Source organism: Mus caroli, unplaced genomic scaffold (genome assembly GCF_978045245.1).
Source record: "Mus caroli unplaced genomic scaffold, Mus_caroli_1 scaffold_1, whole genome shotgun sequence".
Classification (NCBI taxonomy): domain Eukaryota; kingdom Metazoa; phylum Chordata; class Mammalia; order Rodentia; family Muridae; genus Mus; species Mus caroli.
Genome location: NW_028227256.1, coordinates 124232635 through 124376813, shown reverse-complemented (window position 1 = coordinate 124376813; position 144179 = coordinate 124232635). Strand labels below are relative to the sequence as shown.

General features: G+C 42.5%; 3 protein-coding genes and 2 long non-coding RNA genes across 14 annotated transcripts in view; 3 read left to right on the top strand and 2 right to left on the bottom strand.

The window, feature by feature from the left end:
• Map3k19 (mitogen-activated protein kinase kinase kinase 19) overlaps nucleotides 1–16461 on the top strand; it is a 40508-nt gene extending 24047 nt beyond the window's left edge. Inside the window, exons 9-14 of the mRNA XM_085840754.1 lie at nucleotides 615–874; nucleotides 2027–2070; nucleotides 6758–9181; nucleotides 10722–10868; nucleotides 13317–14014; nucleotides 15911–16461. Of these exons, the coding sequence (XP_085696880.1) occupies nucleotides 615–874; nucleotides 2027–2070; nucleotides 6758–9181; nucleotides 10722–10868; nucleotides 13317–14014; nucleotides 15911–15977 (3640 nt within the window). The 3' untranslated portion in view covers nucleotides 15978–16461. The remainder of the gene's footprint in view (nucleotides 1–614; nucleotides 875–2026; nucleotides 2071–6757; nucleotides 9182–10721; nucleotides 10869–13316; nucleotides 14015–15910) is intronic.
• An 8272-nt stretch (nucleotides 16462–24733) lies between these two features.
• On the bottom strand, nucleotides 24734–56887 carry Ccnt2 (cyclin T2). 5 transcript variants are annotated; one of them, XM_021158792.2, is made up of 10 exons: nucleotides 56693–56887; nucleotides 55905–55986; nucleotides 38795–38923; nucleotides 37110–37170; nucleotides 35225–35287; nucleotides 32757–32802; nucleotides 31084–31247; nucleotides 28964–29034; nucleotides 27352–28483; nucleotides 24734–27253 (listed from the first exon to the last, which is right to left on the bottom strand). In XM_021158792.2, the coding sequence occupies exons 1-10, from the start codon at nucleotides 56848–56850 to the stop codon at nucleotides 27186–27188; spliced, it is 1974 nt and encodes a 657-aa protein (XP_021014451.1). In that variant the 5' UTR covers nucleotides 56851–56887; the 3' UTR covers nucleotides 24734–27185. The 5 variants fall into 5 exon arrangements, 4 of the variants coding, with proteins under 4 accessions (XP_021014451.1, XP_021014446.1, XP_021014462.1 ...); XM_021158787.2 differs by having other exon boundaries at nucleotides 24734–28483; XR_002377582.3 differs by lacking the exon at nucleotides 24734–27253 and having other exon boundaries at nucleotides 28459–28483; nucleotides 32447–32802.
• A 1873-nt stretch (nucleotides 56888–58760) lies between these two features.
• Nucleotides 58761–117095, bottom strand: Acmsd (aminocarboxymuconate semialdehyde decarboxylase). Of its 2 annotated transcripts, none has more exons than XM_085840729.1 (10): nucleotides 116922–117095; nucleotides 98761–98805; nucleotides 97214–97310; nucleotides 91260–91309; nucleotides 87838–88074; nucleotides 83020–83113; nucleotides 78812–78907; nucleotides 77042–77214; nucleotides 71749–71847; nucleotides 58761–58858 (listed from the first exon to the last, which is right to left on the bottom strand). In XM_085840729.1, exons 1-10 carry the CDS (start codon nucleotides 116976–116978, stop codon nucleotides 58796–58798), a joined length of 1011 nt encoding a protein of 336 aa, XP_085696855.1. In that variant the 5' UTR covers nucleotides 116979–117095; the 3' UTR covers nucleotides 58761–58795. The 2 variants fall into 2 exon arrangements, with proteins under 2 accessions (XP_085696855.1, XP_021035474.1); XM_021179815.3 differs by lacking the exon at nucleotides 58761–58858 and adding an exon at nucleotides 69744–71449 and having other exon boundaries at nucleotides 116922–117091.
• On the top strand, nucleotides 69346–83286 carry LOC110307884 (uncharacterized). 2 transcript variants are annotated; one of them, XR_002379483.3, is made up of 4 exons: nucleotides 69346–69410; nucleotides 69537–69635; nucleotides 81720–81824; nucleotides 82948–83286. It is a non-coding gene; the product is annotated as an uncharacterized LOC110307884 (long non-coding RNA). The 2 variants fall into 2 exon arrangements; XR_002379486.2 differs by lacking the exons at nucleotides 69346–69410; nucleotides 69537–69635 and adding an exon at nucleotides 80980–81117.
• LOC110307712 (uncharacterized) lies at nucleotides 113523–134666 on the top strand. 4 transcript variants are annotated; one of them, XR_015047655.1, is made up of 7 exons: nucleotides 113523–113628; nucleotides 113914–114097; nucleotides 115905–116017; nucleotides 127890–128045; nucleotides 128770–128905; nucleotides 132375–132472; nucleotides 133139–134666. It is a non-coding gene; the product is annotated as an uncharacterized LOC110307712 (long non-coding RNA). The 4 variants fall into 4 exon arrangements; XR_015047658.1 differs by lacking the exon at nucleotides 128770–128905 and having other exon boundaries at nucleotides 115913–116017; XR_015047653.1 differs by lacking the exon at nucleotides 128770–128905 and having other exon boundaries at nucleotides 113524–113628.
• Nucleotides 134667–144179: the final 9513 nt, after the last annotated feature.

Sequence of the window (144179 nt, the reverse complement as noted above, 5' to 3'; positions counted from 1 at the left end):
AATTTGAGAGTACTGGCCTGGCTAATTAATTCGTTTTGGCTGACTCTCTTGTTCCCAGAAATGGGGACTAAGAAAGGATCACTGACTAGGACTGAGTCCAGAAGGCAGAGTTGGCAGGAGCAGGCCAGAACATGCAAGGGGACTTATCCTGTTAGGAGTCCACAGCCCCACTCAACCAGACCACGTGGGAACCCATTTTCCTAACTTCCCAACACCTTCTCTGGTCTGAGAACTGCAGATCTGGAGGATACAGGGAATGTACCATCGGTTTTCTGTAACTGGCAAAATACTCAAGAGAGTGTACAGAGAGGAGTTTGGTTTGGTTTCAGAGGTTCATTCCACTGTTGCTTTGGTTTTGTGGTGTTTCACTTCCTGGTAAGACAGCTGCACATCATGGTGGAGAGCAGGCTGGGGAGGAGGCTGCTTCCTTCAGGGTGGTCATGAAGAGAACATGGTGACAAGTGCCAGAACCCCCTCCAGGACATTCTCCCAGCCATTAAGTACCACCTCCTCTGACACCTTCATATGCAAGGGACCAAACTTTGACCACCGAGAGACCCCCTGAGATCTGAACCATACCAGCAAATGAGTCTTCCCCATCTCTCTCCTTTTAGTCAGGTGACTTCAGAGCATCAGGAGCGGGAACAAGTGCATCCTGTCTCTCCACCAGATGAAACGGAGATGGTGGTCCTCACGGGGAGGATGCTAGCCACATGGCCTTCACTTCTGAAGACAGAAGGAAGTTCTGAGGAGCTCTGTGGTGTGGACGTGGCTCTCTCACCACCCAGACCTTGCTTAGACTCAAGCCTTGCTGCATCTGCAGCTGGGGAAGAGGCTCCTTGCGTTCTGAAAGCACAGCAAAGGCAATCTGATGGTGAGTCAAGCTCTTTCTTATGCGTGCACTTTTAGAGTATCCATACAGGTACATAATGTATGGCAAGTGTATGCCCCCTCACCCTTCCATGTTCTCCCTCTCCTCACCCCTTCTTCCTGCTAGTTCCCTGTCCCTAAACAATCTTACTTCTCTGTTCAGGCCGTATATACTCATATGATTTTATGTATCTCTACAAAAATATGGAAACCACAAATAAGAGGGAACATATTAAGTTGAGCATTTAATTCTACAGTGGAGCTGGAGAGAGAACTCAGTGAAGTGCAAGCACACGGATCTGAGTTCAATTCCCCAAGCCCATGTTTTTTTTTTTAAAAAAAAGCCAGATATGATGACATGCACTTGTCACCGAAGCCCAGGGGAGGCTGAGTCAGAGGATCCCTGGGGCTCAATGGCCGGAAGCCTCGCCAAATTGACAGATTCCAGGCTAGGGAGAGGTCTTGTTTCAAACAAGGACAGTGGTGCCCAAATGGTTGTGTCCTCTGAATGCTATAGGCACATCATGGAACGAAGATGCCTTTGCCTCTGCACATATGTGCGCGTGTGCATACATACACACACTACACACACACACACACACACACACACACACACACACACACGACTAACAATAGGCATAATAATGACAATACTGAAGGCAATGGGAGCAAATGGCTAGAAAGGAAATGCATTCTGTATGTGTTTCAGGGAAGAATATTTCAAAACCAAAAATAAATAAGCTAGTGTAGGAGCCGGGCACGTGGCTCAGCTGGTCAAGTGTTTACCTAGCAACCACGAAGCTCTGGGGTTGCTTCCCGTTCTAAGCTGTGCATGACACACACCTGCAATTGTAACACTCGGGGGGTGGAGGCAGGGCGATTGGAAGTTTAAGGATATCCGCGGCTACCTAGGGAGTTCAAGGTACTAACTACATGTAGGCTGCTCTATGAGACCAGCTCTCAAAAACAAATGAACAAACCCATAACACCCCTTCTGGTAGCTTTAGGCTAAGGTTTTCTGAAATCACTTCACAGCACCCTGTACACCACACAGGGAGAATATACTCTGAAACACTTTCCCGCATATCTCCTGCTCCATCCACGAATTCTTCAGCCTACTACTAAGAACACCCAATTCTTGTTTCTTTTCTTATAGAGTTTCCTACCTCTGACATGAGATGCAGTAGCCGAAGAACTGAGGTATGATTAGTTCCAGCGTGTTTGACTTCATTAAACAACAATAAGGGTGGTGGTGGTGCACACGCTAATTCCCAGCACTCGGGAAGCAGAGGCAGGCAGATCTCTATGAGTTTGAGGCCAGCCTGGTCTACAGAGCAAGTTCCAGGACAGCCATGGCTACACAGAGAAATCCTGTCTCAAAGAACAAAATCACAAACTCCATAAATCCCAACAACAATGCAAGCTCCCGAGAACTTCTCAGTCAAATCCTCAGCAGTAATATTGCGGAGAAAATTAAAAAATGATGACTACTTTATGGAGAAGCTAAGTATTCATGGGAAAACCATTCCGTGCCCCGTGGGGTGCTTCTCTGGGCCATCTCCTGCCCCTGCGTAGTGGGGTGAACAGGTCTCTTCATTTTCTGTCTTCATTTTTTCCTTTGTCTCTGTTTCTTAATGCGTTTAAGTTTTGGGGACAGGGTCTCACTATGTCACCTTGACTGGTCTTGAACTCACAGAGATCCCCCTGCCTCTGCCTCTCTAGTTCTGGGATTAAGGGTGTGGATTGCTGCTCTACTCACCTCATACCTTTGTCCAAATCCCATGTTACTCTTTGCCGTTCACATCCCACCCCGATGGGGGAGAGTTTTCCCGCTCTATAAAGCGTTACAGGTAAAGATCCTGGGAAGATACTTGTCACTTGTCAGTTTTCTCAGCTCTCTTGGCCTTTAGTGTCCTAGGAGACATACAAACATCGGTGCATACCTGTGTGTCAGCACATGTGTGACACCTGTGCACACCTGTGCATCAGCAGTGAGTGACACCTGTGCACACCCATGAATCAGCAGTGAGTGAAACCTGTGCACACCTGTGCATCAGCAGTGAGTGACACCTGTGCACTTGTTTCCCAGGCACTGTCCACCTTGCTTTTTGAGACATGGTCTCTCACTGGCCCGCAGAGCAAGCGTTACACTAGGCAAGCCAGCCAGCAGATTCCAGGAATCTTGTCTGTTTTATGTCCCCAATACTGGGATTCCAAACTTGTTCCACCACAGCTAGCTTTTTAAATGTGGGCTCTGGGGCTAAACTCAGGTGTTTGTACTTGCAAGGCAAGCAGTTTACTGACTGAGCTGCCTCTTCATTTCTTATTTCCTTTTTTTTTTTTTTTTTTTGGAGACAGGGTTTTTCTGTGTAGTCCTGGCTGTCCTGGAACTCACTCTGTAGACCAGGCTGGCCTCGAACTTAGAAATTTGCCTGCCTCTGCCTCCCAAGTGTTGGGATTAAAGGTGTGCGCCACCATGCCTGGCTTATTTCCTATTTCTGAGAAATGGTAAAAAATTCAGACAATAAAATTTAGGGTGATAAGTATCCTCTAATTTCTAGTATCTGGGTTTTTTGTTTTTTTTTTCTTTCCCGCTTGCACCTAGTTGGCAAGTGAAAATTCAAATCATAGCTCCCAGTCTCTATGCATAATTCATGTCTATAAATAATCCCATATAATTAGGTACAGAGTTTGTGTACATAAGAAAAGGCCACAAAGGAACAAAACCAAAACCAAAAAACCACTTAAGGACTTTATAGCTTAAGGGCCACAAAGTTGAACGCTATAGTTTGCATTGCACTGCCCTCTAGAGGTTGCTAATAATTAAGAGTAGTTGACTTTGAACTCGAGGGCAAGGAGATTTAACAGTCAGTTATTAAGGAGTTTGGAGAGATGGCTTAGCGCTTAAGAGCACTTGCTACCCTTGAGGACCTGGGTTCAGTTTTTAGTGCACATAGGGTAGCTCATAACCATCTGTAACTCCAGTGCCAGGAAATACAACAGACACCTTGGTACACATATATCCATGCAGGCAAAACACCCAAAACACACCATCCACATTAAATACATCTTTTTTTAAGCTATTGAGGCTTTTCTCGTTTGTTTGTTTGTTTGTTTGTTTGTTTTGAGATTGGCACCCAGCTCAGACTGGCTGCAAGCTTGCTAGTGTACCTGAGGATGACCTCGAACTCCTGATCCTTCGACTTCTACCTCCAGAGTCCTTGGATCATAGGCATGCATGCACCACCACAGACAGTTTGTGGATTTCTGGGGGATTGAATCAAGTGCTTTCTGCATTCTAGGTGAACGGTAACAACTGTGCGCCTACAAAGCCCTTAGCATTGCTAAGTTTTCAAGTCTAAAGCTGTTCCCATCTAAACAATTCAGCAAAACAATGAGTTCATCGGTCCTGGAAGAACCCTTAAGCTACATATAGTGTTCTCAAGAGGGCTTTAACATTTTCATCAGTCCCGTGGAAACTAAAAAGAAAAGAGAGATAAAATACTTCCCATTTTAAAACTTAACATTTAAGCTGGGCATGGTAGCCCACACTTTAATACCATTGCTTGGAATGAAGGAGCAAGTGGATCTCCAAGTTCGAGGTCAGCCTGGTTTACAGAGTGAGTTCCAAGGCAACCAGGACAAACAGAAACCAGCTAGACAGCCAGACAGAAATCCTGTCTTAAAACAAAATAAACAAAAAAATCAAGCAAACAAACTAAATAAACAACCCCACATAACTAATAAGTATAACCATGAGTCTTGACTTGTAAATTTTAGCTTTTTTATTTTTTAAACATTTGATAAGTATGGGTGTTTTGTCTGCATGTATGTCTGTGCATCATGTGCCTACAGTGCCCATGGAAGCCAGAAGAGGGCGTCAGATCCCCTGGGACAATTACAGACTGTGAGCCATGATGTAGGTGCCACCCTAGAAGAGTAACCAACACTCAGTTAACTTTAGCTTTAAAAAAGATTTACTTTATTATTCCTAGTTATGTGTATATATGTCTGAGTTTATATGCTATGTGCATGCAAATGCCTAAGGACCCCAGAGGTATCAGGGCCCCTGGAGCTGGGTTTATAGGTAGCTATTACCCACCCAACATGGGTGCTGGAAACCAAAACTAAGTTCTCTGCAAGAGAAATCTATACTCTTAACATCTGATCTAACACTACAGCACCTACTTATCTTTTAAAGAGTCACTTAATCTTGGTTCTGGAAAAGTACGGAGAATGATATTTTAGTTATTTTGTGTTGGTTTCCCCCCCCCCATTTTGGGGGCTGGGGATCCAACCTAGGGCTTCATGTATGCTAAGCATACATACACTATACCACTGAGCCAAATAGCTTTGAGATTTATTTTTTAATATATTTTTTAAGTGTGTGTGTGTGTGTATCTGCCTGTCTGTTGTCTTCCTCTCTCTCTGTCTGTCTCTCTCTGTCTGTCTGTCTCTCTCTCTCTCTGTCTCTGTGTGTGTGTGTGTGTGTGTGTGTGTCTGTGTGCATGTAGAAATCAGAGGACAACTTGGCAGAGTTAGCTCTCTCCTTCCACCATGTGGGTCCCAGGAATCAAATTTAGGTCATTAGGCTTGGTAGCAGGAGCCTTCACCCACCAAGCTATCTTTCTGGTCCTGATCATGGTTTTATTTTATGTATGTATGTATGTATGTATACATGTATGTATGTATGTATGCATGCATGCATGTATTGGCAAGTACTCTAGTGCAGGCTGTATGGCCTATGACCTTACACCTCTGACCCTCTGCCCTCTACCTCCAGCCCTGGGGTTACAGATGTATGAATACAATACTGGGGATCAAACCAGGGCTTTGTGCACACCAGGCAGCACTCTACTATCTGAGGTCCATCTCCAGTTCCACATGTTGGCTTTAAAAATTGGGATCTTTTGGGGCTGGAGAGATGGCTCAGCAGTTAGGAGAACTGGCTGCTCTTCCTGAGGTCTTGACTTCAAATCCCAGCAACCACATGGTGGCTCACAACCATCTGTAATGAGATCTGATGCCCTCTTCTGGTGTGTCTGAAGACAGCAACAGTGTAATTAAATATAGTAAATAAATAAATATTTGGACCAGAGCAAATGGAGCCGAGAAGGGGAAAAAAATTGTGATCTTTGTGTCCTGTTGACATATTGATGTAGCTGGACTTAGCTAAGTGGTAGAGCACTTGCCAGGTATGCACAGGCCCTGGATTTGATCTCTGTCTTAGTTAGGGTTTCTATTCCTATGAAAAGACACCATGACAATGGCAACTCTCATAAAGAAAAATATTTATTGGAGTTGGCTTCCAGACGCTTAGTACGCGATCATCACAGTGGGAAGCATGGCAGCGTACACATAGACATGGTGCGGGAGAAGGAGCCGAGAGGTCTACATTTTGATCTGAAGGTAGAAGAAGGAGACTGGGCAGCTTGAGCATTTGAGACTTCAAAGCCAGAGTGACGCACTTCTTCCAACCAGGCCACACCTCCTAACAGTGCCACTCCCTATGTTCCAAGCAGTCAAACATATGAGTATATGGGGGCCATTCTATTTAAACAGCAACAATCACCAACTCTTTAAAACACACACACACACACACACACACAAACAAACAAAAAACCAAAAAACCAGTGATCTTTAGGACAGCTTTATATTTAAAGGATTTCCATAAGTGAATATTAGAACTTCTTGACTTAAGCCAAGCAATGGTGATGCAATTCTTTAATCCCAGCACTTGGGAGATTTTGAGTTTGGGACCAGCCTGGTCTACAAAGCAAGTTCCAGGACAGCCAGGATTACATAGAGTAAACCTGTCTCAAAAAAAAAAAAAAAAAGGTATTTACTTTGATATTTTTCTTCATTCATTGTTTTCTTTCACTTTTAGCTTCCTCTGCCACCACTATCATGCTTGCCCATGAGGTCTTGTATCTTCAATATGGAAAAAAGCCCCAAGTCCCCAAGGCACAGGGAAAGAAAGGTCCCCAGCCTCAGCCTGTCTGTGCCTAAGCTCCTGGAACCTCTTAGCCGACCTCTTAGCCAATCTGCTGAGTTTAGTTCATCAAAGAACCATCAAGAAGTCATGTGGGAAGGACCAGCAGAACACACCCTCAGGGGTTCTGACTGTACCCTCTGGTCCAGAAACATGTGTTCTTTCCGGAAGAGCGGAAAACAGGGGGGAGTAGCGGAGAGTTGGCGATCCCAGGAAATGGAAGGGTGGGACAAAACTGAAACCTCTGGCTTCGAAGAAGGGCCATCTTTGTTCTCTTGTGAGAGTGTCAAAGAAGACACTACTCCTACAGAGAGGGAAAGGGATAGTGGGTGCCATGTTAGTGAAATGCGAAGAGTGGGAGAGGACTCCCAATATCTTTCATCAAGGAAAAAAGAGAGTTGGACAGCCAGAGCGGTTGAGCGAGATTCAGGGGTTGAGCACCCCATTCTCTGCAAGCTCCTGGAAGCCTCAAATTCAGAAATGACCCCAGCTGAGGAGAAAGAGATCGGAAATGAGAACGTTCGTGATGCCAAAAGCAATTCTGTACACAAATCTGGAGCAATGGAGCCACATGCAGTGTCAGACGAGGTTAGTGTTCCTAAGAATGGTCCCAGTGTGAACTCTGACGGCCCCGCTGAAGAGCTGGAAGGTCATAGAGACATAGAACAGAACAGAAAAATACCAATGGAGGAAGAAACAAATCCAGAAATGAACGGGGTGGTGCCACTTACTCACAACGCATTCCCTGGAGAAGGGACATCCAAGGGACCCGGTAGAGCCAAACCACACCTCCAAAGGAGAAAGCACCCGGTGCAGAACAGCAATAGCTTCACCATACTTGCTCACCAAGAACACGATAAACTCCAGACAAATACTCATAGAACCAAGTTGGATTCGAGGACCAAGGCCAGGAACAGAGCACCCCCTAACCTCATGGTTTCCATCCAAGCATCTATTAAACCCAACATGCATAAAAACAGCATAAAAACTCAAGTTTTCCCTGCTTTGGAACTTATAGACCACAGACCTCATCCCCCATCCAAGTTTCAAAGGAGAGCACCTCTGACAGAAAAGAAGTCAACGCCTCAGACCCAGAAACCTAAAAAGCAAGCATTTCCTCGAATCGGTAAACATGCAGGCATAAAAAAGCCAGGCATTCCCCTCTCCGCTGAAACAACAGATCCGAGACTGCACTTCCTGGACTTGAAGTACAGTGACATGTTCAAAGAAATCAACTCAGCCTCCAATGGACCAGGCATCTATGAGATGTTTGGAACCCCTGTTTATTGTTACATTCGAGAGGCAGAAAGGCACGACCACAGATATTACCGTGAGATACGTACGACTCCATCAGGCCGAAGTGTCGTTAATAAATGCCAGTCTTCCCAAAGTGACAGGTGCAGCAACAGCAGGGCAAGACTTCTTCAGAAGAGACAACACGTTAAACCCCCAAAGCCGTCACATGGTCTCAGGCAAAAGCACAGAGGGTTCATTTCTAAAGACAAAGGTTGCAAGGATATGGGGGGCCATACAGAGGATAGCGTTTCAGAACCTGATTGGCAGATGAAATCTTCAGGAAATGACTTTCTATCTTCCAAAGATGAAGCTCAACTCACACACTTGATCCCCATCCCTGAGCTGTCCCCCGAACAGAAAGCACGTGCTCCAGTCTCAGATCTATCCATTGTTGAGGAAATCTTCACAGAGGAGTGTGCAGATGAAGAAGGCATTCTCAACGATGACAGCCTTACCCAAAGCCTTGGCGATCTGAAAGAGCCTGAAGGGCTGCATCCCCAGACCCCTCTCATTCCTTCAGAAAACAGCTGGGCTGTGCATAGCGAGACGCGTTCAGGCAAGCGTGTGTCTCCAGAAAAGCACAATGTAGAACCTCTTGATAAAATAAATGCTGAGCAGATGTTCCCGGGCTACCTGGAGTTCCATAGCCTTTCAGATGAGTCTAAAACACTGGTGAGGTTTTCCAGTTTCTCTTTCCAGGAGAACCTAGAAAGTGCCCCTTCCCCAACAGAACAACACTGGGCACGTTCTTTGGAGCAGGATAGCTTAGAAAATAACTCCACCACATACCAGACATTTGGAAAGATTTCCCAGGAAATCTTAGACCCAGGAAAGAATGAAGAATTGACAGATGAGTTGCTGGGTTGTCTAGTTGAAGAACTGTTAGCACTTGATGAGAAAGATAACAGCTCTTGCCAAATAATGACAAATGAGGCAGACGCCAAAAACCTGAATGTTGTCTTCAGCAGGAGAGGCAATACCATCGAAGAACTGGGCAGAGAGACAACAGATGTCAAACTACAGGTTGGTCTGATTAGAATCAGAGGAGCACTGGGGTTGGAATGGCCCTTGAGACAATCTGGTTCAAAACCTTATTTTTAATTATGTGTGTGTGTGTGTGTATGACACACACATGTGACAGGGCATATGTATAGCAGTCAGAAGATACCTTTTGGTACTCTTCTTCCACTATTTCAGTTGCTAGGATCACACTTAGATCATCAAGCTTGGTGCCCCCTCCCACAGAGTCACGCCAGTCTTCCAAATGCTGGGACCCTTTAATACAGTTCTTCATGCTGCGGTGACCCCCCCCCCAACCATAAAATCATTTCATTGCTACTTCGTAACTGTTTGTTTATCCAGACAGGGTTTCTCTGTGTAGCCCTGGGTGTCTGGAAACCTACTCTGTGGACTAGGTTAGCCTCAAACTCAGAGATCTGCCTGCCCCTACCTCAAGTGTGCCACCATCACCTGGCTCGATACTTCACAACTGTCATATTGTAATTTTGCTATTGTTATGAATCTTAATGTAAATCTTTGACATGCAGGATAGCTGATATGTGCCCCTGTGAGGCTGTGACCCACAAATTGAGAACTACTGCTGATCTTGCCATCTTGTTACCCCCTAAGATCTTTATTTTTCAAACAAGGAATTATGAATGCCAAATAGTAATTTCTTCAAGGTCTTGTGGTTTGTTATGCAGAGTTGGAATCCAGGCTCATTGATTTCCAGGCTATGATTCTTTACTGTGCCTCTTTTTTTCCCCCTTTGAGACAAGATCTTTTGTAACCCAGGCTGGCTTTGAACTCATGCAGCTGAGGATAACCTTTAACTTCCAATCTCCTGCTTCTGGCTAGTTTATACCAGGCCACACCTCCTAACAGTGCCACTCCCTATGTTCCAAGCAGTCAAACATATGAGTATATGGGGGCCATTCTATTTAAACAGCAACAATCACCAACTCTTTAAAACACACACACACAAACAAACAAAAAACCAAAAAACCAGTGATCTTTAGGACAGCTTTATATTTAAAGGATTTCCATAAGTGAATATTAGAACTTCTTGACTTAAGCCAAGCAATGGTGATGCAATTCTTTAATCCCAGCACTAGTATTTTGTTCCCGGCTAGTATTTTGTTCAATGACGACATTCTCAATTTATGGCAGATAATTTTCAGTGAAGACCAGACAGTTACAGGCAAAGCTTGGCAGTCAGGTCTAGAGCCTCACAACTACTTTACCAAAACAACAAACAAACAAACAAACAAGCAAACCTCATGATGTTTGAATTAAGTTTGTGATTTTGTGCTGGACCACATATACTCTAGGCTGCATGCAGGTTTCCTGGGCTGTATGAATGCAGGTATGGTGGCACACTGAGGCATAAAAGCAGTAGGGTCAGAAGTTCGAGGCAATCCTTGGTTTCATAGTTTGTTAGAGGCCAGCCTGGGCTACCTGATATCTTGTCTCAAAAAAGGAGAAGGAAGAGATGGCAGATTTCTTGTTCCTGATTCCATGACAAACCAGAGTTTAATGATTATTTTTTCCCTCATTTCCCCAGAGGTGTATTAATGGATTCCGGATATATGATGAGGAAAACTTTCTTACCTCAAATGAAAAGAAGACACTTTCTGACAAGAGCTTAAACCACGAAGAGGCTATCTTCTGGACCAAGGGTGAGATCCTTGGGAGAGGAGCCTATGGCACAGTAAGTCAGCCTTGAACCCCTGGATGCTAGAATTCTCTACCTCACCTGACCCCTCTCTTCCCTACTACCTGCACTTAGAACATGTGCAACTGAAAGTCACAGAAAAACCCAAAGCTGCTTCAGGGGGAGTGTGTAGTCTTTGCTTTGTGTATTTGAAGGGTGTGGAGATGATTTGCTGTTGGGACATGAGGTTTTAGAGACATAACCATTTCTTCAGGAGCTACTGCTGTCTCCCAGGTCTGCCCTGGTCCCTACTCTTGGGCGGCGACCCTCTGCTCTAACCTCTCATCACTCCAAGTCCACCCTCTGGACTAGCTATTCTTCTCCTCACTTCCATAAAACACCCAGCAAGAACAACTTCCAGAAACAATGGCTTATTCAGCTCACAGGTCAAGGGCACAGTCCATCATGGTGGGGAAGGCCTAGTGGCCGGAGTGTGAGGCAGCTGCTCACACGGCAACTGCAGTCAGGAAGCAGAGAGATGGATGCAGGTGCTCAGCTCACGGTATCCTTTCTGTTCAGCCCAGGGCCCCAGCCCCTGGAACAGTTCCAGACATATTTAGGGTGGGCTTTCGTAGCTTAGTTAACCTAATTTAGAAATTCCTTCACATGCATGCCCAGATGTGTGTTTGCTAGACAAATCCAGACTCTGTTAAGTTGACAGTCAATACTAACTCTCATCACGAGTCCACTGGATAAGAAATCTTTCCCTCTAGTGGTTCAACATAGCACTGGAGACAGGGACACTTACTACCATGGGGCAAACTCAAATGTTGTTCTTTTGTGTCTTGTGAGTCCCAGAAATGACTCCCTAAAGTTTTGGTGGTCTAAAGAGTATATGATTAGACAGATGAAGTAAAGACTTACCTTATTCCAAGCACTTAGGAAGCAGACTCGAGTGGATCTCTGTGAGTTCGAGACCAGCCTGCAAAGCTAGTTCCAGGACAGCCAAGGCTACACAGAGAACTCCTGTCTCGAAAAACAAACAAACAAACAAACAAACAAGACTGACCTTAAGACAGACCATAGAATGTCTAATTAGGGACCCTTCAGGAATACACAAGGTGAGACAAAACAAAAACCCCAGAGCACATTATGGGGTGACTGGCAGGCCCTGCCTCCTCACTCTGGAGAGCTTTAGATCTGACTTGGCTCTGGTTGGTGAGGGGCATCCCAGCCAGCATCTGATATTCTCATCAGAGAAATATGTGAGGCAAATGTTTATGTCAGTATTATAGATAAGAAAAACTAATGAAAGATTGTACTTGAGGAGCTGGAGGGATGACTCAGTTCAAAAAGTGCCTGTTGTGCAAACATGGAGACCTGAGTTTGATCCTTAGTGCCTCTATAGAAACTAGGTGCCATTGGGTGCGCTATAATCTCAGCACAGGGCAGGAAGGGATTGGAGGATCCTCAGGGCTCAATGGCTAAGCTAAGCTAATTGGAGAGCTGTAGGTCTCAAAAAAAAAAATAAATAAAAGAAAATAAAAGAAAAAGAAAAAAAATGAAAAATAAAGAGGAGAAACAATTGAGAAAGATATCCAATGTCCACTTCTGGCTTCCATGTACACACACAACTACACACACATCTTACAACTGCTGTGTGTAGTGATTCACACAGTACTTCAGAGTACTACTGAAGTACTACTTCAGTGATTCCTAGCACTTCAGAGATAGAGGCAGAAGGATCAGGAGTTCAAGATTATCTTCAGCTACAAAGTAAATTGGAGGCATTCTGAGCTCTATGCGACTCTGTCTTAAACAGCAAGAGAAGGGCTCACCAGTTAAAAGCGTTTCCTGCTCTCTCAGAGGACCTAAGTTCTCCTCCCTGCATCCATCCACACTTGGGCAGCTCATAACTGCCTATCACTCCAGCTCAAGGTAATCCAACACCCTCTTCTGACCAGACACATATGCAGAGATACATCTAAATAAGATACATACATAATGACATAAATAAAAATTAAAAAAAAACAAACAAACAAAATTTCAGGCAGGGTTCCACTATGTAGCTCTGGCTGACCTGGAACTGTATAGACCAAGTTGCCCTTGAATTGACAGAGTTCCCTGCTTCTGCCTCCCCTGTGCTGAGATAAAGGCATGTGACAAGATGCCAGCTTTAAAAAAGAAAGAAAGAAAGAAAGAAAGAGACAAAAAAAGACAAGCAAGGAAAAAATATAACTTACTAAAAATAGATTGCTAAGCAATGATGAAGGCAGAGTTTGTAATAATCTAATCATGTGACTATAATTCAGTGTGCCATCTGTTCACCATACTTGCTGGTTGCTATCTTGGCTCCCTGGAATGCAGGACTTAGCTTATCTATGTGTCATTCATCTAGGGATGGAATGATGTAGTGGACAAAAAGTGTTTGGGAAGTTAAGGACAGACACTTTTGAATGTGTCTTTCTAGTCTAAATTTAATTGTACGTATTGGCTTGTTTGTAGGTATACTGTGGGCTCACCAGCCTAGGGCAGCTAATAGCTGTAAAACAGGTGGCCTTGGATACTTCTGATAAACTGGCTACCGAGAAGGAATACCGGAAACTGCAGGAGGAAGTGGATTTGCTGAAGGCACTGAAGCATGTCAACATAGTAGCTTATCTAGGGACGTGCTTGGAGGAGAACACTCTGAGCATCTTCATGGAATTTGTCCCTGGTGGTTCCATCTCTAGTATAATAAACCGCTTTGGGCCACTGCCTGAGACGGTGTTCTGTAAATACACAAGACAGATCCTGCAAGGTGTTGCCTATCTCCATGAGAACTGTGTGGTACATCGAGATATCAAAGGGAACAACGTCATGCTCATGCCAACGGGAATAATAAAGTTGATTGACTTTGGCTGTGCCAAGCGTTTGGCCTGGGCAGGCTTAAATGGTACCCACAGCGACATGCTCAAGTCCATGCGTGGGACTCCATACTGGATGGCCCCGGAGGTCATCAATGAGTCTGGCTATGGAAGGAAATCAGATATATGGAGCATTGGCTGCACCGTGTTCGAGATGGCCACAGGGAAGCCCCCTTTGGCTTCCATGGATAGAATGGCAGCCATGTTCTACATTGGAGCCCACAGAGGCCTAATGCCTCCTCTACCTGACGGATTCTCAGAACCTGCTGCGGACTTCGTGCGTTTGTGCCTGACCAGGTAAGAAAGCCAAAGGAGAAGATACCTAGAGTCCCAAAGAAGCTACTCCTTTCACAGTCTGTGGCCCACTCAAAATTCTGTTTCAGGGGCTGGGGATGTAGGTAACTTGGCAGAGTGCTTGCACAGAATGCTCAAAGCCCTGGTTCAATCTCCACACTGCATAAACTGGGCAGGCTAAATGCCTGTAGCTTCAGCACTTGGGAGATGGAGGTAAAAGGATCAGAAGTTGAAGGCCATCATGGGATGGATGAAATCCTGTCTCAACAAACAGACACACCCAAGGAGTATAAATATCCACTTTTAAAGGTCTTTTAAATTCTGAGTAAATACTACTACTACTAATAATAATAATAATACAGGGGTTCTCTATGTAGCCCTGGCTGACCTTGAACTCAAGAGATCTACCTGCCCTTTGCCTCCCATTTAAATACTGGGATTAAAGGTGAGTGCCACCACTTTCCAGCTTAAACTCTCAGCTCTTAAGACGTTTTATTACATTTATCTGTGTTGGGGCTGGGGGATGGACGTGCACAATCAGTACAGCATGTACATGGAGGTCAGAGGATAACTTATAGAGCTGGTTCTCTCGTCCCACCACGTGAGTTCTGGGGCCTGAGCTCAGCTTGCAGACTTGGCAGCAGCGACCCTTACTGCTGAGCATTTTCTTGCTTGTCCAGCTCTAAAAGTCAACAAAATGCCAACAACAACACCACCACCACCACCACCATATTGCCTGGTACCCATGAAGGTGTGAATTTTTAACTATTTGTAATTACACTTTAAATGGACTGAATAAAAATACAGTAGAAAGGTCAGGCCTACCTAGGTATGGTGGAATATGTTTGTTATCTTAGCACTCAAGAGGCTAAGGCAGGAAGATTATAGATCTAAAGCCAGCCAGGGCTACACAGCGAATTCTACACTAGCTTGGGCTACTTGGCAAAGTCCTGTCTCAAAATAATGAAGATAAAAACCAAAAAGTAGGGCCTTGTTTTTAATTGAAAAAGCTACCACTTTTTTTTTTAAGCTAGATATTAGCTGGGCAGTGGTGGTACCTACTTTTAATCTCAGCATTTAGGAGGAGGAGGCAGGTGGATCTCTGAGTTCTAGGCCAGCCTGGGTCTACAGAGCCAGGGTTACAGAAAAACTGTCTTGAAAAAACAAAACAAAACAAAACAACGCCCCCCTACACGCACCCCTAAAAGCTAGATATTTAATCCTTCCATTGATTTAGGTTCTTGTTTTTGTTTTTTTTTTTTTTTAAAAGAACTTAAAAATTGAGACAAGCTCTCATGTAGCCCACAATGGTCTCAAGTTCTCCAATTCCATGCTTAGCCAAGGATAATCTTGAATTTCTGATCTGCTTGGTTCCACCTAAATACTAAATACTATATTACAGGGGAGTACAACCAAGTCCAAAGTATGAAGTACTAGGACCTTGTGTATGCTAGACAAGCACTTTAACCCACAGTGTCCCAGTCTATAGGTGTTGTTATTAATTCCCATTTCACAGGCGAGCAAAGTTTGGGCCACTAAGCTTCAGGTTATAGTTAAAAACTGGACTTGGGGCTCAAGCTAGTCCATTGGACTGTCAATAATTGTGCCAGCTTTATTTTAATTAGTGTGTGTGTGTGTGAGTGTGAGTGTATGCATGAGTGTGCCTGCCATGTGTGTGTGTGGACACCGGTGTTGGAATTATAGGTGGTTCTGAGACACCCGACCTGGGTACCAGGAACTGAATTATCATTCTTTGCAAGAGCAACAAGCGATCCTAATTACTGAACTGATCTCTTCAGCTCCTGTGCCTCCATCTTTTCCGTCTGCATCAGAGTCCTACAGATCTTGGGAGTGGTCATGTCACCGTGTACTGCTTCTAACGTGTTTTCTTCCTCTTAGGGACCAGCATGAGAGACCTTCTGCTCTCCAGCTCTTGAAGCACTCCTTCCTGAAGAGAAGCCAGTGAGCACACACCGACTTCCCACTTTAGACCCCCACCCCTTGCTTTGCTGTGGGGAATGATGGTTAAGGGACTTGCTTTCCTATTATAAATCCAAGTCAGCCCTATTTAACCAGATCCCGCAGCATTGGTGGAAAGTTTTAGTTATGTACTGACCTTAAATTTCAGGCACATCTGCCTATATGCATGAGAACAATTTCATACTAAGAAACCTACCAAAAACCCCATTCCAGTGTTACAATTTTGACTGCTCAAAAACTATCTCTACTGATTCATATACTTCTTTTTTTTTTTTTTTTTTTTTTTTTTTGAGACAGGATCTCACTATATAGCCTTGGCTGTCCTGGAACTTGCTATGTAGACCAGGTTAGCCTTGAACTCACAGAGATCTACCTGCCTCTACCTCAGAGTGCTGAAATTAAAGGCATGAGCCACCACAGCCAGCTAAGTTCCTTTTAGGTTTAAAATAAATTACACACATTTTGCCTGATATTCTGTGTGTGTGTATCTGTGTGTGCACATGTGTAAAAGGTTGGCTTTGGTGTCTTCCTCTGTTGTCTATTTTATTTTTTGAGACTGGTCCTGGAGCTCATCCACTGGATGGGCTGGATAGCAAGCTTGGGGTGATCCCAGGCTCCTGGCTCTAGCTTTTTATTTTTAATTTTTAAAAATTTATTTATACGAGTAAACTGTAGTTGTCTTGATACACACCAGAGGAGAGCATCAGATCCCATTACAGATAGTTGTGAGCCACCATGTGGTTGCTGGGAATTGAACTCAGGACCTTTGGAAGAGCAGTCGGTGCTCTTAACTGCTGAGCCATTTCCCCCCAGTAATTTAAAAAAACATTTTTTAAATGTGTACCTGAGTGTATGTGCACCATGGGAATGCAGGTATCCTCAGAGGTCAGATGATGTCAGATGCCCTGAAACTGGAGTTCCCAGGAGTTGTGAGCCACCTGATGTGTGTGCCAGGAACTTTGTAAGAGCAGTACATGCCATTAACTCTGCCGAGCCATCCCTCCAGCTCCAGTCCAACATGGTTGTGGGGAATGGGGGTGGGTGGAGGGAGTGACTGAATTCAGGCCTCAAGCTTGTTCAGCAAGCATTTTAACCACTGAGTTATCCCTTCAGCCACCCATGACTTAACTCTTGCAAAAGAAGTCTGGAGGAAGTTGGGAAGGTAGGGTGAGCCTAGGGAATGCAGACTGTGATGGCGTAGCCAACCTGGCAGAAATGTGTGTGTGTGTGTATGTGTGTACATACAGGACACTTTTGTGATCAGGCTTTGGAGCAATGAAGCCCAAGAAGTTGGAATTTCCCGTTATCTCATGATAACCTTGGAGTTCAGGGACCTTAGGACGTCGTTAAGAGGAGCCAAGGTGCTCCTTGAATTCTTTCTCAACACAGAAGTCTTCAGGAAGCGGGGCAGCTGCTTAGATCTTCACTGATAAGCCTGCTTGCTTTTCTGAATTTTAGTTTTTAAAAATGTAACTTTTGGGGGGCTGGTGAGATGGCTCAGTGGGTAAGAGCACCCGACTGCTCTTCTGAAGGTCCAGAGTTCAAATCCCAGCAACCACATGGTGGCTCACAACCATCGAGATCTGGCGCCCTCTTCTGGAGTGTCTGAAGACAGCTACAATGTACTTACATACAATAAATAAAATAAATCTTAAAAAAAAAATGTAACTTTTGGGCTGGAAAAATGGCTCAGAACTAAAGAGTACTTCTATATAGGTTAAAAAAAAATATCAGTATTTAAGAAAAAAAAAACACCACTTTTTCTTTTGCTTCTCTGTATTTTCCTTTTTTTTTTTTTTTTTTTTTGTGTGTGTGTGTGTGTGTTTTGAGATAGGGTTTCTCTGTGTAGCCTTGGCTGTACTACCTAGAACTTGCTCTATAGATAGACCAAGCTGGCCTCAAACTCAAGGGGTTTACCTACCTCTGCCTCCCCAGTACTGGAATTAAAGGCCGTGCTACCGCTGCCCGCCTTGTAGTTTTTTTTTTTTTTTTTTTTTTTTTTTTTTTTGGTTTTTCGAGACAGGATTTCTCTGTATAGCCCTGGCTGTCCTGGAGCTCACTTTGTAGACCAGGCTGGCCTCGAACTCAGAAATCCGCCTGCCTCTGCCTCCTGAGTGCTGGGATTAAAGGCGTGCGCCACCACGCCTGGCTCGCCTTGTAGTTTTTAATACTTACCTTGATGCTTTCACATGAAGGTTTCTCTGAAGACCCCTGTACTGGCTAGTTTTATGTCAACTTGATACAACAGAGTCACCAGAGAGGAAATCTCAACTAAGAGAATGCCTCTGAAAGCTCGGTCTGTAGGCAAGTGTGAATGCGGTGCTTTTTCTTAGTGATCGATGAGAGAAGCTGAGCAGCCAGTAAGCACGGTTCCTACGTGGTCTTTGCATCAGCACCCGCCTTCAGGTTCTTACCGTATGAGTTCCTGCCCTGACTTCTTCAGTGAAGGACGGTGATATAGCAGTAGAAGCTGACAGTTTTAGTCATGGTGTTTATCACAGCAATAGAAACCGTGACAACCCAGCCTGACGTTTCCACGGCAACTTGCCACCTCCCCCATAGAAGGCCTCACTTTCTTTCACCACCTCCCTCCTCCCACAAGCTGCTGAGATTTACCACTTGCCTGCCCTGCTCTTTTTCTTTCAAATTCTTTATGGTCTTAGATTGTCTTGAAGAATTTTTTTCAAATACTTTTCACTATTGAAGGTATGGTCATAAAGCTCAGGCTGCTTTCCCTATAGTTTCCTAGCCACATGTTTTGTTGCACATTTTTGTTTGTTTTTGAGAAATGCAGCCTGGAGAGGTAGAAAGATTTTCCTGTGGCCAACCTGTGACTTCAAGCTTGGCCTTTGATTTTTTTCCCTTCATATTCCTATTTTTGCATATATAATATGAAGGGGTGACCAGTTATTTTACTTGGATGGCACTAGGACCAAAAATCAGTATAATTTTGACCAGGAGTCCTGGTCACACCTACACTCCCAGTACTTGGGAGGCAGGATGCCGGGTGAGCATGAAGGTCTGCGTCTGGGTCTGGACCTGCAGGCGAGGAGGCGATCTTATGTAACCCAGGGCTGAGGCAGGGCAAGAGGGATCATAGGGGATCATGGCCAGTCAGTATAGCCAGTTGGTGAGCTCTGAGGTCAGTGAGAGACTGTCTCAAAATGTACAGTAGACAACAGTGAGCAAAGTCCCCAGTGCCAGCTTCTTACGACACACACTCAAGGCTACACTAGTCTAGAGAAACTAAGATCTCTACAGTCTTATACAAGTTAGACCCCCCCCCCCAATACCTTCTATGGATTCAGTTTGGAAATGGTATTAGGTATACTCTATTTTACTGAAATAAATCAAAGACACAAGTCCAGTTCATGATTCTGTGTCCTTCAATGGTATAAAAAGCTGTCTATTCTCCACTTAGCACTAACAGTTTCCCTCCATGCTCTTTGCTCTTTTCAAGGGATCTAACTGCCTCCATTTTTAGACAATCACAGTAAATGTGGGCATTGAAGGCATATGCTACCATGTCTGGCAGATTGTTTAATCTTCCTATACACTCTGTGGTCAAGTTCAAATACAGGAATGTTAGCTCCTAGGTACTTTTGTGTTGGCTTGCAGGTGCCAATGTGGACAACTTTGGTTGTTAATCCTCAGCTGCCATCTACCTGGTTTTTGAGACAGGGTTTCTCGTTGGTCTAGAACTGATCAAGTAGGCTAGACTAACTAGTTGGCCAGCCAGAGATGTTCCGGTCTACCCTCCCAGCACTGACAATTTCTAACACGAATCATGGGCCAGTGCAGTTTTAGAATTTTATCATTGTATATGTGTGCTCATGATAGAGTACATGGAGAGGTCAGAGTCCCAATTTTTGGGAATCAGTTTAGCCTTTTTAAAATGTTAAATGTGTTTTGGGGATCAAACTCCGGTTCTCCCACTTGTATTTTTTTTTTCCCAGTACAGACTCTGTTTTATTTAGTGCAGTGCGATGGTACTTCTCAGAGCTCTCCCCAGCCTCAAGTTCTAAGTCCACAGTCATCAATAACTTGGGCTCAGTACTGTTGAACACTTCTCAGCACTAAACCAGCCTGTCATGAAGCAGGGGGTTCTGGAGCTTAGAGTGGAAGGGTGCAGGTCTATCTCGACACATACTCCCCTCTCTTGAAACGCCACAGTATCGGGTTTTGGTGTGCATTCTTTTGGATGGGTAGCTGTGAGGTCACAATCTACTTAATTTCACCACACACCCTAAACTCCCTTCCTTCGTAGGCTGGTCTTTTTTCCACACCTGCTTCACTTACAAGGATTAAGTAATTTTAAAGCAGAAGTTCCCAGGACCCAACGAGGATGACATTAGCCAACATACCCAACAAAGGGGGGATAGAACCTGTAGAGATCATATCCAGAGGTTAGGCATGGCCCCCAATTGAGGGATGGGACTACCCACCCATCTAAAAAATTTTAAACCCAGAATTGTTCCTATCTGAAGTAAATGCTGAGGAACAAACAAACAAACGGCAGAGACTGAAGGAAAGGCCATCCAGAGACTGCCTTACCTGCAGTCACTAAACATCATTGCTGATGCCAAGAACTGCTTGCTGACAGGAGCCTGGTATAGGGGTCCCCTGAGAAGCTGTGCCAGAGCCTGAGCAATATTCACAGCCAACCATTGGACTGAGCCCAGGGACCCCAATGAGGAGTTAGGGGAAGGACTGAAGGAGCTGAGGGGATTGCAACCCCATAGAAAGAACAAGTATCAACTAACCAGACCACCTCCCTCATCCTGAGCTCCCAGGGGACTAAACCACCAACCAAGGAGTACACATGGAGGGTCCATGGCTCCAGCTACATGTGTAGCAGAGGATTGCCTCATCAAGGGGAGGGGAGGCCCTTGGTCCTGTGAAGGCTTGTTGCCCCAGTGAAAGGGGATGCTAGAGGGGTGAGGTGGGAACGGGGGTAGGTGGGGGAACACCCTCATAGAGGCAAAGGAGGGGGGATGGGATGAGGGGTTTTTGGAGGGGAAACTGGGAAGAGGGACATTTGAAATGTAAATAAATAAAATAACCAATTGGAAAGAAGAGATGTAAACCTTAAGCCAACCAAGTCTCTGCCTAAGCAGTACTCCACAGCACCACTTTAGTTCTTTTTGCTGCTGTCAGCACATCCCAGATTATGATATGTGGTAGTTAAATTCATCTGTAAAGAAAGGTCAGTGAGATGGCTCAGCAGGTGCAGTTGCTTGCCACACTGCCTGCACGGTGGACAGAATCTCCACCTCTGTAAGGGTGTGGTGGCAGCCGCCCTCCACCCCCACAAACCCCCAAATAAACAGCAACAAAATAGAAGAGCTGTCTTTAGAGACTGGCTTGAAAGCTTAAAGCAGACCTGGAAAGGTTTAAAATAAGCTTCTCTTAGCCTGGAGGCCAAAGATAACTATGCATAAAAAAAGATGGCTTAAAAAAATGTTTTCCTGTATAATAGCCCTGGCTATCCTGGAACTCACTTTATAGATCAGGCCTCAGAGATCCACCTGCCTCTGGAGTTCTGGGAGGGACTAAAGGAGTGCACCACCACACACACCCAGCTAAGTGGATGCCTTCTTATTGAGATAGGCCAAAGGTGGGGTGCTTGAGCAGCCTGTACCCGGCCCGAGACTCAATTCCCAGTATTAAGAATTGATTTCACAGGGCTGGTGAGATGGCTCAGTGGGTAAGAGCACCCGACTGCTCTTCCGAAGGTCCGGAGTTCAAATCCCAGCAACCACATGGTGGCTCACAACCACCCATAAGGAGATCTGACTCCCTCTTCTGGAGTGTCTGAAGACAGCTACAGTGTACTTACATATAATAAATAAATCTTAAAAAAAAAAAAAAAAAGAATTGATTTCACGAGCCGGCATGTTGGCGTACGCCTTTAATCCCAGCACTCAGGAGGCAGAGGCAGGCGGATTTCTGAGTTCAAGGCCAGCCCAGTCTACAAAGTGAGTTCCAGAACAGCCAGAGCTGTACAGAGAAACCCTGTCTTGAAAAACCAAAAAAAAAAAAAAAATTGATTTCATGTCAGTGCTGAGATACACACACACATATATGCTTAAAAATACATTTTACTATAAAGTGCATAAAATCTACTCTATTTTGTATACTATAACATATAAAAATGTGTATTTACTAAGCAAACTTCCTAATTCTACTGTATTAAAATCATGAATAGCTTTCATTCTCTTTCAAGTGGAAAGCACTGGAAAACTGGTGAGTATTTAATAAATATTTAAAAGGCAGAGTAAGTCAGATGTAGTGCTGCGTATCTGTAATCACAGCACTTGGGGAAGCTGGCTACTAGCTCAAGGCCAGTTCCAAGTGCTTTGAGGCCAGCCAGCCTGGGCTACACATTAAAAAAAAAAAAAAGTAAAGAAGAAAAAAAGGGCACAAAATCCCCACCTTTCTCTGTGGTTATTATTGTCAGGTCGAGGTAACATTATAAAGTAAAGCACCGATTCCAGTTGAACCCTTCCTAGAAAAGATAAAAATTATACCATGGCGGACTTCCCACTTTCCCGAGAACTGTTATTTTGGATTCACATAAACTTAAAACATGTTTCAGCCTTGGATTTGGTTGTCAATAAACAAACTTTATTAATATTCCTTATGTAATGAGAAGCTGAAATTCAATGGCTAATTCATGCCAATATACACATTTTCTTGTTTCATTCAATTATCCACAAGGATTTTGAGTGTTCAAATTCCGCTCATAACAGAATGGTACTCCAGGGAAGTTTTCCTAATCAAGAGAAGCTACTTACTACCGGGCGGAGCACGTTACACAACTACTAAATCAACTTGTCGGCTGGAGGATTTTAAGTGAGGCTTCCTCTCCAAACTTGATAACAAAAGAAACTTCAGAGTTCCCAGATTGACTTGAGATTATTGAATTGCACTGAAGGATGATGTCAGCTTTATACAAATAGAGCTGCTCCCACCCATGAAGCACACCTTAAGAAATATACCAGGCAGGAGAGATGAATTATAAACTAGAAAAGGGGACTCACAAAGCAAAGAGCTGGCTGGGCATACTTCCAAAACTGAAATAATGGAACAGACTCAGAGCTCGTGGTACCAAGATCACCGACTAAGACGGTTCCAACGAGCACCTGACTTGGCTTCTGTCTAGGCCAAGCTGCCCTCCAAGTGTCTGTTGGCCTGCATTACAGCTGTGCCTGCACACTTGTCTCAGCATCAAGTACTGAGGGAAAGCGGGAACGCACTCTGCCTTTGGTCAGTACAGATGTTTCAACCTGCCTACCTCAAACCAACAGGCACAGAATTAAACCCAATCAACTCCCGGTCTTCTAGTGAGGGATTGGCTGCCTCTTTCCCTGTGAAAATGTAGTGAGTGGGTTCTACTGCCTCCTGGGAAAGGCTCCCGCAGGGGAAACTGCTGAATCTAGAGAAGTGAAGTCAAGGGTCCTTACTAAGAGCTAGATTTTTCTCAGCAAAAAAATCCTCAGAATCTTCTGGCAAATTACATCTAAGTTTGAAGTACTTGCTGCTTATATAAGATTGGGAACAAGTTAAGAATCACTGATCCAGGCATGGGTGGAGACAGGAGAATTAATTACAGTCAGCCCTTTTCCTTGTTATAGAGGAAGACCATGTCTCATCTCAAAGATTCCAAACCAGAGACTTTTCTCTTTCTGAGAAGTTATCAAAATAATAAGCCATCTCCATAATGCAGGAGCCTTAACTCATCCGACCAACAAATCATGTTGTACCCATGCACTAAATAGGCAGCGGCTTATATAATGCAAATAAAATCAGAATTTAAATTGTAAGAAAATACACTTTCTTGAAACATCTTAAGGCAAGGTATTTGGTGACTAATGACATTTCAAACTGGTTCTCTAAAGTAAATCCCAACCTGTTCTGTTTTTACTTCATAGGGAACAGATAGGTCCAAATGTTTGGGAGTTCTGTATAATTACTATCTGTTGGCACAAAGTGTGTGCTCACGAAACCACCCAGTACCACACAAGACATCTTTAAAGCTGAGTACTCAGTGCTTTAAAGTGTAGCCAGGACTGGCACTGTTGCCTTCACTGCTTCTCGCTAGGAGACAAGTGGGGCCTTATCTACCAGTGGGCACTGGCACTGAGTTTGTAATGCAGGCCTCCAGAAGGCTCCCACAGAACAACACTCCTCTGCGTTGGTTCTGAAGATGGCTTGTGTTAGCAGCTAAGGCAGAGGTTTAGGACGCACATACTGATTTTAGAAACTTAGCTCAGAGAGGTAGACAGGAAGCCTCTGATTACAATGTGCTTTTGCAAAAAGGTGGCAAACCTAGGGAAACACCTTAAGAATGAATCACTCTTTTATAGGATGATGTAAAGAGAATGCTTTTTAATCATTTTCAAGTATTAAAAAACTCATCAAAAAATGTATCACCTTAACAGTACTATGCACATGTGAAATTTCACACCTAAGTTTGATACTATTTTGGTTATTTATGGCTACTTACAAGACTCACAATAGAATGTCCATTTATTGAGTCTTTTTTCTTTGGTAGAGTCTAATGGGACCATGCAAATGAACTATGTTATGCAAACAAGATCATTTAAGCAAATTCATGGTGATATGAATTATAAGGGTTTTCCTTAGTGGACAGGAAACAAGGAGTCACGAATTGTCCCCCATTGTGGTTTTAGCATCTTGTTCTGAGGTTGAAGAGTTTGAATAGTTCACACAATCCTGTAAAAATCACAACGGACTGCCCTTTAATAAATAGTCATTGTAAAGCATTACATTTACAGAGGGAGAAGTGAATACAAAGTCAGTTCTGGAAGCACTAAGTGTACTTATCCACAGCGCAGACACATCTGTTTAACTGTCCATCATTAGCACCAATGAAGAGTCAACAAAATTACCTTTATTCCCATATCTAAAAAACAAAACAACAAATAAAAACAAACAAAAACAACACATTTCTGAAAATCCTTAGTGAAGTTTAACTATAGTCCCAGACCTTAAATATTCACATTGTTTTCTATGTCATACTGAAAATAAGTTTACTACGTCTCTGGATACTCTTTACAAAGGCTGATTAAAATTCCTGGGTCACTCCCAATGATACAGTAGCACGACCACCTCATGTCAATTCACATGATGCTCTGTTGAGGTTTCACATCTAAGTCACCAAGAACAAAAACCCTTCCCTCCCTCACCTTGTACTATGTTTAAATCCTATGCTAGTTCTTGGAAATGTACCACGGTAAAACTGTAACTGTATCAAAATCATCATGTTTACGATACAACAGTATACCACACAGCAACAAAAATCACATAGTAAAACAAAGATTACCAATGAAACAAGAACAGAGTGAGGACTAGCCTGCTAGGCTGAGTTCCCACAAAGAAGCTCCTGACATCCCAGGTTCAAATAACAGTGACAAAATAATCAACAATTTTAAAAAACAAATAGCTACTGGCAAATGGGATAACTGCTAAATAAAAGTAGAGTACAAGGCTCAACTCTAATATTTACAACCACAACATACTTGAATAAAATTACAATTGTGCACAGATCAGTGGCTTTATAACAAAACATTTCATATACAGAGGAAAACTTGTGATTCAATACAAGTTGAATCCAACCCATCTTAAGAGACTCAACAGCTAAGACTTACCACAGAAATAAATTCAAGGTTAGGCAAGAGACAAGAGCTATACTATTGGTGCTTATACCAAAATTCAGACAAGTCAGTCTATCCCCTGACAATGCGTCAGGTGACAGTGCAAGCATTACCTCAATGAGAACCTACTAAGACGTGCAAACGCATGTAAAACCCCAGCAGTGGCTTGCCTGAGGCTGGCCTTTTTCCTTACATTTTCCTGATAATGACCATAAGCTATAAATACAGGTACAATGCACAGTCAGCAATCTTTTCTTTTTTATTTATTGTTAGAATATAAAAGAATCAAGAGAGCATAGGTTTAATTTCATTTTTATAAGGAAGACTGCATTTACCTGAAAAAGAAATATGGTATCTCTCCCTCACACCCATACCCACACACTCACACACTCTCACACACACACACTCTCTCTCCATGGGAAGAGTATATTCAAGACTATGGTGTCACTGCAATGCTAAAGGAAAAGTGACCCCTGTTCAGTCTTAGAATCTGTAGTGTCAGCGTTCCTGAAGAAATGGACTCATCTTCACTGGGAGCTGCTGTGAGCGAAGTCACAGTCATCCTCACACCAATTATTAGCTGCTTTCTACAGCACTGCAACAAGCCAACAAACATTTAAATGCACTTCACATCAAGAGTATGTAAACTTTATTGTGTTTTCCTCTTCAAGCCTTCAGAAATCAACGGCTGATTCTGCAGCCAATCTGGTCAGGACCTCTGAAGGCAAACTGAGTGCTTCCCAGTGTTAAGGACCACTCATGGCACCACATTCCCGTCTAGTAGTGAAGTGTCCCCTCAGCGGCTTCCAGTAAGGCCTAGAGTTTAATTAAGGTTAACATAAAAAAGTGCCACTTGTGTTTTAGATTAGTGATGGACTCTGACGAGAGAAAATAAAGTTATTCTGTATATTGTTATACTTACAAGCAGCTCCAATCCTGAGTATTTATGGTAATATCTAAACATACAAAAATGTATGTACATTTTTCTCCACTTTCTTGTAAACAGCTGTCAGTATACTGTTTTATCCCTTTATCACTGAGACATGCAAACCATACATACAAGTATAAATACACAAAAGAAAACAACTGACACTCATTCAAAGCCAAGCAACAACAAAAAACAGCTACAATATTCAAATCATAAATAAGAGAAGCTTGAGGCAGCTTAGGTTCCTAGCAGCAGCCAGCCATTCATCCTAATGTTCTCAGCTGCATCTTCCATGCGGTTACAGTCCTGGTAACACTATGGTATGTGGAGATAGGCTTGTTTACTATCATCTCTTCTTTCAGAATGAAGAACAAAGCAGCACTTACAAATATGGAAGCAGCGGCACCACCGCTGGACCAGGAGGGCGTTTTCCATTCCAACCATTTTTAAATTAAAAAGGAAAGGAAAAGTTGACCTAAACAAAGGTTACATATTCATTCCTTGGGCACTTAGCAGCGAGTCCAGCATGTCGAATGTGTCTTTGTAGTCCATATGCTGGCTGCTTGTACTGTACTCGTGATTGGCCTCAGGACCGTGGGGCTCCACTGGTTTCTTGTCCAGTTTCACGAGGGTGCTGAGATGTCCGTAGCCCACCTGGTATGTGACAGGGGGAGGAGGGGGTAAGGGATGGTTAAAAACAGAGCTGTGAGAGGATAGATACTGCTTAACAGAGGAAGAACTAGATGAACTACCTGAACTTTTGGAACTTTTGCTCATTTTGGAGTGGTGGTTGTGGGAGGCTTCGCTGATATGCAACTTCTTCCTTGCACTGGAGGCGGAGGAGATGCCTTCAGGGCCCAGGCCCACAGGACTCCTGAGCACCGTGGGAGGCATTCCATCGGCGGCATGCTTACTGCCCCCACTGTGCATGTGCAAATACTTGTGGCTGCTGTGGTGGCGGTTGGCAGGGTGCTCCTTGTGCTTTTCCTTGTGGTCTCTGCTGATGTGTGGGCTTGAGTGCTTGCTCTTCCCACTGCCTTCATCAGAAGAGCTGTGTCTTTCCGAGGATGCCACTTTGATTTTCATCTTCAGCTCCTCTTTGCTGGGACCTTTGTCAGGCGGGGGGATGGGAATCCGGAGCTTCAGTGATCCACTCCTCTCCTTTTTCTCTGCCAAGTGTTTCTCAGGCTTGTCCGAGTTGGTGAGGGGAAGCTTCATTTTGATGGGAGAAGTGACAGAAGTGCCTGTGACTGCCTGAGCCGGCCCATGCTTGTGCTGCTGTTCTGCATGGGCAGCTATATAGTGATCCCTTGTGTCCATGTCAAGGGTTTCCAGCTTCCGCTTTTCTCTGTACTTATCTAAAGACATTTTCTGAGGAAGCACTCCAGGAGTAGCAGGTATGGGACCATGGTGTTTACTGCTCCCAGCTTTGTGAGTATATTCTTGCTTAGCTGATGAATGATCAGCAACTTTGTCCGGCCTGTGATGTAATCCGGAATGCAGTGCCATTGAAGGTCCCTGCTGGAAGCTTATGTACTGGCTCCCAGAGAGAGTGGCCTCCTGTTTCTGTGTGTACACTGGGTCTGTCCTGGCTGAATCTGGATGCTGAGGCCACTCTTGGTGTGATGACAAACTGTATGAGGTACTGGGCATTCCTGCTGCTAGCACTGATAAATTATCAGATGCACGGCTATCTTGAACAGAAGTAGTTCCTGAATTTAGAGGTATTGGAGCAGGGAACGTTGATGTTGATGGTTTCTGAAAGCTTGGGTTGGCAGGTACACCAGTGACACTATCTACTAACATAGAATTCTGGACCAAAGATGAACCAAGCAGTGGTGTCTCTGATACTTGTCCATCTACTTTTGGTTTCTTAGCCATAGCCTAGTTAAATGAGAAATAGAAGAAACAATGATAGCAAAGGGATTTAATACAAATGTCTTTGCTTGTAAAACTCTAAAGGAAGTTCATGGAAACAAATCTACCTGAACTCCAAGTTCTATGGCAATAAATGAATGCAGGGGAAGAAGGCTCTATGGTTGGAGAAGTAGATACAGTTATATCCTAACCCAGGAATTGAGACAGTAACTTGTGTAGGCTTTAGCCTCACTTCGAACAAGGGAATTTCCCCAACATTACAGAGAATTAAAAAAAGAAAAGGGGGGGGGGGAGCAGGGAGAAAGAGAGTGAGTGCTCCTGTACACAGGAGCTGAGCAACTGCAAGCTTCTACAGTCTATGTGTGGTACAATATACTCAGAAGTGGTACAGCATTTAACCATTCAATTTCAAACCATTTGATAGGCAATTGCTAGATGAGTGGCAAATTATTATTTTTGTTAATTAAATCCTGCCGATTCTCTTACCCTCCAGTTTCGAATCCTCTTCAACCTACTAGGCGTTTTCTCCAATATTTGTAGAAACTCATGTGTTAGTTCTAAAAATAAAATTTAAGTTTAAAGCTTAGACTATGCCTTTAGGATGTGAACCTCTCTCAAGTAGGCAATATTTAAAAGGGTCCTAAGAGGTCAGCCCTTTCATTATTATTTCTAGTCAGTCTTTAGCATACACAGACACAACACTCAACTGGTATTTCAAAGCTGAATTCTTATTAAAACAAAACAAAACAAAAACAAACAAACAAACAAAAAACCTTCCCCAAATTTCATTTGCTTACTTAGAAAATAAAACTCCTGAAAAGGATGGTAGTAGGAATCTCTACCAGGCAAACTAACTATATAGCAATGCTTAATGTAGAAAAGATCCACCAATGGGTTCTTTAAAATCAGTAGGCAGAAGTTTGAGAGAAAAGTATTCATTTGTATAGCGCTAAAGGTATTTTCCTCAGCATGCTTAATTATGATGAGTAAGAATAGCTTTACAATGGAGAACTCAATAGCATCACTCATCATGTAACCAGCATGGTGGTGAGAAACACTACGCAACCACGGTTCCATGCTTTTAGAAGCAAGCAGGGCACAACCTTCTTCTACAGCATTCTTGCCAAGAACACTCAACCCAAACAATGAGAAGCCTACAGACAAACTTGGAATCACTTTGTGAAGTCACATATTATTCTTCACATCAGTAGAGATGAAAGAGTGAGTCCTGACAACTTGGAGGTGACTACTTGGACATTTCAACTGGACACAAATATAACATAAGACTCTATACCAGAGAAACGTGGGGAAATCTAAATACAACAAGGTTTAATCAGCAGTATTATGCCAGCATTAATTTCCTAATCTTAATAAATGTTATATAAGAAAGATATCAACAACAAAAATCAAGTAAAGTTAGCATAAGGATTTTGGAGATATTTTTTTGTGAATTTCCTTAAGGTTAAAATTATTTCAAAGTGTTCAATGTTTACAAGAAAAAAGGAAACGCCAACAGTCACACTGCCCAGCAACGAACAAACATATACCAGTGAATTACTCCGCTCAGAACTTTATCCACTGTCTTAAGTTTGGGATTAAAATTGTATCATGTTGAATTATAATTTTATCACCTAAAAAACTGTTATTGATAATGGCAACAATGTCAAGAGAGCCAGATTATCATCTGTATTAGCCATGTCAAGCCAATCTGCCACAATAGACTCAAGCCCTGAGACTGCATAGTCACTGGCTTTTGGAGCAAACAGCAAGTCTTCCTGTCACCTTGCCTAGGCAAGTGTTAAAGAGTGACAGCAACAAGTAAGATAACACAAAATATCTCAGTGCAGAACACACAAAAATGACACAACCAGACTCAGCCTGTGAGGAGATGGAGTACAACTTAGAGGCAGAGTACTGCCCAGCGCTTACGAGACCGGGCTCAACGCCCAGCACCTGACAATGATGACAGCATCACCACCGCCACCAAGATCAGTCTGTAAAATTGTGCTAAAAGTACCCATTAACCAAAATCTAAAACAACCATGAATTTTGGGTGGAACTTCCTCAGTAATTCCGAGATTGTTTTGTGTTTAGTTTCAGGAGCTTTTTGAGCAAGTCTGGATAAAATAAAACCCAATGCTGGGAACTCTATTTCTTCCTCTGAAAGAACAACTTCTCATCTGACTCCAGCAAATGACCAGATATTTTTGGGTCAAGCGTGGATGAAGATGTTTTGCCTCAAATTTCCTGCACAAATCTTACACACACACACACACACACACACACACACACTCAATCACTCACTCTCTCTCTCTCTCTCTTTCTCTCTCTCTCTCTCTCTCTCTCTCTCTCTCTCTCTCTCTCTCTCTCTCTCTCTCACATATAGCTTCCACAAGGGGAAGAATTAAAAAAAACAAAACAAAAAACTTGTTTTCCAAGTGGTGCAGGCCAACTATAACCAGTTAGACAAGTATGACCTGTGCCCCACAATGCTACTGTGGTGTCCATGTGTACTGAGCAGAATTGTCCACTGCTTCAGTCGGGCAGCGTATACACAGAAAGTTCCAGCATCCTTTCCACACACACAGGGGAGGACCGATGCTTACCATCTAGCAGCTCTAGGGTAACCGTAGGGTCCACATATTCCCACCAGTGCTTTCCATCTGTTGACACAGGAATCTCCCAATTGGACCATTTGCAAGCCAAATGAATGCATACACATGCTATCACTGTGGGTTTGTACTGAAGACAGAAGGTCGTAAGATGCAAACTGGTGTAGAGCAGATTTAAAAGTGGAGGGCCATAGAAATTCAAAATATGTAAAACAAAGAAAAACATTTGCCAGTAAGACAAAAGCAAACATTAAATCAGAAGTGTTTTTCTTTACATGATATTCTATTAATAGCTAACACTACTGAAAAATGTAATAAAATAGTTATAGATCATTAAACTTTCCTCATTTTCACTCCTCAGTAGTACATTAATATTTTAATTTTATGATTAATACTAATAATTTTGTTTTAAAACCTAAGTATTATGTAAATAAAAGAGCATATTTACAACAACCACCATACACAAAGTATAACTTTTTAAACCACTCTTTGTGTTAGTTTTGTTTTTTTTTTAAACACACACACACATATAAAGACTTTATAAAACAGAGCAATTTTAATATCACAATCAAAGATGAGACCATTTGATATGGCTTAATGAACAGTTCCCGTTCATGTACATTTCTATGTCCCTTACAGCAAAGTCTCAAAGAGAACTTACCTTATGCCAAGATATTTCAAGGCTCAAAGCAGGTCAATACTAATAAATACTACCTCTACTTCTTATCACGGACCAAAAATTGGGCATGTGACATTTCACAGGCTAGTTTTTCTAATAAAAGTTTTTTTGTTAGTTTCTGAGACAGGGTCTCATGTAGCCCAAACTGGCCTTAAACTTGATATGTAGTAAATGGTAACCCTGAAATTCTGACCTTCCTGTTTCTACCATCCAGACTGGGATGACAGGCATACCACCATGTCTAGCTGACTAACCAAAGTTTTGCTAATTCAAAAAGCTAGTTCAGTTCTCATTTCCACAGTGCCCACTTAAAAAATGTTCAACCTTTAATACCAAGCCAGAACAAAATTATACATTCACTTTATAGCTCCTTCAAACTATTCTAGTTTAGAATAGATGAAACAATTACTGAAAAGCCACAAACACACACTACATTTTTACTTTATATAAATGGAAAAGCAGGACTTTTAAAATAAAGATTGCATCTCTGCAAACCTAAGCACTGATAATAATTGACTACTTCTAATTTACTATTAGGAATATTATCTGGAACAAGTCCAAAATTACATAAATTTTACTTAAGAAACTTTAGCAATTATTCTAAAAGATTGGATCAATGTGAAAATTAAAAAAAGTCATTTAACTATAATTGTAAACTAAAAATAGCTTTATACTTACCAAGTTTCTAGGTTAAGTTTAGCTCTGTGTAATCTTTAGCTGCTATTCAGGCTACCAAGTTTAGACTTATGCACTCACAAATCGAGAATATGCCACCAGAAAGCACCACTACACTTCACAGTGTGCATTTAACCCCTCTGTGCCCAAAGTCCCTTGTACAATACACCGCAAAGCAACCAGGAAGGTACCACCACAGTAGATGGTCCAGTCTCCTGTTGCAACAAGGGCAAGAGACACGTTGAGGGGGCCCTGCATTAAAGGAAGCTATAGTGTGCTACAACAGTGCAACAAAGAGGGTCAGGATAACAACCTGTTGGTAGCCATGAAATAGGATGTCTGTGCCAAATCCTTGCTTGCTGTAAGAAAAGAAAGAAGAACGAAGACAATATCATCAGCTTCAACATGTCAACATCACAAAAACTCTCAATACAACATCAAAGATTTGTACACAAAAAGTAAATTTTACTTACTACTTACAAATATCACAAGAGCGCCATCATTTTCTATACTACTGAAAATCTTCAACAACATTCACTCAAATGTTTCTTGCTATCCCCCATAGATCTGAGAAACAAGCCGATTTGCTTTTAGCTAGCCAGTTACAAGGGCTAAACTTGTTACTAAGTTAAGCATCTAGTCAGCTAAAAGTTGAAATAAAGCATTCTCCTGGATTAAAAAAAAAAAAAAAACAAACAACAAAAAACAAAAAGAAGAAGAAGAAAAAGATTTTTGAAGTCTAATACAAAATATGAAGAGTAGCCTGCCAAACTTAATCCTGTCATTATATTTAGGCTGGCTTAAATATTTCCTTCAAAATTGAGCAAAACCCCCACCCCAAACTTCTAAGAACATAATCTCAGTTCTTTATCATGTTATTATATATTGTTATTAGATATTAACAGAGTATAGGAAGCTCCACTGTACTAATTTTTTTAAACTTATCGACTCCATTAGAGATAAAGCCTAGAAAGAGGACTATTCTAGGGGGAGTGCTTCCAACACTGGTCCCCAACAGGAAAGCAGTTTTTAACTAGTTCCATAAGACAATAAACGGTTTCCCTTCCCCTACCCCATGCTCTTCCCACAGAGACCTGACCAGCCCCCCACCCCTTCTGATCAAAAATCACTAGCTTGGCAGCCCCAAGCCCCACCCTCAAGCCCCCAAACTCCTTCCCCTCCTAGTTTTCACTCTTGGCACCTGTGATCCCTGCTGCCCCATGTGATCATCAAGGGAAGGTTTAACAAAAGGGATTGGGTCTGGCAGAGCTGTGCTAAGGAAGACTGTCAGAGCACCAGAGGTCTTGGAGGCAGTGTGACTTAAGTATGGTATTCTTTCCTGGTGGGGAGGGAAGGAGAGATCAGAGTGAAAGGTCCCTGGTAAAATGACATCAGTCAATTGTGCAGCAAAGTAGCAACTGTCTCATTTGGAGTGGGAGGTGAGGGCTTCGCACAAATCATATCTACCCACCACCACCACCCAACCAAAACCTCCATACAATAATAAAAACTCAATTGTGGTATCATGTTTCCTAAGGAATGTATCTAAATTCAATACAGGAAGGAATGTAAAGTGTTCTTGTTAGTTCAAAGTTGTAACAGAGCAAAGGGAACAAAGACAGTAAAGATAAAAGGGAGGAAGTACAGCCACCTCAAAGCTGAGTCAGAGGAACGAATGAAGGAACGAACACACACACACACACACACACACACACACACACACACACACACACGCACTCGCACACACTATTCTGCACTCAAGGTTCAGGATATCAGACTTTAATAGAACAACATCAAAACAAAACAAAACTAACAAACAAAAAACCCTCAAACTTTGTGGGAATACATCATATCTGTAAAGTGTCTGTTTAAAATCCAGACTTATTTAAAGGCAGTACCTTAGTAAATAATATCTTTGCCAAACATACACTAATGTCTTTCTTCATTATTCTTTAGGCTCTTGATTTAGAGCAAATTATGTGGTTTGCTACCTTGCACAGACTGGTTTACTCTTTTAAGCTTTCAATGAGACCAACCTATATGCTTTTCTTAACATGTACAGCTAATTGCTATTTGATTTTATACTTTACTGTAACTAGGGAAGCAAATGTGCTACAAAGTATATTTATGTGCTTGTGAAGAATAGGAACCATAATTAAAATATTGTATTTTGCAAAGTGATTCTCTGGTAATGTGTGTTCCTAGTCTTAGAACTCTGTTAGCAAAGATGCTGGCTTGAAGCCTCTGGGCTTGCTTTCCAATGCTGTTTTTTTTTTTTTTTGCAAAATAAAATGCTATCTAGAAGTAAAACGAATTCAATTTAGAATGAATGAGACTGTTAAGATAAATACTAAGTATGTGATTTCTCTCTCTCTCTCTCTCTCCAAAATCCCTGTGAGAGACCAAAACCACTGATTTTTATTTTCAAAAGGATCAAAAGCACAGAAGCAGACCCCAGAAGCTGCGATGCACCATAAGCAATCCAAATGGAAACTAGAAAAGCAACACTGGCAGCCTGTGGGAAGGGCTCTTGCTCACAGAAGGTCTAACGGTACCATAACGGCATGAGAGTTGTTAGTTTTCTCCATTACCACACAAATGCAACCAAATGTACTTGGAAAACACAGAGAGAAGTAGATGAGTAAGATACTGAACACTATTTCAAAATGACATTTGGACTTTTTAATAAAACCCAACATAAGGCTAGAATCCACAATATCCATACCAATCCTAGAGGAAAGAAAGCACACCACTTATCCCAGATGGCTGAGGGCCACTCACCTCTTACTAACTGGGTGCATTTCACCACATCTGTGTGTGGGTGTTCAATGGTGATCTCAAAACCTGAAATGAAAAGCACTTTTTTTCCCAACTACTTACCACTACAGTACTTGCCCGAGCAATGCGGCTCGCCATCCCATCATAAATGTCTAATATACTCGTCAGTGTTAAGAGGACTCCAAAGCCAACATTAAAGCTTCTTATTGCTGACATATGTATTACCCTCCAGAATAAACAGTAACTACTTTCTCATTCTCAATAGGAAAACAGACAATTATTTAAACAAGGGCAATTGGATCTAAAATTTAAGATTTTAATTCACCTGGGCTTATGTTCAAATCATCAAATAATTATTATCATGGCTGAAGTTTATGTATTATCTCTTTAACATTAAAAAAAAAATCTTTGCTTGAGAAGATGTGGGAAAATGTTTTTCATAAACATACCTGCTGCCAACAGCAGCACCAAAGTAGTTTAATGACTACAGCTGTCTTAACTGTACTGTGAAATCAAAGGGGTACAGCTCCACCTCCTAATGAGAGCCGTGTGCACAGCGAGCTGTGCTACACATACTTTCTAAATATCTTCAAACACCCAAGGAAGTGCTGGGAAGCTTCCAATGACTATCCAATCAGCTCTTACATTTTATTATCTAGTAGTTTTAGAATGCCAAGTAAAAGTCTAATGTATGAGCAATCGGAGTTTATAAAGGCATATTTTATTTATCTCACTCCTGCAATTAACTAGCAGAGTAACATTTCAACTAAAGAGATCTGTTTTCTTATGTACACTCAAATATCAGGCATCCATTCTCTCTGTGTAAGAGTGTGTCATAAGGCATATATACTATTCACTGACAATGACTGTCAGTGGCCTGGGACAGAACACAGCCTCCACAGCACAGAAGCTGAGAGTTCTACCTGACTCCTACCTACAGCTCCTATGTGACGCCTTCATACCATAAAAATAAAATTATGTTTTATAATGTAACTCTCCAATGTCTGTAAGTTGTTATAAATTCATGTAAATATTGTAATTAAGACAATAATGACAAATAGGTGGACTCAGAGACAATATACTTTCACTTTGTGCCTTTAAAACTTAATCCATGTGTTTTAAATAAACTTCTTTTATAATAAAAATCTTCAGCACATGTAGCTGTGTCTGTCTGTCTTTTTGAGACAGGGTCACTATGTAGACCTGGCTACCCTCAAATTCAACAGAGCCGACTGTTTTGCCTCCCCAGTGCTGGAAATAAAGGCATGTACCACCATTCCTGTTTTTATTTCTATTTCTATTCAATATTTGAGAATGAAATAACTGAAATAAAAAGAAAATTTTGCTATATAAAGCAGTCTTTATTCCATATGTGAAGGATGGAAGTTTAACTAGTAAGGAAACTGTCTCAAGTTTACAAGGTGATCAGAAACCTGTAGATTTAAATTCTGATCTTCCTACAGTTTGTATTTATTTGATCTTGACTTGCTAGGTTCTTCTCTAGGTCACTTAACTTTAGATAAGTCTAACATTCTTAACTAGTTTGCTTATTATCAAAATTCACTCAAATAATTGCTACATCATATTTACATAACCAGAACTGCAGAAATTATGTGTACATACCACCACCTCTGTACTAAGAACTATTTAACATCATTGTGCAACGAACAGTGAAGCAGAGCTGCCACTGTGGAACCTATCACACTGAAGTCATGGGCACCTCTCAACTAAGTTATGCCAAAACAAAGTTGGGAAAAATGGCTACTTAGAACAAGCAATACTATTTCATTCCAAAGTAGTTTCAAACAACTTTCAATAGGAAGCTATTCTAGAAATTTTTGTTCAGGATACTGCATTAGTGAACACAAAATGATATAAGCACACATACCCAGTGTTTGTAGCATTATGGTTTCAAGTAAAACCAGTTCTTGAGTCTGCTGAAGATAAGCCTGCCAGATAAAAATGGTATTAGATGTTTAGAATAAATACAGCACTAAGAGAGTTCTGGACTGTTAGACCTCATACGACTACAGAACAACAGTTGCTTACAAATATGAGGCAAAGAAAGTTGGTGTGATGGCGCACACCTCTAATCTCAGTACTCAGGAGGCAGAGGCAGGCAGATCTCTATGAGTTTGAAGCCAGCCTGGTCTACAGAGAGAGTTCCAGGACAGCTGGGACTATTTAGAGAGACCCTGTCTCAAATATATGTACTATAAAAATAGATCACAGCCCAGAGAGTGATTTCTAAAACAAATATGAGGCAAAGAAACTGAGGCAATAGATGGAACACTGCTGCTCCTGGGACACGTCTAATGCAACCACTTTTAAATACAGATGTAAACAAAGCCAAAGAAACAAATAAAACAGCAATAGGACACAGGGTGACTTAGCTAAATAAGGACCCACAGTCTACACAGAACAAGTTCATAGGCACTGCTGCTTCTAGATATCAAGTACAGGAGCACTGAGCCACGGAAGAGCACTTAAATCAAACTCGCCTTTTAAGAGAAAACTTACCAACTTATGTCTGTGAGTTACTTTTAGAATTAACTTCCCCAGGAAAGGCAAATCTTAAGCACCCAGATCAATACCATCGATTCACCATAGAGACCCCAAATAACACAGTATGTTTCCCCTAAAATTCAGGAACCTTTCACAAGGTTCTTGGAAGAAAGCACTTAGAAAGTTTCCTGCCACTCCAGTCTCAGGACCCTAACAACTGACCCAGGCGAGAAGGAAGCAATACATCACATATTAAGTTGGGTATGGTGCCTATATCCTTGGCAAGTAGAGCCAGAAAGACTGAGTTTGAGGTTAGCCTAAACTACATATAGAGCTAGACCCTCATATATCTGCTCAAAACGCATGTACACACATGCTCATTTTTATAAGAACATAGCCCAGAGAGTGAAATCACCTTTATTGTCACAGAGCTGATTTTTAAAGACTAGCATGTGCGTACTAGAATAAATGAGTTTATTCTATTAACAGGAACTATGTTTATTATTTAATGTACACATATTTTGTTCATTAAAAAACCAGCATCAGTGCTGAATGTATTAATCTTCATTCAGAGCCTAAACTTAGAACTTTAAACATGACGTAAATCAAATGGAACTAACATAACTTGGTAGTCACTAAGTGGATAAAAATTCCCAATTAAATGACTTACCTATATTGCTCGAAAGATAAGTGCAAAAGCCCCCCCTGCAGCTCTCATTTCAGAATGTCACAGAACTTGAAAGAGTAACTACTGGTCTAGAGTAAACTGGAGTCTCTCTCTTCCTTCCTCTGCTAAGAGTTTCAGTGAAGAGTAACTCAACTTCTGGTTGTAAGCGCATCTATCAACAGGTCAGGTCATAAGGCCTAGCCTTTCCACTGCAGTCACACTCTGAGGATAAGTCAATGAATTCGAAAATATTTCAAATAACTGTCAATCAAAGTAGGATGATTCACAATCTTATACAATTTGGAATGACATACACATTCAAACTACACATGGGGCATCCTGTCAGACAGCTTTTACTTTCAAATTTGTAAAGAGAATGAAGACCCCCGGTCTTTACATACATCACATTTTGTGTCCAGGAGTGGCTCTAGGGGATGAAGACAAGCGTGTGCTACTTTGATAACATGTTCAAGCTTTCGAGCCTGCTCTTCCACTTTTGCAGCCAAAAACAATGCAGTAGGTGATATTATCTGTAGGAGAGAGGTTTAAAAATTGGTCATTTAAAAGCAAATACATTTTGGGAAAAGTCTCTACATCCTGGGATGGGGAAGGTAAAAAGGAATATATCATTATAGCATAAAGACTGATGTAAGAAGCTTTCCTGATGTTTTTTTGGGGGGGCTGGGGTGTTGGGGATGGAACCAGAGATTTGTACATGTTTAAATACATGCTTTGCCACTGAACTGTATATCCCCAGTGCTGATCAATTAATTCTCTCCCCTCCCCTCGCATACTTTAGCAGTGGGGCACATTGTGTATCAACTTTAGCAACACTGATGCTAAAAAGTTCTCATGACTCAGTACCACAGGGCCAGCCAATATTCAAATTATTTATTTTGCAAATATAACAGCAAGAGAGGAAGAAAAAAATGATTTTGGTTAAATATGAAAACTTTAGTATTAGTGTGTACACAGTGGAGATAAAGGAAAAAATAATACAAAGTGATACCATAGCTTAAAAAGTGAGAAGACACCAGCCAAGCAGAGCACTCTGCCTCTGCCTTCGGCTCAGCCATTACTTCTGAGTGCTTACCACTCCACTCCAACAAACTCTACATGTCTAGAAGTAAAAGACTGCACAACACACAGAATTCTGAAAATGAACAGGCTACCTAGAATCGTCATTACTTCACTACAATAATAAAAGCAGCTAAATAAACAAACAAACAAAATCCAGGAGAAACAATAAAGATTAGGAGACTAGAACCTTTTCTAAGAGGATGTTTGGAAAATCGCACCCCCCTCTAAATATAGTAAGGTAAGTTCTAACTACACATACAGTCTATGAAAGAGACTGGATTTCAACAATTATCTACTTCTGGAGTGAATAATAAACCCAGCAATTATTGACTCAGAAACAAAGGAGCTAGAGATACCTCAGTGGTTTAGGCCACTTGTTTTTTCGTTTTGTTTTGTTTTTTGAGACAAGGTTTCTCTGTGTAACCCTGGCTGTCCTGGATCTCACTCTGTAGACCAGGCTGCCAGGCTGGCCTTGAACTCAGAAATCCACCTGCCTCTGCCTCCCAAGTGCTGGGATTAAAGGCGTGTGCCACCGCGCCCAGACTTAGAGCACTTGTTATTCTTGAGAATACTCAGGTTCAATCCCCTGCACCTACACAATGGCCCACAACCATCTGTTACTACAGTTCTGATGCTATCTTCTAACCTGAGGGTACCACGTATGCATACAGCTACACAGGCATACATGCAGGCAAACCATTCATACATATACAATTTAGAAAAACAAAATTTAAAAGATTAAATACACACACACACACACTCTCAAGCGCACAAAATTCCCACAAAATGGTGATTTCTAAATGCTAAAATGCAAGTACCTATTGTTCAAAAGGCAAACAGCTGTTCTGTTATCAGAGGATCATTCATGACACAGAAATGATGCCAAAGGGGAGGTGAGGAAAGAGGCATACACTTTATCACCAACAGATTTATGCCTTTAGAAGGTATCTGGGAGAAGAAATGAAAATCCTCTCCTGAAAATGCTTGAGATTGATGAAATCCACATTGGACTATGGATCTGAAGGAGATTTTCCAGTTCAACTTCATTGGCATGAGAGTAAGTAGAATAGAAATGATTTTGAGAAACTTTCTGCAGTATAACTTCTGAGACAGTCTCACTGTGTAATCTCAGCTAGCCTCTAATTCAAGAGAGACCCTCCCCTTCTGAGTGAAGGGGTTCAAGGATATACTACCACACTGAACACAGTTTCTATGCTCACTATCTCTCAAGGCTCATCTACTAAAGGCCTAGGTAGCACACAGATTTCTAGGTCACTAGAGAAAGTTCCCAAGGGGACTGTGGCTGTTTTCTACTGATTGATACTTTGGGTTTTGTTTGTTTGCTTGTTTGTTTGTTTTTCGAGACAGGGTTTCTCTGTGTAGCCCTGGCTGTCCTGGAACTCACTCTGTAGACCAGGCTGGCCTCGAACTCAGAAATCCGCCTGCCTCTGCCTCCTGAGTGCTGGGACCAAAGGTGTGCACCACCACGCCCAGCAATGCTTTAGATGTATTGCCTTTGCCAGAATCCCAAAGCAATGGCAGCAGAAACATAAATCCTAAACCTTTTTACAGTGACAGAAAGCTGAATACTCATTAACAGTCAGAAAAAAATGTTACAATAGTAATGCTAGAGAATTTCAAATTATCAAGAATGCCTCAAGTAAGCTTTCAATCCCAGCACTCAGGAGGCAGAGGCAGGCAGATTTCTGAGTTCAAGGACAGCCTGGTCTACAAAGTGAGTTCCAGGACAGCCAGGGCTACACAGAGAAACCCTGTCTCGGAAAACCAAAAAAAGAATGCCTCAAGTAAATCAAGTCTGCAATCAGTTAAAGAGCAGACTGAGTCATTCATTTGCATCCCCATTATCTATCACTGAGTAGCTTATGTTCAGTGTTTGCTAGTGTATGACGTAGCTAAAGATACCCAAAGGCACTGATATCAAATTCCAAGCACTCCAGATGCTGCTCTGGAAATCTGAGAGCCATCAACTATGGGAGAAATTCAAGAAGTCCTCAATAAAACAAAAGTTAGTACTTCCCCACAACCCCTCATTTATGATCTTGCTCGCAATCTATAGGAGGTGAGCAACTTAGTTAATCTAGTCTTCAACTGCTAACGCTAACAAGAGGAAAACAAGAGAGACTCAAATGAAAACACCAAGGCAGACTTAAATTTACTTCCTAACTACAGTTCTCCTATTTGCCCCAAAGGCATTTATTAAAGTCCCTACCAAATTTCTCAGCTAACTCATACAATTCCTAACAATACCTCCCCATCCTCTTCACACTAGCAAGCAAGTCTCAATATTAAAACAAAAACAACAACATTCAAGCTACACAACTTTTCTTCTTAGAAGATAAGACAGTTTCAATTGGCTTTCCAAGTGTTACATCACTTTTAAAACAAGACGCATACAAGGAGTTAGGCAGACATCAGTGGGGCAGATTCCTGGTTTCACTACCCACACTCTTTCTCATGGAAGTCTTTCTGGTACCCATAAATGGCTTACATCTTGTCTTCTGCAGTATAGTACTAAACCTAACACTCTTCCTAGTTAGTTCCTGGGAAACCCACTAATTCCATCCCACACCTCTAACAGCCTACAAACATCTTACTCCATTAGGGCTCCAAACAAACCCAAACCCTTTTTTAGATGGACCCCTGGTAACTAACAGCTATCTGAGCTTTAAGTTCAAGGTTGACTTTGATCATACCAGATATGACTGCATTCTATATGGAAGACTGTCTTTTCTGATCAGCTTACAAGAATTCCTGAGGGTCTGGGCAAAGCATAGCAGCTCTGTTATGTTCAAAGCTGAGTTTGAAAGCTGCTAGCATTTTCTGGCACATGTAAACATGGTATAAAGCCAAAGAATTAACACCATTATTAGAAAAGTACAGATAGTTTTGGTTTCTGTGACAATACAGAAACAGATTCAGTTTACTGGGGAGAGGCACATATGGTACTTTAGTGTTCTAATATCTGGTTCAAAGGCCTTCTCAAACTACTTCAGCTAAAGAAAAGTGGAGGAAAGTTGATCATTCATTCATTCAAAACAGGGTTTCACTACGAAGCTTTGGCTGTCCTGGAACTGAAGTAGACCAGGCTGGCCTTGAACTCAAGAGATGTGCCTGCTTCTGGGGCCTGGGATTAAAAGTGGACAGTGCACCATCACACCCAGTTCCTCTCACTTTTTTGAATGCTACATTCTCAAGATAAATTTTTGCAGAAATCTAACATAAAAATGCTGGTGATGAGAGTAGAGGTAATTAAGAGGCCGACTGTAGCCAAGTAGCCAAACTGTTTCTCTATACTATTTTCTAAGTAGCACAGGCAAATTATTCTGTGACCCAGGAAACAATACCTGTTTACGTAGCTGTGGTAAAAATATAACCAACTAATATATGCATGGCACTTTGGGTGGTACTCCATAGGAATATGACAGATATTACTATGTGAAATCAAACAACTCTGCACTGTTAGTTCTGATCTTAAATTTAAAAAGCTTATTTAAAATGCCCTCTTTTGCTTACTTCTTCCTTCAAAGGTTTTGTTGTAGACCTAAGAATACTTAAGCACTGAAATCATGACATTTGACCTCACTTCAATGACTCACACTCATATTCCTCTCTTCCCTTGGACTATGCCTTTCTGTGTCTTCACTCTTACCTCTTGCTCTGCCTCCTTTCTCCATATGCTCTCCTCCTGCCCATATGTGGCCACTCTCTCCCCTCTGCCACAACACCCTCTCACTGCTGACCCTCTTCTCTCCAATGTTGGCTTCAACCTTGACGGTTGGAAGCAAAGTCAACTGAATTAACGGAAGGGTAGGGTAATTAATTACTAAGTTGTTGAAGATGGATGTAATTGGTCAAGTTTCAAATGACTATTTGGTTCTCACTGATTTAATAGTCTTGATGAGCACGATTGCCCTAACTAAATAAATGGGCTGACTGGTCCATGCTTGCTGAGAAACTAGCAGCAGGCTTACTCTAATTGGCTTTGCTGTACTTTTATGCTTTCAGAGTAGGAAGACGTTCCTCCTGTTCTTTAACTAACTGCCCTATATATACCTTGGCAACCCTCAAATGAGACTAATTTTTTAGTGTCTTTTAAGGCGGTTTCATTAATAAATACTCACCTAGTTCTAATTACAGCTAAAAACTGGGAAGTACTTATGGGGGAATATCTATACTTTAGGACAAGCTGGTAAAGGTCCACAGTTAATGAGGAAATCCACAAAGGACTGGAGAGATGGCTCAGCACTATAAGAACGCTGGCTGACAAGGGGCCCAGACGCAATTCCCAGAATCCACAAAGTAGTTCATAACAGTCTGTCACTCTAGTTCCAGGGGACCTGATGCTCTCTTGTGGCCTCCAGAAAATTGTGGTGTATATACATATATACAGACAAAACACTTATACACAAAATAAGTAAATCTTAAAACAACAACAAAATACTCATACACTACGATATGCATAAAAGCTTTAATGCACAGGTTTAAGTATTCTACACAAGCCTTACTAAGGACACACTTTCTTTTCACTATCTTCAGATTTAAGCAGAAAGCAATAATCATTCCCATTTAAAAACTTCTAAAGGAGTTCTTGGCTTTAAATTTAGGTTTTGGCTTTTTCTTTTCTTTTTTTTTTGACTGATATACTAGTATCTAGAACTTAAAGCAGAGATGTTAACCAGAAAAACTCAACCACAAATAACAAGTAACTTGGAAATCTCTTAAAAGTAAAATTAATTCAGATGTACTTTATTGAAATAAACTGAAACCAGTATAAATGTGTTAAATGTTTATATTTCTGCCATATTAGAGCTCTAAAATGCGGCATTTTATAGCAACACTGTATCTCAATTTAGGTGTTACTATCTCAACAAGATAAAACACAGGTCTATTAAAACAACACTGTGCTCAGCAGGAATTATGTTATCCTGCTGAAGTTCTGAAATTAAGATTCATTACATATCAGGTTCCTAATGCAATCTCTAGGCTTCACCACTTCTGCTTAGTGCCTATCATGACCTCCCTCCCAGCTTCCATCCAGGAGGATGCAGTAAACATTCACCAGTAGGAAACAGCTCAAACTACTTGCTCTTAGCTATTTAACATCAGACTCGAAGATAAGCTCTAGGTAAATTTCTTCTCTCCCACTAGGATACATGTCCCTTAAGGGACAACATTGTTTATGTCTTCAGTATTTATGAAGAAAGTGGCAAATTCCATCATTGCTTGTTACGTTGGTATGAACTCAATTTGTAAAACACTGATCAGTACTGACTGTCATGTAAACGAATAATGCACTGCTACTAAGCACCAGTGACCAGCTTTATATCTTTACTATTAGCATACACTCTGTACAATGACTTCATATTTAAAATGCTGGCAATGAACAAGTAATGATGTCACAGCCTTCAGAGAAAACCCCAAATTTCTCTCTAAACATGGCCATACTGTATCAGCTTTACAATCAGAACCTTAAGTGTAAAAGTCAGATTATTGCCTCCATATGTTGAGTTGTTAGTTCCCCAAGTCTTCCCCATCCTATAAAACATGGTACACATGTAGATGATGATGATCTAACTGGATTTTCACTTAGGAAACTATTTTAATCACTTACAAACCATTAACAATCTAACTCTTGTTCTAGAGCTGCCTTGAAAGTCAGTGTAAAGAGGGAAACAAGGTTCCCTCTCTTGTGTTCTTGTACTCTTCTTCACAGGACGCTAGGACCCTTGCTATAAGTTAGGCTCTTCATTTTAGGCCATCAAGCCTGCAGATCTGTGAGCCTATTATTTCTGATTATAAACTATCTGGTCTCAAGTACTTTACTATAGCTATTTTATACAAAACAGAGTTAAGAATCGGTTTTCAGCTGGGTTGCTGCTCAACAGAACAGTTGTGTAGAATTCATGAGGTCCTGGGTTCAATCTCTAGCATACCCCCTCCCCAACAAGAATAACTTAATTCTAGGACAAATGTCCTAAGCCACCATGAAAACATGGTATAAAACAATCTCGGGGAGATGTGAAGAGATTGGTGACTTAGTGGTTAACAGCACTGACTGCTCTTCCAGAGGACCCAGGTTCAGTTCCCAGCACCCATCTAGATGCTCACAACTCTCTATAACTTCAATATCTAACACTATCACACAGACATACATGCAGGCAAAACACCAATGTGCATAAAGTAAAAAAGAAAACCCTACACAGCTCTGTAATTCAGGCACTGCAAACCATTAGTCAATGCTCCTGTGACTAGGCAGATAAGAGGACCCTAATTTAAAGACACAAAGCTTTGAAGGAAATATCTTAAGGGTTGTTTTTAGAATCATTTTGAGGAAATCAATTAAGTTGTGATATAATTGGTAATATTTATCAATAAACAATTCTCCAGATGGATCAGCCCTGTTTGACAGAACAAAATTCAAGTGACTCAATTTGCTAAAGTTAAAATTAGCCAGGCATAGCAGAGCATGCCTACAATCCTACCAGTTGGGAGGTAGGCTGAGGGTGAGCCAGCCTAGACAGAGGACCCACTGTCAAAAGGACTGTTGTACACCAAAGTATTCCACATTCATTCCTAAAGGATTTATATCATTTATAAATGTAAAGGATAGGCTATTGTAGTCCTGAGTAGAATTATCATGGTCTTGGGGATATTATCAAAGGAATCAACTAAAATCCTTTATTGACTAACTTGAAAATTCTACCAAGCCCCACAGAATAACAATAAACTAGCACAACCAAAGAGAGGTCCTATACTTATAATCAAAGCACACAATAAGGCATGCTGGGAAAACCCCAAATACAAATGCAGAACAGGTTGCAGTCCTGCTCTGCAAGATACAATGCAGGGCAAGAAACCAAAGGAGAGCCAGGGTATGTGATAGGTCTGATTACAGGAACACCTCAACAGAGCTGACAGGTGTTGACTGGAAAGGCAAGGTCTTGCCGGTGAATAAAGAGCCCCACAGCAAGCTCAGGAGTATGGCTTTGAGACTGACCCCCATGCCCTCCTGGAAATCCACACCCAGGAGACCTCTGGGAGCAAGGCACAATTGTCTGGGAAAGCCAAGAGAAGGAGAAGACAACAATGAAGGAAGAGCCAACCGAAAGAAAAAGAGCTTTGTGAAATCACTTTGCAGCATTCTCATTAAAGTGCAGGAAAGCTGAGCCTCACAACAATGAGTAATCAGGGTAGTGTTAGTTCATATAAAGCCACTATAAACTTGGAAAGCTGTGCCGACACAAATCACACTGAAAAGAACTACTTAAAAAAAAAATCAGTAAATGGTGCAAGACATCTACTTGGTAAAGAATTAACTTGGAATCTTACCTTACATTGTATGACATTTAATAAGCTTAGGAATACAACTATAAATTTTTGGATGAAACTAAGAAACATTTTAGAACACTGGATTTTGCAACGATAACTTCTGTGCACTAAAAATTAAAAAAAGACAGCCTAGCATGGTGTCACATCCCTCCTCTCCCCCAAACACAGGGTTTCTTTCTCTGTGTAGCCTGGCTGTCTTGGAACTGGCTAGCTCTGTTTACCATAGTCTCAAACTCAGACTTTTTCCTCACACTCAGAAACACCCGACTCTATCTCTTGAGTGCTGGGATTAAAAGGCATGAGCCACTAGTCCCATGGTGTCTTTTAATCTCAACATTTGGGGGCAGGTGGATCTCTTAAATCTGAGGCTAGACTGGTTTAGACAGTGAGTTCTCAAACAGTCAGGATCATATATTGAGACCATGCTCTAAACAGCAAAACCCACAGAAAGGAACAAAGCACATACCCGATAGAAACCAATATCCAGAGCAATCACAAAACCCAACAATGTAATTAAAAGCCGACAGAAGATCAGAAGAAACAGTTGTCCAAATTATACGCATAAGTGTCCGACAAGCACATGGAAAGATGCTCAGCTCAAGCAAATGTCACTCAAAACAGCTGGATGGCAACACTCACGGCAGAATGGCAGCAGCAGTGTAGGCAAGGGCATGGAAACTGGAAACCCTATAACTTGATCTTGAAGATGCAAACAGCACAGCTGCTGTACAAAGTGATGTGGGAGGCCAATCGAAAATTCAAAGCAGAGGCCGAGGCAGAAGCACTGGGAAAAGCTTGCCTGGGCTGCATAGTTAGTGTCAGGCAAGTATTGGCTATGTAGTGAGACCTTGCTTACAAAAAACCAAAAACCAAAACCAAACAAACCGTTACACACAGAACAAAAAATAAACAGGCTGGAAAGATGGCTCAGTGGTTAATAGCACTGGTTGCTCTTTCAGAGGACTAGCACCCACATGGTAGCTCACAACTCTCTCTGTATAACTCTAGTTCTGGGTGTGTGTGTGTGTGTGTCTGACACACTCACACAGACATGCATACAGGCAAAACACCAATGTACATAGAATAAAAACAAATTATTTAGAAAAACAACAACAAAACCCCAAACCACCAGCCTCCTCTCCGCATATTAAAACAGTTTAGATGACTCAGCAATTCCACTTTTGGCACTATTCAGAAGGATGTAAGCAAAGTCTTGACTGACTGCTTGGGACCCTTGTAGGCAAAAGGTAGCACAACTCACGTATCCACTGACAGATGGCAGACATGTAAGACAATATGATTCAGACTTAAAAGGGAAGTTCTGACATATACTAAGACATGAAAAGCATTATGCTAAGTGGAAAGAAAAGCTGGACAAAATGTATGAACTGCTGTCTGCTTCCATTTTGTCAGAATAGCAGCAGACATGGGCATGAGATAGGAGAAAGGGGGAAGCTCCAGTTTTAAACAAACAACACAACACATAATCCCCCAACCAAGAAGAAAACAGAATCATGGTTGCCACAGGCCCAAGAATCTGTTAGTTGCAACCTTTCATTTTGAGGGAATGAAGCAAGGTTCTGGAGATGAATCAAGTAATAGCTGTAATGTATTCACACGAATATGCACAAAATACCTATTCACATTTTATCACAAAATTCAAATTGCAACCTGTTTCCTGTCATGATGTGAATACAAAATGTTACTTTGGTGCTTTGGGAAGTTAGGAACCACAACTGTGAAGGCTGTATAGAGACAGACCATGGTCCACAACCGTGAAGGCTGTATAGAGACAGACCATAGTCCACAACCATGAAGGCTGTATAGAGACAGACCATGGTTCACAACTGTGAAGGCTGTATAGAGACAGACCATGGTCCACAACCGTGAAGGCTGTATAGAGACAGACCATGGTTCACAACTGTGAAGGCTGTATAGAGACAGACCATGGTTCACAACTGTGAAGGCTGTATAGAGACAGTCCATGCCAAGTTCTTGCCAAGCTCTTTTGCTTCCCAGCTCAAAATGATGCAAGCAGTCTCCCACCAGCTCTGGCTGCTGCAAATTGGCCTGCCTACTTCTGTGGATGAAATCTTTCCTTCCTTCAGTTGTTTCTGTCAGGTACTGTGGTCATAATGTGAAAGTAACTATCACACTTCCAAACTAATGAATACCTAAGAATGGTAAGAACATAAAAGAATGTAAGCTAGATGGGATGAGAAGGGACCTTAAGGATAACTACCAGTATAGAGATATGCTCCTGTACAATCACTAGGTTATGAACACTTTACTAGCTGCTTAGAGAAAAACACCTTAATAAAAATGAGTCTGGACAACTCATTCACTAAATGAGTCTGCTTCTTCAAGAGAAAACTACCTGAACAATGAGACACATTCATACACACACTGCTCTGACTCCTTGAAGCCTGACAGCATATAGTGACAGTTAAAAAAATCACAGAAGAAAACAACACAGAAGCCACCAGCCTTGAACTTCCACGGGCATAGATAATAGGTACCATAGGTGAGGCTTGTCACGGTGGAAGATGCTTTCCCACAAACTCTAATTACATTAGTCAGGATACAGCCTTAAGGAGCCAGCTGCTGACATTGGTGGAGGTAGCTAATGAATCACCCTTCCCACACAACTGCCTTTCACACAGTGCTTTTAGTGGGAAATTTCAGGAATACAAAGAGGCCCCAGTAGCCCAGAGATAGAAGTCATATCTGAGTTAGACTTGTTTGTCACTGTAGCTGTGTGGCTTCAAAAAAGGAATGTAACCTTCATGATACCTATCTTCCTTATTTGCATGAAAATAGAGAAAGAGGGTACCCACCACAAATGAGTGCTTCAGAGCTTACAGCAAGAAATCTGCGAATTCAAAGTCACTCTTTAGGCTGGATGTGTGGGGCACACCTTGAATCCCAGCAGAGGCAGCTGGAACTGGGAGGCCAGTCTGGCCTACAGAGTTACAAAACAACCAGGGCTGCAGAGACCCTCACTCAACCACCACCACCACCTCCTCTCCCATGAAATCATCAAATAATCTTAAGCAGGATAATGAAAGCAAAATAAAACCAATAAAAAAATTTACAAATTAAGAATAAAAAATTAAAAGGCAAGAGTAAGAATACCTTACTAACAAGATCTGAGAAATGTAGAGCAAGCGCAACTAAGTAACAAATTAGTAGCTCACACAAAGGCAGTGTTTATTGTTAACACTAAATTTAATCTTAAAATTTTAGAAATACCAAACTGTCCCCAGAGCCCTTAATTTAGAAACAGAAATCACGTACGTAAGTTTTACTAAGGTCCTTGGAGAAAAGGGCATTTATTTTAAGAAATGAGCTGAATCTGCAATTACTTTTGTAGAGATAACAGAGCTTTAATTGGCTCTGTACTTCTTCACAAAATTTTTTTGTTTAATCCAGAATTCCTCAAACTCAGGACTGGTGAAATCTCCCCCTGCCCTGCCCTCAGCAGGGGAGGAACAGCTGTAGTCATTTGTGCTTATCAACTGTTGAAAAGCACTCCTAGCGTCTATGCACTCAAGACCAGTAATAGCCCCACACCCACTCACCCCCAGAAACAACAAATGGCTCCCGGAGGACAAAATTGACTCTGACTGAGAAAGATTCATTCATTGTACACTAGGCCTTCTGATGCCATCTTACAAATTAATACCTCCTTGCTTGGGAGGTAGCCCAGTTGTAGAAAACATGTCTAGTATATACGTGGCCCTGAGTTGAATCCTTACTACTGCAAAAAGTAACTACACTACATCTTATCTAGTAATTAAAATCCAAATCTGTGTTCCCATGTTAATGTTGTGTGCTACATATGACTATGGGGAAAAGATTTTTACAAGACACACACATGCATGCTCATACATGCTAAAAATATTCCAGAAAGGAGGCCCCAAAATGGTTAGCAGCTGGTACTATAAGACAGGGAAGATTTATCTTAATCCCCATTCTACTATTTCATTTACCACATGCCTATGATACTGTTCAATAATGAAATACTTTCTATCAGTGGCTCTCAACCTGTGGGTCACAAGCCCTTTGAGGGGTCCAATGACTCTTTCACAGGGGTCGCCTAGGACCATTCAGAAGCAGATATTTACATTACAATCCATACCAGTAGCAAAATTACAGTTATGAAGTAGCAATAAAAATAAACGTTATTGGGGGGAGAGTAAGCACAACACGAGGAACTGTAGTAAAGGGCCACAGGCATTAGGAAGGTTGAAAAAACCTGTTTTAAGTGCATATATGTGGAAAGTGTATTTACCAAGAAAATGAAGACGACACATTCACTAGACCTGTGAGCCAAGACAGTCAAAGGCTGAGAAGCTCCTCTGTGAGAATCTCTCTAGGCACTAGTGACAGAACAGTGAGTAAAGCCCCAAATAACCCCCCTACCCTTACAGCCCAACAGAGGGAGAAGAGAAGAGTAGCACCGTCTGAATAAAGAACAGCCTTCTTCCAAACCACCCAGGAGGTAAAGAACGTAGGAAGACTCTGGTCTTCATGCTTCCAGTGACACCAATCAAAAACGAAGCCACTACTGTAAGCAAGAAAGTGAAACAATTACAGCATAACAGGAGACTGAGGTAGAAGGACTGTGGGTTTGGAACCATCAAGGGCTACATAGTTCAAGACTAGCATAAGTATAGGGCCCCAAAATACAAAAGATGTTTAGCACAAGCAGATTTATTTTGTGTAGCTGGAGAGCAGGTGAACACATATAAATGGTGTATATGAATAAGATATGAAGCTGAGGTAGTCTCATAAGTCAAAATATTCATCCCTGAAGATTATTGGTTCTAAGTACTTATCCCTCCTAACTCAGTCATGTTCTCTTGGGTACTTATACAGGAAGAACTATAACGCATTAAAGCTTGTATATTACAGGGAGGTCTGAGTGCAGAAGGCAGTGATAGTTCTAAGAAACCCTCTAGGGGGCTGGAGAAATGGCTCAGTGGTTAAGAGGACCAGGTTCAATTGCCAGCACCCATGGCAGCTCACAGCTGTCAACTTCAGTTCTAGGTAATCTGACACCTTCAGAGAATGCACATAAAGAATAAATGGCCAGGCATGGTGGCACACACCTTTAATCCCAGAATTTGGGATGCAGAGGCAGACAGATCTCTGTGAGTTTGAAGTCAGCCTGACTTAAATAGTGGGTTTCAGGATAGCCAGGGCAACACGGAAAAAACCCTGTCCCAAAAAATTAAAAAAAGCAAGAAAGAAAAAAAAGCATTTTTTTCCTTTTTTTTTTGAGTTTATAATTCTTCTTTCCTCTTTCTCCCTCCATTATCTCCCATCTACCACCACCACCCCTCAAAGTCATGGCTTCTTTTTCTTTAGTTTTTGCTGTGTGTGAATATTCCCAAATGTGCGTACAACCTCCTCAATCCATGTGATGTTACTGGCATGTGTATGTTTTCATGGCTGACCACTTGCTATTTATTGGATAACCAGTTGGTGTGCTCTTCCCTGGGACGACCACATCTCCCACTCTCAGCAGTCCTTAGTTGCCTGTAGTTCTTTGTCTAAGGTTGAAGCCCTGAGCTTTCCCCCTTCCATGCTAATGAGTCTACTGCTGTCTTCCTTGTCCCTGTTTAGAAAACCAAAATAGATAGACAGAAGCACACCTATTTAAAAGGTGTTAGAGAGCAGACCATGACAAAGATTTTTGAAAAGATATGCTCTATATAACCCAATACTAAGGGAACTCTTGGATTTAATCAGAAATAAATGCAACTTAAAGTGAACTAGTCAGATGTGGTGCCATTTCAGGAGCCCAGCACTTGGGAGGCTGGGGCAAGAGCGAAACCCTGTAATGAATAAAGTAAACTAAAATAATAAACCATTTCTCAGAGAAGTTGGGTCAGCCTTGAGACGGAGGTAGAAAGGGCTGTGGTCTCAGGTTATACTCCACACACTGTTGGGCTAGGGCTCTTAGACTTTACTAAACTGATAGCCCCCTCCTTGTTTTTTTTCAAGACAAGTTTCTCTGTGTAGCCCTGCCTGTCCTCTAACTCAGAGATCCATCTGCATCTACCTCCCAAGTGCTGGGATTAAAGATATGTGAAGCCACTACTTGGCCTAAACTGATTAAAAAAAAAAAAAAGTTATGGGGCTGGAGAAATGGCTTGGTGGTTATGAACACTGGCTGTTCTTCTAGAGGACCCAGGTTCAGTCTCCAGCACCCAAATGATGGTTCAGAACCATCTATAACTCCAGCTCCAGAGGATCCAATGCCTTTTTCTGGCCTCTGCAGAGAACAGGTGTGCACACAGTACATTTTATATATATAAATATCTATATATATATCTAGCTATCTCACACACACACACACTCAACCAAAACACCTATACACGTAAAATAAATAAATCTTTAAAACATGCTTTCATATTTATTTTTGTGTGTTTGAGAGAGACAGGGAGGGAGTGGGGGGGGGAGATTAATTGAGATTCTTCTACTGTGTGTGTCCCACAGACCAAGTTCAGGCTATCAGGCTTGGCAGCAAGCCCCTCCTAAGCCATCTCACCAGCTCACTAGATTTCTCTTAAGCTTGATCCAAGAAGGATATTCTTTATTTACCAATCCTAAAGATAGTTTTATTCTGAAGCTATATACAGTCACTTATTCCTTAGAATGATTGGACTCTCCAAGAAAACTGACAACTGAAAAACAAGTTACTCGGTGACAGACACAGGCGAACACTGACTCTAACTCTTAAATAAACATGCACAGAAATGCTTCTTTACTTTTAAATCTGTCAATCTGACACACTAAAACAAAGCACCGAATACTGAAGGATACGTTAGCATCATGGATGCATGACAGTTTAAGACCTTACAGTTTGTTCTGGCATCTCAGCTTCTTATTCTGTTGGGTTTAATTTATCAAATGATACTTGAGGGTTTTTAAAAAATGACACTTGATTATAATCTGAGAAAAAAATTCTCAAGAATGCAAGAAAATATGAATTTAAACATGACTGATGTTCAATCTGAGATTATCACTGAAGGATCAGGTGTGTGGGAAGGATTACTGAGGCTCTGCTACTGATACAATAGTTAAAACCACCTTTAAGCTGCAAAAACAGGCTAGAAAGGCAGTTTGAGGTAAGAGGGATGATGTTGTTTCCAACCCAAACAGATAATTATCCTGCTAGGAAAGACTAAGGTTCAAGCACTCCCTCATATGCAGAAGGTAATAAGAACTTCTATAAGTCCAAGTGGTGAACGCAAGAATGCAAGTGCCCTGTACTAACTAACCAGGCAAATTGGAAGAGACAGATTCTACCATTGAGAAGGATGTTTGCTTAAAGCAAACAAACCAGGACACAAAAACAAATAAAGGAAGGGCTTAAAAAGCAAGGCATGTGGCGAGATCTCATACTGAAAATAGAAAAGCAAACCCATTCGCAAAAATAGGACATCTGCGGCTCTGCAAAGAATTTCCACAATGATTTTGACTTGTACTTTCTACCAGCATTATCCAGGACTACTGTGAAAAAGCCAAGTTTACTTAGTGCTCACTAATTCACTGCCACTTTTAGAGAACTGAAATTAAAACTGGATTCTGTTAGCATAAGCATTATTAATAGGTTCTTTTCTTCTCTACAGCACCACTATTGACCTAAGAATGATACAAAATAATCCAGATAGAGCAAGACTCAAAACAGATGAAAAGAACAGGGACTGCAAAACCCAGTTATAAAAAAAAAAACAAAACACCACTGTCTCAGACAAAAACAATTTGCAAATTTGATAAACCAGGTTAGACTTAAGATCAACTGAACTTAAAGCAGGAATTAATCTAAACCATAACATTTCTGCCACCTCAAAAGCAAAAATGTAAGAAACTTTTCTAAAACTGTTTCCTTAGCGATTGGGAGCCTAAACTCCACAAACTATCCACAAAGAACATTAAGTCCTTACATGGCTTAGTCCTACATGTGCCTTTCAGAATAACACTATAAAAATTCTAATAAAAGGCAAATTATAAAGAGAAATTAAGGGGGCTAAACATTTATAAATAATAAAAGAATGGGGACTAAAGAGTGCATTATATGGTATTCAGAAAAGAACGGTTAGAAGTCACATATTGTACCACAGACTAGCACTTAGAAGGGCTGAGGCAGGCAAGAATTTGAGGCCATTTTGCATTGCACGGTGATACAGTCTCAAAGTAAACAAATTAACTGATTTATTAAAATAACTACCTAGCTGTCAAGATAGGTATATATTCAAGATAACAAGATAGGTCTTGATATATTCAAGACCAGTACAAGACTATCTGCCAGGCTTACTGCAGCCAAAACTAACAGGACATAGGACTGAGGAGCTCAGCCCTGGTGCAGCATAAGGAGACAAGTATTGCAATGCTTGGCCCTGCTTGGTAACTTCTTCACACTGGAATTAACCCCACTGCAGGCTTCCTCTAAACAGCCTGCCTTTTCAAAGTATTACTTCAAAGCAAGACTCAATTCATACCATTTGAAACAAAGAACCCTGCACAATTAAATGTATCCTTCCCAAGTACTACACTTGACCAAACAAACTATTCGGTTTTGAGTACTGAAATTATTCTAATATAAATCACCCCAACTGCAAATTTTACATGAATAAAACACTATCGCGTTTTGAGTTAAGAAACGTTTTGTTTGTTTCTCCGCCAGGCTTGGTGGCACATTACTTAATCCCAAGCACTGGGGAGTCAGAGGTAGTAGATATCTCTTTTGAGTTCAAGGCCAGCCTGGTCTACATATTTAGGTCCAAGACAGCCAGACTTACAAGTGAGACTCTGTCTCAAAACAAAACAACACCCCCTCCCCAACAAATCCAACAACAAAAGGCTAACACTGTGCTTTACAGCTTAATTAATAAAATTCTCTCTCACACACACTCCTCTGCACGAGGCAAAACGTTTATTGCATAACTCACATTTATGGTAAATGCAGAACGCTCAATTTATAAGTAAAAACAACAATCAATTAACTTGTTTTCGCATTATCTACTCATTTTTAACATTCGGCGTCTAAAACAATAAAACAGTACTTACATTTCTGTTGAATTTGGTGAAGGAATGGTGCATATAAAACCTGTGCATATAAACAATCGCAGTGTTTATTGTAAGCTGAGAGCTGGGATGCAATGTTTAGAAAATAATCTAAGCAAAATGTTTCCAAAAACTAAATCAATTTGAATGGAAAAATCCCCTTTCCATTTACTCAAAAATCCAATCCTCAACCTGAAAGTATGTAGAAAGTCTGCGGGGAGAAATCGGTCTGGATGCCAAATTATTCTAATACGCTACGTTGGGAAAGCCCAGGAATTATTTGCAATTAGGTTACAGCTTAGTACTGTAGAAATAAAGTAGTCGAAAGGCGCGCGCCACACACCCAAAGAACATGAAACATCTCTGTGCGTTCCCACCGCGCAACAGAGCCGCCCTGAAGCCGGCACGGAAGCCTCGGAAAACACTTTCCGTGGAACATCTGCGACCTCTCTAGGCCTTTTCTGACTTCCGAAGAAGTGGAAGGGGCCGCCCCTTGGCTTTGCTCATCCCGGATTCCTCCTCTCTCGCCAGGGAAGCACTGCTATTCCCTCCCGCATCACGCGCCCCCAGACACAGCTTACACAACGCGGGCTCCCGGCCCGCCTTCCCCGGCACATCTCCTCTTTCTCCGGCTCGCCACGGTAGCTCGGGCCCTAGCTTTCTCTGTGTCTTTCCCGAGATCAAAAGACCGCAGAGGGAGCGGCGCCATGTTCCCGGGACACTAGGCCCGGTCACCCGGCGAGCGCGACCAGGGCGTGTGGGACGCAGGGCCGCAACTAGAAAAAGGATACACATTGAGACGTTGTCCCATGTCCTGGATGAGGTTGGCCGCCTGCTGGCGATGCGACAGCTCTTCATCCGCTTCTACTCCGCAGCGGCGGCTCGGCGTGTTCTCCAGCTGTTCCCGAGTAAAGAACCAGCGAGAAGAAGCTCCACGGCCCGACGCCATGACACTTCCTCCTCCGCCCGCGCCCTGAGCCCGCCCCCTCCCCGCCTGCCTCCGGGACTCCGCGCCAATGTATCCAGGCCCCGCCCCAAAGTGCTCTCCGTAGGGTGGGCCACGCCTTTTCCGGGCCTGCTGCTATCCACGCGCACGCGCAGGGACTCGCCCCGCCGGCTCGCGCAGGTCTTTTGCTTTCTCTTTCCGGTCTCCCTCCCCTCCCCCTCTCGGGCCCGCGGGACCACAATGCTCCGCGCCTCTTGTCATTGGGAGGCGCCTTAAAGTGGGGGTCACTCGGAAAGAAAAGGTCGACGCGGTGCATGCTGGGCCTGGGAGGGGCTAAGGGGAAAGGGCGGGGCGAACAGGGAAGAGGTCCCGAGGCTGCCCAATAAGGCTTGGGCGTTAGCTTTCAACTAAACGGTTTATTTTGTGCTCTGTGAGTTTGCGGGTGCGTTAAAGTCAGAAAAGGCTTTTCTAGTCTCGGCTTCGTGCTGTAGCTTCCATTTTCTTAAATGTTGATGGGTGTATTTTCTTAGCTTTGTTGACTCCTGTGTCCACGAATGGCTACCCTCCGGAGGAGTTAGCTAGGAAAGAACGCTAATTCTAGCAGTGAACTAACAGTGTCTTCTGGGTTTTTTGTTTTGTTTTGTTTTTTTAAATCGCTAGTAGATGTTGGGGGGGGGGGCATGCGCCTTTAAAACGTTACTTTAAACCTAAAGTCATTCAAAGGGTATGGGTTGTTTTCAAACGATGTGCCATGTGTCCCAGGCTGGCTTTATGTTCACTCTTGTAGTCAAGAATGACCTTGGATTTACAGTCCTCTTGCTTCCCCCTCGGATGTGCTGGGATTACAAGGCCAGTGGCATCACTCTGCAGATATCTTTCTTATTAAGTTACCTGTCAAACAATATGAAGTTAATAATTGGGAGGCCTTCCATCCAGATGAGGTCTATGGTTTTGAAGGTCTGTGTTGTTTCTGCGGGTTGGGATTGGGGAATGGTTGGGGAGAAGCAGAACGCTGTAACTCAGGTTGTCCAGAAACAAAGTGCAGGGATTATAGGCTGGTGTGCCGCATCTTGGTTGAAGTGCTGGAGCAGAAGGGCCTTAGGCACACTAGGCCAACAGTCTAATAAATGAGTGCAAGAGTAGCCAACTAAGAAAAAAAAATAGTTTAGGATTTTATAAAGTAAGGTCTCTTTTTAACTGATGATTTAATTCCATCTTTTTGTAAGGAAGCACCACTCACTTGTTTACATGTTATCTGCCTCTGAGTTAATGCCTATTGTATATGACCAAATTACACTTTAGTTTTTTAAGTATTTTCTGAAGACTGCAGTCAGTTATTGAAAACTGGCTTTTAAAAAGCCAACGAGGGCTGTTGAGATGGCCGACCAGCTAAAGGCAACGCTGTCAAGCCGGACAACTTGAGTTCACTCACCACCTATATGGTAGAGGGAAAGACCCAAATGCTACAATTTGTCCTCTAACCTTCACAGTGCTCAGTGGCACACATGAGTGTGTACACTCATGCACAATAAACAGCTGTAAAGAAAATGACCCTATCTAAAAATTCCTTAAAATGGAAATAAATAAAAGGGCTAGTGTGTTTGTGATTAAAACTTGAGGCTTTCATTTGTCAGGATTTGGGGGTTCCTGCCTCAGCCTATTGCCTGCTCTATTGTGCTATGCTAGTGTTTTGATTATTGTAGGTGGTTATTGTGAACAGCCACCTAAATAATACCTTGTTATAGATATAACAAGATCTCTCATCTTGTTACCTAGATGCTCCTAGATTGACTTAAAGTAACATTCTATAAGTGCCTTTCTACAACACTCAGTCCTAATGATAGAAAAGAGAAAAGTAGAAATGGAGGAGATCCTTTTCAACTTTATAATCGCTACAGAAGACAACAGCCAGCATGGCACTTGATGTTAAGGTGGCTTCCATATAAGATTAAGGACAAGGCATGGCTGTGACCTCTCTGTTGACTCCTTTCAACATTGTACGAAGTGTCTTCTATAATACAATACAAAAGAAACACACTGTAAGCAGATCTGTCCTTTCTGTTTTCTTCAGTTGTGCATGTTGCTGCAGGGCACATATTGCTGCGGGCATGCCAAAGCACATATGTACAGGTTGGAAGTTGACTTGAAAGACTCTTCTCACCTACCACGTGGACTGTGGGGATTGAACTAAGATCATCAGTCTTGGTGGCAGTCACTTTTATCCACTGAGCATTGAACCGTCATTCCTTCTTTACATTTTAAACACATCTTTATTGTATGCTTGAGTGCCTGCATGTATGAATGTGCACCACATGTAAGCATGGTGCCCACAGTGGTGCCAGATTTCCTGCGGCCTGAGTCCTGAGCTGCTACATAATGGGTGCTGGGGTCTAAACCTTGGGTCCTCCGAAAGAGCTGAAAATGCTTGGAGCTTTTGAGCCCCATCTTTCCAGCTCCGGCTTGCATTCCTTTTTGATACAACTGACCTTGACTTTCTGTAGCACTTCTATAATTGGCTTCACGTGATCTTGTCACTGTACCCTAAGACTGTCTACCTTCTCATGTCCATCCACGGGAGTCTTCCTTGCCCTGACCTCTCCTGCCACAAGGCTTAAATATATACTATTCTGCTATGAACAACATTTGACAGCTTCCTAGGAGATTTAATATAAATGTTTCACTACAGTCTACTGACCAGGGCACATTTCTGGCTTCCTCTCCTTCCACGCTTGCTTGCCCATACTCTCCAGCTACTATCGCACCCGAGCCTCAGCAGCTTTGTACTGTTGCCATGCACGAAGTCTCTTCATGGCCAGCCAATCTCATTTAGTCTCAAAGTCCTCTTTAGAGAGGCTTTCTTTGGCTTTACAAATGAACATTTTACTTCCCATCTGTCTCCTAGTTGCCATCACATCTTTAATGTCTTGAAGGTATCCAATAATAGAGTAATTCCCTCTGTCCTGTTCCTCCTCTTATTCCATATTCTCCTTCCTCCTTCCCAAAGCTTCTTACTTCTCAAATTGCAGAAAAGAAATCTCACCCCTTTTGTTTACAGCTATACTCCCAGTGTCTTGATCATCCTGCCTCTCTGGCACGTGGAAAAAAGTTCTTGTCGAGATGAATATAAGCTGGGCAGTGGTGCCGCACACCTTTAATCCCAGCACTTGGGAGGCAGAGGCAGGTGGATTTCTGAGTTCGAGGCCAGCCTGGTCTACAGAGTGAGTTCTAGGACAGCCAGGGCTATACAGAGAAACCCTGTCTTGAAAAAAAAAAGATGAATATGAACATTTACTATGTTTCTCAAAGTTTTGGGGTGCTCCATGTTACCTGGGAAATTGCAATCCATCCACAGGCTTCTTAGTGTCACTAATAAAAAAACAATCTAAAAGACTCAGAAGAAAGTTCAAGGACAGCTTCATTAGAATTTAAAAAGAAAGAAAAAAAATCCCAGGGTCAGCAAGCTATAAACCTTGGCATCTACCTGGAGGAGGAAGATAGAGAGGAGAAAGAAAAAGTCATGCTGTAAGCTCACAGAAAGGATGAGGAATTGTGTGTGTGTGTGTGCACGCACGCATGCATATTTGTAAGCATGTATTAGAATTTAGGATTTGGCAAGTATTAGAAGCAAAAAGAAAAGGGAAAAGTATGCTTTTTGACTGAGAATTTAGAAAAGTAGGGTTAATGAAGTTGTATGGTTGTGGTCCTTAAGCAACTGTGTAGAGGGCAGAGAGTCTGGGAAAGAAAAGTACATATTATTATTATTCTTGAAGGTGTAATTTCTTCTATCCATTTAGCACACAGAATGAGCCCACCGTTCAGAAGGGGATCTGATTCCAGCCCAGTTGGAATTGTAGGACTCTATTTAGATCAGAAATTCTACCACATTTCTCTTAATGAGCCTTTAACACTACTGTAACATCTGTGTATATATCTATGACATTGAGTAGTCAGGTCCCTTGTGATAATAAAGCAGTTGTATACTATGGTTGGTCTTGACAGTCAGTGATTGATTAAGAAGAGCCTGGTAGATTATTGCAACACCCATCTGGGTGTGTCTTTGACGCCTCTCCAGAGAGAAATTACCTGAGGAGAAACCTCTCCTGAATACAAATGGAACCACCCCATAAAGTGGAAAAAAGAAAACAATCGCCTGCCACAGGTACACTCTGCTTTCTGGTCCCAGTGGCATGAACTACTGGGCTCTGCCATACCATATCTGTGATGCTGGACTGAAATCTGTGGTATTGAACTGGAAAAAAACTGTGTCTCAATTTGTTTCTATAGTATTTGATTACAGTGGTGGAAGAGTAACTGATGAGAAAGTTGGTGTGGGGGAGAGTGGAATTATAGCTGACTGTAATTAGGAAGAACTGACTTGTAGGAAGATGTAGAGAAGCTAGCTATAGAACCCCAGAATTATGCAGACAGAACCTCTGGCAGAGAGCCGATGATTCTTTAGATGGGAACAAGGTTTCTAGTAAGAACCCGACTGGAGGCCATTTGTGTTCTGTTGCTTACATTCTGTCCGTGCCCAAGACTATGGGAAGCTAGGTTTATTGGTTATTGACTAGGTAATCTGGAGCAGGAGAATTCAAGGCAGTCCATTATTCCAGCTGTGGAAAAGGCACCCCTGGCTACTTTAAACTAGTTTTATAGGGAGAACTGGGAGCAAAAGAGCAGAGGAATGACTTGAAAAGCAATTTGGCTAGAAAAAAAAAAGCATGTTTAAAGTTAAAGGTAAAGAATGCAAGATGTTTGAAGATATTAGGCTCTTAAAAAGAACTCCGGGGCGTGGGGTGCTGGTGCTCTGTTGGGAGATAGTGCATTGAAGAAGCATTGCAGTCCTGGTTCTAGCTCTAGCACTGCATAAAAACAAATTGTGTATGGACGTACAGCCTATAATCCTAGCACTGGTGGGACGTGGGGTGGACAGAAGGTGTAAGGGCTAAATCTAACCTACAAGCCCCACTTGCCCAAGGACAGATAACTTCCTGGAATTCTGGGGGCTGTTGTTCATATATATATATATATATATATATATATATATATATATATATATATATTAGCATGTCATAGATTTTCACTTCAATAAACATGATTGGTTGCCCCAAATGCACAGGATGTACTTGATCAAACGTAGGCAGGATGTGTGCTGGCTCTTGATTGGACAAAGGAAGAAAATACTTAGCTTTGGGTTTGACCTAATTCCGGGCCATTCTTTGGAAATCCCAGGTGTGGACCTAGCCAGTGTTCATCTTCCTGGCCAGTATTAAATAAAGTTTACTTTAATTGGACAATCGTGGATTCGATCTTCTTGAAAATTTCAGGTTTAACAGAGAAACCAGAAGCTCAAGGACACACTTGGCTACATTAAGCGTTCAGTTCAAGGTCAGGCTAGGATACTAGAAGCTTTCAGTAATCCTTCCTAGATTCTTTGGGAATAGGAATGTTTATGTTATTGTATCATGGGACTATATAACGTGATATTAGCAGAGCTAATAAATAATAAATAAATAGCTAATTTATTAATAAATAAGTGTTTGCCCCAGCCTCGAGAGAAAATGTATTAGAGCTTTGGAGCATTGGGGGTTGGGGAGGGATCAAATCTTATGGTGTAAGAAGATGTGTGGGAGTATCATGTTGACAAGGAATGGACTTGTGATGGTTATTCTAGTTGTGTCTGTGAAGACTCTTCCCAAGATAACTAAGGCCAGGCAGTGATGGTGCATGCCTGTAATCCCAGCACTCGGGAGGCAGAGGCAGGTGGATTTCTTTTCTTTTTTTTTTTTTTAATTTTTAATTTTTTTATTACATATTTTCCTCAATTACATTTCCAATGCTATCCCAAAAGTCCCCCATAGCGCCCCCCACTTCCCTACCCACCCATTCCCATTCTTTTGGCCCTGGCATTCCCCTATATTGGGGCATATAAAGTTTGCAAGTCCAATGGGCCTCTCTTTCCATTGATGGCCGACTAGGCCATCTTTCGATACATATGCAGCTAGAGACAAGAGCTCCGGGGTTCTGGTTAGTACATCCTGTTGTTCCAACAATAGGGTTGCAGATCCCTTTAGCTCCTTGGGTACTTTCTCTAGCTTCTCCATTGGGAGCCCTGTGATACATCCAATAGCTGACTGTGAACATCCACTCCTGTGTTTGCTAGGCCCCGGCATCGTCTCACAAGAGACAGCTATATTTGGGTCCTTTCAGCAAAATCTTGCTAGTGTATGCAATGGTGTCAGCGTTTAGAAGCTGATTATGGGATGGATCCCTGGATACGGCAGTCTCTAAATGGTCCATCCTTTCATCACAGCTACGAACTTTGTCTCTGTAACTCCTTCCCTGGGTGTTTTGTTCCCAATTCTAAGAAGGTGCACAGTGTCCACACTTTGGTCTTCATTCTTCTTGAGTTTCATGCGTTTAGCAAATTGTATCTTATATCTTGGGTATCCTAAGTTTTGGGCTAATATCCACTTATCAGTGAATACATATTGTGTGAGTTCTTTTGTGATTGTGTTACTTCACTCAAGATGATGCCCTCCAGGTCCATCCATTTGGCTAGGAATTTCATAAATTCATTCTTTTTAATAGCTGAGTAGTACTCCATTGTGTAAATGTACCATAATTTCTGTATCCATTCCTCTGTTGAGGGACATCTGGGTTCTTTCCAGCTTCTGGCTATTATAAATAGGGCTGCTATGAACATAGTGGAGCATGTGTCCTTTTTACCGGTTGGGACATCTTCTGGATATATGCCCAGGAGAGGTATTGCTGGATCCTCCAGTAGTACTATGTCCAATTTTCTGAGGAACCGCCAGACTGATTTCCAGAGTGGTTGTACAAGCTTGCAATCCCACCAACAATGGAGGAGTGTTCCTCTTTCTCCACATCCTCGCCAGCATCTGCTGTCACCTGAATTTTTTATCTTAGCCATTCTGACTGGTGTGAGGTGGAATCTCAGGGTTGTTTTGATTTGCATTTCCCTGATGATTAAGGATGTTGAACATTTTTTCAGGTGTTTCTCTGCCATTCGGTATTCTTCAGGTGAGAATTCTTTGTTCAGTTCTGAGCCCCATTTTTTAATGGGGTTATTTGACTTTCTGGAGTCCACCTTCTTGAGTTCTTTATATATATTGGATATTAGTCCCTTATCTGATTTAGGATAGGTGAAGATCCTTTCCCAATCTGTTGGTGGTTTTTTTGTCTTATTGATGGTGTCTTTAGCCTTGCAGAAGCTTTGTAGTTTCATGAGGTCCCACTTGTCAATTCTCGATCTTACAGCACAAGCCATTACTGTTCTATTCAGGAATTTTTCCCCTGTGCCCATATCTTCAAGGCTTTTCCCCACTTTCTCCTCTATAAGTTTCAGTGTCTCTGGTTTTATGTGAAGTTCCTTGATCCACTTAGACTTGACCTTAGTACAAGGAGATAGGAATGGATCGATTCGCATTCTTCTACATGTTAACAACCAGTTGTGCCAGCACCATGTGTTGAAAATGCTGTCTTTCTTCCACTGGATGTTTTTAGCTCCCTTGTCGAAGATCAAGTGACCGTAGGTGTGTGGGTTCATTTCTGGGTCTTCAATTCTATTCCATTGGTCTATTTGTCTGTCACAATACCAGTACCATGCAGTTTTTATCACAATTGCTCTGTAGTAGAGCTTTAGGTCCGGCATGGTGATTCCACCAGAGGTTCTTTTATCCTTGAGAAGAGTTTTTGCTATCCTAGGTTTTTTGTTATTCCAGATGAATTTGCAGATTGCACTTTCTAATTCGTTGAAGAATTGAGTTGGAATTTTGATGGGGATTGCATTGAATCTGTAGATTGCTTTTGGCAAGATAGCCATTTTTACAATGTTGATCCTGCCAATCCATGAGCATGGGAGATCTTTCCATCTTCTGAGATCTTCTATAATTTCTTTCTTCAGAGACTTGAAGTTTTTATCATACAGATCTTTCACTTCCTTAGTTAGAGTCACGCCAAGATATTTTATATTATTTGTGACTTTTGAGAAGGGTGTTGTTTCCCTAATTTCTTTCTCAGCCTGTTTATTCTTTGTGTAGAGAAAGGCCATTGATTTGTTTGAGTTAATTTTATATCCAGCTACTTCACCGAAGCTGTTTATCAGGCTTAGGAGTTCTCTGGTGGAATTTTTAGGGTCACTTATATATACTATCATATCATCTGCAAAAAGTGATATTTTGACTTTATCTTTTCCAATTTGTATCCCTTTGATTTCCTTTTGTTGTCGAATTGCTCTGGCTAGGACTTCAAGTACAATGTTGAATAGGTATGGAGAAAGTGGACAGCCTTGTCTAGTCCCTGATTTTAGAGGGATTGCTTCAAGCTTCTCACCATTTACTTTGATGTTGGCTACTGGTTTGCTGTAGATTGCTTTTATCATGTTTAGGTATGGGCCTTGAATTCCTGATCTTTCCAAGACTTTTATCATGAATGGGTGTTGGATCTTGTCAAATGCTTTTTCCGCATCTAACGAGATGACCATGTGGTTTTTGTCTTTGAGTTTGTTTATATACTGGATTACGTTGATGGATTTCCGTATATTGAACCATCCCTGCATCCCTGGGATGAAACCTACTTGGTCAGGATGGATGATTGTTTTGATGTGTTCTTGGATTCGGTTAGCAAGAACTTTATTGAGGATTTTTGCATCAATATTCATAAGGGATATTGGTCTGAAGTTTTCTATCTTTGTTGGGTCTTTTTGTGGTTTAGGTATCAGAGTAATTGTGGCTTCATAGAATGAGTTGGGTAGAGTACCTTCTGTTTCTATTTTGTGGAATAGTTTGTGAAGAACTGGGATTAGATCTTCTTTGAAGGTCTGATAGAACTCTGCACTAAACCCATCTGGTCCTGGGCTTTTTTTAGTTGGGAGACTATTAATGACTGCTTCTATTTCTTTGGGGGATATAGGGCTGTTTAGATCATTAACCTGATCTTGATTCAACTTTGGTACCTGGTATCTGTCTAGGAACTTCTCCATTTCATCCAGGTTCTCCAGTTTAGTTGAGTATAGCCTTTGGTAGAAGGATCTGATGGTGTTTTGGATGTCTTCAGGATCTGTTGTTATGTCTCTTTTTTCATTTCTGATTTTTGTTAATTAGGATGTTTTCCCTGTGCCCTCTTGTGAGTCTGGCTAAGGGTTTATCTATCTTGTTGATTTTCTCAAAGAACCAGCTCCTTGATTGGTTGATTCTTTGAATAGTTCTTCTTGTTTCCACTTGGTTGATTTCATCCCTGAGTTTGATTATTTCCTGCCATCTACTCCTCTTGGGTGAATTTGCTTCCTTTTGTTCTAGTGCTTTTAGGTATGTTGTCAAGCTGCTAATGTGTGCTCTCTCTAGTTTCCTTTTGGAGGCACTCAGAGCTCTGAGTTTTCCTCTTAGAAATGCTTTCATTGCGTCCCATAAGTTTGGGTATGTTGTGGCTTCATTTTCATTGAACTCTAAAAAGTCCTTAATTTCTTTCTTTATTCCTTCCTTGACCAAGGTATCATTGAGAAGAGTGTTGTTCAGTTTCCACGTGAAGGTTGGCTTTCTATTATTTATTTTGTTATTGAAGATCAGCCTTAGTCCATGGTGATCTGATAGGATGCATGGGAGAATTTCAATATTTTTGTATCTGTTGAGGCCTGTTTTGTGACCAATTATGTGGTCAATTTTGGAGAAGGTACCATGAGGTACTGAGAAGAAGGTATATCCTTTTGTTTTAGGATAGAATGTTCTGTAGATATCTGCCAGATCCATTTGATTCATAATTTCTCTTAGTTTCTCTGTGTCCCTGTTTAGTTTCTGTTTCCATGATCTGTCCATTGGTGAAAGTGGTGTGTTGAAGTCTCCCACTATTATTGTATGAGGTGCAATGTATGCTTTGAGATTTACTAAAGTTTCTTTAATGAATGTGGCTGCCTTTGTATTTGGAGCATAGATATTCAGGATTGATAGTTCCTCTTGGAGGATTTTACCTTTGATGAGTATGAAGTGTCCCTACCTGTCTTTTTTAATGACTTTGGGTTGGAAGTCAATCTTATCAGATATTAGAATGGCTACTCCAGCTTGTTTCTTCATACCATTTGCTTGGAAAATTGTTTTCCAGCCTTTCATTCTGAGGTAGTGTCTATCTTTTTCTCTGAGATGAGTTTCCTGTAAGCAGCAAAATGTTGGGTCTTGTTTGTGTAGCCAGTTTGTTAGTCTATGTCTTTTTATCGGGGAGTTGAGTCCATTGATATTAAGAGATATTAAGGAAAAGTAATTGTTGTTTCCTGTTATTTTTGTTGTTAAAGTTGGCATTCTGTTCTTGTGGCTGTCTTCTTTTAGGTTTGTTGAGGGATTACCTTCTTGTTCTTTCTAGGGCGTGGTTCCTGTCCTTGTATTGGTTTTTTTCTGTTATTATCCTTTGAAGGGCTGGATTCGTGGAGAGATAATGTGTGAATTTGGTTTTGTCGTGGAATACTTTGGTTTCTCCATCTATGTTAATTGAGAGTTTGGCTGGGTATAGTAGCCTGGGCTGGAATTTGTGTTCTTTTAGTGTCTGTATAACATCTGTCCAGGATCTTCTGGCTTTCATAGTCTCTGGTGAAAAATCTGGTGTAATTCTGATAGGCTTGCCTTTATATGTTATTTGGCCTTTTTCTCTTACTGCTTTTAGTATTCTATCTTTATTTAGAGCATTTGTTGTTCTGATTATTATGTGTCGGGAGGTATTTCTTTTCTGGTCCAGTCCATTTGGAGTTCTGTAGGCTTCTTGTATGTTCATGGGCATCTCTTTCTTTAGATTTGGGAAGTTTTCTTCTATAATTTTGTTAAAGATGTTTGCTGGTCCTTTGAGTTGAAAATCTTCATTCTCATCCACTCCTATTATCCGTAGGTTTGGTCTTCTCATTGTGTCCTGTATTTCTTGGATGTTTTGAGTTAGGATCTTTTTGCATTTTACATTTTCCTTGATTGTTGTGCCGATGTTCTCTATGGAATCTTCTGCACCTGAGATTCTCTCTTCCATCTCTTGTATTCTGTTGCTGATGCTGGTATCTATGGTTCCAGATTTCTTTCCTAGGGTTTCTATCTCCAGTGTTGCCTCATTTTGGGTTTTCTTTATTGTGTCTACTTCCCTTTTTAGGTCTAGTATGGTTTTGTTCATTTCCATCATCTGTTTGGATGTGTTTTCCTGTTTTTCTGTAAGAACTTCTACCTGTTTGATTATGTTATCCTGTTTTTCTTTAAGGATTTGTAACTCTTTAGCAGTGTTCTCCTGCAATTCTTTAAGGGATTTTTGTGCTTCCTATTTACTGTCTTCTACCTGTTTACCAGTGTTCCTTTGTATTTCTTTAAGTGTGTTATTAAAGTCCTTCTTGAAGTCCTCTACCATCATCATGAGATATGCTTTTAGATCCGTGTCTAGCTTTTCCGGTGTGTTGGGGTGCCCTGGACTGGGCGAAGTGGGAGTGCTGGGTTCTGATGATGGTGAGTGGTCTTGGTTTCTGTTAGTAAGATTATTACGTTTACCTTTCGCCATCTGGTAATCTCTGGGGTTAGTTGTTGTCGTTGTCACTGTTTAAAGATTGGAGCAGAAGCTGTGTTCCACTCACCAGCAGTCTCAAAATCCTGTGGCTGGGGTCGTGGGTAGCTGGCAGTACTCCGGTGCTGGTCCAGCCGGAAGAGGCCTGTGGTCCTACTCCGGCCGGTTTTCTGCTTCCCTAACTAATGCAGTCTCAGGTCCCGCGCGCAATTGGATTGGAGCAGAAGCTGTGTTCCACTCACCAGAAGTCTTAAGATCCTGTGGCGGGTGTTGTGGGTATCTGGCGAGTGTCAGCCGACCCTGCGCCCACGCTACCCCGGTGCTTTTCTGACCGGAAGAGGCTTGTGGCCGTATGTAGGCCGGATTTCTCTCTCCCCAACCAGAGCAGTCTCAGTTCCTGCGTGATTGGACTGGAGCAGAAACTGTGTTCCACTCACCAGCAGTCTCAAAATCCTGTGGTGGGGGTCGTGGGTAGCTGGCGGGTGTCAGGCAACCCTGCACTCTAGCTACCCCGGTGATGGACCAGCCGGATGAGGCCTGTGGCCCTACTCAGGCCGGTTTCTGCTTCCCTAATTAATGCAGTCTCAGGTCCCGCGCGCAATTGGATTGGAGCAGAAGCTGTGTTCCACTCACCAGCAGTCTCAAAATCCTGTGGCGGGGGTCGTGGGTAGCTGGCGGGTGTCAGCCGACCCTGCGCTCTAGCTACCCAGGTGCTGGACCGGCCGGATGAGGCCTGTGGCCCTACTCAGGCCGGTTTCTGCTTCCCTAACTAATGCAGTCTCAGATCCCTCGCGCAATTGGTTTGGAGCAGAAGCTGTGTTCCACTCACCAGAAGTCTTAAGATCCTGTGGCGGGTGTTGTGGGTAGCTGGCGAGTGTCAGCCGACCCTGAGCCCTAGCTACCCCGGTGTTTTTCTCGCAGGTGGATTTCTGAGTTTGAGGCCAGCGTGGTCTTCAGAGTGAGTTCCAAGACTGCACAGAGAAACCCTGTCTCGAAAAACAAAACAAAACAAAAGAAAACCCCCAAAGGTAGCTAAGGGATGATGGCCTTCCTTGTTTGTGAGTGACACCGCCACATGAGCTGAGTTCCAGATTGACAAAAGGAGAAAGCCCACAACCACAGGCATTCTTTCCCTCCCCGCTGTCTTTCTGTAGTGTTGTGAGCAGTTCGTCTCTGCCAGGCCTCCCCAACATAATGGACTGAAACATCCGTTCAACCTCGTGTGTGGTCTTTTTTAATACAGCAAGGCAAAAGTAAGTAATAAGGGTATTATGTGTATAGAGCTCCAATAGGAAATATTTGAAAAGGAGTAGAGATTTTTTTCAAAGGTTTGGGGAAGGAGAAAAATAGTAACACATGCGTCCAAGTGTTCCTTTGTTCAACTTTATTTTTCTTTCAAGACAGACTAATAAGTAGAGTCATAGTTGGTGAAAATTCTAGAAAACAACAAGAGATCAGGAAGAGATGGCGCATTGAGACATGGATGGGGAGAAGAGCAGAATGGGGTCATGGGCATTAGTTAGCTCTCTTCTTTCTCTGTCATCCAGGCAGCTCCCGTCACATGTTAATAGGGAGCCTGGCTTTGTACTAGAATGGAAAGGAAGGGAGTAGTTATGCGTGAGTCCAAAGTTAAGCGTGTGCTATGGAAGGATTGTTTGATTCAGCCATAGGCATGTGAAGGAGAGGTGCTGCCTGCCACCCCACCCCATGCCCAAGTTCCTTTACAGCTACTCAGGTGGAGCAGTAAGGGCTTAGAACAAGGGTGTCATGGTGTTCCTCCCTCCCCGGAGCTAACTCTGCCTCCTGCTCTGGTAAAGGGAAACGTTTAGATGACATTCCTTTTAGAACAAGTTTCATCCGCTCTGAAGTCACACCCGTGGTTTCAAACTTCTTCTCTTCTGGTCCAGCTTCCATCTTCTGTTTACATATTTACTTATTTTTTTAAAATAAAGATTATTTATTTTATATATGTGAGTACACTGTCACTTTCTTCAGTGACACCAGAAGAGGACATCAGATCCCATTACAGATGGTTGTGAGCCACCATGTGGTTGCTGGGAATTGAACTCAGGACCTCTGGAAGAGCAATCAGTGTTCTTAATTGCTGAGCCATCTCTCCAGGCCTACCTATTTCTTTTTGAGGCAAGGTTTCACTGTGTATCCCTGGCTGGCTATCCTAGAGCTTGCTATGCAGACCAAGCTGGCCTCAAACACAGACCCATTGCCTGCCTCTGCCTCCTTAGTGCTGGTGTAAGAGGCATGTACCATGATGCCCGACCAACATCTTTTTACTTTTTAAAGAAATGTTCATCCATCCTTCCAGACTCAGGTCACATTCTAAGATCTATCCAACTGTGGGAGGCTAAAATGAGTTTGTAGTACATTACTACATATACAAATCAAAACCATTTTGTGTTGGGTCAGCATTTATTCCATAAGCATTTACCTTGCTTTCTTAACTGGCTTTTAGAACCTTTGAGCTTGTGCATAGCCTATGTGTACTTTACAAAGATAAAAACATTCCCATTGAATGACTTGGCTAGCAGAAAGGGTTACAACTGGAAAAAAAACTTATTATTTGGGTACATTTCCCATATCTTCAGTCAACATAGAGACCCCGAGCCTTCTAGAATAAAGCTGGTATTGGATTTTTCTATTTAAATCATTAATTATATATTGATTTTTTAATCTCTTTCAAATTAAATGGTTTTGATTTGCTATGTAGTAATATACAGTTCTCAGAATATTACATTTCAGAATAAAGACCTTATAAAACATTTTGTTATTAATAAGTTAGAATATTGAAAATATTACCCCCACCCTTGTTTTAGTCTCAAGTAGCCCAGACTGGTCTGGAACTTGAATTGCTGATCCTCTTGCTTCATCCTGAGGGGGATATTCCATTTTTGGGGTAACATAATTCAAAATAGATGTGTGTATAGCTCATGTTCAAAAACAGAAGTGACGTAGCTTCTTGAAAAAAAATTTTTTGTGCTTAATTTTGTCATTCAAATAGTTTTCTCTCAAGACCCAAAAAAGCCAAGGCATTGCCAGCTGTAAGTTTATCCTGAAAAGAAAGAGGGGGGGGGGGCAGGGAGACTTTATTTAAAAGCACGATTGGCTTGATAAAGCACTTATTAGATATCATCATTTTTTTTTACATTTAGTGTGTATTTATGAATATGCAGTGTGCACATACACTTGTGAGGACAGAGGATTTATACATCTAGCTATACTGCACTTATTTTAAGATATTATAGCGTTTGTTTTTAATAGTCTAGCTATTTCAGAAAGTGGAGTCATAGTTTTAGGAAAATCAAGTGTGTGTTCAGCTCAGGATGGGCTGGCTGGAGCCAAGGCACGTACCTTTGTTTCTTCATCAAACTCTGCCATGGACTCTATCAGCTTCCCAGGCTCTTGCTCACCCAGAGGAAAGGGGTAGTCAGTTCCCAGCATAACTTTATCCTAAAGGGAGAAAATAAATACCATTTTATTTGTGAATGTGAAAACATTAAAGAGCATTCCATACACTTAATTTACCTACCATATACACTAGTCTTGTAAAACAACATTCCCCCCCCCCCCCCCTATTTTACTAGAAACAGAGCTGGTCTACAATTGTAAAGATTTCAAGGGTCAGTTTCCCTTTTGCTATCTTCTTGTTCCAGCAGGTGTCACTATTAGGTCTTCTAAAAATTGGAAATCTAGGGCTAGTCTGGCATCTGAGTGTGCTTGAGTGAGGAGGCCTTTGCTGCACTCCCATCTGCTGTCCACCTTGGTTTTCGAGACAGGGTCTCTCACTAGTTTGGAATTCATTAGATATCCGCACTTGACATCCTCAGGACCACCCATCTCTGCCTCCCAGTGCTTGGATTCCAAGGGTGAACCATCTTCCCTGGCTCTTTTAAATATGAATTCAGGGAATCAAGTGTGAAATACAAACACTGAAATAAAAAAATAGGTATTTATTCAATAAAACATGGCTATATTCAGAGGAAATGAAACATTCTACCTTTCTTATAGTGACATATCACAAGCGACCTGGAGAAAATGGAGTTGGAAAGGAATGTTTTGGGTTAGATGGTAGTGTAAGTCCTCACAGTTTTGGAAACAATCCCTTTGTTAGTTTCCCTTGAGTTTTCCCAATGAACTGTGGTGGTGTCCTTTCTGCTAGAACTCTCAAAATGAGCCACAGTCTTCCAGTCACAGCAAGCTTTTCATTGTTCACTGATTTTAATGGGTTGATCCCACCTGTTGCAGTGTTCTATTCATCTCGAACTCTGTGTGTGTGTCTGTGTGTGTGTGTGTGTGTGTGAGAGAGAGAGAGAGAGAGAGAGAGAGAGAGAGAGAGAGAGAGAGAGAGAGAGAGACTGACTGATTGCTAATGGAAGTTCTGATGTATGCCAGCTGGAGGTGCATGCCTGCAATCCCTGCCTTAAGAGGTGAGGAGATCAAGAGTAAAGCATTCTGGGTCATATAGAAAACTCCAGCTAACCTGGGCTACAAGGTGAGACCCTGTCTCCAAAAGCAACAATGAACACACCAACTAGACAGCCCCAAGAGATCTGGTATGCTATTACACTGTGTGATGACTATACATAATAATAATAATAATAATAATAATAATAATAATAATAATGTGTTATATATTTTAAAAAGCCAGAGAAATGACTTGTGATGTTTCACAATAGAGATATGCTTGAATAGAGTGTTTAACCTGATAGAAACATTATACCATTTATACACATATATAAAAAACACGAAATCATATATATACACATATATATGTATATATAAAACATATATTTACCAAACACACACACGCACACACACACACACACATACGATCTGTAAATACTTCAGTTGATAGTCAAAGTATGACCTGGGCATGGGTGGCATGTCTTTAATTCTAGCATTAGGGAGGCAGAGGCAGATGGATCATTTGAGGTCAGTCTGGTCTACACAGTGAGACCTTGTTTCATGTATATGTATGTATATCTGATGGTTTGGGAGATAGTTCAGGAAATGCTTGTTGTCCAATCATGGGGAACTGAGTTCAAATTCCCAGTATAATTCCAGTGCTGTGAGGAACAAAGATAGGAATGTTGGGGCTTGCTAGCTGCCAGCCTAGCTCCAGATTAAGTGAGAGGTCATTTTAAGAGAATAAGGCGGAGAATGATAGAACAGAACACATGATGCATAACACAAACACACACACACCCCACAGTTTGAAGGCCATCTATTTTTAGACTTCTGTATTCATTTATATATGAAGCCAAGCAAATTCACCTGCTGTAGAAGCCCTAAAGACATAAAGTTGTCTCCTCACATCTGTGCCAACAGCTGATCTTGTTCTAACTCTCTGCTTGGTATTCACCAGGGGTTCATCTCTTCTTCTTGCTAAAGCTGTTTACATTTCCAAAATACAACATGATTTTAGAGTCCCACGTTTATAGTACACTCGTCAGCTACATTAGCATGAAGATGAAATCCAGGCATTAATCTTCTAATTAGGAATCCTTCCCTTCCCAGCATGATGGCATTCTCAGATATAAATATGCTTTAAGAAGCAGTCTCTCCTGTTTTAATATGGAGAAAGCAAGCAAATCGGAAATGAAAACCAGTCTTCTAGTCTTCTGTAATTCATCACTCCTGATTTAAGACATTTCCTTGGTTTCCTTATCAACTGAAGTATTTACAGATCGTGTGTGTGTGTGTGTGTGTGTGTATGTGTGTTTTCAGAGGACAATATTAGGTGTCTGTCCTTGCCTTCTATCTTGTTTCAGTCAGGTTTTTGTTTCCTGCTGTGCATACAAGGCTAACTGGCCCTTGAACTTCTAAAAGCATGGAGATTAAAGATGCTCATGCTACGTGTCTACAGGGGACTTAAACTCAGATACTCAGTCAATGCATCACCAAGGCTTTACCTACGGAACCAACACATCTTTCCAGTCCCTTGAAATTATTTTAATGCTATCTCAGAACATCAAACTTATGGTTTAGAAATTTTAGACTATTATATAGATTTGTTTTCAACTTCTTTCTATAGAAGTTATATGTCTCCTTGCAATTATCTGGTTTTTAAGCTTTTCTTACCTATTATCTCTCTGCATACCTTTATTGGTAACTGTCTTAGTCATTGATCTATTGCTATGAAGAGACACCATGACCAACACTTATAAAATAAATCATTTAATCGGGAGCTTGGTTACATTTTTCAGAGGCTTAGTCCATTATCATTATAGTGGAAATCAGACAGGCATGGCACTGGTGCTATAGCTGAGAGACACACCCTGATCCACAAGCGGTGTGTGTGTGTGGGGGGGGCTTTTTGTGGCTTTTGAAACCTCAAAGCCTACCACCAGTGACCCACTTCCTCCAACAAAGCCAAACCTCCAATCCTAATCCTTTCAAATAGTTGCACTCCTAGTAACTAAACATTCAAATATCTGAGTCAATGGGGCCATTCTTATTCAAACTCCATAGTAACTTTTGATCGTCTCCAGCTTGCTAGTGATTTTTATAAATTTATTGATCTTGAAACTGGTCTAGACCCAAGCTACCATCTTTACTTCTTTAGAGTTTTTTCTTTTTAAAAATTCATTGTCCTTAGATTCTTTCATTTTAAAATAAATCCAGTTAATAATTATTTAGCTATTTTTTCCCCTATGAGCTGACTCTGCCAAGAATAATTCTTTAAACTGGACTTTTGAGAAATTTTTTGAGATGACTGGAATATAACTTTGACACACATGCTCATAATCAACTTGAAACCTGCATAAGCAAATGTGTAAGTGAGTTGAAGGAGCAATTTCTTTAATGGGAATGTGGCTGGAGAGATGGCTAAGTGGGGATGAGCATGTGTTGCTTATATGACCTGAGTTCAAATCCCAGCACCTATCTCAGGCTGCTCACCATGGCCTGTAACTCAGCTCCTGCGGATCTGACTCCTTCTTTCTAGCCTCTATGCACACTGCACTCACGTGCACATAATCAGCATAGAGGAGAAAAAGGTTTTAGACATTTAGACATATATCTTTCCAAAGATATATGTCTAAATATGCTAATGTGACATTTCATATCTACTGTATTTTAGAAAGTCCCCCATGTAAAGATTTTGTGAGAACCAGCTGTGGTGGCAGGGACCTCTAAACTGAGGCACTTGAAAGTGAGTATGAGACAGAAAGTATAAGGTAGAGGGTGCTGAACTGTTAAGAGTCAGAAACCAAGCTGACCACAAGCAAACAAGCAAGTGAGCATGCATGCGTTCATTTCTGTCTGCTCTTGACTGTGGTTGTGATGTCACCAGCTGGGTCAAGCTCCTGCCTTGATGTCCCCACAGTAGTGGACTGCAACCTGGAATTCTAAGCTGAAAGAAACCCCTTTTTCTCCTCTATGCTACCTTTTGTCAGGGTATTTTACCACAGTGACAGAGGTGAAGCTAGAACATCTCTGAACTAGCAAGTCCTAAAACCAGGACTTCCTCTCTCATTGTCGATTTCTTCCAAAAGTGCTAGTTAGAGCCTCTCAGGAGGCTTGCAGGCATCTAAACAGGGTTCCCCTACTTTGTACACTGCAGGGAACTGGACTACATTGTTTGTCCAAGTTATTTGGAGATGTAAAATAAATGTAAGTGTCAAATTTGGCGAGAATCAGGCAGGAAACCCTTTTTGTATTTAGTCATGTTAGAACTATTTCTATTCACATGCCATATTCTACTGCCTGAAATAGCCCTGCAAATAGTAAAACCTTTCTTTGATGATAAAGAACCTATTCATTATCTGAGTTTGGATTTCCAGAATCTTTGTAAAGCCAGACTTGGAAGCTCATATCTATGATCCTAGCACATGTATAGCAAGAGATGGGAAGTGGAGACAGGAGAATTATGGGAAGATGGTGGGTTAGCTGGCCAGGTATATGCAGCAGTAATAACACTGTCTATAAATAGGCGAATGGTAAGGACTGACACTAGAGATGATCTTCTGATCTCTAAGCACCTACACACACACACACACACATGCACACCCGCACACGCACGGATGAAGACCGTAGGATTAATGGAGGATTAAGTAAGTATTCTTACTGATATTCTTACTAGAATCAGAGAAGTAAGAAAATGTATTGTTGGGAAATTTTCAAAATCTTTTTGTTGTTATTGTTGTTGTTTTAGTTTTCATTTTTGTATTTTTATGGCTTTTCTTTTTGAGCAAGAGAGAAAATTTAAAGTTGGTTGGGTAGGGAGGATCCAGAAGATGCTGGGGAAAGAAGAAATGATCAAAATGTATTGTATGAAAACATTTTTAAAATAAAATAAAAAGGGAAAAGTATTATACCCATCCAAAAAACCAAAACCAAAACCAAAACCAGGCTGTTTAAAACTACTCAAGGCCAGAAAATAATAATAATCCATAAGAAACTATAAGTAAAAAATCTAAAGCACAACTATGATGGAGTTGAGGAATGCTTCTAGAAAATAAAAAGTAAAATAATTGGGCATCGGAGGGTTTCAGTATTCCCTTTGGATAGATACCAAGGACCAAGAGTATGGATTTCAGACAGTTTACTACCTCATACTTTCCTTTCCCCTCAAAAGTATCTACCTTGTCAAGTAGCAGGCTGCCGGTCTCACCGTCTGCTCTCCACAAACCACCCAGCTTACCTTTCCTATGACATCTGTCAATAGCTTGAGAGACAGAGGATCGTGAACCAGGGAGTCTGTGTAGAAGGAGCCAAGGTATTTTCTGGGGTCAGACGGATTGTCCTGGGCACAGAGATCTGGGCGCATTTTGAATCCATGGGCAATTCTTCCTATGGTGAAGGGGAAAGCACCACCTGCAAGGGGGCAGAGGCAGAGGATTGCAAGTTCAAAGACTGCTTGGGCTACAGATGGGTTTAAGGCCAGCCTGGGAAACTTTCGAGAGACCTTGTTTCCTAATAAACTCAAGAAGCTAGAGCAGCAGCTCCAGGTAAGAGCAACTAAGAGCCCTGCTGCTCTAACAGAACTGAGTACTGTTACCAGCACCCATGAAGGCTGGCTCACAACTACCTGTCATGAGCTCCAGTAGATATCACTCCCTCCTTACGTTTCAGAAGGCACCTACACACACATAGCATACAGAGACACATAAATAACAACAACAACAAACAAACATATATATATGTATATATATATATATATACACACACATATATGTATACATATATATGTATACACACACACATACACATTTGTTTTAAGACAGGTCTTTCTGTGTAGCCCTAACTGTTTTGGAACTAGCTATGTAATTCAGGCTGGCCTCCAACTCACAGAGATCTGCCTGCTTCTGGGATTAAAGGCGTGCACCACCACCACCCGGCAACAATAGTAAAGATTGAAAAGGGCTTGGATGTAGCTCTGCAAAGAGCACATGTATGAGGCTCTAGATTCAATGCCCAGTAGCACTGAAGCCAACCAACCAACAAGCAAGTAAATAAATTGATAGGGAGATAGTTCACTTGGTAGAGTGAGCCGCCATGCAGTGAAACACAAGGATCTGACTTTGTATGCCAAATGTATATAAAAAGTCATCAGGCACACACATGTAATCCCAGCTCTGGGGAGGTGGAGACAAAAGGAATCTTAGGCTTGCTGGCCAATCAATCGATCTAGCCAAATTGGTAAGCTCTAGGTTTAGTGAGACTGGTCCCCTCCCTGCAGAGCCGCCCTCCCCCGCCCCCCTTCCTTCCCCTGGGTCCCATGACCGGTTTCTCTTTATAGCCTTGGCTGTCCTACTCTGGCCTCAAACTCAGAAACCTGCTTGCCTCTGCCTTCTGAGGTAGCCACGACAGCTTTGTACTCTCTAAAATGCTCTGGTTATTCTCTCTCTACTACCCTAGAGATAGCCACATGGCGTTTTCTTTCCACACAGCATGGATCAGTCCAGTTCTGTGGTTTCAATGCAGCCTCACTCACAGAGAAATAACCGGGTGAGCTAGGATCAAGGGCATGTGTCACCATCACCTAGCTGAAAGACCTTGTTTAAAAAAACAAAAACAAAAACAAAAAAGGCAGATGGTACTGGGGAACAATACCCAACATTGTCCTTGGCCTACACACACACACACACACACACACACACACACACACACACACACACACACATATACAAATAAGCATGTTAACCATGCACACAAAAGAAAAGACCAGAACCATCTCTCTTCTTCAAATACTGTCCTCTATCCTCTCCTCACCCATGCATTCACAGGGAAGAGTCACATGAGAACACAGGGAGAAGGTGGCCATCCACGTGCTAGGAGGGAGCCCTCACCAGAAACCAACTCCATCAGTACTATGCTCTTAGGTTGCCAGGCTCAGCCGTGAGAAGATGTAGCCTTAAGTCACTGAGGCATTTCCTTAGGCCGGTATGAACTGATACAAATAGGGTCTCACCTCCGTGTGCGAAGCACACTTTGAGTTTGGGAAACTTCTCAAACACCCCGCCCATGATCATGGAGCAAATGGCCGTGGTGGTCTCCGATGGCATTCCTAAAAGAGGAGACAGTTACATGACTTAGGACTTAGTGTTGTGAGAAAGAAAGGTTTAGTGACATGTTTCAGTCACAGGAGTACCTGCAGAATGGCAGTTGAGTTGGGGAATTTTCAGTGATGTATAACATGGGGCCCCTCTGCTCCAGAAATGATTCAAATGTATATAGGGCATTGCTTGGTCCCTCATCTGAAGGTCCCTATTTATTATTCAGGGAGAGAAGTCTAAGAGATCGAACTGACAAAGAGCCTGGCTTTGGTCCTGATGAGGCATGCAAGCACTGGAGGTAGCTTAGCTTGGAACACCTATTTGGTTGGGGTCATACACACCTGCCCTTGTAATAATGCACTTAATAGTCCAAGCCTTTGCTTGCACATGCTATGCACACACACACACACACACACACACACACACACTTCTTCAAACAGTGAACCTAGCAACCTCAGAACTCCTAGGCCCCCTACCTGCATCAGATTACGTCAACTGACATCTTTGAATGATGTTGTAAGCTTCCCCAGCTCTGGTTACAATCAAATTTAGACTATTTATATTCAAGTGTATTCCCCCCCCCCCCCCCGCCCAGACAGGGTTTCTCTGTATAGCCCTGGCTGTCCTGGAACTCACTCTGTAGACCGGGCTGGCCTTGAACTCAGAAATCCACCTGCCTCTGCCTCCCAAGTGCTGGGACTAAAGGCGTGCGCCACCACGCCTGGCTTTCAAGTGTATTCTTAACATATCCAGCTAGGAAGAACAGAAGGACCTATCTGGCCTGAACTGGTTTGAAGTACATATACAAAACGCTGGCATTTAGTAACCTATTAGGGAGAATCCTCTATTTATCATCTTAAGATGGGCAGGTACATAATTAAAATAAAATGCATTATGGGAAGGGACATTAGCAGTGTTAGGTCCCAAACCCCAAAAGGCAGTGCCACTTGTCTCAAGATGAGTCTAGGCTCAGTTCAGGCTGACGAAGAAAGATCTTGGGTAGACAGATAAAAGCCCCCATTGCTCAGAGTCTATATTTCTCTCTGGCCCAAAGAGCCAATTCCCTTATTTCTTTCAACCTCAGGCAAATGAGGCATCTAGTTACTATCAAAACCTACACTGACCTCCAGGCCCCTTCAGTCCTTTTTAGCTTGTAGCTATTTCAAAGCCTCTGGGCTCTTCTGGCCCTAAACTCCCAGGCCTTTCCAGTTTACAAGTTCTTCGTCCCCTTAACTTTGCAGCTACCATGCTCCCTTTAAAACTGGCCACTCCCTTATCATCCCCCCCAACCCCCCCAAACACACACACACACTCTTTTTCTCTCTGCTCCTAAGAGATAGCACTGGCAGTTGCCAGTTAGTAGTTCCTTCTCCCTGTCTCCTGAGAGGTAGCCACAGCCGCTTTGGACCCCCCAAAATGCCCCTGATTATTCTCTACTACCCTAGAGGTTGTTACATGCCAGCTTCAAATTTATAATTAACCATTTCTTTCCATGCACTCTGGATCAGTCCAGTTCCATGGTTTCAATGCAGCCTCACTCACAGCAAGAAAATAAACATGAGCTAATACTTACCATCAGGTGGTATCCCTTCACTCCTAATAAAGTTATTTTGCAAATCTATATGAGTTCTTACTTTCAGCTCCTTGGATAAGAGCCCAAGAAGCTGGAAGCATCTGGCCTGGCCCTGACTCTCCAGTGATATTTACTTGCCTTCAGTTTTCTTTTCAGTATTAAGGATCAAACCCAGGTCCTTGTGCTTGCTAGGCAAGCACTCTACCCCGGAGCTAAGTCCCCAGCCTCTCTCCTTTTAGTTTTGGATGTGTGGAGTTAGGCTTCTGGGCAGGATAGATAGCTCTCCATTTTCTGCCTCTTGGCCTTGAGGAAATTGTTTGGTCCCCGCCTGTGTTGTATCACCAGAGGACCTTCCTTCCTGTCTTGCAGGGCTTTTGTGCAGTTTTGTAAATAATGACATCAGTAAAGCTCCTGGTTATGACTTCACGTTGTTGGAGGCGGTCAGCAAACATTAGTCAGCTCTCTAAATTTCCTCATCTGTGAACTTAGGGAGATTGTCCGGTTCAAATTCTGCCAGTTAGACAGAAGTCAACATTCCTCAGGAAACTGTGAAGCTGGGCTCTCCTCTACTGTTGGCAGAAGGGACAAAGGGCTATCTGTGGTAGCCATTAGCATACCAGAGTGCCCCCAGATCTCTCAGAATCACAGGTACCTGTTACACATATCAGAGTCCTTGCAGGCATCCTGGCTCTTCTTCTGCCTCTCACTCTGGTTTTTCTTCAGCCTGGAAGCTCCCCTCCCTAGCTTCTCATTCTCATTCTATTGCAGCTTAGTCTTAGCCTCTCATTTTCCTTCTCTTTGTCTTCATCTTTTGCTCTCCCCTATATTGCCTTCTCCTCTCATGGCTAAGTCCAGTATGCTAGCCATGTTTAGTCTGTTACTTTCTCTGTTCTGGATTCTTCCAGATGCCTCTGGCTCATAGCTACCTGAATTCACATCTACATTGTTCTCTCCCTCACATCTATAATAAAACCCTTCCCTCAACTACACCTTGGAGTGGACATGGTATCAGTTTATACAGTAGTGATGGTTGGTTTCTGGCAATGGGTTATTTTGAGGGTTCTGTGAGAGTATCTGGTGCCTAGGTATAGCTCACTAAATGTTAATGTAATGTTACTGTTAATCCCGCCAGGTTTCTGCTACCTCTTGGGACCTAAGGCTGAAAAATTATTGGGTGGATGTGAATTACTTTAAGTGTTTCCTACTCCTAAAAGCAGCAGTTGGTTCATGTCTCATGCTTTAATCCCCAGGAACTACTTGGGAATCCAGAGCCACGTGACTGACCTAGAGCTCCTGATTGTCAGTGAGGACCTCACTGTAGGCTCTTTCTGCCCCTCACTGCTCTCCAAGCACAGGTTTGCCTAGCTTCCGGGCCTCCTGGGAATTCCAAGAGCATGGTGGATTGTATCCACGGGAGGATGGTTTTTCCAGCAGAGCTTCTGATAGACAGGGTGATAGACAATACCATTTCCTTCTGGTTCTTTGTGAGTCAGCTTTCTACTAAGCAGTTGAATGATAGCTCTTCACCCGTGTGTGTGTGTGTGTGTGTGTGTGTGTGTGTGTGTGTGTGACATTCCTTCTAGACTCTGCCCAGCAGTTACCTGTCATTAGCCAAATAGGCTTGACTTAGTGTAAAAGAGGCTGCCCTCTTCTGGCTCTCTTACTCTCTCTGCCTCCATTCTCTCCAAACCCTTTCTCCCTCTCTCTTCCCTTTCCCCCCTCCACATGTTCCTGGCCAGTCTCTTCTTTCCTCCTCCTCTCTATCTCTGTCTGTCTGTCTGTCTGTCTGTCTGTCTGTCTGTCTCTACTCCCTTCTCAACTCCCCTTCCCAAGCCCTAAATAAACTCTATTCTATACTAAATCCATCATATAGCTGGTCCCTCAGGGGGAAGGGATGTCTCAGCATGGGCCCACTGAGGCACCCCTCCCACCTCACCACTATCCTGGCTCTCTTTTTTATAAAACACAACAGCTCGTGCGTGCATGTGTGTGAGTTTTGTGGTTGTTGTAGCCTTACCAGTGTGTGTTGTTGTTATTTGTTTCTAGCAAATTCATTATAGATAAAACCTCCATCTTGGAGGGGACATGGGATATTTTAAGTGGAATATTTTAGGTGAAACCTGCAGAGAAGCTTATTAAGATGCATGATATTAAAAGAGAAGTGAAACTTTCCATTTTGAAAGGAAGGTCATCCAGACACAAGATACTGTAAAGGAAGGGAAAACAGTTCATCCTACAGGCAACCTGGGTAAACTCAGGAAGTCCCTGAAACTGACCATATACACTAGGCCCCTCCCCTAAATATATATAAACAATAAAGACTACTGAGAAATTCTCTCAGACAAGCTAAGCTGCCTAGAAGAGGTTCAGATTAGCCAAGCTGTCTGGAAGAGGCCTGAAAGACATATACCCAATCAACAGTAGCTGTACTGTAGTAGCAGTACTCTCAATCTAATCATAATTTCTTTCCCCTCACAGAACAGAATTCCATGGATAACAGGAAAAACCCAAGAGTTGGTGCTGTGTTCCCAACCCTAGTCCAGCACAAACCTACGAGCCAAGGCAGCCAGTATTTGGCCATTCGTCCATCCATCTGCATATCCCAGGGATGCACGAACAGAGAACAGTTCAGCCTCTCGGCCGCCTTCAATAGAGCAATGAGAAAGAAGTTATTTGGGGGAGACTGCTTTTCGTCATCTGATTCTATATTGACCTGAATAAATAAGCTTAAATACTTCTGAAGTTCCTTCTTGATCTGTATAAAAGATTCCTTGACCAATTTAGTCCTGCTTGAAGAAATAAAAAAGATTAACCATAGGTTGATGAATTTAGCATATTGTTTGGTGAAAAAAATTGCAGGAAATATCCACCACTCATTATTTGTATGTTTGCATGTGTGTGTGTATGTGCATGTTTGTGTTGTGTGTGTGTCTGTCTGTGTGTGTGTGCATGAATACTCACATGCGTGGAGGCCGTAGGACAGCTCTGCATGTTGTGTGCAAGGGCTGCTTACTTTGGTTTTTGGGACAGGGTCTCTTATTAGCCTGAAGCTCACTGGTTTGTCTAGGTTGTGTGGCTACTGAACATCAGGAGTCCGCCCATCTCTGTTTCCTCAGTTCTGGGTTTATAAGTGCATATCACCATACCCAGACCTTTTTTTAAAAATACGGATTCTAGAGACTGAATTCAAGGTCTTGCACTTCCAAGGTAAGCACTTACCTACCTGAAAAAAATCTCTAAAGCCCCCCCACCTCAAACATTTTATAAAGAGCAAAATGCGGGCTGGTGAGATGGCTCAGTGGGTAAGAGCACCCGACTGCTCTTCCGAAGGTCAGGAGTTCAAATCCCAGCAACCACATGGTGGCTCACAACCATCCGTAACAAGATCTGACTCCCTCTTCTGGAGTGTCTGAAGACAGCTACAGTGTACTTACATATAATAAATAAATAAACCTTTAAAAAAAAAAAGAGCAAAATGCTTAAAATCTAATCCCATACTTCAAATGCAAGGAAACATTTCCCACTGATGCCTGCACAGTTTACCCTTTCTTGGGGACTGGGATGCTATCTTTAGAGTCAGGGCAGAGTGGCTCCCTCCTCCTCTCTTAGAAACCTAGAGCTATAGAAAGTGAGGAAATGAGAGCCAAGCATGAGATGTACACTTGCCAATGCAAGTTCAAAGCCAGCTGAGCTACATGGGGAATTTCAGGTCAGTCAGGAGTACACAGAAAGACATCATCTCTAAAACAAATGAATAAATGAATGAATCTATGCAGAAAAAATGATGAGTTAGGGATTAGTTCCTTTCAGCTGGAATGGGGTAGGCTTGCCTGATCTGAGTCATGAAGACCTTGGTGACCACACTGATGGGGGGTTCTGGGTGTGTGGGTACTCTCACTGTCCCTGGAGCCCAGTGACTCTCTGGACAGTCTCCCGGGAATGAAAGGAAAGCACTGAAGAGAGCACTCTCAGTGCCTGAGCTGGATAAGTACTGAGATGAATACTATGGGTTAGCCTGTCTGACTCTTGTGGGAAACGGAAAGACCATGAGGATGGGGTGAACTTTAGTCAGCAAAATGTCTGCATAAGCCCCCTCAATAGTTTGACTGGTGAAGTTTTGTTTTTGTTTGTTTGTTTGTTTTTTAATCAACTCAACACAAACTAGAATTATATGGGAAGAGAAAACCTCAAGTGAGAAACTGTGCCCATCAGCTTGCCTGTAGGTAAATCTGTGGGAGCCTTTTCTTGATTAGTGATTGATGTGGAAGGGCCAAGCCCACTGTTCCCTCCAGTTGCTTTGATCATGGTGTTTTAGCACAGCAACAGAAGGAAAACTAGTACAATAGTCAGTGCTAGTTTAATGTCAGCGCTCACCAAAGTTCCAAACAAGCTTTCATCAGGACGGTCTCATTTTAAGTATATTGGGATACAAATGACTCGTCCTACCTTTGTATGTAAATATCTGTGTTCACCCAGCTGATGGAGTGTGACTTGTATATGTAAGCGTTTTTTAAATGGCACAGTTATGGATAGCTGGGTTCCTGGATGTGACAGGCAAAGGGTAAACTGGAGATCTCCAACTCAGTGGGCTGAGGAGCACAGAGCTTTCTGAAGTTACAGAAGCTAACTGCTTTCCGATCATGAATAGAAGTGGGAAAAAAATACTGACTTCTTGGAATGGCGTAGGCTTCACCAAGGCATCTGATCATGGTACCTTGTGAGATCTGACCCCTCATTAGGAAAAGACTTGATGGAATTCAAATTAATGTGAAAAACAATTTCCTTCTTGGTGTGGGGCATGGTAGAGAACACAAAACCACGTACACTCTCAAGATCATAACTAACAAGCATGGAGAGCTGAATACCAATGCTGCCATAAGAGTTTCACAATGATTAGGCTGAAGACATGGCTCAGGTAGTAAAGGGCTGGCCGTGCAAGCATGAGGATCAGAGTTCAGATCCCCAGAGCCCATGTAAAAGCTGGGGACGGTATCGTGTAAATGCAACCACAGGGCTGGGGATTAGAGACAGGAGGATCCCTTGATCCATTAGCCATCCAGTTTAGTGGAATCAGCAAGCTCCAAGTTCATTGAGATAACCTGTCACAAAAAATAAGGCGAAAGGACTGTTGAGATGGCTCAGTGGCTGAGAGCTACTGTGGCTGCTCTTCCAGAGGACCAGCCTTAAATTTGAGCTCCTGCAAGATGGCTCACATTGGTCTGAAACTCCAATCCCAGTGGACCTGTAGGCCTCTTCTGGCCTTTGAGGAAACTGTACATGTGTGGTATATAGACATACATGCAGGCAGAACACCAATACACATAAGAGAAAATTTAAAGATCAAGTGGAGAGCAATTGAGGAAGACATTGAACCTCATATCTGGCCTTCACCCACAGAGGAATTTTACAGCTGCTAACTGGTTTGATCATTTATGAGACATGCACTCTCTGTGTTACACATGTTCAGAGACATACATTCATGCTTGCCTCTTTATAGAGAAGACAGAACCTAAGTAATTTAGTCAGGTCTTGGCAACTGATATGTGGTAGAGTCAGACTGTCAGATGCTAATGTCCTGTTTTTCTCATACAGCAATGGGGAGTCATTTTGCACTTGAGTGTTTATTCCTAGGCTTTATTCACTTAGGAGAGAGGTCTAGAGCCAGGGCTGGGGGTGGGGTGCAGCATTTGGATGCTGTGGAGTGCCAGGACTATCTTGAAATGACAGCACTAACTTGGCTGTCAGAAACTCTTGCCATTTGTTTGAGCACGTCACTGACGCAAACTCGAGAAGAGCTAAGCAAGCCAGTCTTGCTAACCAAACAAATAGATTGTCGGCCCAGGGACACTGCAGGTCAACTGGAGTCAGGATGTACTCTTAAATCCCTCAGAGACTGGCATGCTCCCAAATAATCTAATTGGAGTGATGGATAGGTGGAGTCCGTCACTCCGATGGAAATGTCTGTGTGCACTCCGGCAGCTGCGATTGCTTTCTAAGCCCCTAGGAATTTATAAATCCACTTCCGGTGAATAATAAAAATGACTTGTAGCTGAAGACTCTCGCATACTGTGCTGAAGCAACTTGAATGCATGAGTAAATAAATCCTTGTTCAAAGCTCACTGGAATTTTCAGAAAACATTCTCTACATCAGCCGAGTCTCTGCAGCTGATGCGTTCAGAGAGTTCAGTACTAAGAAGAATATTAAATCTTTAAGAGGCAGTCTCGCAGGCAAATCCCCCACATAGTGGGCAGTTGCCACAGACGTGGACATTTTTTTTTGCATGTAACTAGAGCTCCATGAATATTAAATGAATAAGCCACAAGGAGCAGCATGCCTGCAAGTCTGCAAATATCTACTTAGATCAGTAGTCAAGGTTTTTGCACTACAGTGGAAATAATAGAAAACCACCTCATGCCATTATTACTGTGAGGTTTGTAAAAGCTGCAGCTGAGGGAAGAATCATGCATCTTCAATCCTGGTACCTAGGATGCTGGCTCAGTTACAGGATAAGAAGGAGAGAGAGTGGTAGAGAGGTCAGCAGGGTGTGGACCTGGGCACTTCAGAACTGGATAGTGTGATTTTGAAAATGTATTTTAATGTGAAATATTTTAAATATAGAAGTTATAAACAATAACACAATAAGTAATCATATGCTCACCACCTGAGCTTATCAAATTCTAACTTTTTCCTGGCCTTCTTATCTATACATATAAAAGCTCTACTTATCTATCATTTATCGATCACTTATTTATAGCCTACCTGTATGTCATCCACCCATTTATTGATATATCAATCAATCCATATTTGTTTTTCCCTCCTCCCTCCTCGTTCTCTTCTTCCTTCTTATCTGTCTCTATTTATTTTGAGAGTTTTGAGTCAGGATCTTGCTATGTATCTCAGGTTTGTCTGAAACTCACTATGTAGCCAGGTTGGTCAGGTGTGTTTATTTTCCCTTTTAGACTATTTGTATTTCTACAGTCTCTCCAAAGTTACTTCATATTTTTGAAAAATATTATTTTTTCCATAGCAAAAAGAAAAGTGTGTGTGTGTGTGTTTGATTGATTATGAAAAGTGCTAGCAATGAGAATGGCATTTAGGCTTCGGTGTAAAACCTGATCCGGGAAGAGAGGGACTTCACCAGAGTTAACCTCGGAGCAGGCCTTGGAAGTGTCCCATCATCCCCTCTATAGAATGGTACACTCTTTTGGGAGGATTTTTGGTAGGTTTCTACATCTCCTACCTACATCTAAAGTCACTGGCCTATTGTCTCTTGCTCCTTTTCCCTGGGGGGAATGCGTCTTTCTTGGTCCCCCACTGCCCAAGGCTGTGCGGGTGCTCACAGGCAGAGCAAAAGCACCTCTACTCACAGCATAGATTGGGAAGAGTTCCGGGTCATTCAGGTCCCACGTGTTGATGTGGGAGCCAATCTGGATTCCTGGAAATCCTAGCGCCTTCACACAACGCTCCATCTCCTCGACGGCCAGCTCCGGGGCTTGCATAGGCAACGTCCCCAAACCCACAAACCTTCGAGGGTATCTGGCAACGGTGGCAGCTAGGTCATTGTTTAAAAACTGGCACAGCTCCAAAGTATCCTTAGGTTTGGCCTGGTGAAAAGAGGAAAGGTTCCATGCCAGTCAAAATCTACTTGGTTAGACGTTCGTTTTAAACAACATTGCCTCCTGGCTGAAAATATTCACCCATCGTCATAATGATTTTATGCCTTAAAGGAAGCTGAGCCATGGGCTGAGAGAGGTACTGGCCACAGGAGACACAGAGTCTTCAAATAGAACTACCGGGATGCTGCTGGTTAATTAGAACGGAGGCCAGAAGTGTCTCTGAGCCTGATATATTAACTACTGGGCTGCTCCAGCTTAGACGAGGAGTGAGGATGAGCCACTACCAGCAGCAGACAGACTTTCAAGACCTTCCCAGTGTCTGAAGCTACCATCAGGATAGCTCTGTCTTGGCTCCTTGAAGGATACCAGCCCTACTTCCGTACGGGTCCTTCTTCGTCTGTCCTCCCACGCCCTCCTCTTGACACTGTGGTAGATAGGCTTGATTTTTTTCTTCTCCCAACTCCGTCCTGCCCCTTTCACTAGGCTATTGTGAGTTCCCCTTTTCCAGCGTCTACAGTACTAGGGTTACAGACTCAAATGCTACCATGCCTAGCCTTTTAAAGTATGTTCTGAGATCAGAACTCAGGTGCTCATGCTTGAGTAACCACTGATCACTCTTACCCACTGAAATGCAACACCCACTCCAGTGTGACAGGCCTAAAGGCTTGGAGGCAGTCCTGAGGCAAAGAGTTTCATGGAAACTCAGTCTCCTGGAACCTTGACACGAATGCTCCAAACCTGTCCCTCCAAACTTGTCCCTGCGTTAGTCAGTGTATGGATCTGTGTGCTTTCTTTCTTTCAGTATTGTTTTATTATAGGTGCCTCCAAGAAATGATTTTACTAATACCTAAATCAGGTTGAACTCTACTGTCCGGCCTTCACCAATGTCCTAGGCAGTCCTTGAGCTGACCCTGGGCTTGGAATTTCGTAAGAATGTTATTCATCCAGACGAAATGGCCCAGTGTTGACAGTTAGCAATCAGGCATCTCAGTTTGTCGGATAGGAGCTAGCATTCTCAGGGCTAGTTCAAAATAGTAAACTTAGAATTCTCATTATAGTCAGGTATGGCAGACTACATTGCATATTAGAAGAAAGTTGGTGAGTTCTTCTGACAAACGGAGATTCCCTACAGACACTTAAAAGAGCAGCCAAGTTACTCCTGTATGTAAGAATTTACCATGGCCTAGGAAAAAGGAGGCTTGTGGTTAAGGAAGAACTACAGTATTGCATTATTCACGAAAAGTTTTGCTAAAGCAGAAACCCCTGGTGCAAGCTTTCACAAGGCTCAGAGAAATAGCATAAATTGTGACTAGGGTGTGAAATCTTCACCTGGCCCCTGTCATTAGCTGACTCTAGTTAGGGCTTATCTTATCTCAACTGTAAACATTGCCTGGTTCCTGTAAGTCTTTTGAATGCATTTCTCTATTTTGTGTCAGATAACTTCAATGTACCTTGGCTTTTGTGTCACCTAACTTCTTTGTTTTTTTCTGTAATATATAAGTCTGATGCTCACTTTGACAAATTACATTCAGATACAACACTCCCTTGTGTGCATATTTGTTTGTCACTTTTCTCCAACTCCCTGTCCACCTGTACCAGGACCCCGATTCTCCCGTGGATTGAGGGACCAACTGAGGCCAGTCCGTGGTATTGAACCATTTCTCAAGGTCCCATACCTACTTCTTTATGTGGGTTCTGGAGATTTTGTAAGCACAGATTCCTGTGCTTACAAAGCAAGCACTTTATCTCTCTACTGAGGTGTCAAGACATTTTATGTAGTGATCTAATCAGGAGCATAGAGAATCCAGTGACACCTGCTGGACTTGTGAAATCAGGTGGAGAGTGGCCGGTGGTTGCATTTCTTCTAAATCACATGTCAACCCTAACAACTACCAGGTTAACACATTCTTAGCTCTGTACCAAAAGTTACCTCCCAACCCTGTGTCTCAGAATCAGTCCTGAAACTCAGTGCTTGAGAACTGTTGACTTGTGGCAGGGGATCCAGGACTTCCCTTCTGTACATTTCCTCAGGAGGCATAATGTTGAGGTTTGTTCTTGCTGTCTATTGAATGCTAAGTGCGGCCCCCTACATGCAGTCTGCATGTAGACCTGGGATCCTGCTCCCCCCCCCACAAGTTATTTCTGATTGGTAAATAAAGATGGCAACAGCCAATAGTTGGGCAGAAGAGATATAGGTGAGGTCTAGGTTTCCTGGGCTTGGGGTCAGAGAGGAACCACGAGGAGAGGAAGGTGCAGGAAGAAGAAGGAGAAACAACCACAGGTTACATGAACCATAAAAATGTGGCCCTGAGGGCTGGCCAATTGGAATTAAGAACAGCCCATATGCAGCATAGTAGGTAGTAAGTAATAATTCAGGGTTATTGATAGGAAAGTAGATTCTAATAAGATAGAGGGTAGGTATCTGTGCCCAGCTCTTGTGCTGTTTAAGGGGTATTGTAAATGTAAAGGCTGTGTGTGTCTTTTATCTGGGAACTAAAGGGTCAAAGGTGGGGTAGAAACCACAGGTCAGGGGTTAAATAATTTCTACAACGAAGCTGGCCATTATAATCCTGTTTTAAAATTCTTACCTCTGCATGCATTGGCTTGTCAGCAATTTGGCAAGGCATTGATTACAGAGGTGAGTCCAGACAGGTAAGCTCTGGTGGAGTCTCAGTCTACAACTGAACTGTGGGTGAATCTAGATGTGGGCCTGATGGCCACATACAGGCTACTGACCTGAAGCAAGGACATAGCTAAGAGGGCAGTCTCAGGGAGAGTATGCTACTGACTTATAATGGAACCGATGGAGCTAGAATGTGGCTCTAGCTACTCTAGTGGGCAGAGTGCCTGCCTAGCATGTAAGAAGCCCCGGATTCCAGCCCTAGCATTGCATAAACTGGGCATGATGCAACCCATCTGTGATCCTAGTGCTTGGGAGATAGGGGCAGGAGGTCGGAAGTTCAAGGTTATCCTTAGCTACAAAGCAAGTTTGAGGCCATTCTGGGTTATAGGAGAACTTTTCTCAGAAATAACCAACCAAAGAAAGAAAGAGGAGGACAGTTAGGAAAGAGGATGAATGGAACCAATTCCAAGGTGTAAGTCATCTGTCACCTTCTGGGGAGCTGGACATGAGCCTTCATCACCAGGGGGATGGTCTGAGGTTTCACACTCACCCAGTAGCTAAACATGACAGGAACTGTGGAAAGAGCTTGAACTGTCACTCCTGGAACACAAGGAAAGACGCACCTGTCAGGAGAAGAGCTCTTCCCGGGGTGAGACCAGCAGCTTCTGGCCCAACCTACTGTCTCTCCCTCACTGCTCCTCCCTCAGGCGCTCTCCCCCTCCCCCATCCTCAGCGCTGCAGTGAGGAGAAAGCTGGACAAAATTGGATCATTCCAGAAGAGTGACCTGAGTCTATTTGCCAAGGTTTTCTTCTACCCTCCTTGTGGCAAAATGGTGTTTAGGCAAGACATTTCTCCACCTTTAAAACAAGCAGCATATGTTAATTATACATATTATATGCATACCATCGAAACTGTATCCTGATCCTGGTTGCCCATTATCACTCTCCCCATTCCTCTGCCCAGCCAGCTCTTCTACTCGCCTCCCATTTTTTATTCCATCTTTTTTCTGGCCCCCATCTTTCTTCCCCCCTTCCCCCTGAGCTTTCCATTTTAGGTCATACATGACAAGTGTATCTCTCAGGTCCCTTAACTGGGCTCCTAAATTAGCCTGGCTAAAGTCTCATGGTCCTCAGTACCCAGAGTTTGGCTCCAGAGTCCAGGAATCTTTTTATTCTTAAATTTTTAATTATTTAAATGCATTTTATACATCAAATATATTAATAGTATTGAGTATTTTGAGAATCAAATAATACATAAAAATTTGTTCAACTTTTATTTTCATATGCTTTCATACTCTAAAAATATCATTAATGAACATTTAATACTATCCATAACTGAGGATCCTGTATCAAATGTTGAATACTAAATTGTTTCAAAACATACAAAATATTCTTTGGGAATTAAGCATAGTAAAAACATAAAATATTAAAAATAAATCATTAAGAAATATATTCAAAAGCCCTTATATGATACCACCTGACATAGTGAGAGAGTATTTAAAACACATTATATATCTGTGTACATTGTCTAACTATAAGTTTACTTAAAAAAGATTATCATGTTTCTAGGAGAGAAATTATTTTATCAGTAAGTATATTTAAAATTTTTCAAAATAGCAAAAACTTTTTGAAATTAAACATTAAGAAAATTCTAATTTCAAGCACAGTGAGAAAAATTATCAATAATATTAATAAAATATTAATAATAATATTTGTCAAACATGATTTTAATAGTCTCAGCTGTTAATATTCAACAAACAGAATAATAATTTTTTTAAAACATTACTTATTATTATATCTAAGTACACTGTAGCTGTCTTCAGCTGCACCAGAAGAGGGCGTCAAATCTCATTATGGATGACAATGAGGCACCATGTGGTTGCTGGGATTTGAACTCAGGACCTCCAGAAAAGCAGTCAGTGTTCTCAGCTGCTGAGCCATCTCTCCAGCCCCAGAATAATTATTTTAAGATATATTTTGTTGTTATGTCTCCCTTTTCATTTCTGATTTTATTAATTTGGATATTGTCTCAGTGCCCTCTGGTTAGTCTGGCTAAGGGGTTATCTATCTTGTTGATTTTCTCAAAGAATCAGCTCCTGGTTTTCTTGATTCTTTTTGTTTCTATTTGGTTGATTTCAGTCCTGAGTTTTATTATTTTTTACCGTCTACTCCTCTTGGGTGTATTTGCTTCTTTTTGTTAGAGAGCTGTTAGATGTCCTGTCAAGCTGGTAGTATAAGTTCTCTCTAGTTTCATTTTGGGGGCACTCAGAGCTATGAGTTTTCCTCTTACCACTGCCTTCATTGTGTCCCATAAGTTTTAGTATGATGTGTCTTCATTTTCATTAAATTCTAAAAAGCTGTTACTTTTTTCTTTATTTCTTTCTTGACCAAGTTATCATTAAATAGAACATTGTTCAGCTTCCATGTGTATGTATGCTTTCTGTTGTTTTGGTTGGTATTTAAGGCCAGCCTTCGTCCGTGGTGATCTGATAGGGTGCATGAGATTATTTCAATCTTCTTGTATCTATTGAGGCCTGTTTTGTGACCGATTATATGGTCAATTTTGGAGAAGGTACCATGAGGTGTTGAGAAGAAGGTATATTCTTTTGCTTTAGGATGAATGTTCTATAGATATCTGTTAAATTCATTTGTTTCATAACTTCTGTTAGTTTCACTGTGTCTCTGTTTAGTTTCTATTTCCAGGATCTGTCCATTGATGAGAGTGGGGTGCTAAGTCTCCCACTATTATTGTGTGAGGTGCAATGTGTGCTTTGAGCTTTTGTAAAGTTTCTTTAATGAACGTGGCTGCCTTTGCATTTGGAGCATAGATATTCAGAATTGGGTGTTCATCTTGGTAGATTTTACCTTTGATGAGTATGAAGTGTCCCTCCTTGTCTTTTTTGATAACTTTAGCTTGAAAGTTGATTTTATTAGATATTAGAATGGCTACTCCAGCTTGTTTCTTGGGGCCATTTGCTTGGAAAATTGTTTACCAGCCTTTTACTCTGAGGTAGTGTCTGTCTTTGTCCCTGAGGTGGGTTTCCTGTATGCAACAAAATGTTGGGTCCTGCTCACGTAGCCAGTCTGTTAGTCTATGTCTTTTTATTGGGAAATTGAGTCCATTGATATTAAGAAATATTAAGGAAAAATAATTGTTGCCTCCTGTTATTTTTGTTGTTAGAGTTGGGACTCTGTTCATGTGACTATCTTCTTTTAGGTTTGTTAAAAGATTACTTTCTTGCTTTTTCTAGGGCATAGTTTCCCTCCTTGTGTTGATGTTTTCCCTTTATTATCCTTTGAAGGGCTGGATTTGTGGAAAGATATTGTGTAAATTTGGTTTTGTCGTGGAATACTTTGGTTTCTTCATCTATGGTAATTGAGACTTTAGCTGGGTATAGTAGCCTAGGCTAGCATTTGTGTACTCTTAGAGTCTGTATGACATCTGTCCAGGATCTTCTGGTTTTCAAAGTCTCTGGTGAGAAGTCTGGTGTAATTCTAATAGGTCTGCCTTTATATGTTACTTGACCTTTTACCCTTACTGCTTTTAATATTCTATCTTTGTTTAGTGCATTTGGTGTTTTGATTATTATGTGTCAGGAGGAATTTCTTTTATGGTCCAGTCTATTTGGAGTTCTGTAGGCTTCTTGTATGTTCATGGGCATCTCTTTCTATAGGTTGGGGAAGTTTTCTTCTATAATTTTGTTGAAGATATTTGCTGGCCCTTTAAGTTCAAAATCCTCATTCTCATCTATACCTATTATCCATAGGTTTGGTCTTCTCATTGTGTCCTGGATTTCCTGGATGTTTTGAGTTAGGAGCTTTTTGCATTTTGCATAGTTGTGACCATGTTTTCTATGTTACCTGAGATTCTCTCTTCCATCTCTTGTATTCTGTTGGTGATGCTTGCATCTATGGCTCCTGATTTCTTTCCTAGGATTTATATCTCCAGAGTTGTCTCCCTTTGTGATTTCTTTATTGTTTCTACTTCCATTTTTTAGATCCTGGATGGTTTTCTTCAATTCCTTCACCTGTTTGGTTGTGTTTTCCTGTAATTCTTGAAGGGACTTTTGTATTTCCTCTTTAAGGGTTTCTAGCTGTTTACCTGTGTTCTCCTGTATTTCTTTAAGGGAGTTATTTATGTCCTTCTTATAATTCTCCATCATGATCATGAGAAGTGACTTCAGATATGGATCTTGCTTTTCTGGTGTAATGGTGTATCCAGGACTTGCTATGATAGGAGAACTGGGTTCTGATGATGCCAAGTAACCTTGGTTTCTGTTGCTAATGTTCTTATGCTTGCCTCCCACCATCTGATTATCTCTAGTGCTACCTGCCCTCACTATATCTGACTGGAACCTGTCCTTCCTGTGATCCTGGTTGTGTCAGAACTCCTCAGATTTCAACTGTCTCTGTGATCCTGTGATTCTGGGATCCTGTCCTGAGATCCTGGGTGTGTCAGAGCTCCTGGGAGTCAAGTTGCTCCTGGGACTCTGAGATCCTGGTGTGACCAAGCTCCTGGGATCCTGAGAATATTAGATTGCCTGGGAGTGGAGTTTCCTCTGGGTGTTGGGAGACTGGCTGTGGAGTTCAAGCCCAAGGTCTGCTTCGATCCAGGAATCTTAAAATCTGAGATCTGAAGAGAGCCTACCCCCAGTGTTCATTTTAGGAACTAAATGAGTTAATTTGTGTCAGGTGCATAGAACTGTGTGTAGGTGAAAGACTATACTCTTTGCAAGTGGGTCATGGCTATTACTCAAAAACAGTAATTGAGATAAATATACAGAAAAGAAAAGAAAAACAAAAGGAGACATGCACTTCTGTTGCAGTCATAAATGACAATTTCTCATTCTGGTCATCTAAGTCACTGTTTTCCTTTTGAAAGGGTGGGTGGGCCCGGTGGGCCCTTGCTCTCTCTCCACATTTACAGTGACTTGTTCTTTACCAGGGATGTAGAAAGCACATTTGTCTCCAAGCCCTGTCTCCAAACAACCCCAGTTTACTGAGATCCAGGGCTACATAGGTGTTCTGCAGAGTGGTCCACAGAGTTGCTTCCAGATTTTATAAAGCTGAATTTAAATGTTACTTGGGTATGTGTTTAACCACTGATTATAAAACAGCCCCCGGGCAAAAGTGCATGCCACTAGACTCTCAACTTCCAGATTTGGGTGCTGCCAGGGTGACTCTTCTTCTTCTTCTTTTTTTTTTTTTTTTCCTGGACTTTGAAATAAAATACAGTTCTGCTTGGGCATGGTGGTAATTCCTACTATTGTAGTACTTCCAGATGTGAATGTAGGAGAAATAAGACTTCAAGGCCTTCCTTGGTTATACATAGTGAGTTCAAGACCAGTCTGGGCTATGCATGAGATCCTACCTCAAAATTCTTAATTAAGCACTGTTGCCTACACAAGGCTGGTACTATCAATCAGTTCCAGAATGACTCATTACAATAGGTCTCACTGGGATGTACCCACCCTTGCTGACCTACTGGGATACACTGATGGATTTGGGGTTGGGGTGGGGAGGGAAAGACAGTTATTGTCTTCAGTTGAGTAGCTAATAGCAAGCCCACCAGATTCCTGTGGATCTTTTAAAACTATGTTCACACAGAAGACCCTGGTTAAAAATCAGTGGATCATAAACAAAAGGGCATGAAAGGGACTTATAGGGAGGAAGGGAGGTGACAGGAGATAAATGTGTGCCTGTGCATGAGTGTGAGAGTATGCATGTATGTGTGTGCATGTGTATGTATGCCTGTGTGAGTGTATGTGTGTTCATGCTTGTATGTGTGTGCATGTGCTTGTGTGTGCATGTGTATGTGTGTCTGTGTGAGTGTATGTGTGTACTTGTATATGTGTTCCTGTGCATGAATGTAAGCATGTACATGTGTGCGTGTCTATGTGTGTGTGTTTGTGCATAAATCATTTGTGACACAGCATGCATGTGAAGATCAAAGGACAACCTTAGGTATCAGTCCTCACCTCCCCTTGTTCCTTGCTGCTGGCTGCCCATGAGATTTTGAAGATTTTTTTTTTTTTGTCTCAGTTGCCATCTCACCTCTGGTGCTCTAGGCTAGTTGCCTGTGAGCTTCTCCTGCCTCTGCCTTCCACCTCACTACAGGAGTGCTGAGACTGTGGAAACCTCCACTACTACATCTGGCTTTATAGATATCGGTGCATCTGAACTCAGATCTGCACAGTTGTGTGGCAAGTGCTTTGCCCACCCAGCTATTTCCAGACCTGAACTAAAAATAGTCTTAATAAAATGCACCATTGTCATTCTGAGGATATACCATTTTGTTTTAAAACTAAAGCTTTGAAATCCATGCTCTAAAAGCTTTTGCTTGGAATGGCCCTCTTTTCCCTAAGGAATTAGTAACAGCACGCACAGCTGGCAGGAAAAAGGGAACTGGAAGTTGTTATCCCATAAATAATATCAAGTGATCACCACTTGAAGGACAGTGTTGCTTCGAGTCAGACAGAAGCGTTGAGAGCATCTTGTGAGTACCTTTCTGGTTCATTTCTCTGATACGAACTTCTGGGTCCCAGCAGTTCTGTTGGATCACTCTGAAGACCTTCCCATCTTTTATCATCTTTGCTTCTCCCTGAATCAGAAAAGCCACATCAGTCAAGACTACATGCTCGGATCAATCCTGTGTTCCTGAGTGTGAACATTCAGGTGTGTGTAGTCAATCACCCCTCTGCAGTCCACCCTTGGTTTTCTTGTCTTGTCTTGTCTTGTCTTGTCTTGTCTTGTCTTGTCTTGTCTTTTTTGTCTTTTCCTCCCTCCCTCCCTCCCTCCTTCCCTCCCTCCCTCCCTCCCTCCCTCCCTCCCTTCTCCTTTTCTTCCTTCCTTTCTTCCTTCCTTCCTTTCTTCCTTCCTTCCTTTCTTTCTTTCTCTCTTTCTCTCTTTCTCTCTTTCTTTCTTTCTCTCTTTCCCTCTCTCTCTCTCTCTTTCTTTCTTTCTTTCTTTCTTTCTTTCTTTCTTTCTTTCTTTCTTTCTTTCTTTCTTTCTTTCTTTCTTTCTTTCTTTCATAGTCTCCCACGGGTCTGAAACTCACAAAATAGGTTGGCTAGGTTGGCCAGTCAGAGGTCCTCAGGGAACCTTCAGTCTCTACCGTCTCAGTGCTGGGATCACAGACATGCATCACTATGTGTGGTTTTTCTTTTTTCTTTTTAACATGGGTACTGAGAAATTGAGCACAGCTCCTCATGATTGCAGGGCAATGCATTTATTGGTGGAATCATGTCCTCAACCTGGATTAATCTTTTCTTAAATGCTTTGGAACATGTTTCTCCTCTCATACAGTTTTAGGAATTTTTTTCTCTACTCAGTCTGGAGATAAAATAAAAATCTGACTGCTTACTGGAGCTCAGGCTTTCTGCCTCCTGCTTTTGATGTTTGGTATTGAAGGGTTGTGCTGTGTGGGTGTGAGCAGCTGAATGCAGATGTAGGTCCTTTCTAGCTGCGTGACTACTGATTCATTGTCTTGCTGACCTGAACCACCAGCTGTGAGATCCAGAGGGTGACCTGTGTGTAGGAAGTGTATCTGTGATATTATGGGACTGGAAAGGAGCTTTGAGAGAGACCTTACTCTGGCTTTCTAGGGAAGCAATATATAGGCAGTGAAAGTAAGTGTGTGTAGCAGTGCAGGTACAGCTGATTCAACATCTTCATCATCTGATTTCTCCTAACAAATCAATTACTTTGTTCCATCTTAATATACATAGTAACCCATAGAGGGTCAAGTCACTTCCCTAGGACAAAGCAGTAAATGCTAAAATTGTTTCCAGGGAAGATATAACAAGATAAAAAAGTTAAAAGAGATTTTGTAGTAGAGACTCAATTCTGCTTTTTATTTCATTGGTGTTGCTGTCTGATGTCACCTCAATTTGCCCTATTATGGTCTTAGAAACTGCATGGCTGCTTCCTTGCCTACTACAAAATTAATGCCAGGGTAAAAGAGTTGATTTCTTGGATGCCCAGCCTATAAGAAGTTAAGCCAGGCATATCATCTCTGGGTCACTCTCAGGTATGTGCTAAGAGAAACTCACCTTGCCTTGCTGTTGGAGCTGCACCCAGCCTCCATAGCCAAACCTCTGCAATGAGGAGGATCACAGTTAGACTTAATCAGTATAGAAGAGGGGCTTGCAGCCAAGCTGCATCTTCCAGGCTCAGGGTCCCAAATTCTGTCCTATCAGGCACCATCTTCTTATCTGTTCCCTTTTCCATACCTGTCCAGTATTTTCATTAAATCAATTTACCTTTAAATTGATAGATTTATAGAGAAAGAAAAACTCCTATATCTGGGTTGGGGATGTAGTTCAGTTGATAGGATGCTTGCCTAGTATGCACAAAGCCCTGGGTTCCCTCCCCAGTACTGAATAAATTGGGCAAGGTGGCACTCAGCTCTAATCCCAGAACCCAGGAGATGGAAGCAGAAGAACCCAGAGTTCAAGGTCATTCTGCCTATACAGTGAGTTTGAGTCTCTGTCTCATTTGAAAGGAGGAGGAGGACACTAGCTTTGTTGTTTGAGATGTTTTCCCTCCTGGTTGAATCCATCTTCCTGTCTCAGTCTCCCGAGTACTTGAGATTACAGGATGTGCTACTTTGCCCAACTGTTAAATGATATTTTAACTTCTTGGGGACTTCATACCTTCATCATGTGCCCAATAGAACTCTCGAGTAATGAAAAAAAAAAAGAAAGAAAAAGAGATCTATTTTCTTAGAATTTTAGTTTAGAGTCAAATTATGGGATGAGGGGCTAGTTCCGCTGGAAATATAAGCCAGAGGACCTGAGATTGAACCTGAAAATTTATGTAAAAGAGCTGGGCACCATGACACACATTTGGAATCCCAGTAGATTAGCCTGAAGCAGCGTTCACCATGGACTTCACCATATCACTGTTGCAAAAAGCTAGACTATAGATTAACCCAAAGCATTTCCCTCCATGGATTCCTGAGCCAAGATCCTATTACTGGTAACTGCAGAGAGTGAGTCCTGATTCTCCAGAAACAATTTAGCTTTGTTCCCACAAATCTGTTTTCTTTCCACCTCAGATGGTCTGTTTTAAAAATGCATGTATGAAGCCTGTTGGTAGTGGTGCAGGCCTTTAATCCAAGCTCTCAGGAGGCAGAGGCAGGTGGATTTCTGAGTTGGAGGCCAGCCTGGTTTACAGAATGAGTTCCAGGATATCCAGAGCTACATAGAATTAACATGTAGAAGAATGCGAATCGATCCATTCCTATCTCCTTGTACTAAGGTCAAGTCTAAGTGGATCAAGGAACTTCACATAAAACCAGAGACACTGAAACTTATAGAGGAGAAAGTGGGGAAAAGCCTTGAAGATATGGGCACAGGGGAAAAATTCCTGAATAGAACAGTAATGGCTTGTGCTGTAAGATCGAGAATTGACAAGTGGGACCTCATGAAACTACAAAGCTTCTGCAAGGCTAAAGACACCATCAATAAGACAAAAAAACCACCAACAGATTGGGAAAGGATCTTCACCTATCCTAAATCAGATAAGGGACTAATATCCAATATATATAAAGAACTCAAGAAGGTGGACTCCAGAAAGTCAAATAACCCCATTAAAAATGGGGCTCAGAACTGAACAAAGAATTCTCACCTGAGGAATACCGAATGGCAGAGAAGCACCTGAAAAAATGTTCAACATCCTTAATCATCAGGGAAATGCAAATCAAAACAACCCTGAGATTCCACCTCACACCAGTCAGAATGGCTAAGATAAAAAATTCAGGTGACAGCAGATGCTGGCGAGGATGTGGAGAAAGAGGAACACTCCTCCATTGTTGGTGGGATTGCAAGCTGGTACAACCACTCTGGAAACCAGTCTGGCGGTTCCTCAGAAAATTGGACATAGTACTACCGGAGGATCCAGCAATACCTCTCCTGGGCATATATCCAGAAGATGTCCCAACCGGTAAAAAGGACACATGCTCCACTATGTTCATAGCAGCCCTATTTATAATAGCCAGAAGCTGGAAAGAACCCAGATGTCCCTCAACAGAGGAATGGATACAGAAATTATGGTACATTTACACAATGGAGTACTACTCAGCTATCAAAAAGAATGAATTTATGAAATTCCTAGCCAAATGGGTGGACCTGGAGGGCATCATCTTGAGTGAAGTAACACAATCACAAAAGAACTCACACAATATGTATTCACTGATAAGTGGATATTAGCCCAAAACTTAGGATACCCAAGATATAAGATACAATTTGCTAAACGCAGGAAACTCAAGAAGAATGAAGACCAAAGTGTGGACACTGTGCACCTTCTTAGAATTGGGAACAAAACACCCAGGGAAGGAGTTACAGAGACAAAGTTCGTAGCTGTGATGAAAGGATGGACCATTTAGAGACTGCTGTATCCAGGGATCCGTCCCATAATCAGCTTCTAAACGCTGACACCATTGCATACACTAGCAAGATTTTGCTGAAAGGACCCAAATATAGCTGTCTCTTGTGAGACGATGCCGGGGCCTAGCAAACACAGGAGTGGATGTTCACAGTCAGCTATTGGATGTATCACAGGGCTCCCAATGGAGAAGCTAGAGAAAGTACCCAAGGAGCTAAAGGGATCTGCAACCCTATTGTTGGAACAACATGATGTACTAACCAGAACCCCGGAGCTCTTGTCTCTAGCTGCATATGTATCGAAAGATGGCCTAGTCGGCCATCAATGGAAAGAGAGGCCCATTGGACTTGCAAACTTTATATGCCCCAATATAGGGGAATGCCAGGGCCAAAAGAATGGGAATGGGTGGGTAGGGAAGTGGGGGGCGCTATGGGGGACTTTTGGGATAGCATTGGAAATGTAATTGAGGAAAATATGTAATAAAAATATTAAAAATCAAAAAAAAAGAAATGTAATTGAGGAAAATATGTAATAAAAAATATTAAAAATTAAAAAAAAAAAGAAACCCTGTCTCAAAAAACAAGAACAAGAACAAGAACAAGAACAGCAAGAACAACAACAACAACAACAACAACAACAACAACAACAATGCATGTATGTTTCTGTGGGCACACGTGTGTGGAGGTGCATGTGTGGACAGAGGCCAGAGGAATCCTCAGCTGTTGCCCCTCAGGTACTATCTACCTTGATTTTTGAGATAGAATTTTTGCTATGTAACGAGTCCCAGGGATCCACTTGTCTTTGTCTCCCCAGTTCAAGGACTGCAGGATTATTTTTTAATATAAGTTATGAAGATGTAATTCAGGCCTTCCTCCCCTATAAAGTAAGCACTTCATTGAGTCACCTCCCTCCCCCAAGTCAAAGGAATTTTCTTTCTTGGTGGTTTCACAGAAAACTAGAAATAGTTCTACCTCAGGACCCAGCTATACCACTCCTAGGCATATACCCAAAAGATGTTCCACCATCCCACAAGGACACTTGCTCAACTATGTTCATAGCAGCTTTATTTGTCATAGTCAGAAACTGGAAACAACCTAGATGTCTCTAAACTGAAGAATGGATAAAGAAAATGTGGTGCCTCTACACAGTGGAATACTACTCAGCTATTGAAAACAAAGACATCATAAATTTTGCAACAAATGGATAGAACCTGAGACTATCATCCTGACTGAGGTAACTGAGACCCCAAAGGACATTCATGGCATGCACTCATTGATAAGGGAACATTAGCCATAAAATGCAGGTACCACGTTATACTCCAGAGACCCAAAGAAGCTAAAGAAGAAGGAAGGCCTAAGTGAGAATGCTTGAATCTCACTCATAATGGTCTCAGGAGGCAGATGGAGGGAGGGAACTGGATGGGAGAGGGGATGGGGAAGGGAATGGGGAGGGGAATGGGGAGGTTGGGGATCAGATGTGGGGAGACACAGGAAAGATGGTCAGATGACTATGAGAATGAGTGGAAATCTGCAACTGACATGGGTGAGAAGTTGGGGGTGGGCATCTAGAGGACGAGACAGAGACCTGGGACAGGGAAGATGCTAGAGAATCAATTGGGGTGACCTTAGATGAGATTCATAGCAGTGGGGTTATGGAACCTGAAGAGGCTACTTCCTGTAGTCAGGCAGGAACCCCAGTGGAACGATAGGAACACCAACCCACCCACAAAACTTTCAATCCAAAATTTATCCTGTCTACAAGAAATGCAGGCATAGGGGATGGAGCAGAGACTGAAGGGATGGCCAACCAATACCTGGAACAAATTGAGACCCATCCCATGGGCAAGCACCAATCCCTGACACTATGAGTGATACTCTGTTATGTTTGCAGACAGGAGTCTAGCATGGCTGTCCTCTGAGAGGCTCCACCCGGCAGCTGACTCAGAAGGATGCAGAGACACACAGTCAAACAGTGGATGGAGCTTAGGGACTCTTATGGAAGAGTTGGAGAAAGGACTGAGGACCCTGAAGGAGATAGAATTCCACAGAAAGACCAATAGAGTCAACTAACCTGGACCCTTGGGGCCCTCAGAGACTGAACCACCAACCAAAGAGCATACATGGGCTGGACCTAGGGCTCCCCACACAGATGTAGCAGAAGTGCAGCTTGGACTTCATGTGGGTCCTGAACAACTGGAACAGGGGCTATCCCAAAAGCTGTTGCCTATCTGTGAGATATGTGTTCTTCTAGCTGGGCTGCCTTGTCTGGCCTCAGTGGGAGAGGATGTGCCTCACTCCACAGAGATTTGATGTGCCAGGGTTGGGGGATACCTACTTTCTCAGAGGACAAGGGAGGAGGGAAGGGGTAGAAGGATTGTTGGGGGGGTAGCTGGGAGGAGGGGCAGCGAGCAGGATATCAAGTGAATTAAAAAAAAAAAAAAAAAAGAGACACGGCTTCTGGGACAGGCAGGAGCCACAGAGCCGCTGAGGCAGCACCCTTTTGGGGCCGCAGACTTCCAGCACCCTCCCAGCCGGAGGACAGAGACCTGCCCTGCAGAGAGTGCCATCTTGGCTCCGGGACTCCGCCGAGCTTAGTCTCTACAGGTCAGAGTGGGGACCACGGGGGCAGACGGCTTCTGGGACAGGCGGGAGCCACAGAACCGCTGAGGCAGCACCCTTTTGGGGCCGCAGACTTCCAGCACCCTCCCAGCCGGAGGACAGAGACCTGCCCTGCAGAGAGCGCCATCTTGGCTCCGGGACTCCGCCGAACTTAGTCTACAGGTTAGAGTGAGGACCACAGAGGCAGACAGCTTCTGGGACAGGCGGGATCCACAGAGCCGCTGAGGCAGCACCCTTTTGGGGCCACAGACATCCGGCACCCTCCCAGTCGGAGGACAGTGACCTGCCCTGCAGGGAGCGCCATCTTGGCTCCGGGACTCCGCCGAGCTTAGTCTCTACAGGTCAGAGTGGGGACCACGGGGGCACACGGCTTCTGGGACAGGCAGGAGCCACAGAGCCGCTGAGGCAGCACCCTTTTGGGGCCACAGACTTCCAGCACCCTCCCAGCCGGAGGACAGAGACCTGCCCTGCAGAGAGTGCCATCTTGGCTCCGGGACTCCGCCGAACTTAGTCTACAGGTTAGAGTGAGGACCACAGAGGCAGACAGCTTCTGGGACAGGCGGGAGCCACAGAGCCGCTGAGGCAGCACCCTTTTGGGGCCGCAGACATCCGGCACCCTCCCAGTCGGAGGACAGTTACCTGCCCTGCAGGGAACGCCATCTTGGCTCCGGGACTCCTCCGAGCTTAGTCTCTACAGGTCAGAGTGAGGACCACAGAGGCAGACAGCTTCTGGTACAGGCGGGAGCCACAGAGCCGCTGAGGCAGCACCCTTTTGGGGCCGCAGACATCCGGCACCCTCCCAGTCGGAGGACAGTGACCTGCCCTGCAGGGAACGCCATCTTGGCTCCCGGACTCCTCCGAGCTTAGTCTCTACAGGTCAGAGTGAGGACCACAGAGGCAGACAGCTTCTGGGACAGGCGGGAGCCACAGAGCCGCTGAGGCAGCACCCTTTAGGGGCCGCAGACATCCGGCACCCTCCCAGTCGGAGGACAGTGACCTGCCCTGCAGGGAGCGCCATCTTGGCTCCGGGACTCCGCCGAACTTAGTCTGTACAGGTCAGAGTGAGGACCACAGAGGCAGACAGCTTCTGGGACAGGCGGGAGCCACAGAACCGCTGAGGCAGCACCCTTTTGGGGCCGCAGACATCCGACACCCTCCCAGCCGGAGAACTGTGACCTGCCCTGCAGGGAGCGCCATCTTGGCTCCGGGACTCCGCCGAACTTAGTCTGTACAGGTCTGCTGACAGAGGATACTCAGAATCCCCAGAAGAACAACCTCTGAACAGAGACAACTATAACAACTCCAGAGATTACCAGATGGCGAGAGGTAAAGGTAAGAATCTTACTAACAGAAACCAAGACCACTCACCATCATCAGGACCCAGCACTCCCACTTCGCCCAGTCCAGGGCACCCCAACACACCTGAAAAACTAGACCTGGATTTAAAAGCATATCTCATGATGATGGTAGAGGACATCAAGAAGGACTTTAAAGAACTACAGGAGAACATGGCTAAAGAGTTACAAGTCCTTAAAGAAAAACAGGAAAACACAACCAAACTGGTAGAAGTCCTTAAAGAGAAACAGGAAAACACATCCAATCAGATGATGGAAATGAACAAAACCATACTAGACCTAAAAAGGGAAGTAGACACAATAAAGAAAACCCAAAATGAGGCAACACTGGAGATAGAAACCCTAGGAAAGAAATCTGGAACCATAGATGCAAGCATCAGCAACAGAATACAAGAGATGGAAGAGAGAATCTCAGGTGCAGAAGATTCCATAGAGAACATGGGCACAACAATCAAGGAAAATGGAAAATGCAAAAAGATCCTAACTCAAAACATCCAGGAAATACAGGACACAATGAGAAGACCAAACCTACGGATAATAGGAGTGGATGAGAATGAAGATTTTCAACTCAAAGGACCAGCAAACATCTTCAACAAAATTATAGAAGAAAACTTCCCAAATCTAAAGAAAGAGATGCCCATGAACATACAAGAAGCCTACAGAACTCCAAATAGGCTGGACCAGAAAAGAAATACCTCCCGACACATAATAATCAGAACAACAAATGCACTAAATAAAGATAGAATACTAAAAGCAGTAAGAGAAAAAGGCCAAGTAACATATAAAGGCAAGCCTATCAGAATTACACCAGATTTTTCACCAGAGACTATGAAAGCTAGAAGATCCTGGACAGATGTTATACAGACACTAAAAGAACACAAATTCCAGCCCAAGCTACTATACCCAGCCAAACTCTCAATTAACATAGATGGAGAAACCAAAGTATTCCACGACAAAGCCAAATTCACACATTATCTCTCCACGAATCCAGCCCTTCAAAGGATAATAACAGAAAAAAACCAATACAAGGACAGGAACCACGCCCTAGAAACAACAAGAAGGTAATCCCTCAACAAACCTAAAAGAAGACAGCCACAAGAACAGAATGCCAACTTTAACAACAAAAATAACAGGAAACAACAATTACTTTTCCTTAATATCTCTTAATATCAATGGACTCAACTCCCCGATAAAAAGACATAGACTAACAAACTGGCTACACAAACAAGACCCAACATTTTGCTGCTTACAAGAAACTCATCTCAGAGAAAAAGATAGACACTACCTCAGAATGAAAGGCTGGAAAACAATTTTCCAAGCAAATGGTCTGAAGAAACAAGCTGGAGTAGCCATTCTAATATCAGATAAGATTGACTTCCAACCCAAAGTCATCAAAAAAGACAGGGAGGGGCACTTCATACTCATCAAAGGTAAAATCCTCCAAGAGGAAATATCAATCCTGAATATCTATGCTCCAAATACAAAGGCAGCCTCATTCATTAAAGAAACTTTAGTAAATCTCAAAGCACACATTGTACCTCATACAATAATAGTGGGAGACTTCAACACACCACTTTCACCAATGGACAGATCATGGAAACAGAAACTAAACAGGGACACAGTGAAACTAACAGAAGTTATGGATCAAATGGATCTGGCAGATATCTACAGAACATTTTACCCTAAAACAAAAGGATACACCTTCTTCTCAGCACCTCATGGTACCTTCTCCAAAATTGACCACGTAATTGGGCACAAAACAGGACTCAACAGATACAAAAACATTGAAATTGTCCCATGCATCCTATCAGATCACCATGGACTAAGGCTGATCTTCAATAACAAAATAAATAATAGAAAGCCAACCTTCACGTGGAAACTGAACAACACTCTTCTCAATGATACCTTGGTCAAGGAAGGAATAAAGAAAGAAATTAAGGACTTTTTAGAGTTCAATGAAAATGAAGCCACAACATACCCAAACTTATGGGACGCAATGAAAGCATTTCTAAGAGGAAAACTCATAGCTCTGAGTGCCTCCAAAAGGAAACTAGAAAGAGCACACATTAGCAGCTTGACAACACACCTAAAAGCACTAGAACAAAAGGAAGCATATTCACCCAAGAGGAGTAGACGGCAGGAAATAATCAAACTCAGGGGTGAAATCAACCAAGTGGAAACAAGAAAAACTATTCAAAGAATCAACCAATCAAGGAGCTGGTTCTTTGAGAAAATCAACAAGATAGATAAACCCTTAGCCAGACTCACTAGAGGGCACAGGGAAAGCATCCTAATTAACAAAATCAGAAATGAAAAAGGAGACATAACAACAGATCCTGAAGACATCCAAAACACCATCAGATCCTTCTACCAAAGGCTATACTCAACAAAACTGGAGAACCTGGATGAAATGGAGAAGTTCCTAGACAGATACCAGGTACCAAAGTTGAATCAAGATCAGGTTAATGATCTAAACAGCCCTATATCCCCCAAAGAAATAGAAGCAGTCATTAATAGTCTCCCAACCAAAAAAAGCCCAGGACCAGATGGGTTTAGTGCAGAGTTCTATCAGACCTTCAAAGAAGATCTAATCCCAGTTCTTCACAAACTATTCCACAAAATAGAAACAGAAGGTACTCTACCCAACTCATTCTATGAAGCCACAATTACTCTGATACCTAAACCACAAAAAGACCCAACAAAGATAGAAAACTTCAGACCAATATCCCTTATGAATATTGATGCAAAAATCCTCAATAAAATTCTTGCTAACCGAATCCAAGAACACATCAAAACAATCATCCATCCTGACCAAGTAGGTTTCATCCCAGGGATGCAGGGATGGTTCAATATACGGAAATCCATCAACGTAATCCAGTATATAAACAAACTCAAAGACAAAAACCACATGGTCATCTCGTTAGATGCGGAAAAAGCATTTGACAAGATCCAACACCCATTCATGATAAAAGTCTTGGAAAGATCAGGAATTCAAGGCCCATACCTAAACATGATAAAAGCAATCTACAGCAAACCAGTAGCCAACATCAAAGTAAATAGTGAGAAGCTTGAAGCAATCCCTCTAAAATCAGGGACTAGACAAGGCTGTCCACTTTCTCCATACCTATTCAACATTGTACTTGAAGTCCTAGCCAGAGCAATTCGACAACAAAAGGAGATCAAAGGGATACAAATTGGAAAAGATGAAGTCAAAATATCACTTTTTGCAGATGATATGATAGTATATATAAGTGACCCTAAAAATTCCACCAGAGAACTCCTAAGCCTGATAAACAGCTTCGGTGAAGTAGCTGGATATAAAATTAACTCAAACAAATCAATGGCCTTTCTCTACACAAAGAATAAACAGGCTGAGAAAGAAATTAGGGAAACAACACCCTTCTCAATAGTCACAAATAATATAAAATATCTTGGCGTGACTCTAACTAAGGAAGTGAAAGATCTGTATAATAAAAACTTCAAGTCTCTGAAGAAAGAAATTGTAGAAGATCTCAGAAGATGGAAAGATCTCCCATGCTCATGGATTGGCAGGATCAACATTGTAAAAATGGCTATCTTGCCAAAAGCAATCTACAGATTCAATGCAATCCCCATCAAAATTCCAACTCAATTCTTCAACGAATTAGAAAGTGCAATCTGCAAATTCATCTGGAATAACAAAAAACCTAGGATAGCAAAAACTCTTCTCAAGGATAAAAGAACCTCTGGTGGAATCACCATGCCGGACCTAAAGCTCTACTACAGAGCAATTGTGATAAAAACTGCATGGTACTGGTATAGTGACAGACAAATAGACCAATGGAATAGAATTGAAGACCCAGAAATGAACCCACACACCTACGGTCACTTGATCTTCGACAAGGGAGCTAAAAACATCCAGTGGAAGAAAGACAGCATTTTCAACAAATGGTGCTGGCACAACTGGTTGTTAACATGTAGAAGAATGCGAATCGATCCATTCCTATCTCCTTGTACTAAGGTCAAGTCTAAGTGGATCAAGGAACTTCACATAAAACCAGAGACACTGAAACTTATAGAGGAGAAAGTGGGGAAAAGCCTTGAAGATATGGGCACAGGGGAAAAATTCCTGAATAGAACAGTAATGGCTTGTGCTGTAAGATCGAGAATTGACAAGTGGGACCTCATGAAACTACAAAGCTTCTGCAAGGCTAAAGACACCATCAATAAGACAAAAAAACCACCAACAGATTGGGAAAGGATCTTCACCAATCCTAAATCAGATAAGGGACTAATATCCAATATATATAAAGAACTCAAGAAGGTGGACTCCAGAAAGTCAAATAACCCCATTAAAAAATGGGGCTCAGAACTGAACAAAGAATTCTCGCCTGAGAAATACCGAATGGCAGAGAAACACCTGAAAAAATGTTCAACATCCTTAATCATCAGGGAAATGCAAATCAAAACAACCCTGAGATTCCACCTCACACCAGTCAGAATGGCTAAGATCAAAAATTCAGGTGACAGCAGTTGCTGGCGAGGATGTGGAGAAAGAGGAACACTCCTCCATTGTTGGTGGGATTGCAAGCTTGTACAACCACTCTGGAAATCAGTCTGGCGGTTCCTCAGAAAATTGGACATAGTACTACCGGAGGATCCAGCAATACCTCTCCTGGGCATATATCCAGAAGATGTCCCAACCGGTAAAAAGGACACATGTTCCACTATGTTCATAGCAGCCCTATTTATAATAGCCAGAAGCTGGAAAGAACCCAGATGTCCCTCAACAGAGGAATGGATACAGAAATTATGGTACATTTACACAATGGAGTACTACTCAGCTATTAAAAAGAATGAATTTATGAAATTCCTAGCCAAATGGATGGACCTGGAGGGCATCATCTTGAGTGAAGTAACACAATCACAAAAGAACTCACACAATATGTATTCACTGATAAGTGGATATTAGCCCAAAACTTAGGATACCCAAGATTTAAGATACAATTTGCTAAACGCATGAAACTCAAGAAGAATGAAGACCAAAGTGTGGACACTGTGCACCTTCTCAGAATTGGGAACAAAACACCCAGGGAAGGAGTTACAGAGACAAAGTTCGTAGCTGTGATGAAAGGATGGACCATTTAGAGACTGCCGTACCCAGGGATCCATCCCATAATCAACTTCTAAACGCTGACACTATTGCATACACTAGCAAGATTTTGCTGAAAGGACCCAAATATAGCTGTCTCTTGTGAGACGATGCTGGGGCCTAGCAAACACAGGAGTGGATGTTCACAGTCAGCTATTGGATGGATCACAGGGCTCCCAATGGAGAAGCTAGAGTAAGTACCCAAGGAGCTAAAGGGATCTGCAACCCTATTGTTGGAACAACATGATGTACTAACTAGAACCCCGGAGCTCTTGTCTCTAGCTGCATATGTATCGAAAGATGGCCTAGTCAGCCATCAATGGAAAGAGAGGCCCATTGGACTTGCAAACTTTATATGCCCCAATATAGGGGAATGCCAGGGCCAAAAGAATGGGAATGGGTGGATAGGGAAGTGGGGGGGCGCTAAGGGGGACTTTTGGGATAGCATTGGAAACGTAATTGAGGAAAATATGTAATAAAAATATTAAAAAAAAAAAAAAAGAAAAAAAAATTCATTAAAAGCAAAAAAAAAAAAAAAAAAGAATCCTGAACCTATTCGATTGAAATCACCATCAGCACGTAACTAACGTAAGATCTGTCAAGTACTATTTTATAACTAGTAGTTAATCATCATCCCAGATGTGTTGACTCTGCTCTTTTCTTCCTTCATTGCACAAGGGAGTGGGGGTTGTGGGGGTGTGTCTATTAATATTTAAGAAGAAAAAACAGATTTGAAAGGAGATGTTAGTTCTTCTCCAAACACTTAAGATTCTCCAAACTAAATAGCAATGACTTATTCTTTTCATTATCCTGTTGGAAGGTTTGAAGAAACTGTGAGAAAAGATCAGAGACAGGTATTTTAAAATATTTTCCCCAACAAGAAACAATTTGAAGAAATAAAGACATTCTGCTCTAGCCAATGCTAGGGAGCAGATATGGCTCGGTAGGTAGAGTGCTTGCCTAGCATTCACAAAGACCTGGGTTCTTTCTCTAGCATTGTATAAACCAGGCATAGTGGTATATATACATCAATGGTTTCAGAACTGTGGAGGTAGGAGAATTAGAAGTTATCCTCGGCTACATAGCAAGTTCAAGGCCAGTCTAGGACAGATGAGATGCTGTCTCAAAACAAAACAAAACAAAACAAAACAAAACAAAACAAAACAAAACAAAAACCAAACTACACACACACACACACACACATCAAATCCAACTCATTCTACTCTGATAATATAGACTTAATATAAGCTAGAAATAACAGAATATAGAGAAAGACCACATCACGTAAACACATCTCTCTTTAACTCACTCCCATCTTTCAGGGAATCATGGCCATTGGCATTTATTTCAACACTGGCTAACCACCATGACTCCCAGGGAAACTTCTACTATGTTAAAGATCTGATTGCTTGGCCTGTGGGTTGTGATCCTATGATGAAGTTCCCTCTGTGGGTTTATATGAGTGAGAGAAGGTGGAAGGAGCTTGGTGTCTGGGAGGACACTGGGACAGAGAAAGTAGTGATATGTCTTGGGCCAGTTTTCTCCATTGGGTGGGGCGAGACTGCTCTGGGGGTGGGGACCCAAAGCTCTGGGTTCATTTCTGAATATCAAGTACCTCACCTGTCAAACTTGGTTAATATTGTAGACATCAACTGCATATGTTGTGACATTTTATACCCATCTGTCTACTTTTCGGTGTTTGTGTGTGCTCATGTGTGAGTATACATGTGTGAATGGATAGGTGCATATGGAGAGTATTGTTTCTCTTCAGGTTCCATCCACTTTGCTTTTTGAGGCAGAATCTCCCATCAGTCTGGGGTTCATCAACTAGTCTAAAGGACTGGCCAACAAACCCCAGAGATGAGTCTGTCTCTATCTTCAGTGACAAATACAAGTCCCCACACCTGGCTTTTTACACAGGCTCTGGATTGAACACAGGTCCTCGACTGAGGCACCTCCTCAGCTCTATTTTTTGTTTTAATCTCTAGAGGTACACAGTATTAGGACTATTACTGTTGCTCTTATTCTTATGAAGCGTCCTCTGTATGCTTGCAGCATGGGAGGCTTCGAGGTAAGAAGCCTGGTTACTGGAACTAACTTCTCTCCTTGGAATTGACTTGAGGAGGGAGAGATGGTATAAAAAGCCACGAAGATGCATGCTTAGGAAGTTTCCAGGATGCACATCTCTGTATCCCCCAATTTTTTTATCTCTCGGTTTTCCCAGGCAGTTTAAATAATGACTTAGGGTCCAGCAGGTGGGGCACTTGGAAACTGCCAGCTATAGATTGCCCAGTTAGTTCTTGGCTTCAGCTGGAGAAAGGCTTGTGGGATAGGAAGCAAGGGAAGGGAACTGAGAATGGGGTGGTCTATTATGGAAAGCTTTCTCCTCCCTGCAAAAAGAAGGCTTTGTTCTAGGCTCCTCTGGGTGTTCAACATGGAGACGGGGAGGGTCTTCATTTTAGGACTGAGCTGGAAATGGCCTTCTATGCTCAGAAAGGGGAATCTTATTGGGACCTAATGGGAAGATGAACATTCTTCCCAAGGATGTCAGAGAGTGTGCTCCCTCAGAGACATCTGCTTAAACTCTTGGAAGGGAGCCGCAGAGGTTGGTTTTAACTTTAAGTCACACAGTAAGAATGAAGCAGTAGGCTGGGGTGGCCATGCACATCTGCAATGAGCACTCAGGAAAGCTGGGGCAGGAGAATCAGAAGTTGGGGTCAACCTAGATTACCTCAATTAGATAATGAGACCCTGTCTCAGGGCAGTGTGGCGGGGGAATGATGGAGAGAGAAAGGGGGCTGGTGGGTGAGAGAAAGAGGAGAGAGAGAGAGAGAGAGAGAGAGAGAGAGAGAGAGAGAGAGAGAGAGAGAGAGAGAGACACAGACACAGAGACAGAGACTAAGAGAGACAGACACAGAGAGAGACAGAGAGACAGAGAGACAGAGACAGAGAGACAGAGAGACAGAGAGAGGAGGCAAAGATTGGATGAAATGTTGGATTCTTTCTGTAGTATGCCTGTATGTGATGGGACTGAAAATTCCTCTCTGATTTATTATGTCTTAGTCCCATTGGGCTACTCTGGTACAATACTGGAGGTTTATAAACACAGACTTTTATTTCTGCTGGGGCATCCAAGAGGAAGGAGCTAGCTGATCCACACTCTGGCAAGAGACTGCTCTGGTTCCTGCAGAGCCTTACACTAAGAAAACCGTCCAGAGTTTCCTTTGGCCTGTTTTATAAAAACAGCCCAGCTCCTCTTGCTCTAATTGGTTCCTGAAGCCCCGCCTGTGCATTCTTGGGTTTCAATATGAATTTTGAGAGGACATAACATTTAGACCACAGAACTTTCTAAGCCCTTTCAAGATTCTCATCTAGACAGAGAAGCAGAGACCATGGAGCATGGAACCCTCTTGGTATGACATTCTCTAGGTGGGTGTTATGCTGACCACTCTCTCAAGGAAAGTAAAGGTGGGGAGAGTCATCTAGAAGTCTCTCCACCCTTAAACTGTGGGTCATGATCTCATGTGGTGGTTACTTAATGGGTGTTGTAAGAAAATTTGGTAACAGCAGAACATGCAGTGATCAAAAATTAATTCAGCATCTGATATGAAATGAATCCAAGGTGGTTCTGGCAGGCAGTGCCCATGTCACATTGTGCAACTTCTCCAAAGACTTGGCTCTGAACACACAACCTGTGCACTTTGCACTGTGCAGGCTGTCACACCGTGCAACGTAAAGGAACGCCTCCTGAAACACCTCCGATGAGAATCAAGACTGTTGTGTGCTATACATTGCAGTGGCTGCTGTACATATAGTTTCTGGCTCTTAGAGAAACGTAATGGATTCATTATGGAAAAACAAAGACTTTCAATATTTTCTGGTCATCACCCTTCAGCCTGTAAGTACGCTGTTAGTATATCTTTAGATTGTACTGTGTTAGAATGTTTGTTTTAAGTATTGCTATCCCAGGGCTGCGACTGTAGCTCAGCTTGCAGAGTGCCTGCCTTGCATTTACAAAGTCCTGAGTTTGATCTCAGCACCATATAAACTCGCATGGTGGCTTACGTCTCAAATCTCAGCAGTCAAGAGGTAACAGCAGGGAGGTCAAGAGTTCAAGGTCATCCTTGGTGACCTAGAGAGCCCAGCCTGGGCTATATGAGACCCCTGTCTTTAAAAAAATGAAAAAACAAACAGAAAATTGCTGTTTTATTTGCTGACTTGAGTTTTATAAAACAACTGAAAGAATTTTTGCCTTGGGATTAAGACAGAATTCTCAATTCTTTGTGGAGTGGCCCTAAAAATACTTCTGCTATTCTATACTACATATTTATGTGTTCTAGCATTCTCAGCACTGATAGTTATATGAACAAAATCAATTCTGAAAAGCATTGATGGTGTTCTATGTCCTGCAGTGTCAAATGTTCAACCAAGATTTAATTCTTTATTGTAAACACAAACATGTTCATCTCAGTAGTATGAAAATTGGATTTTTATCCTTAATAGATTAAAGAATTGCTTAGATGTTTAAGTTACATGTCTATTTATAACTTGGGTGGCATAAAAATGTCTTGGTAGAAAGGAGTCCTGACTGGGAAACACTTGAGAAACTTCAGGACAAAGGCCACCATGGGAGCCCTGGGCATTTTGCATGGCCTTTTGTTTGTTTGCTTTCAGAGGTTCAAACAAAATGAAAACCTGTGACTTTGGAGTTTAATACTCCTTACTTCCACTAGACCTGGGGGCTGTCATGAATTTGTGTGTGTGTATGTCTGTATGTTTTCCTAAAACTGTCAGGTTAGGGAGTGCAGTGTGATTTATACTTAATTTATTCAAAGTAGTGTTTATCAGAGGGCTCCTCCTAAGCTGTTGAAAACAGCATTGTAAGTAGAAGGACTCTGCCTGTGGCTTCCACAGGCCTCTCATAAAATCAAGAGCATCATGAAGTGTTGTTTACCCTTTTATAAGGTGTGACCAGGACAAGAAGTTCCCAAGCAGACAGGCCCCCAGAGTCTCTTTTTCCATTGGCTGTGATAGGGCAGGCTTTCAGAGACAGCCCAGCTCTATGACCACACTTCAATCTGTTACTTCTACCTCCCTGCTCACTTACCAACGGACCAAGAAGGGCTTGAGATCAAATGTGTTTCTTTTTTTTTTTCTTTGAGACAGGGTCTCATATAAGCCATAAACTCTAGCATGATGGATGACCTTAAACATCCGATCCTCTTACCTCCACTTCCTGTGTGCTGGGACAGTAGCCATGGACCCTTTATGCAGTCCTGGAGACTGAACCCAGGGCCTGGTGCATGCAGGCAAGTGCCCATCACCTAAGGTATACCCTAAGCCTGAGGTTATCAGCATTTTCATACAAGATTTATCAGTGAAAAGAAAATCTGCTTGCACAACAAACCACTTTTTCATTCGTGTTTGAGTTCATTCATTTTTTCCCCCACCTTAAGTAAATTACTAGTAATGTGAAAGTAGTCCAGAATATGACAGTCTGGGCAAAACCAGATGTTGATCTAAATTAACTTCTAGGTAGTTACAAGTTTTCTCTATGTTCCTCCTTCCTTTTTCAGTACTTCTCCCTCTTTCTCTTTCTCATTCACTCCCTTCCTCCCTCCCTCCCTGCCTCTTTCCCTCCCTTCCCTTCCAGTCTGGGTGCACTGTTATTGTCTTCCTCCGCCTACTGACACCAACTTTCAAAGTTTTTTAGGAGGTGGACTGAAGAGAGAATAGCGTGTGTGCTGCTCTTCCAGAGGACCTGAGTTCCCAGCATCCTGAAACTGCAGTTCAAGGGCACCCAGTGTCTCTGGTCTCTGTGAGTACACAGTATGCTCTTGGTTTACAAATCTTTCTCTTTTTCTCTTTCCCTCTACACACACACACACACATACACACACACACACACACACACACACACACACACACACACACACACACACACACACAGAGAGCAATAAGTCTTTAAGGGAAGTTTCCATCCTTTGCAAAACACAGAAAAATACTTTCCCCACCTCTCAGTGCTTCAGATGGAATCCAGGGCTTCCCGCATAACAGGCAAACATTATCATGAGCTATGCCCACAGGTCCATCCCACCTCATTTCTTTTTACAGAGAGCACTCTTATAGACATCCATTGTACAAATATTTCATGTCACTTAGAAATCTAGGGATTTCTAAGATACCTGCTTCCCAGGTTTCCCTAACAAGGGTTCACAGCTTAAAGATCAGACAGGAAAGGTTTCAGACAGAGTCCTGAAATAGACTGAAAAGACATTTCACAAAGCTATCTCCTGGTGCTTCTAGAACCTATTTTAAACCTTCTGGAAAAAAGACCACATTCTATTTTTTTAATGGTCTTTTAGTTGCAACCATGGCTTTTGATCCTGTAGTTGGCAGGTGTCCTTCCAGCAGCTGAGCACACTATTTAAAAGTCAGCAAAGCTGCTTGACTTAAATCATCCGGGAATTTGAAAGGCTGTGTTGTTTGAGGGGAAAAGAAGACCTCCGAGAAGGCCCTTATTTCTTTGACCCATTGTTCTGTTGAGATGAGCGTAAAAGTCATCTTTAAATAGTAGGAAATCAGAGCTACCAAGTAACTTAAGAGTCACCCCCTCCCCCTAGAATGAAGAAGGATTCCATCCCATTCTGTCTCCAACAAAGAGAGAAATCTATGAGCAGAGGTGTGGTCCAGAAAGAATCCAGCACATTAGTTACCATTACCTTTTCTAGATCGGGCCATTCCTTTGGTAGAATATGAGTGTGGATGTCAATTTTCATCTCCACAGGACCAGAGGAGACACGTGTACATACAAAAAGGGAAATTCTTTTATGGAGAGATCAGCGTGAAAATCAGAGTTCATTGACTCTTCTGCCCCTTTATGTCTACCTTCAGGTACCCGTCAGGAGGCCTGGCCAGCCCAGTTGGTTCATGCCAACTGCCCTATTAAAGTTCAAGATTCTGTTTGTCCACTTGGCTTTGGGCCAGCATTCTTTGGTAACTAGGACTCAGTACAATATTTTTAAAAAGACAAAAAAAAAAAAAAAAAAAACTCAACCAGAAAACAAGAATGTACCCAACTTCAGAGGTCAAAAGTACAGAATGCTGCCTTGATTCAATAGTAGCTCAAAACTTGACTAATTTGGAGATGGGGAGGTAGCTCTGTTGGCAGAAGGCTTGACTAATGTGAATGAAGTCCTGAGATCTATTCACAGCACCACGTTAACCAGACATGGTGCACTGCCTGTCCAGTCGGTCCCTCAGCTCCCGGGGAATCAGGATTTTGGTATTCAGGTGGACAAGGAGTCAGCGGGGTGACAAACAGACACAAACACCAGAGATAGTGCTGTATCTGAATGTAATTTCTCAAAGTGAGCATCAGACTTATAGAAGGAAACAAAGATGTTAGGTGACACATCAGCCAAGGCACATTGAAGTTATCTGACACAAAACAGAGAAATGCATACATAAAGACTGGCAGGAACCAGGCAGTGTTTATAATTGAGATAAGATCAGCCCTATCTAAAGTCAGCTATTGACAGGAGCTAGTTGAGGATTTTACACCCTAGTCACAATTTATGCTATTCTTCTGAGCCTTGTGAAAGTTTGCGCCTGGGGGGTTCTGCTCTTGCTGACCTTTTCAATAATAATGCAATACTGTAGTTCCTCCTTAAACTACAACCCTTCTTCTCCCTAGGCCATTGTAAACTCTTGCATATGGTAGTAACTGGGCTGCTTTTTAAAGAGTCTGTAGGGAATCCCCATTTGTCAGAAGAACTCACCAACTTTCTTCTAATATGTAATGTAGTCTGCCATACCTGACTGTAATGAGGATTCTAAATTTACTTTGCTAAGCTTGACTTGAGATTTCTAGCTCCTATCCAGTAAAATACTGTAAGAAAGCATGCAAGACCCTCCACACTATCGCAGGGACAAATTTGGAGCATTTGTGCTGTGAGGATGCCAAGGCTCCAGGAGACTAAGTTTCTGTGAAACTTTTTTTTTTTGTTTTTGTTTTTCAAGACAGGGTTTCTCTGCATGCCTCAGGACTGCATTCAAGCTTTTGGGCATGCCACACAGTCTCCACTGGAGTGGGTGTGGCAGTGCACACTAATAATTATGGTGCCTTGGAAACAACGGCAGGCAGATCAGAAGTTCAAGGTCACTTTTGGGTTCATAGCAAGTTCAAGGCTGGCCTGTACATGGGACCCTGACTTCAGGGAAAAATATTCACTAATTTTGTGTTTTGACATTTAAAATCTATTAAGATGGATTCTATTAAAAAAACAACTAGTGTGTATTTAGACATAAAATAATTCAGGGGGAGTTTTAAAGAAAAATGATTTATCTCCAATTCATATCTTCTTATATTTGGTCTTACCCCAAAAGTAACTCACTTTACTGCCTTTTGGGTTTGTTTTCTGATCCAGTTAACGATTTCCAGGTTATTTATTTATTTATTTATTTATTTATTTATTTATTTATTTATTTGAGACAAGCTTTTTCTGTGTAAAAAGCTCTGGCTGTTCTGGAACTCATTTTGTAGACTAGGTTGACCTTGAACTCACAGAGACCCACTTGCCTTTGCCTCTCAAGTGCTGGAATTAAAGGCATGTATCACCATGCTGGGATAAATCATATTTAAAAATTGGCTTGCTCATGAAAATTTAACATGTTGAAAACATGGTAGGGGAAGTTTCTCTTTTCTTGTCTTTCTAAATTATTTTAAATGCATAAGTGTTCTGCCTACGTGTATGTCTATGTACTACATGCTTGTCTGGTGTCCCCAGAGATAAGAAAGGGGCATTGAAACTTGAGTTATGGATGGTTATGGGGCATTGGATCCCCTGGAACTAGAGTTACAGATGCTTGTGAGCTACAGTGTGCATACTGGGAATTGAACCCGGGTCCTCTGGAAGAGCAGCTAGTGTTCCTAATCGCTAAGCCATCTCTCCAGACCAGGGAAGTTTCATCTTCATTTGTGTTATCTTTTCTCTGTTCCGGCTACATTTTGTTCTTCACCTTTGGCTTTTTTATTCACCAACCACATATCTTTTCGTTTATTCATACATGCATATTTAGCAAGCACTTACTAAGAGCTCTGTTGAAAATGTTGGAAGAAGTTTCATCTTGTAGAAGGCATTCACCATTCAAGTTATGTTTTGTCCACACTGACTTTTCATTTCATTCATTCACTCATTCATTCATTCATCTATCCACTCATTCACTCACTTATGCACGCATTTAACAAACATGTATGGAGAGCTACTCTGTGCTGAGGCTACAAGGTTGAATGAGATGATGATGCACTTCTGTAATAACAGGTCATTGTATACAGCTTGTGCATTAGGGACAGGAAACAACCATCATTCCAGTTGAGAGTCGGTGGTGTGGTTCAGGAGAGTGTCCACTGGAGCATAAAGTGGGGTTTACAGTCATGCCACTAAGAGGATCCTGGAGTGAACCAGCCCTTACTGCTTTATTCTGTATGTACCTTTTCTCATCCTGGAAAGGAAAACATTCAAGGGACCCTTGGGGCTCTGACAAAACCTTGCATCTGCTTTAGGGATGTTCCCTTCTGTTCCATCTCTTCAATACAGAAACTAAGTAGTCAGAAAGCCTTCTGGCTGTAATTCACCTAGATTCTGGATAAATTATAAAAGAACATACCGGTGATTGGTGTTCAGTCTGAGAGGAAATGAGGGATACTTTCAGTTCTCTTACCTTTTCTTCTTTCCGTAGACAAATTTTCATATTACTTGGGCTGTCCTCAAAGTCCTAGGTAGGATTACCTTGAATTCTTGATCCTCTTGCTGTCATGCCTAGTGTTGACATTATAGGCAAATACCATCACACCTTTGTTGGGGGTTTGTCTGCTCTACTGTGTATTCAAATGCTAAACACTGGCACCCAAGATCTGTTTGCATCCACCAGCAGATCCTCACATACAAGTGATACTATGTAAACTTTGCTCCCCAATTTATAACTATTGGTTAAATAAAGGTGGCTACAGCCAATTACTGGGGAGAATATTGGTCGGTGGAGTTTCGGTTAACAGGCTGGTGGGGGGGTCACAGGTAGGGACCATGAGAAGGAGGGTGAAGGGGAGTGGAGGAGGAAGAGGGAGAGAACAGGAGGTCTACATTAAACTTGATGGACTGGGAAAACGTGCCCAAGTGAAATGCCTCCCACCCCTCCCCAGGACAGACTGCTGGAACAGAAGCAACCTGGGTGAGACTTAAACAGCAAGTGTTTGTGGAGCACAGCTGGGGAATTAACACTCTAGCACATAGAAAGATAGATTAGGGTTAATGCTCCCAGTAATTGTGCAAGATTAATAAATCCATAGGACTCTGCCTCAGATACTGGGGGACTGCTTGGGTCATATTAATAATTAATAAAGATTATTAAAATCCATTTATATACACCCTTTCCCCCCCCCCCCCCCCGCTTTCTCTCATTCTCTTTCTTTTCTACAGGGTCTGGTGTATCCTAGGCTGTCCTTGAATGCTGGAGTATGACCTTGAACTCCTGGTCCCCCTCTTTCCTCTTTCTGAGTGTTGGGATCAATGGCCTGCAGTACCATGCCCAGTTTATATGGTTTGGATGGAATTCATGGCCTCTGCACACATTCCAGACTCTCCCTCTCTCCCCCATTCATGTTATTCTGACCCACTGCATCTTACCACCATGTTTCCTTTTGTCCATTCTCACATTCAGTCCCTTGTCTCCTCACAATTCTTTAATTGCCACTAATGGTCACTGGCTCCAGTCGTTGATCCCTGTGGTTTGTCCCCAAGACTGTCTGGACCCATCATGATCTCTTACAATCACCTGCCTTTTGGCATAACACTGCTTATGGTTTCTCACTGCTAGGTCCATGAGAAACCCAGGGCCCCTAGTGTCCACTGAAACCCATGAGCAACACAGCACCGCTATTAAGTCTCTACCCTTCTTATCCCTATATGCTGCCTGCTGTGCCCAGTGCCCCAGCCACAGGTCACATTTTTGTGCCTCCTTGAATGTAATTCCAGTTCCCTTCCCTTTGTATTTATTGCTTCCTTGGGTATTATGTCTGCAACAAAGGCTATTCTTTGTCATCTTTTTAATTCCAACCATGACTGGCTATTTGGCATAAACATTTTCTCTTCTGACCATTCACTTATTTATGTGTGCATTTAACAAACATGTATGGAGAGCTCCTATGTGCTGAGGATATAAGGTTGAATGAGATAAGGTGATGTACTTCCTATAATAATAGGTCCTGTGCTGTGTACAACGTACTATCACTCCTGCATCCTGGTGATGAAATGAACCACCCATAGAACACCCCCACCCTGCCTACCTCACACTCAATTAGGGGAATGACTAGAAAGGACCATGACAGAAGTGTGAGTAAGTTCGTGTTTATCTTCAAAGATATCCAAACTCTTTTCTGCTGCTTTTGTCTACCCCTGAATCCCTGGGATTAGGCATCCAGAGACTGTTGACCTCTTCCTCCTTAGCAAGTAGACAAGTTGTTTCTAGTCTGAGATTGGGCCCTGATAGCTCTGTAACAAGCTGGGCTCAGCCCAGATAAAGAGGCAAGTAATTATGGAAAGCAGAGAGGAGTTTTACTCAGTGTGGTCACAATGTGAAGAGGAGCAGAGAGGTCCTCTGGCCCTTTGAGTTCATGTTTGGGTTCCTAACAGGGGTTTAGATTTAAATAGAGGGAAACATGATGTAATGAAGAAGTCCTAGTCAACAGAGGTGTGGTCTCACCTATCACTGTCACATCTTTATCTGGGTTCCAGTCTCCTCTGAAAAATCAGTCTGACAAGTTTCTTCTTCACTTGCCTTTTTTCTTGCCCCAGTCTTTTATCGTTACTCCAAAAGCAGGTAGAAAAAAATAAAAATAAAAATAAAAAATAAAAGCTGGGCGTGGTGGCGCACGCCTTTGAATCCAGCACTCGGGAGGCAGAGGCAGGCAGATTTCTGAGTTCAAGGCCAGCCTGGTCTACAAAGTGCATTCCAGGACAGCCAGGGATACACAGAGAAACCCTGTCTCGAAAAAACCAAAAAAAAAAAAAAAAAAAAAAAAAAAAAAAAAAAAAAAAAAGACATCGTATAATCATTGCCAAATCAAATTCAAAAGAATAACCACATGCCACAAAGAATCAAGAATTATAATTATTCCCCAATGTTTCCCAGGCCTGTGGCCAAAATATTGCAAACCTATCATTATTTAGACTTTAATTTTTTAAAAAAAGATGTATTTACTTATTATATGTGAGTATACTGTAGCTGTCTTCAGACACTCCAGAAGAGGGAGTCAGATCTCATTACAGATGGTTGTGAGCCACCATGTGGTTGCTAGGATTTGAACTCGGAAGAGCAGTCGGGTGCTCTTACCCACTGAGCCATCTCACCAGCCCTTAAACTTTAACTTTTGACTTGTTCTTCAGAGCTCAAAACTCCTCGGTCAGCTACACGCATTTTCCTGGGATGCTCTAATGATAAATGACATGGGCAAAGCTGCCAGGCAGTGGCTAGAGAGAGTCAAGTTAACCCTTAACTCAGCAGTTCTGCTAGCTCTCGACTTCTGCACGTTGCACACAATGACTCTCCTTAAGAGAGAGAGTCCCAGTGTTTTGGCTTAGTTTTACTAATATATACTTTTATTCAATCTATGCTTTCTTATCTATACATATCCAAAGGAGACCAGAAACTATTCTCAAATGTTGTGCAAAGCTCATTTCATAACTTCAAATAGTTTTTTTCCTTTCTGAATTAAATTATCCTGTGTTTGTGTTCCCTTATTGCATTTTTCCTTTATTCCCTGATTATGACTCTCATACTAATGCTTTTTCATAATTCCAATAAATTCCTTCACTTTCTGGTAATGGATCCTATATGACTCTAGCAGTACAGAGCTTTGTTTCATTTCCTAATATTTCTAAACATGATTTCTTCAAACTTTCTTTGCAAGTCAAACATTAATTGGGAACTACCATTGTTCAGTTATTACATCATTTCCAAGATGAGAGGGCACAGCATGCACCTGTACCATTAGGACTGTGCTGTGCCCTTATGCCTCAGTTTTAATTGTTTAAGAGTCATTACATCAAGGAACATCTAGCTTCACAGAATTCATCACAGCAGGAGAAGGAAGTAGGAAAGTCAGATATAATAGAATAATTATGCATACCAAGGCCAACTGAAAAGCAGTCATGCACAAATGGAATCTATAAAGCCGTTGTCCAGAGTTAAGGTTAGGGGCAATGGGAACAACTTTTTTTTTTTATTAGATATTTTCTTCACTTACATTTCAAATGTTATCCCCTTTCCTAGTTTCCCCTCAGAAAATCCCCTATCCTTCCCCCCTCCCCCTACTCACCAACCCACGCACTCCTGCTTCCTGGCCCTGGCATTCCCCTATACTGGGGCATAGAACCTTCACAGGACCAAGGCCCTCTCCTCCCATTGATGACCAGCTAGGCCACCCTCTGCTACATATGCAGCCAGAGCCATGAGTCCCACCATGTGCTTTCTTTGATTGGTGCAAACCCCTTCAGCTCCTTGGGTACTTTCTCTAGGTCCTTCATTGGGGACCCTGTGCTCTCTCCAGTGGATGGCTGTGAGCATCCACTTCTGTATTTGTTAGGCACTGGCAGAGTCTCTCAGAAGACAGCTATATCAGACTCCTGTCAGCAAGCTCTTGTTGGCATCTGCAATAGTGTCTGGGTTTGCTGGTTGTTTATGGAATGGATCCCCAGGTGGGGAAGTCTCTGGATGGTCCTTCCTTCAGTCTCTGCTCTGAACTTTGTCTCTGTGACTCCTTCCGTGGGTATTTTGGGAACAGCTTTTTTAAAGAGCTGTCTGAGGGTTTCTGAGACATCTCCATCTAGACATGCTGTGGGCAGTCCCTGTCATATAGCATGCTGTCCCCAGCACATTGTTTGTCTTCTTTCAAGGTATTTTATCCCAGTAACAGACACAATTTCCATTTCTAGCACTCTCTCTAGCTCTGTTTATATTTAGGCAATTAAATGTTCAAAAGTTAAAACAGAAACTAGCTATTGGACTTGAATTTTAAAAGCCTTGGCCTCAGTAGTGGATGGAAAGACTTTAAGCCACAGACTTGGGAAGAACTAGGGTGGAGACTAAATGTCTACTGTGCCTGACTAAATAAAGATCTCCCAGACAAGGGAAGAAGCTCAAAGAAGGAACAGAGCTTGTGGACACTGTGAGTCTAAGTTGGGGTAGGAGGAGTGTCCCTAGATCCTGGAATGAAAACAGCTTTATCCTCACGCACAGTGGAGGAAGGAGCAAGAAGGCAGGATGGAGCTTGTACCTGGACCTACAAGGCTTTGTGTGTGTGAGTAGAGTGGCCACAGCTCAACAGATATGTGGTGAGAGAGGTATATAGTGATCACAAAAGGAGGACGGAAGCAAAGCAGATATCAGGAGGCCTGGGGGAAAAGGGCAGGGGATGAGGGTGAGCCTCTGGCTCTGCATGTGTTGGTGACTGATGGAGAAGCATGGATCTACTCAACATCAGTGACTGTCCACACTAAATACTACTGCTTCCTGTAATTCCTGTGCCTACTGCATTAGTAACTTGTCCTATGGTAAAATATTTGACAAAAGTAACTTAAGGGATTTTGCTCAACAGTTTGAGGGTACAGTCATGGGAGCTGGAGTGTAAGGCACCTGGTCACATCACATCTATGGTCAGGAAGCAAAAAGAAAGATGAATGTTGATGCTCAGCTCATTTTCTTCTTCAGTCCTGGACTCCAGCCCATAGAATGGTGTGGTGGTTAAATTAAATGTCCTCATTGGTATAGGGAGTGGCACTATTAGGAGGTGTGGCTTTGTTGGAGTAGGTGCCTTGTTGGAGAATGGGGTTACTGGGGCAGGCTTTGAGGTTTCAGATGCTCAAGCTAGGCCTAGTGTGGTTCAGCCTTTTCCTGCTGCCTGCAGATCAAGATGTAGAACACTCAGCTCCTCTAGCACCATGCCTGCCTGAATACTGCTATGATGATAATGGACTAAACCTCTGAACTGTAAGTCAGCCCAAGTGAAATGGTTTTCTTTATAAGAGTTGCTGTGGCCACGGTGTTTCTTTGCAGCAATAGAAATCCTAACTAAGACAGATGATGATGCCCATGTTTAGGGTTGGTCTTCTTACCTCAATTAACCTAATGGAGAAACTTCTTCAGAGACATAATTCTTCTCCTGTCAAGTTTTCCTTCATGGTTAGCTTTCACACAGGAAGGGTAAAAAGATCAAAACATGAACTATACCATTGACTTATAGACTTTGATCCCTGGGCAAAAACACTATCTATTATATGTCAACCAATCAATTAATCTTTCTATCTATCTATCATCTATCTTTCCATCTGTCTATCTAATCTAATCTATCTACCTACCTATGTATCTATCTCCCTCTTAATATGTAAAATAGGACAACAATGGTAGATTCTACCTTGGGCTGTTGTAAGGGTTCAATTAGCTAAGATATGGAAGGCACATAAATCTACTGGCTAGTGGAAAGTAATGTACATGAAGTTTGTTGTTGTTCTCTTTATTGTTGTTATATAAGCTTGCTCGTGTTTAGTTAAAATGCCCAGATAAAAGAGACCTTGAAATAACTGAGGTAAGTTTCCACAATTTGATGGTTAAAAAAAATGTATTAGCAATTGTGCAGATTTATAGGAAAGTAGAAAAAAATTGCATTTTGCATCCATCTGCATATGACACTCCTGAAAAATTTGCAAGCTCCTTTAGGAATGTCAAGGGTCATTGTCTTAATTAGGTATAACAGGAGTTTTTGCTTTGTGCTCCCAGCAGGTTGCTTGCTTTCAGCCACCCACCCAGGAACTCTTTGAATCCATGAATGAAAAACACTCAGTTAGCTTATTTTTTGAAATGCCTTAGGCACTCAAAGGCTGGGCAGTTCTTTTTTTTTTTTTTTTTTTGAGACAGGGTTTCTCTGTGTATCCCTGGCTGTCCTGGAACTCACTTTGTAGACCAGGCTGGCCTTGAACTCAGAAATCCGCCTGCCTCTGCCTCCCGAGTGCTGGGATCAAAGGCGTGCATCACCATGCCCAGCGGCTGGGCAGTTCTAATCCTCCTGTGGCTAGCACACTTTTCCCTCTGTTACTTCTGGCTCAACACCTTCTAAATCTATCTTTAACTTCACTGCCCTGTTACCTTCTGTGAGGCCCACTGGTCTTTACTGTCCAAAATACTGGGCAGCCCTTCCTGGGGCCACTTTATTTCCTCCTACATTTCAAATGATCTTCCCTCTGCAGCTCTAAATCTCTTCCATTTCCCACTGTACAATGGTGATCTTTCATCTCCTCCCTCTCTGGCCCCCTTGTCCTAGCCCAAACAATCTAAGGGTCCCACCCCATCTCCCTTTGCTAGCTATTGGCTGCTGGCATCTTTATTGGTAGATCAAAACCCAAGTGGGGACAGTAACCTTTTGTGTTTGGACATGAAGATTTTTGATTGAATCAAAGCATTAGAATCAGTCTCCAACAGTTAGGTTTTTTTTTCCTTTCTTTTAATTGCTATGATAAAACACCATGATCAAAAACAACTTGGGAAGAAAAGGGCTTATTTGGCTTATACTTCCACTTCACAGTCCCTTATCAAAAGAAGTCAGAGCAGGAACCCTCAAAGATGGAACTCAAAGCAAGAACTGAAGCAGAAGCAATGAAGGAATATTGCTTTGGTTGAGTAAGCCTGCTTTCTTATATAACTCATGACCACCTTACCAGGGGTGACACCAACCACCTTCCTGTAGATGAACCCACCTACATCAATCATTAATTAAGAAGATGTCCCATAGGCTTGCCCACAGATCAGTCTGGTGGCAGCATTTTCTCAATTGAGGTTTCTGTTTTCTAAATGTCTCTAGCTTGTGTTAAGATGACAGAAAACTAGCCAGCAGCATAGTTTTCTGGAGACTTGGAGGAGATTGGGGGTTGATCATCTTACTGTAAGTAAGGCATGGAGTCAAGGGATGTGAGATGCCTGAGGAGGCATTGAGTGAACGGGTAAAATATTAGCTCACTGGGTAAAATAGTTACTACTTAAGCATGGGGATCCAAGTTAGATCCTTCAGCACCCATGCAAAAACCTGGGCATATAATAGCAAGCAGTTGTAATTCCAGTGCTGGGAAGATGGAAGCAGATGGATCCCTTGGGTCTGATCTCAATCTAACCTATGTGTGAGCTCCTGGTTCAGTGAGACACCCTGTATGAGAACTCAAGGCAGATATTACCAGTAACAAACAAACAAACAAACAAACAACAATAACAACAACAAAAACCCTCCTGAGATTAATCTTTGGTTGCACACATATGTCTACACATGTCCATGTGCTCACATGAACATATACATATACGGGCACAAGATGATAGGTTGAGAGGAAGGGAGTAGGGAACACTAGTGTGCAGGTGGAGGGTTAGCTTTCAAAAGAAAGGACCCTCTACCCTGCAAGGCAAGGCAACCAATCATCGTTGCTACCTTTGATCTTTGTGAAGTAGGAAGTGAGGTCATTCTCTGAGACGGAAGTTAAAGTTTACCATAACGACAAAAGCCAGCCTTCACATGGCTGGGTGACAAATAGCAGCGTCAGCACTCCAGCGCGGTTGGACTTTGCTTTTTAAAACTCTTCTTTTCCTCTTGTGTGCAGGTGCACATGGAAGCCAGAGGCATAGAGCATCTTCCTTTACATCATCTTTTTTTTTTTTTTGCAAGAGTCGCTCACTAAAGCCACAGATCTGACAAGGCTGGTTGGTTAGTGAACCCAAAGGATCTTCCCGTCTCCACTTCCCTGGCTGGATTACAGGTGTGTGTCATAGCACCCGGAGTTTTATATGATGCAGGGGATCCAAACCCAGATTTCACGCCTGTGCATCAAGCACTGTACTAACTGGGCTATCTTTCCAGCCTGCTTGTGAACATGGGACAGTATTTCAAGCAGTTGAATTGTCTACAAAATTATGTTGATAAAGGACTTCCACTGTCTCCCATTGTTAGTGTTCCCAGGGGTCACCATCGTCACTGTTCTGCTTGACCATGAAACACAGAGGTGACACTGCTCAGCTGCTCAGTCACAGTTCCCATTCGACCCTCACACCCATACATGATGCAGCTTACCTGTTTGCCTCAGCAACTGAATCAGTATCTGCACAGCCCTGTGCACCCTCTTCCAGTTATTTCCTAAACTACAGAGACTGTCCGGGTTCTCATCATATTTCATTAGCTTTGCCAGATCTGTGAAGTAAGGAGAGAATGCACTCAGGCTGGAGAGATGGCTCCCTTCGTAAAGCGATTGCCCTGTCAGCGTGAGGACCTGGATTTGATATCTAGCACTCAAGTGAAAACAGCTGGTACATACTTGTAATCCCAGCACTGAGGAGGGAGAGACAAGTACATACCTGTAGCCAGTTGGCCAGAGGAAGTTTAGCCTCCTTGATGATTTCATGGCATTCAATGCCTGAGAGGACACATTGTTTTTTGGTCTCTGTGAAAGACCCACAACATGAGGACTCCCCCATGTTCTGACTCAGGAGAGGCGACACCCCAAATCACTCACAAGAAATGGTCTTGCTGCAAACTGCAAGAGGATTTTTATTCAAGAGCGCTCTCCGGTCCACTGTCATACACCATGCAGGGGTAGAGGACCATGGCGCGCCAAGTAGCTGGGTAAGGGGGTATTTAAAGGAAGAAACCACAACTCAAGGAAGTGGGGAGGGCGTTGTTGGAAAATACCAAAGATACCAGTTAAGAGTCCTAAGGAAGTGCAAAGTCACAAGAGTCACAAGGAATACCTGGTAATTGTGCAGGTTATCTCTCAAGACCTTTTCTAAGAGCCCCTAACAATAGCACATTTGCATAGCGGGTTCTGGCAATGGTCAGGGTGACTTTCTTTGAATGAACACCCATTGAACCCAGGAAGCGGGTGGGTGGAGGAATGTCGCTATCTGTTTTATGATTAGCATACCTTGGAGCAATGAGTCACAGAGGTCACATTCCCAAGCCTGGGCCTAAAGGCCTAGAATTTTGTTTTTACATTATACTTTCATCTGTACCTATGTACATAAACACATGCACGAACACACACATGTACGTACGGCATTTGGGTGTGAGAACCACACCTTATTAGGGCTGAGGAAACATGTTCATTTCACTTTAAATCAAATACATGAGTGCGGGCTCCAAAGCTAGCACATTTCAATTTTATTCATCTTCCCCGCCACCCCCAACTATGACTTTGGATGAGGAATCAGCTCCTCTGCTGAAGTCTCTTCATTCACTATTTTTGGAGCAGATGACTAATTCAGAAATGAACAGTAGACATTTTACAGAGCTAGAGATAGTGTGCCAGGCACTCAGGATTTCAATGTAGTGTGCCAGGCATTCAGGATATCAGTGCTGAGCTGTCAATCATGGCACCGCTTTGCAACGTGATAAGTTGGAGAGGCAGAAACAAATACACGTGGAATCCACAACCTAGGGTGGAAAGGAAGAATTCTATACTGAGAACTCTGAGGATGAAAATCAATTCTTTTCCTATAGGGTTAAGGATAGGTTAGGAAAATTACAATTTCTCTCCATGAAATCCCAAATGTCAATCACCCAGTGGAATCTAAAAGCATTATATAGATGCTCCCCCCCCCCAATTCCTATCAGTTATATTTGTGTCAAGTTGACATACTCTAGAGTCATAGAGAAGTGATCCCTGATTGAGGTATTGCCTACATCAGATTGGCCTGGAGCATGTCTATGGGAGAGTATGATGGTTTGTATATGCTTGGTCCAGGGAGTGACACTATTAGGTGTGGCCTTGTTGGAGTAGGCGTGTCACTGTGGGTGTGGGCTTTAATATCCTAGTCCTAGCTGTCTGGAAGTGAGTATTCTGCTAGCAATCTTCAGATGAAGATGTAGACCTCTCAGTTCCTCTTGCACCATGCCTGCCTAGATGCTGCCATGTTCCTGCCTTGATGATAATGGACTGAACTTCCGAACCTTTAAGCCAGACCCAATTAAATGTTGTCCTTATAAGAGTTGACTTGGTCATGGTGTCTGTTCAAAGCAGTAAAACCCTAAGACAGGAGAGTATCTTCATTATTAATCGATGCAGGAGGACTCAGTCACTGTGGGAAGCATCATTTCTATGCAGGCAGTCCTAGGATGTCTAAGAGAGTTAGCTAAGGGCTGGAGAGATGGCTTAGTGGTTAAGAGCATTGATTTCTCTTTCAGAGGATCCAGGTTTGATTACAAGCACCCATACAGCAGTTCTCACAAGCTCTTTTGGCCTCCACTGACACGATGTATGCAAGTGGTACACAGACATACTTGCAGGGAAAACACCCCTGCCCCTCCCCATAATAAAGTAAATAAAATAAAACAAAATATTAGGAAAGAAGGCTAGCTAAGAATGAGCCATCAAAGCAGCATTCCTTCACTGTTTCTGGCTCCTTTCATTAAGGAATGTGACCTAGAAGTGTAAGTCAAATAAATCACTTTTCTTCCATTAAGTTGCTTTTGGATAGAATGTTTTCTTACAGCAACAAAAGGAAACTAGAACATCCCCAACATACACACACACACACACACACAAACACACACACATGGCGGGGGCAAAAAAATGCAATGGCTAGCCAAATTTAAAGAAGGACAATGTTTGCACATTTTGCACAGAGCATAGTTATATTAAAGCATTTCATTGTTTTTAGTGCTGGGCTTTCATCTTAGTGGTGGTGTCCTCAGAGGTCAAAAGAGAGCATAGAAGCTGGAGCCATCAGTATGTGAGCATGGGTGCTGGGCACCAGACACAGGTCCTCTGGAAGAATAACATGTGCTCACACGGCTAAGCCCACTCTCCAGCCACTGGGATCTTCTTACAGTCTCTGAGTGGTTGTGATGGTCACCAAGGTGAAGAAAGATGGAGGACCTTCAGAAATGTTCTGTGTAGGTGGAGGTTGGCAGAGGAAAAGCTGAAATAGGAACGAGGATGGGGAGTTTTAAAGATAGAAGAGTGGAGCTTATCCGAACTCCAGTAGAGTCATCCTTTTTGGTATCCTATATTCTGTATGTGAATTGTATATTAGCATCTTTATGTGCATGTGAGTAGGTAGATACATGTGCATGCATGTACACGTGGAGGCCACAGGTCAACCTTATGGTGTCATTCTTCAGGAACCATAGAACTTGACCCCCAATTTTCCAGTGTCCCTGAGTGGCATTGGGGGTACTGGTCCATTATCTTAATAACAGAGTATTCTACACATGCAGATTCATAATCCCAGACAGTGGCCATTTGTTGTTCTATAACTGTGGGCTGTGAGCTGTGGGTTTTGGAGTCCATTCTGTTTTAGAGAGAACCCAGAAGTCAGTAAGAAGAGGAGAGGCACACAGCTCATAGACCAGAGACCAGAACTCTCTGGCATGTTATGTTTGGATTCAGAATGTCTATGGACTAATTTTCCTCAAACAATTTTTATGCTATATTGAAAGTGTTTTCATTGGGGCTGGTGTCTTAGTTTGGATGTTATTGCTGTGAAGAGACACCATGACCAAGACAACTTGTATAAAGGCAAACATTTAATTCGAGCTGGCTTACAGTTTCAGAGTTTCAGTCCATTATCATCATGGAAGAAGCATGGCAGCGTGCAGGCAGACATGGTGCTTGAGAAAGAGCCAAGAGTTCTACATCTTGATCCAAAGGCAGCCAGGAGGAGGCTGTCTTCTGCAGGGAGCCAGGAGGAAGCTCTCTTCCATACGGGGTAGAACCTGAGCACTAGGAAACCTCAAAGCCTGCCTACTTCCTCTAACTAGGCTATACCTCCTCATGGTGCCACTTCCCATGGGCCAAACACATTCAAACCACCACAGCTGGAGAGATGGCACAGTGGTTAAGAGTAGTTACTGCTCTTTCAGAGGACCAGGGTTCAATCATAGCATCTATATGATGCCTCACAACTATTTTGACTTCAGTTCCAGGCCAACAGATGCTGTGGTGGTTTGAATAAAAATGTCCCCCATAGGCTCATAGGGAGAGTCACTATTAGGAGGTGTGGCCTTGATGGAGTAGGTGTGGCCTTGTTGGAGGATGTACATCACAAGGGGGTAAGCTTTAAGGTCTCAAGTGCTCATTTCCTGCTGCCTGCAGATCCAGATGGAGAACTCTTGGCTCCTTCTCCAGCACCATGTCTGCCTGCATGCTGCCATGCTTCCCACCATCATAATGATGGACTAAATCTCTGAACTGTAAGTCAGCCCTAATTAAATATTTTCCTTTACAGGAGTTGCTATAGTTATGGTGTCTCTCCACAGCAATCAAATCCTAAGATTGATACCTTCTTTTGACTTCCTTGGTCACCAGGCATGCAAATGGTGCCCAGACATTCAGGCAAGCAAAACACCCATACATATAAAATATAATGAAATAACCTTTAAGACATTTTCAGGGATTGACTCTGGTTAAGAGCACTGGCTACTCTTCCAGAAACCTGGAGTTTGGGGACAAGCACCCACATGGTGGCTCACTCTAGTTTCAGGAGATCTGATACCCTCTTCTGGCCTTTGTAGGCACCAGGTATACATGTGGTACACAGACATACAAGCCAGGCAGGATATCCATATAAACAAAATAAGCAAATATTTAAACCTTATTGTTTTCATACAGGTCTGTATTGGACACATTCCCTCCCTTCCCCCACTCTCCAGCTTCTCCTGTCCCCCTCACCATTAGTGATCTTTGTTCCCTTCTGCTTTCAGATACATTCATGATTTTATGGCACTTTGAAACCTAGGAACCATAATGAGAGAAAATGCATGACATTTGTCTTTCTGAGACTGGTTCCCTTAATAAGATTATCTCTCATTGCATCTATTTTCCTGTAAATGACATAACTTTGTTCTCCTTTGTCTTAGGGTTTTACTGCTGTGAAGAGACACCATGACCACGGCAAATCTTATAAAGGACATTTCATGGGGGCTGTTTCAGTGGTTTTGTCTTTTGTTATCTTGGTGTGAAGTGCGATGTGGTGCAGACATGGTGCTGGAGAAGGAGCTGAGAGCTCTCCATCCCCAGCAGCAGCAGGAGACTGTGCCATTCAATGCAGCATCATTACCTTAACACCTGCCTCCCACAGGGGCATGCTTCCTCCAATAAGGCCACACCTGCTCCAACAAGGCCACACCTCCTAAGAGTACCATTCCCTATAGGCCAAGCATTCAAACACATGAGTCTATCGGGGCCATTCCTATTCACACCATCACCTTCCACTCCCTGGCCCTCATAGGATAATGCAGAAATGCATTCAGTCCAACTTCAAAAGTCCCCACAGTCCAAAAGAGTCTCAATAATGTATAAAAGTCCTAAGTTCAAAGTATCTTCTGAGATTCATGCAATCTTTTAACTGTAATCCCCTATAAAATCAAAATAAAAATCAGATCACATACTTCCAACATGTAATGGCATAGGATATACATTACTGTTCCAAAACTTAGGGAAGGGAGCATAGTGAAGAGATACTGGACCAAAGCAAGACTGAAAACCAGCTGGGAAAACTCCAAACTCTGCATCTCCATGTCTGATGTCAAAGCATACTTCATATCTCCAATTCCCTCCATTTTAGTTGACTGCAACATACTTCTTTCACCTGGGCTGGTTCCACCCCCAGTTAGTAGCTTTCCTTGAAAGGTATCCCATAGCTCTGGCATCTCTAACATATTGAAATCCAGGCTTCAACTTTACAGCCTCACACAATGGACTCTGTGTATCCATGCAGGGACACCCCACTACACGCCTATCCTCACTGGATTTCCTTAGTCAAAGAGAGAGATTCCATAATCTTTTCTATTTTCAAAACCTTTTTATTGATTCTTTGTAAGTTTCACCTCATGTACCCACTCCTGCTCATCTCCCCATCTCTGTATGCCCTTGCAACCTACCCCCAAATAAAAACACAGAAACAACAACAACAACCAACAAAAGAAATCCTCAAAGCATAGAAAACCTCTCATTGTGGAAGCTGTCATATGTCACAGTGTGTCCCATAATACATCCCTCTGTCTACACATCCTTACCTGAACATGTTCATTGCAGTGAGCCATTGGTTTGGTTCAAGATCTTGGGCTTCTGTGACACCATCAATATTGGATCGCCATCATGACTCCTCCCAGTTATTCTGTTGTTGGCTTTTTTCTCTTCTTGACTCTAAGGCCAGAATGCTGTGCCCTAAGCTGCCAAGTTCTGCTGCTTGCTGGGGATGGAACATGGCCCCCTTGTTTAATTACATATCGCCAGCTTTCTGTTTTTGATCATATCCTTCACTACCTGAGCTTGGCTGTCCTGGAACTTGCTCTGTAGATCTGTCTGGCCTTGAATTCAGAGATCTGAATGCCTCTGTCTTCTGAGTGCCAGAAAGTCATTAAAGATTTGTATCACCACATCTGACCCTAAGCTTTTCTTCAATTCTTTTGCGTAAGATGGAAACTTAGCTGGGTGGGATCTTGCTCTGAGGTTACCGCATCCTTAATTCCATCTAATATCTTTAATCTGTTTATCTCCTTGAACACAGGATTTAGCTCCATTACACTTCTTGGTACCCCTTTAATCCTTGAACCACACAAATTGTATTTTTCCTTTTTTAGTTTGCTCCTTTTTAAAAAAAATTTAATTTTATTTGTAATTCATTTTTACACTTCATATTCCATTCCCTGCCCCTCCATATCCACCCTCTGACTTCTCCACATCCCACACCTCCTCCCCACCGCACCCCATCTCCATGTGGATACCCCATCCCCACCCACCTGACCTCTAAACTCCCTGGAACCTCCAGTCTCTTGAGGGTTAGGTGCATCATTTCTGAATGAACACAGACCTGGAAGTCCTCTACTGTATGTGTGTTAGGGGCCTCATATCAGCTGGTGTATGCTGTCTGCTTGGTGGTCCAGTGTTTGAAAGACCTCAGGAGTCCAGATTAATTAAGACTGCTAGTCCTTCTACAGAATCACTCTGCTCTTCAGCTTCTTTCAGCCTTCCCTAATTCAACAACAGGGGTCGGCTGCTTCTGTCCATTGATTGGGTGCAAATAACTGCATCTGACTCTTTCAGCTGCTTGCTGGGTCTTTCGGAGGGCAGTCATGATAGATCCTTTTTCATGAGTATTCCATAGCCTCAGTAATAGTGTCAGGCCTTGGGACCTCCCCTTGAGCTGGATCCCACTTTGGGCCTGTCACTGGACCTTCTTTTCCTCAGGTTCCTCTCCATTTTCATCCTTGTAACTCCAGGACAAAACCAAATTCATATAGTATCTATCTACCAAGCCAGCCCTATCGAGGATCCTGGAAGGAAAACTCCAACACAAGGAAGATACCTGCACCAAAGAAGGGATAAGACATTAAGCATCTCACAACAAAGTCAAAAGCAGAGAGTCACAAGCACATAAAACTACCTACAAAAACAAACATGTCAGGAACCAATAGTTGTCTCTCTTTAGTATCTCTCAATATTTATGGACTCAACTCACCTATAAAAAGATACAAGCTAACAGACACACAAACAAGATCCAGCATTTTGCCGCATACAAGAAACACACCTAAACAACAAAGACAGGCACTATCTCAGAGTAAAAGGATGGAAAAAAGTCTTCCAAGAAAATGGTCCAAGGAAACAAGCAGGAGTTGCCATCCTAATGTCCAATAAAATAGACTTTCAATCAAAAGCTATCAAGCGTGATGAAGAAGGACACTTCATCAAGGGGAAAAATCCACAAAGAGAAAGTCTCAATTCGGAACATCTATGCCCCAAATGCAAGAGCACACCCCCCATTTTTAAAATCAAAACCTCCTTCATAAGAATGAATCACACAACTGAGTCTATACTAGGCTATTTTGAGATTTCCTTTGCCAGTGCAATTAATATAAAACTTTATAGTGTATCTACTCTAGCCTCAAGCAAACATTTTAGACAAGGGCAAAAAGCAGTCAAATTCTTTGCCAAAATATCACAAGAACAGTCTCTCTTTCTCTTTTTTTTTATTAGATATTTTCTTTATTTACATTTCAAATACTATCCCGAAAGTTCCTTATACCCCCACCCCGCCCTGCTTCCCTACCCACCCACTCCCACTTCTTGGCCCTGGTGTTCTCCTGTACTGGGGCATATAAAGTTTGCAATACCAAGGGACCTCTCTTCCCAGTGATGGCTGTCTTAGTCAGGGTTTCTATTCCTGCACAAACATCATGATCAAGAAGCAAGATGGGGAGGAAAGGGTTTATTCAGCTTATACTTCCATATTGCTGTTCATCAACAAAGGAAGTCAGGACTGGAACTCAAGCAGGTCAGAAAGCAGGAGCTGATGCAGAAGCCATGGAGGGATGTTCTTTATTGGCTTGCTTCCCCTGGCTTGCTCAGCCTGCTCTTTTATAGAACCTAAGACTACCAGACCAGAGATGGTTCCCCCCACAAGGGGCCTTTCCCCCTTGATCACTAATTGAGAAAATGCCTTACAGTTGGATCTCATGGAGGCATTTCCTCAACTAAAGCTCCTTTCTCTGTGATAACTCCAGCTGTGTCAAGTTGACACAAAGTTAGCCAGTACAATGGCCGACTAGGCCATCTTCTGCTACATATGCAGCTAGAGACACGAGCTCTGGGGGTACTGGTTAGTTCATATTGTTGTTCCCCCTATAGGGTTGCAGACCCCTTCAACTACTTGGTTGCTTTCTCTAGCTTCTCCATTGGGGGCCCTGTGTTCCATCTAATAGATGACTGTGAGCATACACTTTTGCATTTGCCAGGCACTGGCTTAGCCTTATATGAGACAGCTATATCAGGGTCCCTTCAGCAAAATCTTGCTGGCATATGCAATAGTGTCAGGGTTTGGTGGCTGATTATGGGATGGATTCCTGGGTGGTAGTCTCTGGATAGTCCATCCTTTTGTCTTAGCTCCAAACTTTGTCTCTGTAACTCCTTCCATGGGTATTTTGTTCCCCATTCTAAGGAGGAATGAAGTATCCACACATTGGTCTTCCTTCTTCTTGATTTTCTTGTGTTTTGCAAATTGTATCTTGGGTATTCTAAGTTTCTGGGCTGATATCTACTTATCAGTGAGTGCATATCTAATGACTTCTTTTGTGAATGGGTTACCTCACTAAGGATGATATCCTCCAGATCCATCCATTTGCCCAAGAATTTCATAAATGTATCATTTTTAATAGCTGAGTAGTACTCCAGTGTGTAAATGTACCATGTTTTCTGTATCCATTCCTCTGTTGGGAACATATGGGTTCTTTCCAGCTTCTGGCTATTATAAATAAGGCTGCTATGAACATAGTGGAGCATGTGTTCTTATTATCAGTTCAAACATCTTCTGGGTATATGCCCAGGAGAGGTATTGCTAGATCTTCTGGTAGTACTATGTCCAGTTTTCTGAGGAACTGCCAGACTGACTTCCAGAGTAGTTGTACAAGCTTGCAATCCCACCGGCAATGGAGGAGTGTTCTTCTTTCTCCATATCCTCTCCAGAATTGCAAATTGATCCATTCTTATCTCCTTGTACAAAGCTCAAGTCTAAGTGGATCAAAGACCTCCACACAAAACCAGAGACACTGAAATTAATAGAGGAAAAAGTGAGAAAAAGCCTCGAAGATATGGGCACAGAGGGAAAAATTCCCAAACAGAACAGCAATGGCTTGTGCTCTAAGATCAAGAATTGACAAATGGGACCTCATAAAATTGCAAAGCTTCTGTAAGGCACAAGAACAGTCTCTAGGCCACATACTAACATTCTTCTCCTCTGAAACCTCTTGAGCCAGATCTCTATAGTTCAAATCACGCTCCGCACCACTGTTTATCAGGTTCCTACTAGGGTTGTCCACTAAACAGTACTTAAAACATCCTTATGCTTTTCTAATCTAAAGCTCCAAAATCCACATTCCTCCAAATAAAAGCATGGTCAGGTTGAAATACCCTACTCCCTGATAGGTACCGATTTCTAACTTATTTATGGTTTCATTGCTGTGAAGAGACATCAATGACTAAGGCAACTCATAAAGGGAAACATTAAATTGGGGCTGGCTTGCAGTTTTAGAGGCTCAATCTATTTTCATCACGGTGGGAAGCACCATAACATGATACTGCAGAAGAAACGGAGAATTCTGCATCTTGATCCTTAGGCACCAGAAGACTGTGCCACTCACTGGACGTAGCTTGAGCATAGGTGACCTTAAAGCCTGTCCTTATAGTGACCCTCTTCCTCCATCAAAGCTACACATACTCTGACAAGGCCATACTTCCTAATAGTGCCACATTATGGGCCAAACATTCAAATGCACGAGTCTTTGGTGGGCCATACCTATTCAAATCATCACATCCCTTATGGCTGAAAAAACTCCTGTGTATGTGTGCAATCACGTGCTCATGCACTCTCTCTCTCTCTCTCTCTCTCTCTCTCACACACACACACACACATGGACACGCAGACACACGGACACACGGACACAGACAGAAACACACACACACATAAACATATACATCACACAGACACACGGACACACGGACACAGACAGAAACACACACACACATAAACATATACATCACACACGAGTGGTACACACACACAGCTAAAAATAAATTAAGAGAGTTCTTGATGCAAGATTAACTAAGTAATCATGGACAGCATGCTAAGAACTCTAAACGCCGCAGGAAGAAGATGATGAAAACCCACAGACGTTGCCATGGCAGAGGAGACAGGGAGTTGACTCCAAGGCTATCTCCTGGCAACCATTTGACAAGGAGCTGCACTTGATTTTGAATTGCGGGCAAGGCAGCAAACACTTGGGAATCCTTTGCAAGAGAACTTTAATCAAGCTTACCTGGGTGTCCTGAAAGAAGCCCGGATTTATTAATAGAAATTAAATACAATTTCAGGCACCCTGCAGCGAACCAATTCCCTAGCCTGGCTAGTTATGAAAGCTTTAAAAGTTCTGCATGTGAAAGCAGTTTCTACTTGCATTTTCTTTTTATTATTGTTATTAACATCTACCTATTTAATTGTGTATTTGTGTGTGTGTGTGTGTGTGTGTGTGTGATGTGTGAGGGCACATGTGTGTGATGGCTCACATATAGGTCAGAGAACAATTTGAGTGAGTAGCTTCTCTCCTTGTGGGTCCTGGGCCTTGAACTCAGGTCGTCAGGCTTGGTGGCAGACTTCTTTACCCACTAAATCACCTCACTGGCCCTAGCATGCCCTATTCCAGGAAGAGCTTGCTAGCCTTTATCTGCAAACGCTGCTATGTCAGAGACCGGAGAATGGGCCCGAGGAACCTCAAGTGCTTCCTGGAATAGAGTTTGACCAAATTCTCACCATTGCCCTTGCCTTGATTTTATGACTCATGGACACAGATAGCACAGCACAGGGGAGTGGAACCTTGGTTATACTTTGGTCCCAGCCCGACCTGAGAGTCAGCACATTTGAAAGCTCTTTGGGCTTTTCTAAGATCCAGCTGAGGCTGAAAGCTACTAAGGATTTTTGAGGACTAAGATGAACTACAGAAAACCATCATTCTATGAAAACACACATTGGGGTTTTTACATTTGTTGTTTTTTGAGTCAGGGTTTCTCTATGTAGTCCTTACTGCCTTGTAACTCTCTATGTAAACCAGGCTGGCCTTGAACTCTCAGATATCTGCCTGCCTCTGCCTCCTATGTTCTGGGATTAAAAGCCCGTGCCACCACCATGCCCGGCCACACCAAGTTTCACATTGATCCTCTGTTATTCAGTAAACGCCCCAGTTATTTTTGATAACGAGAATGTCACTTAAGTTGTCTTTACAAAGCTTTCAACACTATGCAAATTCACAGGTAGATTTCCTTCCTCTGTTCCTCCCCCATTTCTCTCTTCTTCTTTTATTTTTTTTTTTTAAAGCAAAAATCATTCGGGCTTGTGTTCCAGAGGTAACTCTTTTGATAGCATGGGATGTATCCATTCAGACTTTCACCATTGCTGTTAAACATAAAGAGGCAGAGACTTCATGTTGGTGATGGTATGTATGGAAACATATGCATGTGTGTGCATACATGTCCAGAAGCCTGCGGTGGACCGTAGTGGTCGTTCCTCAGGATGGATGTCCAGCTTGTATTTTGAGACAGGATCTCTCATTGAATTTGGAGCTCACCTATTCAGCTAGGCTGTCGAGCCACTGACCCAGGGATCGTCTCTCTGTGTCCTCAGCGTTGGAGTTACATGTATGTACCGTTATGCCTGGCTTTTGTTTTTCACGTGGGTTTTGGGAGATACTCAGGTCTTCAGGTTAGGCGGTGGTGGTGCACACCTCTGATACCAGCAATGGGGAGGCAGAAGCAGATGGATCTCTGTGAGTTCAAGGTCAGCCTTGTCTGCAGAGTGAGTTCCAGGACAGCCAGGGTTATAGACGGAGAAACAAAACAAAAAACCGAAACAATTCCCCTCCCCCCAACCCCAAACCACAACTCAGGCCCTTAAGGTTGGCGAGACATGCTCAGACCCTCATGGTCGTGAGACATGTTCAGCTTCTGCTTTCTGACTGAGCAGTCTTCCCAGTCCTTTGGCTCATGAATGCACACTTTAGTCAGCCAGTCAGCCTATCATCTTGTTAGGTGTGTGCTCTAATTTAAAAATACCTTATATACACATTTTCATTAAGCTTTCACTCAAGGCTGTTAGCATTATATCAATTTTGTAATGAAGGCCGTTTGGGTAAGACGCATTTAAGTCTTCTCTAATCATGAAACCAGGTAGTACGTTGACACTGTTGGGGGCCCATTGTAACAGCAAAACTACCATCAAAAAGCATGGAAATGAGATGACAACCACTCTTAGAGGAAGTCCTGAGTTTGGTCTCTGGTAATCAGACTGCTCACAATCACCTGCATCTCTAGTTCTAAGAGATGACAACATGACTGGTCTCTGTGCTCATATGTGCTTTCTCTCTCTCTCTCTCTCTCTCTCTCTCTCTCTCTCTCTCTCTCTCTCTCACACACACACACACACACACACACACACAATTTAAAATAGTAAAATTACACCTTTTAAAAAGGAACACATAGTGAGGTATGCCGGGGCCTAGCAAACACAGAAGTGGATGCTCAGTCAGCTATTGGATGGAACACAGGGCCCCCAATGGAGGAGCAGGAGAAAGTACCCAAGGAGCTGAAGGGATCTGCAACCCTATAGGAGGAACAACATTATGAACTAACCAGTACCCCCTGAGCTCATGTCTCTAGCGGCATATGTATCAGAAGATGGCCTAGTCGGCCATCATTGGGAAGAGAGGTCCCTTGGTCTAGCAAACTTTATATGCCCCAGTACAGGGGAACGCCAGGGCCAAGAAGTGGGAGTGGGAGAGTGGGGTGTGTGTGGGGGGGGGGGACTTTTGGGATAGCATTTGAAATGTAAGTGAAGAAAATACCTAATTAAAAAAAATTTTAAAAAAAGGAACACATAGGTCTGGAGAGGTGACTCAGTGGTTAAGAGCATTGACATCCCAAAGTACCTGGGTTCAATTCCCAGCACCCACATGGCAGATCACAGCTGTCTCTAACTCTCATTCTATATGGGATCTGACCCCCTCATACAGATGTACATGCAGGCAAAACACCAATGTACATGAAATAAAATAAGTAAAGAAAAATGATAAAAACATTTTAAAAGGAGCATGTATTGTTCTTGTAGAGGATCCAAGTTTGGTTCCCAGCACCCATTCGAGGTGGCTCAAAGCCTCCTGTAATTTCAGCTTAGGGGATCAACTGTCTCTGGTCTCTGTGGATACCCAACCTCAAGTGCACATACCTACACACACACACACACACACACAATTAAAAATGAAATAAGTCTTTATTTTTTTAAAGCATGAAAATATGGAGAAAATGTGGCACTAGATAAATTACAGAAAAGATGCCCCGAGTGTTGGTTTGCTCACCTCAGCTGGAAATGTGTTTGAAACTTACGTTCTCTACCGCACTGTGCACTGTCTGTGCACGACTCAAAGTGGCCTAGTATTGATTTGAGGAGTTGCGAATGCATTTGACCAAGTAGGCAAATTCACGAATACTGAATCTGTAAACACTGGCAATTGATTATTTAGTTTGATCAGCACGGTGATACAGGGATTGTGGGGAGGGAAATTGACTGAAGGAATTGAATTATGGGCTGGAGAGATAACTCAACAATTAAGAGTGCCTGTGGCTCTTACAGAAGACCTGAGTTTGATTTCTTTTTTTTTTTTTCATGATCAGAACTTTTATTATTATTATTTTCTGAAATGAAATCATTGTACATTGTACAAACAATATCTACCGATGGAATAAATAAGTGAAAAATTATACTGCTGTACAACACACCAAAAAAAAAATTGTAAGAGGAAAAAAAAATTAGGTAACAGTGAAAAAAGGTCTTTATACCTCTAACCAGGTCCTCGGCGATAATTAACATTTCAAACCACGACACCGTCTGACGATGATGGGCAGTCACCACCCTCTGAGAATCGCTTAAGAGCCTTCCTTCCGGGTTGTGGGTGCGAGTGCTGCACTTAGTGGAATGTGTAGCCGCCATGCCCCCCACCCTCTTCAAGTGTTGGGGGAAAGTTTGCGCTGGGAGCCCTTTAGGCCGTGGGGCCTGTTGACCACGGAAGGCATTTAGATTCTGTGGTGGGGATGGGGGCTAGGGGGCTCCGAGAGAGAGAGAGAGAGAGAGAGAGAGAGAGAGAGAGAGAGAGAGAGAGAGAGAGAGAGAGAGAGAGAGAGAGAGAGAACCATGGCGGGGATGAGTTTGTGTGTGTTGCGGCCCTACCAGCAGTCCTCAACGTGAACGGTTCAACTGAGGATGGCAGCTTTAGCTAAAAAGAGAGGAAACTAGACGGGGCGAAAAAAGAAATGGAGCCAAGTCTCTGATCAAAGCTCTCCTTTACTAGTTCCAACATTCAGTTATAAAGGAAGGGGGAAGGAAACCAATTTCCTGCCAAATAACTCCCGTAGCAGGGTGAACACGTGTGTGGCTCCAAGCAGCAAAGCGACAGGGTCCAGCAGTGGGCGTGGCAGAACGAATGAGCAGGAAACTCCACCCCTGAGCCAGCAGGTTCCAGGGTGGGGGTGGGGAGGCTACAAGTTTGATTTTTAAAACCCTTGCCAGCTAGCTGACAACTGCCTATAACTCTAGCTTCATGGGATCTGTTGCCCCCTTCTGGCCTCCAAAGGCACCTGCATATACACACACCCACATAACACAATTTTTAAAACTTAAAAAAAAAAATTGATCAGGATTGTAAGGATATTTTTTCTTTGTGTGTGTGGGAAAACAGAAGAAGGTCAATTTATTTTTATCTTGTTTTTTTTATTTTTGTTTTTGTTTTTTTGATTTTTTTGAGACAGGGATTCCTCTGTGTAGCCCTGTCTGTCCTGAAACTGCTCTGTAGACCAGGCTGTCCTCTAACTCACAGAGATCCTCCTGTCTCTGCAGCCTAAGTGCTAGGATTAAAGGCTCAGGCCACTACCGCCCTGGCTCACCCACAAGCTGTCTCACTGATCTGGAACTCACTAAGCAGGCTAGACTGTCTGGCTAGTGAGACCCAGGCATCTATCTGCCTGTCTCTGTCTCCTCAGAGCTGAAATTTCAAGTGTACACCATTACTGCTAGCTTTTTAAAAGGTGGGTTCTGGGAATTGAACTCAGGTCCTCATACTTTGCAAGGCAAGCACTTTACCAACCAAGTCATCTTTCCAGCCTACAGGGATGCCTTCTTGAGCTGGTCACACCCCTCTTCACTCCAAAGTGTTCACTGCTGGCGGTGTCATGAGCTCATCTCTGCTCTGCTGACTATGAGACACGTGGGTCTGAACTCCTGTGGGATGGGCCGGAAGTAAAGTGCCTCTCCTTAAAAGCCAAGTTAAGAAACCCTATTGTATTATATTGACCTTAATGAATTGGGGG

Bases quoted from the DNA above. Each gene is read 5' to 3' on its own strand.
- Ccnt2 (XM_021158787.2), bottom strand. From the start codon at position 56,850: ATGGCGTCGGGCCGTGGAGCTTCTTCTCGCTGGTTCTTTACTCGGGAA. The intron at 32,803-35,224 runs GTGAGTGGCCCT...CTTTTCTTACAG, and splicing joins ATGCACCCAGTTAGTAAGAG to CAAGCAAGGATTTGGCACAG. The intron at 31,248-32,756 runs GTTGTTATCCTG...GCTCTACACCAG, and splicing joins TATTTCATGGCTACCAACAG to TTTGCATCTTACGACCTTCT.
- Acmsd (XM_085840729.1), bottom strand. From the start codon at position 116,978: ATGAAAATTGACATCCACACTCATATTCTACCAAAGGAATGGCCCGAT. The intron at 98,806-116,921 runs GTAATGGTAACT...TCCTCATTGCAG, and splicing joins AATGGCCCGATCTAGAAAAG to AGGTTTGGCTATGGAGGCTG. The intron at 78,908-83,019 runs GTTTGTGCTGGA...CTCCTCTTTTAG, and splicing joins CTGGCTGCCTTGGCTCGTAG to GAATGCCATCGGAGACCACC.